This window comes from Poecile atricapillus, chromosome W (genome assembly GCF_030490865.1).
Source record: "Poecile atricapillus isolate bPoeAtr1 chromosome W, bPoeAtr1.hap1, whole genome shotgun sequence".
In the NCBI taxonomy this organism is placed as follows: Eukaryota; Metazoa; Chordata; class Aves; order Passeriformes; family Paridae; genus Poecile; species Poecile atricapillus.
In genome coordinates, this window is record NC_081288.1 from 47,394,510 (window position 1) to 47,538,688 (window position 144,179).

Sequence of the window (144,179 nt, forward strand, 5' to 3'; positions counted from 1 at the left end):
AACCTCTCTGTGTCCTTGCTTCTGTACTTAACCCCCTCCCCCCTTTTTTTTAAAATTTAGCTTTTAATATTTCATTATGTGTTTTTTTGCAGTTCTGCTTCTTTGACTAACTTCCATAATTCTTCATTTCATCTTTATGCCTGTCTCTATCCCTCTACCTCTAACAGTTGTAGCAAACAAAAAAAAATGCTATTTCCATGATTTCTGAGTTTTCTGATGCACTTGTATTTCTTTGTAATAGAAATGTACCTCTTGCTTTGATATACAGGGTTATATTTGCTCCTCACAAGATTCAAACTGATGCCATATGGGTAGAGGTCAAATGAATGACCGCAGCTTATTGCCCAAAGCCATTCAGGTAACATGAACACTACTAGAAATGCCTTAATCCCCTGCCCTATTGTCCTTTGCTCCTGCACAGCTAACCCATCTTGCTTGTGAAAATCAGTCTTGTGCCTAATACCTGTAGAGCTTCAGTAGTTTTTGAAGGAATAATGGCTGCTAAGTGTAAAAAGACATTCAACGGTCAGGCTTCACATTGACTGAACTGTTGGATTGTTTGGAAATTTACTTTTTGTTTCAGTTGAAAATCTGGGAAAAATGTGCCCCAGCTAGCACTGTTGTTTGTTCATGGCACTGACAGGAGTTACTGGAACATGTGTCAATCTAAACTAAGATTGTCAATTTTAAATTGTTATAAACTGTCGATCTTCAGGGAGAGATAGACTTTCAATGATTACCGTAGAAAGCTGGGGTTCCATTCTCACACTGAATACAAGGAAATTTAAACATGTTAAAATGAAATTTAAGAGAAGTAATTTTATTGCTTTTAAAATATTTGCATTTGAAGAAAATGTCTTTCTTAAAATACTAAAAATATACACATTTTTACAAAAATTGAGTCATGTTTGCTTTGAAGAGGTCTACAACAAAGCTTTGTGCTTGAATTGGGATCACTGGACCTTCGACTTCCCAGGTGCTTAGTGTTTCTGTTTATTTTTACAAAAAGTAATTTTGCAAAATTATAAACAAGTGAAACATCATATCAGAATCAGTGGGTATTTTCTTCTGTTTAATGAGGTAGTTTTGTACCTCAGGTAGTAATGAGGAATGAGGAAGCCCATTTGCTTCATCACCAACAACCACTTAAGTTGACTGGGAAGGAGATAACTTGCTGCACTCTGATAACTGACTCAACAAGTAAGATCCAAGGAATGGGAAAATTTTAATTTGCTGGAGAAAGCTAAGGCATGTACAACAATTGCTCCTCTCAATTTAATGTCTTGCTATTGTTTGTACATTTTATGCCAGTAAAATCAAAGCACTCATCCTTAAACTTTACTTTTGCTCTACTCTACTTTGCCCATGTGTGTTGTGCAACATCACATTTAGGGTACTGAAAAGAATCTTGTATCTTCGTGCTTCTGTGGTGGGCAGAATGGACCACTCTCCTCCCACCTCCTTTCTCACACCCAATTCTCAGAACTGGAGCTCTGCTTACCTATCATGATCAGTCTTCTCTGGTGTATGCAGTTTAAAATAAATAGTTTGAAATTCTTGCTTCTCGTTTGATTTCTTTAATATTCATGGTATTTGGAGACATAAGCTTTTTGTTTGCTTTCACTTTGCAGAACTCTCCAGATTTCAGATTATTTTTTCTTTCTTATAACTGTGCTTATCTGTGACCACACATAAAGAAAACAGCTTAATATCTGAGAGATGGAAGTCTTCTGACTTTTCAAGCAGAAATATGGTATTCCCAACAAGGCTCAATATTATCAAGATTATGATGGACACTAATACACACTGGAACAACCCAGGTATTCCTTCTACAATTCTGGACTCTGGGCAAGGGATGCATGATTTTATTCTAGCAGTGAAGGCTGTTTCAGTACTACGCAGCTTCACACAAGGCCTGATTAGCCCATTCCCTCATTTCAGGAAAAAAATATTCCAGTAAAACAGATAATCCACGCACTCCATACGAGGGATGCCAGGCTCCCAGAATGCTGGGACGAGCAGCTTTATGAAGTCTTTGTCCAGACAGAACAGCCTAAGCAGGGGACCTGGAGCTAGGACAATTCCTGTCTGCCGACACCGTGGTGTCAGGCTCTGCCTGGATATCCCCTTCCTTCGAAGCTGCGCGGGGAGACGGCTTCCCCCAGCGCTGCGGTGCAGGGGCGGGTGATCGGGGGTGCTGCGCTTGGGTGACACTGAATCTGTGGGACATTGACACCGCCGGATTTCACGGCACGGCCTCTGCCGTTCCCGGTGGGAAGGCGGCGTTGCCAAGCTTTTCAGAAGCCCGTAGTTTGGCTGGAGCGACACCTCTCGCGTGCGGTAACGCCGCCTTCACCGGGGCGGGGTGCGGCGGGACGGGGCCGAGCCCCCCAGGGCCGAGCCCCCCGGGGCCGCCCCTGCCCACGCCGCGGAGGGGGGGCTGCCCTCCGCCTTCGGGCGGCCGGTGCCCCGGGGGCGGGCCGGGCCCGGGCCCGCTCCGAACTGCGGGACGGCCCCGCCTGAGGGCAGCGGGCATCTCCGCGCCGCCCCGCCGGCCGCGGGGGCAGCGGCACGGGAGGCGGAGGCAGGGCCGGGAAGGGAAGGGCCGCCCTCGCCCACCCCGGCGGCGTTGAGCGAGCTGGGGGAGCGGAGGCGAGGGGCGGGAGGAGAGGGAGCCCGGCTTCCCGCGGGCGGTGCGGGGCCGCGGGGGCGGCGGGACACGAGGAGGGGCGCGGGCGCATGGAGGAGCGGCGCGGTGCGGGGCCGGCCCGGGCGGGCGGCGGGCGCTGAGGCGGCGGCGGCGGCACGGGGGCGCGGCGGGCACGGCGGCCGCGGAGCGAGCCATGCGGGGGGCGAGGCGGCTGGCGGCTCTGCTGTGCCCCCTCTCCCTGCTCGTCACCGCGGCGTGGGGAGTCCGCTTCCACCCCGGACAAGGTAAGCGACCGGCAACAAAGGCGGCGACCGGTCCGGGGGTCCTGGCCCTGTGGCGGGCGCCGTGCCCTCCGGGGCAGCCGCCGCTCCCTGGCGGGCAGGAGGAGGGAGCCGGCGAGCGGCGGGGCCGGGCGGCCGGCGCGGGGTCTCGCCGGGCGTGCTGGCCGCAGCCCCCCGACCCCCGGCTGTCACCGGAGCCCGGGCTGGCGCCGCCAGTGCCGTGCCAGGAGCCGTGCGGGTGCCAGAGAGGGGCTGCTGCCGCGTCAGGCTGAGCCTCCTGCCTTCTGTTACAGAGACCTTGGTGAAGCAGCTCTCCTCATATGAAATTATCACACCTGTCCGAGTGAATGAGTTTGGAGAAGTTTTCCCGCACACGCATCACTTCAGAAGGAGGAAAAGGAGCTTGGAGACACCGCTGGAGCCCGCTGCTTTCCGAACACATTACCAGCTCAGAGCATACGGGCAGGTCTTCCAGCTCAACCTGAGTGCTGATGCAGGCTTCGTTGCTGCTCAGTACACGGTGGTGCACGTCGGGGCCCCGCAGAAGCAGTCATCCCCTGACTTGCGCCACTGTTTCTATCGAGGGCATGTCAATGCCCAGGAGACGCACATGGCTGTCTTCAGCATCTGTGGTGGTTTGGTAAGCATGTTGGTCACTGCTTCCTGTCTCCATTCATATTCTCCTCCTTGAAAGAAATGTAGTGGGATGCCTTTGCTGGAGAGCTAAGCTAGAAATTCTTGGCATAGTTCCAAGTAGTTGGTCGTGAAATGTCTTGGCATCAGCAGTGTGTAGTCATGATGATACTTCTCTGGTGGCATATACAAATGCCGCTTTCAAAGGTTCTGTTGCTGGCCAGTAATGTAGTTGCTTGATGTAACTCCTGACACCAAGAACATTATAACAGAGGAAAAAGCATGCCTTAGAAATACAGTAAGCTATTGACTTGATAAAATGATGCTGTCAGTTGGCATCAGTTATGTGTTTGTAGCTTAACAGATATTGTGGTTGTGAGTGAGGAGTAATGGTAGTTGAGATGGTGAGAGAAGGTGTTGATCAGTTTCTTCCTCAATAGTGTAAAGGTATGTTATATATCCTAGTAAGTGTGCAGCAGTGCTCTCTAAAACAAATTTCTGCTAAAAGGGAGCAGGACATTTCCTAACTTCAGTGGAAGTGTGTCTGAAACACTTCTTAAGAATTGAATTGAGTAGACAAATCAAAACTGCAACGATGCACATTCTGTACTTATCCCTTGATATCATTTATTATGTCTTCCAAAGTGATAATGGAGAAATAATATCACACAACTGTCTTTGAAAACAGTTGTACTGTGTTGCTAAATTGTATAGTTTTGTGCCTAGAAACATGAAGACTGGTACTTTGTGCTTTACCATGTCACTACTTACTGAAGTGCCAAGGACAAGTTGTGTGACATGCACACTAGAAGTACAGCATTGTAAATATTACTGTGAATTTAAGTTGGGGTTATTCCATTTTTTTGCAGTCACTCAGGAAACTAAGGTTGCAAGACTCTTATTTTTGGGACCTCAAAATATAGCTTCATATACTAGGCTCTTTCTAGTAGCCTACACAAGATAGAATGCAATTGGTTACATTTAGGATGTATTTAGGATTTTTTAATGTGTATTAAAAGAAGGTAATACACAGGATAGAGAAGAGAACCAGAAATAACTGCTAATTGAGAGACCATCTCTTTCTTGTGCTTTTTGGATATTTGGTTATGTACCATTATGTCATTGGATTGAGGTGTATGGACATTGGATAGTCCTTGGAAATTAGTGGAGAAACAAGTATTTGAAAAGAGTAATTCTGTATTCATCCTAAGTTTTATCTATATATCTTGCTTTACAAACAACTGTCATTGGTTCTTGCCTACATTATCCAAAACCCAATTCAAAACTATACCAAATACCTTGATGGTTTACTAAGAGAGAGTATGTTTACTAAGAGAGGGAAAGATGAGGTATCAAAAATATGGTTGGTTTTGGTTTATTTCTTCCATGTTTCTTGTTTTAATAGATGCTCAAATGCCATGTCATTGAGAATAGTGGCATACTTTATACAGAGTAGATATGAGAAGTTCTAAGAATTTCTACGTTCATAACCTTTGCTGCCTGTTTGAATTTTATTTCTGTAAACTGTTGCTTTGCATTACTTGAAGGGACTATGTGCATTGAAAATAACTTTTCTGCATAACATGTACTTACTGCTGTTAAAAGTTGGCTTAGCTACCTTATTTATCCGTTCTCAAATTCTTCATCACAAGACCGTCTTCTTGCCTGCCATAAGCTGAACATCCCACTTCTTATTTCTCTTACCCCTTCTCCTTACTGATACATTACAGTATCATCATGTATTATATGGTCAGAAATCCCTGAGTGTCTTTAAATTAGGCCTTTGCCTCTTCTAGATGAGCTTTGTGAACTTTTCACTGCAGCTTCCAGCTGTGCTTCATGTCCTCAGTCATTGCCTGGCAGACAGAGTGCCCAGTCTGAGCCACCAGTGAAGACCTTTCTGTCTCACTGCTCTCAGGACTTTCTCTCACCTCTCATTTCACTTTCTGCCCAGGCAGATACAGCCTTGGAAGGTATGTAGCATAGCCAGTGTTGTCTTCTTTCCCCTCAGTGGTGGAGGTTTTGAGAAGAGGAAGCAGGGCCTCCATGGGTGCTATTGCACTTCTGTGGGATATGCCTGTAGTTTTCCACGGAGGGATTGTATGGTGGTCAGAGCCAGCTGGTTGCCTGTAACTGCACAGAGTGTCCTCCAACCTGACTTAGAACCTTCAAGCTAATGTTCTTCCTCATCCTCATGGATTCAAAGCAAATGCTTTCTGTTTTGTGTGACTACCAAAGGAGAAAACTTTCTGGAGTTTAGAGAAGAATGAATGTGAAAAGAAGGACCAGGTGGAATTGTCCTGTTAGATCTTGTCCTCCCTGAATGCATTCCCTATTCCTAGATGGGACCACTCTCAAAAATTAGTAAAAAGATGTTTTTATCCTCAAAGTTTTTAAAATTTCATGGGTTTGTGCATTCAACAAATGTACCAGCAAAAATACATTAGTCAGCTATTGCTCTTTTAATGAACAGTGCCGTGCTTCATGAGTGCATCCAAACATTTAACATCTGACTGCTGCTGAGGTAAGATACTAATTATTGGGAGCAAGCAAGTAGAAACCAGGCTAATGACTTGGTAGCCTTGCATTATATTTATTTTAAGTAAAATCCTTTATTTTTGTAGGATCGATGAACTTTTCCTGCATGTGCTAAGAGCACCTACAACCCAGAGTACCCATGGAGCATCACTTAATGGCTTCTGACACCCTATATGCAGTTTTGTTGTATTACATTTCAGAGCAGGCCCTGGGTTCAGGGGTGCAAATGGCACAGGGAGGTTAGAAGGTCAGCAGGGAGTCTGGGGTAATTGCAAGGAGGGAGTGTATAATTAGGGAACTTTGGGATCCATCAAAGGCAGGAGGTCATTTGGAGTGATGGCCTGGGTGCCTGGCTGAACATCTGATCGCATACAGGGATATTTCTTGCATCTTTAGAGTAATTTTTGAGATTTCATGCTTCATTTCACCTTTTTTTCTTAAGTTCCATCTTTTTTACTTTTACTACATAAATCAGTTGCAGCTTCCTACAAACATAGGGAATGGGATCTGCTGAGGATATGCCTGGATGCATATAGACTAAAGACACCTTACGAATGATATGCAGACAGCAAAATCAAGGAGGTAAAACCCCAAATAGTTAAAAATAATTTAACTATAGAGAACATGTGACTTACGAGTTTAATGACAAATGCAAGCTAACACCAGTGAATGAAGTGTCTTATAAATGATGATAGGTCTGTTATTTTACCTAGAATGCACCTTCAATTACTAGCAGGACCCATCTAAAGAAAGGAGCTTTTTTTGGTTGGTTTTTTTTTTGGTTTCTTTTTCATGATCCATGAGTGAATGCTATAGGAACAGTTTGTTTAGTCTTTTGAGAAGCCTGGTATTTTTTCTCAGGGGTTAGGAGGATGTTGGCTGATGCTGAGGATAGTTAAAATAATTATTTGTGAGCTAGTGTTTTATGTGACTGCTGTGAGAGAGGAAAAGGAAAGAAAGAAGGAAAAAATACATTCTTTTGGGTGTCTGATGTCTCGTGTAGACCAATTTCACATGCTCACTGATGGGCAAAAGTTAGGAGTGGAAAAGGACACATGAATCTCTTCTTGCATGGATTTGCCACCTGTCAGCTTCCTGCAGTCCAGGAAGGCAGGACCACTTTGTTCTAATGTAGCTTTGGACTGTGACAAGTTTTTTCTTCAGCAACTCAAGGAAGCCCTTTGGTAATGCTCCCTTACTGCACATCACACTTTCTCTTGTCTGGAGAATGGCAGGAGTATGAGCCTAAGTGTGGATCTTTGTAATCCTCAGTACAGGAGGTTGTGTTTGTTTTTTATTGATACGGGTCAGCAAATCACATTTCTGGGAGGTTTTGAAAACAGCTCTGTCTGCTGCTAAGAATGGGTAAAGTGGCTCCTTTTAAGGAAAAGTAAGCAGTCCTGGAATTTGTCTTAAAAAACTGATTTTTAATTGTTTGGTTAATAACCCTAACAATCCAAAGCCCAACAATTTGCTAGAAACTGCTGCTAGTGTAGCTAGCATCTAGTTTCTTGTGGAGATCTAGTGCAGGTAACAAACTCCGGATATCTGCTCCCTGGTTTTGTGGACCTTAGTACCAACAACCTCAATGAGTGAAACAACATTGTTTTTTCCAAGAAACTTCAACACTTGTAACTGGAAAATATGCTTGCCTTGATGTAATTCAATGCTTTAACTTCTAAGCTGTCACTTAAAAAATGTTGCTTTCTAAATCTGAAAGGCAGGATAGTTTCAGCATTCTGGTCACATTTATAATGCTATGAGCATCCATGAGGCACATACTGGATTTCATATTTTTTTTATCTTAATATACTGAGTCCATCATAAGCTAGTCCAACAATCTTATTAAAATGTCAAGTCAAGGCAATTGATTCTTGCTTGAGCGAGCAAAATCTTACTGCTACTGGCTGGATGATGTTAAGACTTCCACTTAGTACTTCTGGTTTCTCCTGTCCTACGTATATAAGGTATATAAGGTGAGACTCTGGCTCTGGATCTACAAGACAATTTAGACAAATTCAGCAAAAAGACAATTTAATTTCCCCCTACAGCTGTTTTAAAAACCTGGAAACTTCTCCAGAGTGTTTTCCTCAGGCTCTTTGCATCTCAACTTTTCCTGGAAATATTTCCACAAGTGCCGTACCTTCGCACATGGGCCAGAACAGATCAGCAAATACAGGCAGTAATTGCAGTTGTAAACTGAGAAGATATGTAGAGTTGTGGATTGTGCAGCTGAAGGTCTGTGACAGAAGATGTTTTATCAAAAGCAGTAGGACCTAAGTATGTGTCTACCTGTTCACCAGCAAAATTCTGCAGGAATTGTCCTCTGGATAATAGACTGGGTGTGCCTAACATTTTATATCAAGGGTGCTCAGCCACTGATGGCCTGCCTTCTGCCCATGCCGTGTGTCTAGTGGCCTTTCCTTGGTGGATACTTGGGCACATTCTTTGCCCATATGTTTGCCAAATAAATTGTTGTGATGGCTACAGCTTGCTGTCAACTGCTGCATTTATTGTTCGGATCTGTGTGACCCAGGTGAATTTGATGGTGGCTCTGGGCAGCCAAAGGAACTTTGATTTGCTTTTATCTGTGGATATATATGCACACACACATGTTCATTAAACTTTGAGGAAGTATACAGAAAGTTTTGTGTAGGGGAAGGCAGAGTACACAACATATGGCCCTTTGCTGTCACTAAGCTAAATTACTGGTGTGCAAATAAGTGTGTGGGGGGGATGGTGGTTGTGTGTTTTCTTTTTTTGTCTGAACTTAATGCTTCCAATCCCAGGTGGCAGTGAACAGTTAGCTGTCATGGATCTCAGGAAACTTTGTACTCTTTGGGAATAGATAGGCTTCCCATACGAGATAGTGTATCTACAATAGCCTCTCAATTCTCATTCCGTTTCAGACATACCCTCATGTAGAAAATGGCAAGATTAAGGTAGCAAAACCAGACACTGAGAACAGTTAATACCTTCTGGGAATGCACATATTGACAGAAGTACTCAAGATAGCTTACTATGTGGCTGACTAAGGAGAAAATCTAACCATAGCTTGTGTGCTCTTGAGTGATAACTGCCTGTGATGGTGCCTGTGAGGTCAAAAGGAATGTATGGAGCTATTCATCTCCCAGTGAGAGAAAAAGGTGGTTCTGCATCTACTTAAAAACATCAAAACTAGGAGGTTCTCTTTAAACACAGATAAGTTGCAAATGTAAATTTGCTTGACATTTTCTGAGACAGGCAAGATGATATGATGGAGTTTCCTCCAAGATAAAGTGTACAGATCCCCTAGGTCTGTGTTCTGTCAGAATACTTAGCTTGATCATAGTTTAGGTGTTAAAACTAAATCCCCTAAAACTCAAAAATAAAAGCCAACAACCCACTCCCTCCCAAAGTGATCCCCAAACAAACAAGAAAATCCATTTATGTTTATATACATTTTGTTTTGCCAATTTCAACAGATATTGTGAGATAACTGCTTTTCTGTAATGGAATCTTAATGGAATCTCCATGTATACATCTATTTAAAAAGTTGTTATGTATATTTTTAGTTGACTCGTCTAGCTTGTTCACTTTGAATTGTATATAAGGTAAAAATAAATAAATAAAACACTCCTCTCTTTTCCTTCTACTTCAATGAATCTTGTTAACTTCCATGAACCAGTGCTCTTTCCAGGTGGCTCTAAGATATATTTTTTTTAATAATCTTGCAAGTTTTCTGCTATTTAGCCCCTCTGTTTTTGCTAAAAATTTTATTGAGAAACTCCTGATTATTGGTAAAGTGTGGTCTAAACCTACAAATAGGTAAAATCCCTTTAAGCATTTACATGGAATTTAAATTTCAATCTGGAATTAAGAAATTTTATCTAACCAATTCTTAGGTGACTTTCAGACCAGTACACTTCCATCCATAGGTGAATGCCCCATCAGTTCTTTTAATGGTGTGATTATAGTCAGCCCATGGAATCTTAACATCACGGAATTTGTGACATGTAGTTAGATCCCTATAACAAACTTAAAGCATTTTATTCTCTAAGAAATTCAAAAGTAATGTTGCCTTCAATCACTTTTAAAAACATATTTTACCAGAAAACATTTGTTACTAGATATTTCTTCCCTGGTGCTTAGCTCACGTTATTATTTTTTATTTTCTTACTATTTTCTTATTTCTATTTTATTTGCTCTGATCTTAACACATCAGCTTGAACTGCTGTCTTTTATTGTGTTTCTAGCTGAATTTTCTTCTAGTAGGAATACTTTGTCCAGATGTTGGCAGCATACTATGTCCTGTAATACTTTTTTCTTTAATTAAGCAATGCTTCTTAAGTCTTTCATCATAAAATATTGTAACAGTGAAGCAGGAAGAAAAAGGGGGAGGGATTCTTACATGATTCATGAGCTTTGAATAAACAAAAGGGGAGGGATAGTAAAGGGGAAGAGAAAAATATGAAAGGAAGGGAGTTTGACTGTTAAAGTGCTCATGCTGTAAACTACTTGCAGGTTTTTAAGTGAGTTAAGAAGCCATTCTTTAAGAGCATGAGAAGTATTTGAGTGCAGGAGTGGAGCTTACCTGGGAGGGAGTCTGTCAGTTTAGAGTCAAGTTTTCCAGAGCTTTGGTTCTTTTAGAGTTTTTATGAAACGGTTCCAATTGTGCTGTCGAACATATTAATTCCTCATTTCTGAAATCTGCTATATATCCCTTATGTTTTCCATGTGTTCTGCAAACTTTATAGACAAAGATGTAATTTGTATATGGGCATGTTACATTCTTTAACCATAATTTTGCTATATTTACTTGTATAACTCTTGCAGTAGAGTTAATATTGGTAGAGACTATACAGTTTTAAGACACTTAACCACTAAGTCATACCATATAGTGAGTAGCTGTGTTGATCCCTTGAACCTTGATTTAATCTAAAGTGTCTAAATCATCCATAATATTTTAAATCCAAAAAACAAATTGTCATTCTCATGTGGGTTTTCTCATAAATTTTCTCAAATCTATGCATATGCATAGTTCTGGGTAGCACTCCTTCTTTGGACCACTTATTTATGATGTGCAAGAGACTGTTTACAATTTTGTACTCTGAAGAGATCTTTCAAATGTACATTTATCTCTTTAGCTGAAGAACAGAAATAGAATGTTTCAGTCAGATTTCTTGTTAGATGATTTGAGAGGCATCTGTAGATGATAAATAAATCCAGTTAATTTCTGATTTAATTTCCTGCAAATGCTTAGGCTCCTGTTTTAGCAGCCTGCCTCTGTACATCTAAGTGACTTTATTTCATTTTACCAAAAGTATTCTTCATTTGGATCTCACAGCTCTTTTCTTTGTGTGTCCAAGATGCTGCAATAGCTCCACTTATATCAGCAGAATCTGTCACCACATGAAGTATCACTTTCCTGACTGGAAAACTGTAAACAGAGAGTGTAACTGGTGACTGAATTTTTGTAGATGTGTTAGGAAAATGAGGAGCAAACCATGTGTTTTCATGGCGGATTTAGAGGATTGTAATGGGTGGCTACAAATTCAACATCTTTGGCTTTGAATGACAAATATCAAATACCTTTCTTAAGATGGAGCACTGCTTGCATTTCCTAAATTTTGCTCTTTCTCACATACAACATGGTGAATTCAGCTGAGACAGATGTGCAAAAATTTATCATAGACTACTAGTAGGAGGCCTTAATAAGTACTCAGTGGTAGTAATTGCTTCTTTACATTGTTGCAGAAGAGAGAATTCATTGTAGAAAGAATGAAAGCTTTTTGCATTATAGATTTTTACTCAGCTATTTCTTCCGTATCTAAACAGGCCATTGGTCCTGGGATACTGTGTGAGAATCAGTGGGCCAAAGAGTGAGTAAAAGGAAGTTTGACAGCTTGACTCCATTTTTCTAAAATGGTTGTCCCAAGTATCTGTAAAGGTGGACTCTCAAGTCTTAAGGACATGATTGCACCATCTTGTGTTAATCTTTTGATTTAAAAAAGCTAAGAATGATTCTGAGGTCATGAATCATAATGTAGGATTCTGCCCTTCCAGCTGTCTGTCCTAACATTTTGGCCTGTAAATTTGCAATCTGTTATTGTGAAGTTTTGAAGTAAGGAGACTCAGTCAAAAACATTCATCTTCATGTCTGGGGGTTTTTATTTTTTGGGGGATTTGGTTTTTGGAGGCTTTTTTTTTTTTTTTAAGATTGAAATAATAGAAAAAGAATATAGCTTTGTTCTTGCAGTTAATATTCTCCAGTGGAAGTCTGATATTCTGGAAGTTTAGTTTAGAATGTAGTATGAACTCTTTCCTTATTAGTTCTGGGGTATTGTTCTTAGAATGGGTGTTGTAACTGAAACCATTCCTTTGTAAAATCTGAATGTCTGTTTGCTGGAAAAGCCCTTGAAGAAACAAACTCAGATTATCTGCTCCACCTGTTTGAAAGAATAGGAGGGAAGTAAAATGTGTTTGTGGGAAATAAAGCAGGAACAGTAAAGTTCTTGCTTAAACCTAGAAGAACTTACTTTAAATATCTATTATATGGAAATATGGGGTTTGGTATATCAGGAGAAAAGAATTAATTAGCATGTTAGTGCTGACAAATAGTATTCGGCCAGATTTATGATTTTTTTTTACTGGGACTTTAATAATATATATAATAAAACATAAATCTTAACAAGAATTGATGCTTTGTCCCTGAGTGACAGGCTGTTGTCTGTCCCTGTCATTTGCCCAAAAGACTATTAGACATTTAAGTTAGACATTTAATACTAACTGACAAGCTGTGGCATGTCTGTTTTCCTGAAGCCCTTTCCAGGCTGTTCTTGGTACGCTCGATCTGCTGTCCTCTACAAATTACATGCCCTGGAAACACTGGATGTGAGAAGGCTAAATTGAATGTATAAAGGATCTAGCATGAAGAGTACTTGTAAAGAATTTAAATGAAACTGAGGGAGAAAAGTGCTTCTGTGAGTTAGATTTAAACAGTCTTGAAATGAAAATACTATTTAGATGTGCCTTTTTTCATTCTGCAGCAAAGTTAGTGCAGAGGATTCATCCACAATGTGTTGACAATAGCTCTAATAATGTTATGTATCAGGCCAGGTTGCAGATGGGCTTCAGGTCTGTGTCAGATTAACAGACTGTTATGGATTGACACCTGATATCTGCTTAGAAGGATCCCAAATTCAAGGGGAGATTATAATTCCAATACAATACCCTGGACACGAAAGTAGTCTGCAGCGTTTTTTAATAGACTTAGTAGGTTGTTTGAAAAAGCCCTGTTTTTGCTTCTGTTCTCATTTATCCTGCTCTGCCAGTCTCTCTATAACCCTGAGTTTCAAGGCTGACATGAACATTTAATCTCTTAAACCGTATTATGTAGATTATTGCTATTGTCTTATTGGTCAATTTTATGCCCTACTGGTAAAATATTTATCAGGATGCAGTCTACCTACTCACTTGATGTGCTTAATTGGCTGGAGCAAGGAAGTTGCTAAGAAGTTTGAAAATAATTTGATGAAATTCTTGCATGTTTTTTCCTCCTCACAGTCTCCTGAGGTGGAGTATTTAAGCCATAGGAAATTATGAATTCGGTTAGAAGTGCAGTGAGAAAGAGGAGTCTGCTTTAGGATTTCATAATTGAAAGGATTATGGGGCAGGGAGCTGGGGGAAAGTAGCTTAATTTTTGTTCTTTGTGTATGTGCCAGTGCTTTTGTTAGTAATCAAGTTACTGTGATTCCCATTACATAGTTACTCATGTGTGTCTGTGGTGGGGACAGGGGGTGTTTTGGGGGAATGAAGGAGAAAAGCATTTTAATGGTGTCAACTTAGAATTTCTGATGCTCCAGTCAAAAATCTTCAAAAAGAGTATTATGTTAACACTGTTTCTAATCTATGGGAAAAATGCAATTTTAGAAGAAAAATATTATATAAATTATGTTAAGGACAGAAGGCAACAAATCAGTCCAGAATATGGACGGCAGTCAAATTCTGAAGTTCTTGATGGCTTCTTCTCTACTTTGCAGAGGTCCCAACTGGTCCTGCTTGCTTATACCTAGTTTCTCTTTATTTTTGTGATCTCCTTTGTTTCGTAGCTCTTATAGTAATTACCTTTGATACATTGTCAGTATGCAAGTTACTGAGTTATTCTGGGGGGGCAAGTCCCTGAAAGCAAAATTCTCTTGCCCTACCTTCCAGGTTTCACTGGAGTTTACCCCATCTTGTGTGCATGTGTATGATCGTTAACCTCAAAATATCATAAAGAGCTTTTATTTCAGTGAGAATTATCTTTACATCAGTACTTTCAGTGGAAAATATTTCAATTACTTCTCATATTTTCAGATGGGCACCTTCAAGGCACATGATGGTGAATACATTTTAGAACCTCTGATGAGAGCGGATGGCGGTGAACATGAAGATGAACATAACAAACCACATCTTATATACAGGCATGATGAACTTAAAAAAGAGTATCAGAAATCTCATAAACCTTGTGAAGTTTCAGGTATAGTCATATTAAATTTCATTGTGCCTTTTTCAAATGTCAGATATTTTAAAAAAATAAAAGCAAGACTTTGTTTAATAAATAATTTTTCTCCAGAGTGTGCCATTAGAACCTACACATTTCTTTCACTTAGGTTTGTCAGCTGTTCCTTTTGTTTTGTGACAGTGACAAATTCCAAAGTAGGACAGAATGTGCATATAAAAAAAACCACATTATATTGGAAGAACTTTGGTGTGGATTTGCTTTAACACCAACATTGTCCCATGTGTAAACAGTAGATCCACAGGAGTTGTTGTGTATATTCACAAAAGACAATGAACTTACTGCAAGTCTAGCAGATAATAAATGACATCTTTCTTTTTTAATAATGGAAGTATTTAATATTACCCATTAATTTTTTATAATCTGATCTTGTCCATGATTGTAAATGTTTGTCCTTATGATTATTAAAATAATCTTGAGGAATATCTATGTAAATGGTTAAAAATATAAAGATAAAAAAAGAAAAAAACATACATGACTAGTGATATTTATACCTTTTTTCAAATGATAAATAATATGTACTGAACCAAATTAGAGGTCTTTCAGATTGTTTTGTCTTTTTTTTCTTTAATCTAAAGTTAGTGTGACAAAAAGTCTTCAAGCATTCAAGAACATAGTCTTGAGGAATATCTATGTAAATGGTTAAAAATATAAAGATAAAAAAAGAAAAAAACATACATGACTAGTGATATTTATTTTGGAAAATTCTTGTAACATATTTAATACTTGAAAACATTATTTTGAGAATTCTGCTTTTCTGTAGATACTAAAACCAGAAAATAACCATTACATCAGGCAAAAGAACATTTGTGTTTTTACATTTCTGTCCTTATGAATAAGAGATACATCTCCTTTAATGCTAGTCTTGCTTGGTTATTCGTATCCTTTCTTTGCAGAGGAACAACTATCACTACTTGGAATCATGAGGGTTTCTCTAGTAAGGGAACCTTAACAGTGGATATAGAGGAACATAGCATTCAATACATATTTTTAGTTTGATATTGGGCCATGATAATTCTAAAATTGTCTACCAAATCTTTTCTTCATTTTGTACTGTTTTCTTCTAAAAGAAATTTGCCAATAAAAAAAAAATTGTAACTCTGATACATGCCTTACTCAGGTCAGGATAGGATATTTACTGCATTTCCTCAGTCCATAAGTTCTGTTTCCTTAATACGTGGGAGTTTAACAGAATTTGCCAGAATATGTTTGGGTAAATCAGATAGCTGTTACTTACCCACTTGTTGATTTCTGGTGTTTGTAAACTGAATTAATTTGATTTTTTCTTGATTTGTTTGGTCCATAAATTTAAATCATGCTTTAAATATGTGTTATTTCCCATTTTGCCAATACTCTGGAATCTTAGACATCTTCTGTGTCTAGTAAATCTAGTAAAGACTGTGTACATGAAATTGCTTCAGCCAATTTTCTTCAGTGCATCCAACTCAATCAATCTGAACACATAAAGTGTATGTTGATACTCTTGAACTAGTTCCTTTTCAGAGCCATTCCCTGCTCTCTCCCCTCATTATTGTTAATGCTAATGGTTTCACAATTTGTATAGCTTTATTTTGTGATTGATTTTTAAACAATTGCTCAGTAGAGTGCTTGCTGTTGTCTCTTCTGATTTTCTTTCTGGCCATATTGTACCCTAACTTTAAGGAAGACTGACTATGGATCTGTCAAAAGTAGCTTAAAGTTTACACATGAGGGATCTTCCCTTGAATAATGGAATGCATAGATTTAAATCCTCCCAAGCTGAGGGTGACAGAAGTGTGATCTCTGAATTCTTGGGTCAGTGCTGTAGTCACTAAGTCATCAGAATAAAATGATTCAGAGACATATCCTTTGGCTGCTACTGTTTAAGAGAGAAATCTAATTTCCAGAAAGACAGTGGATGTGTCTTCTGAAGGAGCTGGAGTGCCCAGTTAGCTGCTTAAGTTCTAGAGGGTAGTGAGAATTCAGATATGCTTCTCCATTATTTTTTATGTGAGCTAAGATGGCTCTGGTAAAGGCATTGGTTTTTCTGTATGAGGCATCAGAAGCCTCTGATGGCTGGACTGTACAGTGTGATTGGAAGTACTACAGTACTGAGTTTGGAGATATCTGAGTAGATTGTGTATTTCCTTTAGAGCCTAATTCTACATAATGAATATTTACAAAACTGTTGAAGAGGTCACTTAAGGTTTTTGATGTGTACTTGCTTCTGAAGTTAAACTCCATATTTATTTAAATATAATGTTATGTGAATTTGAAAGTTAGTAGGGACTTGAATTCAGGAGTTGGACCTAGTTTGTTTTTATTTGTTCTGCTCGTGCCAAAAGTTTGCATGTAAAAATGTGTTTTGTTTAGCTAACTTGTGTCCTTTGTTGTACTGACTAAGCTGTAGGGCTTATCTCCTTTCAGCCTTCCTGTTTGGATTATACTACATTCTAGGGACTGTGTTATATTGCTGTCTCTTAACTAATTTGTAACAAATAATCCATTTATGATAGAGCTGTTTAAAACTATACATCTCATTTGATGTTCCTATTACAGTCTTTTTAATTCTTGCACAGTTTCACTTGGAAATAAGATCATACATATAAGTTTTTCTATTTTGGGCATCCTTTTGCCTTTTTACTATTTAGCAACTGCATTCAACAGTAAATCTTTTTTTTTTTACTTTACAGAGAAAGAGTTGAAGAAGAGCACTTTATTACATCCAACCTTCAGCAGTTTAAATGAAGAGAGCAGCATTTTACAGAAGTCTCTCAATTTAGAGTATACTTTAAATAACCTCTCTGTAGAGGATGGTGGCAATCCACATTCCAGGAAAAAACGTTTTCTTTCCTATCCAAGATATGTAGAAGTGATGGTCACAGCTGACTCCAAAATGGTTCGTCACCATGGGCAGAATTTACAGCACTATGTACTAATATTGATGTCAATAGTAAGTAAGTTCTTAAGTATAAGGAATTTTAATTATTTCTGTTCAGTTGTTTTCTTTTCTGCAACTTTCCTGTCTTCTGGTTTGATCCAAATCTGTATAAGAAGAGATTACATAAACATGCATAAAAATTTGGGTCAAAATTTAAAAATATGTGTCTTTTCAGTTTAATGCAGTGCAGGGTGTGTCGGTGAAATGATGGGACCCATTTCCTGAATTTCTATTGCTTTAGAAGAATTCTTAAGCTTCAGGGACCAAAAAATTCAGATTAATTACAGCAGACAGATGTTAAAATGGCATTGTAAAAAAAAAAAAAAACAAACAAAAAAACAAAGCATGGTTATAGTAATCCTAGTTTTTCAATTTTTCAAGAAACTTCAGATTTATATGGGTCAGTCTTTGAGTTGGCATCATTTATTTATGAACTTTATGTGGTAAATTCTTTCCTGAATCAAAAGTTACTACTTGTATTGATTCAGAATACAGTACAGTAAGCTCTAAAATCAAAAGTTTTACCATGACATCGGTTGAACCATCTGTTAGGAAAAGGCATGCTAACATATTCTGCCTTGTAATTATTTCTAGATTTCAGTCCTTGCATCTACTCAAGAAGATTAATTTATATGAAACTGCATCTAACTTGGGGGCTAGCAAATTAAAGCACCTATCATATAAGTATCTATAGAGACATCTGCTTTTTATATGGCTATTAACTTGACCAGTTACAGACATCTGCTTTTGGATGAACAGAATAACACTCTAGTTTTCACAGTGATTAATTTGATTCATAGAAGTGCCCCATGCCGTTTAAGATGTTGTAGGACATCTGAGGTGGCCTCAGCTACTGCTTCACCAAGCTGTGTGGATCCTGTAAATCGTGTTGTATCTGCCTATAACCTATAGTGTGTGAAGGGACAGTTAGACAACTGAGCTGAATTCTGCTCGCTCTAATATCCACATCTCCAGCTAAAGACTGTAGAGGTGTTGCCATCTAATACACAGATGGTAGGCACCTAAATTTAGAGCATGAGAATTTAGAACATGGAGTTTCCTTTAATTATTTTGTAATAAAAATAATGTTAAGGGAGATTAGCATATATTTTTGTAAGTCTTCTGAAATTTTCTACTTATAGTGGTGTGAAAGTATGAAAGTTCATGTATTATCAGAAAAAATCCATACTGAAAGTTGTTTTTTCTCTTATAGTACAGACTCAAAACAATTGATCCCTAAGATACTATTTTATTATAGTTACTTCCTTTATTAAAGATGTGTACTAAGAAACAAAGTTAAGTAGTAAAGACATTACTTTAAAATAGAAACTGTTTTTTAAAGAACTTTGCAATAAGATGAAATGGAACATTTATTTTATCTTTTTCATCAGGTCTTGTTGTGTTTATAGGTAATGTAATTCCTGATGGTATTTTTTAAGAAGACTTTATTCCTGCATCTATAGATGTACCGTCAAGTACTATTCCTTAGAATGCAATATTTGTCTTTTTACTTACACAATTGGACTTCTAGGTTAATAAGATAAGCATTGTATAATTGCCATTATAGAGAATCTATATATGAACTGTTTTTAAGATCTAGTATTTAACATACACTATATGTTCACTGTATTAGTGAAAGAATAACAGTTCTTTTCTAAAAAAACTTGTCATTTCTTTCTTATGCTTTTCTATCTGTACTGTAAAACGAGGGTTTTACACTAATTACTGGTTTTGGGTAATAGCATTCAATAAGCCACTACATCTTTAATGTCAGTTTAATATCTCTGAATACCACTGTAGGTGGTGTAGGTGGTAATACCTATTGCTTGCATCTGTTGGCAGCTCAATTCCACATATATATATATGCAGAAGGTTATCTTGAAACAGAAAATTCTTAATACATTATTTCTAGTAATTTTGAGCTTTTTTAAATGCAGATGTAAAAAATATAAATTCAGATCTTAATTTTCAAAGATTTTCTTTACAGTTTAGTTAATTCTATGCACTCTTCCTTCCTCCACTCCTATTTCCCCCACAGAATACATATCCCAACTCATATCCCTTCTCCTTGAAGCATTTCAGCAATGGCTTTGAATCACAGAGCAATTGGAAGTCATCTGATCCAACCCACTCCTGACATATATATGATTTTTCAAACAAATAATGTGTATGAATATACAGTCTTCAGTCACTTCTCCGTAACAGTTATTTTTCAGTAAACTAGTAAAACAAAAGTGAAGAATAGGAAAACAAATGACTCCCATTTTTTTGCTATGTAATCTGCATTAGAATTTATCAGTATGCTGGTTGGTTATTTCTTGACCCACAGCCTCTTAGAACCATTTTTAGCCTTATTTGATTGCCTGTTAAGGAAAGAAATGAAACCATTAAATTTTATCCTTTCTGCCGTTATACAGATAGCTTCAATTATTAACTTTTACTGGTACTTGTGTCTGGTCAAGCAACTTCTGTTATGGGAAATTGTCAGGTTGCTGGCATTTTAGAGTGAATCAAGCATCATACTTCACTCTTGTAATAATTCTGAAATTTTTAAGGTTATTCAATTCTGGCTTGGATTTTAAAGAAACCAAAAAAACTTTAAGCATATAAATCACATTACATTTTAATGAAACTTAGACATCAAGCTCCCAGAAGAACCTTTGAAATCCTGGCCCATTTTTCTTTTATTTTCTTTGAGGCTTTTTTTAGCATCAACAAAGCCACCAAAGTAAACTTACTGCTGTTTTATGAGTGGAAAATAAGAACTGAAATATACTGCTAAATATTTTTAGGGTTTTAAGTGTCTTGTCACTCATCCAATTCAACCTGAAAAGGCTTAGCTCTCAGCATGCAAGTAATCCCATTGAACTGGAACTGGAATGCATTTTCTCTTTCCTTTAAAACTGCATAAATGTTGGCAATATGAGTATTCACATTACTTACATTATATATTGGAAATACTCATTCTGAATGAAATATGTACTTCAAGATAGAAAGAATACCTTTGCCACAGGATTTTTTGAAAAGCTTTATTGTATTTCAACACAAAGAGTGGCATTATTTAATGTGAAATGACAAATAAAACAATAAGAATACTATAATTGCTTTACCTGCCCTGTTTCTTCTTGTTCCTCCAAGCATTGTATTGGCAGAGCAGGCAGTAGGCACTGTTTTAACAGATTTAGTAACTGGAGGACGTTATGTTAGACTGTGTTCTGAAAGTTCAAAGCCCCAAGCATGAAGGCATGATCTTAGCAACTGAATTAATTCATTAAGACACTGGAGTTTGCTATAAAATTCAAAACCACCTGAAATTTGGTTCCATTTAATATTTTGAGTTACTGTCCTCATTTTCTGAATCAAGGACATGATTGACGTCTATTTAAGTACTGCTTGTATAGTTTGTTTGGTAGTAAAAAATCTACTTGGTCTGCTCTTAGTCTGCTTGCAGCAAAAATTTTGTAATCTTGCCTTTCTGAAAAGAAATCATGACATGTAAGACACCTGTGGTAGGAAAATGGTGGCCAGCTCAGACTGTGAACTCGGCTGGCTGCCTACTCATGTGAGTGCTAAAGTGGAGCATGGGAGGGTGGCAGCCATGCAGTCAAGGAGAGGATTGACACAGCATCAATTTAGATCATTTAACTGGCAGTGAGACTGTGAAACCATAAAGTGGTGTTATATCATGATAACACAGTACTATTATAATATGGTGTTAAAAGCTTGTGCTTTTGATTTTCATTAAGACAAAAACTTGAGTGAAGTTTTACACCTACCATCTTTTACTGATGTATGAAATGGAAAGTAGTGAGTAGTAGGTCTTAAAAGCAAAAGATTTTTCTAGTTAGAGTCTTGTTTATACTTTTATTTTCCATTGTCATCATCAGCATTGATCATGAAGTATTTTCTGTATGGAAGGACTGTGTACCAATGTACCCTATCTTTAAAACCAGACAAATTATTTTATCTTAATATATATGGAGTGAATTTAAAGACTGTTTTAATACTTTCTTTGAAGTTCATACTATACAATAGTTAGCAGTTCATCTTTCCAGAACATACTGGGACAACATAGATGCATTCTAGCTTTAAAAATATTTGGCATTACTGATTTTGCCTATAGCCATCATTTAAAAATAAGCAGTAGATCTAAATAGTTTGTAGGTTAATAATTTAATTTGTATGACTACCATCTGAAAGGCAATGAATATAGTTACATTCAAAAATTAGAGGTGAATATATTGTTCATTGTATCTGTTCCTTAGAATCTCAGTGGTCTATTTTTCCCTATTCTCATTCAGATCATTGTATTAGTCTTAAAGCTACAAAAATGTTCAGTGCTTTTTATCTCTCATCTATCAGTAAAATCTAGAAGGCCATCACAAGGCATATTTTTCTTGGCATAAGCCAAGAAAATACCTTATTATGTTTCTTCTGTGTATATAAAACCCCATGATGTTGTGTATTTGGTGTGGTTAAAATGAAAGTGCGTATTTGTTTATGCACCAATGAATATACATAGCTGGAAACAATTATTTTCAAAGTATCTTTCATATAAATTCTCTGGGCTGGCCTTCTTACTTATCTTGACATATGGGTATCTGTAGGAGTATAAAAGCCTACTGTTTTAATTGTGACTCTCCTTGTATTGCAGCTCCAGGGTGCCTGTATATTAAATGTCATGATGATATCTCACTACATCTTGAGGCCTACCAACTAATACAGAAGTCTTAGTGTGCCCAAGAAGGCCAGTGGCATCCTGTCTTGTATGAGAAATGGTGTGGCCAGCAGCACCTGGGCAGGGGTTGTTCTCTTGTACTCAGCACTGGTGAGGTCACACCTTGAATGCTGTGGCCAGTTCTGGGCCCTTAACTCCAAGACTGAGGTCCTGGAGCATGGCCAGAGAAAGGCAACAAGTCTGATGAAGGGTCTGTAGCACAAGTCATATGAGGAGTGGCTGAGGGAGCTGGGAGTATTTAACCTGGAAAAAAGGATGGTTGGGCGAACCTTACCACTGTGTACATCTACCTGTCAGGAGACTGTAGTGAGTTTGGGGTCAGTTACTCACTCCCAAGTAACAAGTGAAAGACCAGAGAAAATTGTTTCAAGCCGCACCAGGAAGGTTTAGAAAAAATTATGTCATGGTGAGGGTTGTGAAGCATTGTAACAGGCTGCCCTGGGTAGCAGAGGAGTCACCATCCCTGGAGGTAAGCAAAAAGATGTGCATATATGGTGCTTAGGGGTTGGTTTTCATAGTGGACTTGGCAGCGTTTGGTTGAACTCAATGATTTTAAGCGTCTTTTCCTCCCTAAGTGATTCTATTTTGCAGTATGTAGACAGGCACATAGTTGCCTGTCTTTATACTTCACTGCTGTTAGTACTATTTACTACTATTTTTGTCTAGGTGGTGGTTGTTGTTGATTAGATTTTCAATGATTAGACTTGTCTGTATGACTTTCCCTTCAGTAGTAATCATTCAAGGGGCCTTCCTAAGGTGAAGTCTTGGTACTGTTCAGTTATGACAAAGGACTTGCTTTAAACTGCCTGGGTCTCATCTCATATAATAAAAATAGGAACAAGGAGAATAAGGAGACCTGCTGCCAAGCAACACTCATGTGTTTCTCTGAGTAGTTTCTAACAGCTGGAGAAGCCTGTCTGTGGCTGTGTCTTGTGAAATGATCATTAAGGTAGTTTATTTTAGATTCTGAAAGATAGGATACATTGACATTGTGCTATACGTGATTTAATATGATCTAACCATGGTACATATTTTCATTGAAGAGTTTTAGATGGTGATGATCATGACTGTTACTATCTTCTGAGTTATTACAATATTAAAGGGATATCTTTACACCCATCTCTGTTACAAGTTAGAGGTAAGACAGAACACAGGCATTCCTGATAGAGTGTTCTCAGCTGGCAACTAAGCCCCACACAGCCACTTGCTCACTCCCCCACCACCAGGATCAGGGAGAGAATCAGAAGGGTAAAAGCTAGAAACTTGTGGGTTGGGATAATGACAGTTTAATTAATTCAATGCTTCCTATGGTCTCCAGAAGAGCAGAGCCCCATCACATGTAATGGTTACTGGGGAAGACAAACCCCATCACTCCAAATGTTCTCCTCTCCCTCCTCCTTCCCCGCACTGTATACACTGAGCATGATGTCACACGGTCTGGAATCTCCCTGTGGTCAGTTTGGGTCACCTGTCCTGGCTGTGTCTCCTCCAAACCCCCCAGGCACCCCCAGTCTCCTCCCCAGAGTGGCAGTTCAAAGAGCAGGGAAGTCCTTGGCTCTGTGTAAGCCCTGCTCAGCAATAACAAAAACATCTCTATATTATCAACTCTGAGTTTAGCATAAATCTAAAACATAGCCCCATACCTGCTACTATGAAGATAATTAGTTCTACCCTAGCCACAACAACACGAAAGGCAACTCAGCCTTTAAAATTGCTATATTCTTTCCTTTTGCCTCCACTAAAGCACTCCACTAGGTCACTTGGTTAACTTGGGGAATAGTAGAATGAACAGGACTTCGGTCAGAGAGCAGTAGATGACCTAAAACTTACAGGGGGAATAAAAATGGTAAGTCTGAGGCATAGGTATACTTGTGCATGTTTTCATGAGAACTCTTTGCTCCCATTAAGCAGCAAACTTGTGGAAGCCAGTTTTGTACAGAAATGCACATGCAACAGAATAGCAGTAGCACCAAAAGAAATAGCACGGCTCTTTCGCTGAAACAGTAACTGCTCATGTATGTCATAACTTCAGACAAGTTTTGAGTCTTATGACATATATGATAGAATCAGTATGACACTGGAAATGGTGAAGGAGAAATCTCCCAGATCCTGGATATTTTACATGCTTTCAGCACTACAGTGATACATAAGAGATTTTGAAGCCTGCAGAAGACATACAAACTATGAAGTGATACTGTGTTTCTTTCAGGGGATATTCGTGTTTTCTTGGTACCATAGTTATGTGTAACAAATGAGGAAAGAAAAAGAGGTCATGTGATACAATGTTTAGGGGGGAAAAAAAGGAAGGAAAAAAGGAGCTGAACAAGATCTATCCAATTAGATTTGGATGTATCATTTACTTACCTTTCAGCCTCTAGATGTACTTGCTTGATTATGAGCACCTTTTCTGAATAGGGTGTTTTTCACTATTCATAGTCATGCTTTAATGGACAGTTGCAACAGCACTGTCAAAAGAAACTAAACTTTGTGACCGAGTTGCTTCCAGTCAACTGACAGCCACATCTGTTTGACTTAATCTTTCAAAATTCCATGAAAATGAAAGCTATGATCCTTCCACTAAAGTGCAACTAGTTTAATTTTTTTTTTTTTTTTTTTCTTTCCCATTCTTTTTTGCTGTACTCCAGTGTGGAGACTGGTTTTAAGAGTTTGAAAAATCTCTTGAAACTAATTTTGCTTTATCTTGGCTACTACCTCCTGCTTCTCTGAAGCCTGTATTTAGATCACTGTAAAGCAAGTAGATCTGGAAATTGTAAAGAAATGGTGTATTCTATTAAATTCCTATGCCATTTCATCATCATTTTTCCTGCTTCCAATAAGAGATGATTGAAGGGGGGTATCCTTAGAATGCAGGAGCAGGGAGTACTTACCTCTTAAATTTTTTTAACTAAAAAAAAGAATCTTATATTCCAGATCTTTGATAGTTCCCTGCATCATTATATCATCTCAAGTCTCAATGAATTATTTTAGTCTGCCTAGTTCCTTAGGTAAATCTTCAAGTTTGATTTGTGGTTATCGGTTTTCAGGATTTTTCTCTTCACCTGTGTTCAACCATGCTGAGAATACATAGTGAACTTTGCTGGTAAGGCTATCTTGTTATCAGCATCCAGTCTTGCTCTTTGATTTTATGAAAGCAGTGGTAATAACTAAATGTTTGGAGGTCATGAAAATGTTCATGAGGCAAAGGATCCATAGTTCGACTCAAACATAGGGTTAATGAGAGCAGTGTTATTTTACATTTAGCATTAACTTACTTTCTCTCATAATGGAAACAGGTATGTTTCAGATTTTGGCAGGAACTGCTGACCTCTGGCATCTATATCACATTATTTCAGGCCTCAGCTATTCTCCAGAGAGATAACCAGTACATAATTCAGATGGTGCATAGATACAGTGTTGAAAGTCCTGTAACAGATTCTCTTCAGGCATGCAATGAGATACTTTTCTCTCATATGCTTAGTCTAATGCATCTCTGAGGTATGAGTAACTACTTTTGTGTTTTGAAGATACACTTTTGCTCAAGTATTTTAAATGGACGTTGGGTCAACAGGCAGGAAGGAGGACACTTGACTCTGTTTTGTGTTGGCTTCTTTGCCTTCTCTGTGTTTCTAGATTTTGTTAGCAGGATAACCTTGACAGAAAGCACTTGCACAGCAGTAAAAGATTGTTTTTCAAGGAACTATTGATGTATATGGGGAACTTCCATCAACTATAATACAAGTACTACTACAACCATGAACAAGAACTGCTAAGTTTTAGTTACAAGAAGGTTCGAGCCTCAACTCCTTTCCTGGATAATTCCAATCACCCAGGAGCAGAAATTACTATGGGAGAGGAGGCATTTGGGAAACTTAAGACTAATTTTGCACTGAAGGTTGAAAGTCACAGTTCAGGCACTCTGGCATCCCTTGGTGTTAGCTGAACCTAGTTAACTCTCCCATTCAGTTCTCAATCCCTTTGCCAGTTCTACCTGATATACATAGCCTTAGAGTGCTGGAAAACTCATGTATTAGTTTTTGTGGGTTGTGTCGCTATCTCAGATGACCTGCATGTTCTTTACTTGACAGCCAGTGAAATGCATCTGGTGCCTGAGTTTCAGAGCTTTCTGTTCCAAAACTGGCCAGTAAGTTTTGGAAAGATTTGGATTTGTTGCATGGACTGTTAAATGGATAAGGAATTGACTGGATGGCCAGTCCAAAGAGTTATCATCAATGGCTCAATGTCCAAACAGAAACCAGTAATGAGTGGTGTCACTCAAGGGTCCATATTGGAATCAACACTTTTTAATATCTTCATCAGTGTCACTGAGAGCGTAATTGTGTGCACCCTCAGCAAGTTTTCAGATGACACCAAGTTCCACTGAGCTGAATTCAGTTGAGTTGCTTGAGGGAAGGGATGCCATCCAGGGTGACCTTGAGAGGCTTGAGGAGTGGGCCTGTGTGAATCTCATAAAGGCCTACAAGGCCAAGTACAACAAGAAGGTGAAAGAAGTTTGTGTTAATGCTATATGCATGTAATTGTTTATACTGTAACAAATTCTTAGTTGTAAGTGCCTCTTGTATCAGTTTAAATGGTATTAGAATCACTCCTTGGAACAAGTGCCTTCCCATCCTTGGAATAAGCCAAAGATTCTCACAGATCTAATTTCAGATTCCTCTCTGACATGATTTTGGAGTGCCATATGAACCATATTCTGTTTCTTCTTTGCTGAAGAGAAATAAAACTTGAAAGAGCTGGGCTGGAATTAACCTGCCTTAACTTCATACATCTGAAAATTAGACATGTTGTCTCCTTCCATAGAAAAGGGATGAAGAAATTAAATACCTGCTCTTCCTGTCTTGTATGAAAATATATGTTTAAATACATATCTCTAGATAGTCATGTCTACAGAACAGTTCATCCCTTCTCTTTCTTAACTGACCACTGATGGAATTTACTCTCTGTTAGTTACATGAGTTGAGATGGATGTGATAATTGTTCCTACAGTTCCTACAGGAATATGCTTTGACTGTGGGAAGGATAAATATCCAGAATTATCCTTTCTAAGTTTATCAAAGTGGATCTCAAAGTATAAGGACACATTATGAACTTGATTGTGGTAATTTTGATATAAGAAAAATATTTATCCCACTCAAGTTCTGCTTAAATTGTGCTTGAACAGTTCAGACACCTTTTGTAAAGGCTTCTGAGTTGTCCATGCCCGGTGGATTTAGCACTTCAGTGAGTATTTGAGAGATGTTTCTTATTCCCACCTAAGAGTAATCGGGTACTTGCTGGTTAGTAACCAAGAAAGGAGTCCATATAGAAAGGAGCAAACAATAGCTGTACTGCTCTGAAATGTGTTCTCCACATGTGTTCTGAAGCTCTGGCTCCTCCCCTGCTCTTATTGAATCCTCTACTTCCAGCTTGTTTGTCAACAAAGGAATGAAGGACAGTGCAGCATACTGTGTTCTCTCCAGTTTAGAGAAAGGTGGTGCATGAGTTGGGAGCTAAAATTCTGTCAGTTCTAAGTTTTAGCAGTATTACTTGATTGCAGGTAAATAGAATTTATATACTGTAAGGCTGTGGTTTGAGCACAAAGTGATTTGAGCCAGTCAGAAGACTTCTGAAATAAGTCTGTTCTTCTTCCTCTTTCCACCTGTCAGCACTTGTGTTGGAGACTGCACCAGAAATGAAAGCATATTGACCAGTATAATGTCATTAAAAAATAAGAATTTTGCAGATGGATCAGTTCCTTGATCACTTTTGATTCCTTGCAGCCTTAGCACAAGCTTGAAGGGAGGAAAGGCAGTACTTCTATGTTTGATGGCAACTCTTGTTTACAATAGGCTATCATTTGCCTGCTGCTTTAAGCCAAAATTCACATAGATGAGATATCTGAAGCTGTTACTTGGAATGTAAAACCTTTTTCTGCTTTTATGAAAAATAACTTTGAAGATAGTTCACTTTGGTGTATGGAATCGACTCATGGTTTTTACTGTCTGCAAGAGTATATATGAAAGTGACTGTTGCGTATATCAATACAAATTGTATGAATGCGAAAAGATACCTTTGTATGTGTCATGCATTTTAAATAATTTCACAACTGAGTCCAGCTTCCATTAAAAGCAAGGTGAAAATGTACTTGTTCAAAATTGCTTTTTAAAACTCTAATATTTCAGGTATTGATTCTACAAATCATCCATATAAAACAGCTTATGCCTCACAGTCACAATAGCATTACTTTTTTCCTTTCTTTGATATTTTATCAATAAACTCTATAACAAGTTTACTTTTTACATTAGGATTTCAACATGGTGTCTGTTTGGAAATGAATATGGAATTGAAGCTGTTTGGGTATAAAAAACTGAGAAATTCTCTTTTTTTGTCACCATATCCTTGGCTATAAGGCACAGTTGAATGCCTGAGATACCTTGAGTGTCTTGGATCTTTGTTTCATTAAAAAGGATAGTTTACCAGGTGAGTTTAATACTCTAATCTTCTTTTTTTCTCTTCAGGTTGCAGCAATCTATAAAGATGCAACTATTGGGAATCTTATAAATATAGTTATTGTCAAATTAATAGTAATTCACAATGAACAGGTAAGAAAAAAATATTTAAAATATTTCATTTTTATATAAGAAACAAAACGCATGAACTTGCATTGTAATTAAAAAGTTCAATTTTTTTTAGTTTAAATATAAAATTTTTTCTTAAACTATGAAATTTTGTTTTAAAATAGGAAACAGTATGTCACATACAAGATTAAGTTCAGGGCCTGTATTTAATGGCTCTATTTTCCTCTCTCTGTATTAGCATGTCCAGTTGACCTATACTGAAGTAAATCAGATAGTATATGGAAGCTTGGATTAATGGATTTCATATTTATTTATCATAAACGTATTGTCACTATATTTTTCTAATATTTAACATATGGTAAATGCTCACATACATTGTTTAGAATAATGGGTTCTTATGACTGATGACTTGTAGCTAAATTTAGATCTGACTCTTCAAACAAATCTGCTGAGGGAATTCTTATGTCTTGTCCTGCTGACTTTCTTTCCATGCTCAAGTCATTATTTTGCAGATTAGCAGCACAAATGACAATGCAGTAAGTGCAAGTGCATTAATATTAAAGCCCTTCTTTGATGTTCTTGGCCATTTCTTACTTAGGAAGGACCAGCTATCACTTTTAATGCAGCTACCACTCTTCGTAATTTTTGCGTATGGCAGCAAGCACAAAACACTTTGGATGATACTCACCCTTCTCATCATGATACTGCTGTTCTCATCACTAGGTACAGTATCTAAAATAGCCACAATTACTCAGCTAGGTGAGACAAATGGTTCAGTTTTTTTTTTTACAATGTAATATTTTAGGCATTCCACTGACATTGTTCATGGATAAGTAACACTATATTGCCCTTACAAAACACTGATTATCAGTATGTGAGCAATTAGTCTGACATTGCTATGTTGATAGATAAGCATCTGATGATCCTGCCATTGAAGATGATATAAATTGATCAGACCTGAAAGTGTTGCAAGGAAATTAAATCTTTAGCTATAGTACATGTATGTGATAGGGGGGGGGAGTATTGTACAGGATAGAGTCAGCTGAAGGATGCAGTGACAGGTAGTCCTGATGTAATCAGAACTATTAAAAGCTTAAAATAAAAAGCATATAAATATTGGTATGTTTTCTTCCTGTACACCAATCACCTCAGTGAGGGTTCTGATATTAATCTATTGGAATAGTCTCTTTTTCACTCTTCTTTTTTACTAGAAAAGTTTTCAAGTTTCAAGTATACTGCAATCTGCATGTTTTTCAGCATAATTTCATACTTAGTCTTGCATTGTAGAGAAAGAGCATAATAATTTTTTATTCTTTGCATGCTAGATTAAAAGCAGTACTGTGGGCTTAGCCTGGTGAATTTAAATTACTTCTTTCACTAGAATACAAATTGTTTGAATGGCCTGTAACATTAAAAACAGAAAGTTTTTAATTAAGAGAATCAGATTTGCAATTGCTGTAGCTAGTATAACAGCAGTGATATACTTTAAAAATATTCTCTTATATGTTGTAATGATTTGAAATAAATCTTTTTTTTCAAGGGAAGATATCTGCAGAGCTAGAGAGAAGTGTGATACTCTTGGTGAGTTACTCTTTTTTCATCAATATGATTTTATATATAAGAATATCAGTCTGAAGAGAAAAATCTGTTAGCAATAAGTCAGAAAATAGATACAAAATTCAAGCTACACAGACAAAAAAAATGGTTTCACATTTCTTATTGCTATTCTCTCCTGGCATGTACTTTGCTGCCAGGTGGTTGTTCGTTCTGTGTAAATTTGTTGCTTGAGGCATGACTTTTGACTTAAGTGCCATAGCATTCACTGTAATGCATGGCAAAACATGAAAATTCATTCTCTTAAGCTTTTATATAAGGATTCAATTTTGCAGGTTTAGCAGAGCTAGGTACAATGTGTGACCCACTACGCAGTTGTTCTGTAAGTGAAGAAAACGGATTGAGTGCTGCTTTTACTATAGCACATGAGCTTGGACATGTGTAAGTACCTATTTCCTAGCAGGTAATTTTTTTTTATTTATATTTTTTATTTTATTTCCTTTTAAATACGACCAATTTTCAGCAGTGGGCTTTGCATTTCTAAGAGGGTGCAGTCTGATATGTCTTTTTTGAAGAGTCATTATTTTTGTCCCTTGCATCAAGCCAGGTAAAGAAATTGTGAATTTTATAACTTGGTTGATATCCTGAATTTTAGAAAAAACTGTCCAAAGAGATGAATTCTGTCCTTTTGTCATATGAGCTGGTTGGGACACTGGGACATACCCTAGGTAGTGCAACATAGTCCTGTTAACTCTAAGTGTATTCTAGCCCTGTTAGGAATTTACCTTTAAGAAAAACAATGTAACACAGAAATATTCTTCCTTGTGTTTGATCCTTTCAGAATACAGTAGAGTAACACAAAGAGAAATACTTTACACTGAAAAATAAGAGGAGATGACAGCATTTTATTTTATGAAGCATACCTCATCAGTGATGGCAGAAAGGTGCTATACTCTAGCTCCATGAGCATGACTCAGTGTAGGTAACGACAACGTTACAGAGCTCAGTAGTTACCTTGTTCTTTTTCATGTGCCTGCAAGTCCACTTATACACACTATTTGTCTTGGTGCTTGAACTGAGATAGTAAAATAAGATGATATGTTAGTTGCATCAAGTATGAAACTGATGTGCTCTGCAGTTTTTGTTACTGAGTGTTAAGAGTTATGATGTGAGTATCGGGGTTGTATGTTGTGGACGGACCAGCCATGGCTTGTGTATTCAGTTGATGAGATGGGTTGTTCCTTTAAAGTGGCAGACTCCTAAAACGCTGGATTTTTTTCTGGTAAGCTAAAAGATTATGTTAATTGTAAAATTCTTCATCCATCAGTATCCATCACTACGTAACTAGGAGCATTTGAATAAGGGGATAATTGTATAGAGCATTTTAAGGATACCTATTGCCAAAAGGTCAGATAGATGTATTAAGTGAGTCCCATTAAATTTTAAGTCATTTTCAAACTCAGAACTCAAGCATTTGCTCCTACAGCAAAGAGAGTTTCAGTTAATTATTGCTGAATTTGTTTTGGAGTTTATCTGTTTTGCTTTTTAGGTTTAATGTGCCTCACGATGATAGTTTTAAATGTAAAGAAGCTGGAATTAAACATCAGTATCATGTGATGGCTCCAACTTTAAATTATCATACTAGTCCATGGACCTGGTCAAAATGCAGTCAAAAATATATCACTGAATTTCTTGAGTGAGTGTCAATATAATGCTATGGGTTGGAGTGGGGGTTTTTTTGTTTGTTTGTTTTTTCCCTTACCAATTTCATATATTTCTGAGAAGTATTTTAAAGGCATTGCTTAAATATAGTTTTTACATTGTTCCTTGGTTTAACCACTTGCAGGGCCTCAGTACTCCAGAAAAATGCATGTATTTAAATTTTCAGTGAATTATGACTTCCTTAAAGTTGCACTGAACATGCAAAGCTAAGAAGATTTTTTTTTTTAATGTAGTGGTATTGTTTATTGGAAATACTTTTAGGATTATTTTAGTAGGTTAGAATAGGTACCCTTTATTTTATTAAGTTTTTATGTTAAAAATAAGTGTTTGATATAATTTAGGTAGTAAAATTTTTTTCCTTTAAAAAAAAAAAACTAGAAAAAAAATACTTAATTTTGTTTGGTGGATCTAAATGCAAAATCAAATGCAAAATCTAAATGCAAAAAAGAAAAATCAAGTGACCTGGTACATTCCATTATTCATTAATTCAATTAAAGTCATTATGTAGGCAAGTAGGCATGCAAACACATAACTCCACTGAGACATTCATGTGTAAATGTTGTGTGAATAGTGAGAAGGTTCACAATGAATTGAGTGATTTATTCACATTTTGTTCCTTTTTTACAACAGTACTGGTTATGGTGAATGCCTCCTAGACAAACCTAGTGGAGGAACATATGATCTTTCCTCTCAGCTGCCTGGGTCAATGTATGATGTCAACAAGCAGTGTGAGCTTACATTTGGTATTGGTTCACAAGTATGCCCTTACCTGGTGAGTGAAAACCAGAAAAAGTCATGCTTAATCTATACTAAAAATTACTGAAAATTACAGGTTTGGGAATAATTTTATCCTGAAATAAGTAATATTTCAGCATATACTGTCTTGAAGTAGAAGAGCTCAGTAGACAGCATTGCAACTTCACATGTGAGAAATCTATAGCAATAGAAAGTAGGTTGCATTTTATTTTGATTTCCATATCTGTGAATGTGATTATTCCTTTAAAATATCTAAAACTGCATAAACTAAGGTTTCCTGCAACAGCTGAAAGGGATTTATTTCAGCACTTCCTGCACATGTTTTTACATTATAGGTCATATCTTATATTAGCAGGTCTTGCATCTCTGCTTCTTTTAATACTTTTTAGAAACTCATATCTTAACAATAAACTATCTCAAACACTTTTTCTAAATGTTTGTTCCAAAATGTGTATTTCCTCTGCTTTGTCAGAGTAAAAAAATATTTTCAGGCCTGACAGAGTGCATGTTTTATAAACAAAACTGAGATATGGAAAGAAAACTTGACCAGATTAGTACTGAGACTTAGGTTGTATTTTGAAAACTTAATGTGGCCACTGCAATATAAGCACAAAATACAACATTATGACTTATTCACTACTGACCGGATTTTATGTAGAGTTAGATTTTGGACCAACTTGTAAAATTCCTTTACCAGTATTGTATGTCTTGTTGGAGCTGTTTAAAGAAAAGCATTTAAGCTCAGCTTCAGACTGAATTAAGTGGAGCTTTTTGGTGAGGTAAGGTGTTGTTTAAGAGGTTTATGAGAATACTAAAGGAAAGGAAAAGGGGGTTTCAAACACCTGAAGATGGTGTTACTGAAGACTGCTTTGTAAATTTTGTAATCCATAAAGATTATTTGTCTGTTAAGAGACTTTTAACAATTGGAAAATGAGGCTTTTGGCTTAATTTTCTAGTCAGTGCATTTAATTCCTGTTAAATTGACTTAGAGCCTTTTTCTGGAGGATTATATGGAAACTGTGCTGTGTAGTATTAACTGTAACCTCTTACGTATTTTTAAATAAAATTTTCTACTTAAGTAGAAAAAGAAGTTATCTGGTAATCTGATGGGGTCAATTTCAGATATTCCACATTCCTGCTTGGCCTTAAGCAAAATCTATTTTGGTTTTGTGGGGTTTTATCTATGGAAAACAGTAGCACAATAGAAAACACTAAGCCTGTGCAGTGTGAGGAAAATAAAAATAATCACAACTAATGTCTGAAATGGTCTTGTAGCTGCAACAAAACTAATCTGGTTTTCTTTTTAGAAACAATGCAAACGCTTATGGTGCACAAGCACAGAAGGTGTTCACAAGGGTTGTCGTACTCAGCACATGCCTTTGGCTGATGGAACAGTTTGTGGTGTAGGAATGGTAAGCCTTGTTTTGTTTCTCAATACTTGCAGTTTTGGATGTAGGTAGGAAAGATCAGTGATTGCTGTGTGGCAATACTGTGCCTATAGAATACTGATTGTGTGAAAATTGTTTACCTGACTTTACCTGCAGTTTCTCTTAGTTCTGTAATCTTGTGACATAAAAACCCCACAGTTCGTCTGTTCAGAGTAATTATTTAAGTTTGCAGATGCAGTACTGGTTAAAAATAGGTGAAAGAAGTCAGAGGAAAGCTGACATCTTTCCTTCTGCTTGAAATGTTCAGCTCATGCATAATAAGTTGTTTTTTTCCTGATAGGTAGTGTCCAAAGTAGAATTATCTGAAGTATGATGTCCCTAAAGTGTGTTTCCCCCAGTTCATCTTGAGGCTGTTTATTGAACCTGAACAAATTAAGTGTAAGTCACTTAGGTACAGGTGTGTACTTTTTTGGAAAGAGGTAGTCTTTGAATTAGTATCTGGTCTCAGTAATTATTTGTATGTGCATTGTATCTGTTTCAGAGAAGATGTGAAAGCATGCGTCAGTATCTCTGCACCCACTCCAGGAAGTGCCTTAAGCACTTCTAGCTCGTGTTCATTTTCTGTCTTGCCTATTGTAACATAATTCAGGATACTTGCGTCTGTTCAGTGCTAACAGGAGCTCTCTTCTTATTTGTACCCCAATGTGTAAGACTGCCTGGCTCCTTGAGGTACGGATTGAATGCTTTGACAGATTAAAAAGAAGTGGTGGAAACTGCATTTCCTGTATTCTTCACATTGGTTTATTTGGTTGTGGAGGCTAGCTTTAGAGCAAGCTGCAGGCCCTATGGCCTGCCAGACCTGCCTGAGAAGCTAGCCTGGGAATTTCATGGGAGGATTCAAAACAATCCTCAAAGACAGAAAACAGCCTGCAGGTGCTGTTTGTCTGTTCCCGTGTTTTCCTTGCAGGAGAAAGTCAGGGGGTGGTGAACCCCACTGACCAATGATGGTAATGTAGCACTTTACTAACCAATAAGAGTTTCCTTTCTGTACTTTCCACGAACTAGTCTATATAACATGACTGTAACAATAAACTAGAGATTCTCTCCTGTTCTGACTCCCTTGAGAGTCCGTGTCGTTCTTCCTGCCGTTCCCAATTAGAACGACATTTGGTAAAGAGTTTTTGGGTGATAAGGGTGCCACTCACTGCTTCCTCATTTGCAAGTCTTTGAATGCCCATCCTGATCTGTAAACTTGGACAATATAGCCTTTCTTGGGCTGGCCATAAGGATCATGAATATCTAAATAGTAGATATAGTCAAGGCACTTACACAACCTTGATAGAAACAGAAGTAATGGTGGGTATTAGTTGTATTCAGTTTCCAGTAAATATTTGAGGCTTTTAGTTTTGGATTTGTATGTTGTTTGGGAAGTGAACAGAAATTAGGTGCTTAAGTTCTTTACTGGTCTAGTATTTGGCTTCTTCATGTCTCACTTCACCACCAGAAAACGGAAGTGTTTTCTTACTTGTGAGGGTATTGTGAGAATAAATATTTCTGAGATTTTTTTACATAGTCAGGTATGACAGTCATTATCTTGAGTGTGGGCGGTTTATTATGTCAGCTGCTTTTATATAGTACTGTGCTTTGGCAGCTTCTGGGGCTGTGGGAACAATGTTAATTTTTTTTTTTTAAATGATTTTTTATGTTCAAAAATGATTAAAAACTTTTATTTCTTTGTATAATAGGCTGCTACATTTCACTCAGTTATTTCTAAACTTCCCCCAATAACTTTTAATCTCAAAAGATTCTATGTTTGGTTAGACAATATTACTGCGGAATTTCAAAATAGTGTCTTAATGGATAACAAATGTAGTTAGTAAACTGTCTCAAATGGCTTCTTTCTGTCTTGCAAGATTAGGAAAAGTTACTTGAAGGCTGTAGTGGAAGCTTTGTTTGATTATATCCTATGGATGCCGTTGGTGTTACAATGTTTAACCCATTTTTCAGTCAGTCACTCATCAGAAAGGAAGTTCATCTTTTATGTAAACTTCATTTATAATCTTCAGTTAAATTGACTCTAATTTGCCAGCATCAGAGGATTGCTTTTATATAAGAATACAAAAACCTATTTTATGTAATTAGTGCAGTGGAACCATTTTTCTCTAGGAAGTAAAGAGCTAATTACAGTCATTACCTCTGAAAGATGTAAGAAAGAACAGCAATTAATTAATCTGACAAATTGTCATCTGTTCCTGACTAAGGGACAGCTCTTCTCAAGCTCAGACTGCAAGTTGCTGCTGATGTTAATGGGCATAAGACATGATGACTATTAATTGTAATTAATATTTTCCAGCAAGCTAAATTGATTTATATTTGGCATTTGCAACATTATTGATGTAATAGATACAGAAAAGATCCATTTAAGGCATTTGTTATTTTAGTATCAACTTTTTAAGCTCAGATTTCAAATGTCATGTGTTGTATTAATTGATCTTGCTCTGTGGACTGCTATAACAGTTTGATTTAGTGAAGCATATCTGAGTCAAAAAAACTCCACCTTCAAAGATGAAAAGTTATTGAAACTACCTATCTTCAAGGAGTGGCATTATCAGAAAAAAAGTCTGTATTGCTATGAAAATAACAGCAAAAATACCCAACAAAGTGTGAGTGGTTTATTATTATTTTTTGGAGGCACCCCAAAAGGTTGCACTCCGAGCCTTCCTAGATTCCTGAGGAATATAGAAACATGCCTATATTCTCTTGCTTCCTTGAGCATTGGAGTGGAGAGGTAGGAGCCAGCTATATGATTCTGACCCAAACTCTTACGTGTCCTGGGGATATCTCTGTGTTCTACATAATGGCAGTTTGCTACTTAAACATTGAAAAAAATGAACTGTCACTGAAGTTTGGAAAAATCTCTTTAACAGTGAGAAGGAATTTCAATAATACAAGTAACAGTTGGATCAGAAAGCACGTGCCTTTTTGTGTTTTAGAGACAAATTCTATTAATCAATTCTATTCATTGTAGATATGTAATGTATATTGAGCTAGCACCTTAAAATACTCAGAATAGTTACCGAGTAAATTAAGATTTCATCCTAGTCCTTTGGGCATGAAACTCAGGGGTAAAGGGACTGAGAATGGGGATGCAAAGCAACAAAGCAACAAAGAATTGTTTTGAACAGTAAAATAAATACCCATCTAATTCCGAAGTATGTTTGCTGTTCTTCACTTGTAGGTAGTACCCATTTATTGATTACTGTTAAAAATTGTTACATAGCTTGACTACCTCGTGAATGTAATACATGAAGATATGGAATCTGAAAGAATAAATCATTTTATGTTTATATATATGTAAAGTAAGTAAAGTAAAAAAAATCAGCTGGATTTTATCAGAGTTGGGGATAGGGGAATATGTTCACCATCTGGAAAGCAGCAGCAGATCTTTTGAACTGTAAGAATAAAGTGTGGGCTCAAACCATAATTTTTTTCTGTAAACTGGGATTTCTATGAAATATTTTTCCATGACCTATAATTTCAGAAAAAATTAGAACTTTCAAGGGAGAAATAAAGTATGCAGATTTTTTGAAAGAAAAAAATTTTAATACATTGAAAAAATTCAAGTAGTGTGGGTTTTGTAGATAATGTCATTTGAGTAATAAATGCAGACTCGTCTAAGAGTCCCTGCCACAGAAATAGAGACCTGAGATGCTATGGCAACACCTTCAGTCTTCCCAAGCTCCATTTCTTCTGCCTTGTATGCCCATTTTATTAACTGCTCTGGTTTAGCTCCTTTTATGTGCCTTAGGGTCCCACTTCTCATCTTGGCGGGCTGTGTGGGAAGTGCTTGATTTCAGAGGAGCTCAAGTCCTATCCTGCATGCATCTACCACTCCTTGATTCAGTCAAAGTTGAGCAAGTAATGTGTTAGTAATTTCTTTCAAGGTTGCTTTCCTGGAAATTTAGCAAGTTCAGTAAGAGATAAATTGGAAGCTCTCAAAATCAATTTATCAAATCATAGATTAATCCATAGGAAAGACTCAAAGTGCTTATTATAAGGAAATTATTAATAAAAACAAATTTGGGTATCCATAGGTTTATTGATTCAAATTTGAAGCATTTCTAGTTTTTATTGTAAGAAAACCAACTGTTGATCTTGACTACACCAGCCTTGCCACTTGCTGCTATCTGTATGTTTGGAATTATGTGTGATACTGACTTTTCATGATGCATATGCTATATTTGTGATAAAAAATGTAGAAAAAAATTGTTAGCAATTATATTTAATTTTATGAAAGCTCTGTATATGATACTATTCTCAGTGAAGCAACAATTCAAGCTAACACAGGGGAACATCTGTAACATGTCTGGTGCTGGAGCTTTCTACCGTGACTTCATCATGTTGTTTCTGTGGGAATGCAGCAGAATAAGAGCTGAGACAAGTTTGTTGAATAAGCTATTAAAATCCCAGATGTGAGCATATGCTTTGCCATTTTTTATGGATCAAAATTATACTGTTGTGGGTATAAAATTGCGTTTGACAAATCTTTTCTTGAAATCCCACTTCAAGTTATTTTAACTATTTTTCTGGATGGAAGAAGAACATAAATCTAGGTCACTGTTATATTAGAATGCAGTATTCATTTGTGAGGGAGGATTTAGAGTCTTCAGCCTGTAGTGTAAAAAAATATTTCCTAAGATGCTGAGGACAGTTCTTGGAAAAGCAAGTTCTTTTTCCTCATTTACCTTATGGATGGACTATGTAGAAAGTCTGCCTTTGATTGCTAGGGATTAGATGCTAGATATTAGAAGGCATGAATGTAAAGGTATCTAAAGGCCATCTTGAAAAAAAATAGTACAAACTCTCAATAAGCTCTTGAGTGAGAATTCATGTGCAGTGAAATAATGGTGGCTTTTTGGTTTTAAGTTAAAGCATTAGTTTTAGTGTTAAGTGATGATCTGGCCAATTGACAGGATTATTTACACAGTTCTATGCCAAGATCTAGCTTTTTTTCTGCATTTGCTTTGGGCTTGAGAATCACCTGGAAAGATCAGAAAAAAGCTCTTTTTCAGAGCTGAAAAGATACGGCCTATATGCAAGGGTTGATGTGACAAGGAATTATGCAGGCAGGCAATTTTATCATCAAGTTGAATTAGGAACTTGGGCAGAAGCCTGAAAAGAGAACCTGATTCTGTGACTAATTCCTATATTGAAGATAAAATGGTTGATAGCATGTGAGCATGAGTATCAGTATAACAAAAGCATATACTGATTAGGAAAAATAGTATCTAGGAGTTATTTTAGGCAGTGATAAAACCACTGAACAAGATTTGTGTTTTGTGCCATTCAGCTGTATTCAGAAAGACTGTAGACAATTTTGTGTGTTCAGCGAAGCTGGTTTCTTGATGGTTTCTACAATAAATTTGTAATAACTCCTGTGTAATGATTAAATTAATTGTAAAAAGAAGGAGGTTTAATACTTGTTTCATTATTTAATCTTTTGTGTATCAGAGGTTCTTAAATTGTTTTATGTGCCAGAGACTTTATTTATCAAAATCCTTGTAGAGTTTAAGGTAATTTGAAGCTGTAGTTTAAGGAAATTTAGAAGCAAGAGATTGATGCTTCTGAGGAAAAACAGATAATTACTTTCTATAAATAATGAAAGTTTGTAGTTACAGTGTGGTGAAGTCTCATAACTGATGTGACCACAACAAAACAGTCTTGCAGTCTTTGACTTCTCAATAATGTAAATCCCATCAAATGAAATGAAAATTCCTCCTCTAAGTAATTTTTAGTGGAAATAGGTAGTTCTTCATCAAGAATAAAATCTAAAGTAACAGAATAGGCATTGCAATGTAGTATCTTGCTCTAAGAATTATTATTTCTTTACTATTAGTTTTTTTCCATTTAAATATTAATTTAATTTTTATCATAATAGCTTTGCTAGATTAGTGGTAAAAAAAAAGTCATAAAATACAAATAAATGTTTTACAGCTTTTGTTATAGGTGTGAAAGTCTGAGTTCAAGAATGAATCTATAGCATCATCTTGCTTTACATAATCGTGGTCTTAAATGCTTATCTGCATTTCCCAAACAATCCCACTAAACAGTTAGCTTTTGAGATGTTCAAAACACCTTGATTTTCTTGGTGGTTTCTTATAACTTTTCATTTTTTGTATCAGCACAAATTCAAAATTAAACTAAAATATTATGTACATAAAAAAAGACAGTTGTAAATCTATTTTTGAACTTTATACATGAAAATGTATCAGGAATTCAAGATAATTTAGAGATATTTGGATAAAGTGACAAGACAGATAAATATTCAGTATCCAGGAGATTTCCTAGCGCTCAAAGAATTCTAGATAGCATTTTTAAAAACATGACTACTGGGTAAGTTATCTTAAAGAAAATTGAGCATTTTAAAAATATCCAGATAAGAGTAGTGAGCACTTAAATTTTGTTCTTTTTGTGCCTAAAATATACAGTAACCTTTTGCTTGAATTACAAATTTTATTTTGTTTGTCAACTGTGCAGCACTGCCGCCATGGAATTTGTGTGAGCAGAGAACTGGAGATGCGTCCTGTAGATGGAGAATGGGGGCCATGGGGACCTTACAGCTCGTGTTCAAGAACTTGTGGAGGTGGAATCAAGAGCACCACCAGACTATGTAATCGACCAGAGTATGTTTTTTTATTGTGTTTAACATTTTTATGATGTTTAAATGTATTTTACATTGCATAAGGAAGATATTAAAAAATTATGGATTGGCTTGAAATAAAATAGAGGTATTGTAGTCTGTGCAAATCAGTTTGAAGTACCAATAAAAAATGTGTGTTTCAGCCATGTTTGGAAAGAGATAAGTTTGCAGACTCTAATATGCAGAGGATTTTAGATTACTCACGTCTTTCAACAATATTGTCCATTCTTGCAGATGTTTCTAAAAACTTAGTTTGGCAGGGTCTTTTTTCTAGGTTTACTTTAGCTGTTGAGGTTTCTTTAAACATAAGATGCTTTCTTTGCAGTAAGAACTGCAAAAATAAATATAAGTATTCCTTACTAATCTCTTTAGTGAAACACTTGCTTTGATTTAAGGCTTTTCCACTACATTGCCACCAGTAGAAACCCACAAAGAGCACTGGTTATAACAGAGGCATTTAAAACTTACCTTTATAATTAGAAAATTACATTGACTGAATAATTCTATGTGGTTTTGTTCTCTGTAATAGAAGTCAAGGAGAACTTCACCTTTACCTTGTCCAGAAGCAGAACCACAGCTGGTGGCTGAGTAGTTTCAGGGTTTTTCTACGAAGTCGTGTGAGCATGATATTCTTAGTAGGATAAATGAACTTCAATCAAATGGCCCAGGCTATTTTATTTTCTCTGATGAGTAAGAGTCAGTAGACTAGATTGCCATTAGATAATGCCTCTTTCAGTCTGTAGTGATTGATAGTATCAATATGATGTTGATTTATTCTTTTTTTCTTCCCCAAGAACATACTGATGTGGAACTACTTTGTGGTATCAGGGTTTATAACTGTTAAAATGTATTTTAGGCTTTACAATAAAAGGGGTATTTTCCATAATTTTCCCTTTTTATTCTTTTGATTCCCCAAAGTGAAACCAATATTAGGTCTACAGAAAAGACTGTGACAGCTCCTAATTGTCTTCTTTCTTTGTCATTCTGTAAAACAATAATTTCAAACTACTGAGGGAGGTGCTGCTTGTATAAAAATATGACTGTAATCTCAGCTAAATTGATAAAAGCATTAAAATTATTAAGTTTTACCCAGGCAAAATATTTATAACTGTAAGAGAAGTAAAAATAATAATGAATTAATAAACATCTGTAGCAAGATTACCACCTCAGCAACAGTGTTTTACAAGAGTTGGGTTTATTTTGGGTATAATTCAATGCACAGCAGAAGCTGAACATGTGTGTAAATCAGTTACAGAGCTGACAGAATGCTGTGTGAGTTTTTCCTCTTTTGATCAATGTCTGAGGCTGCTTTTTGTGGAAAACAGCAATTCTAGAAAATGAGTGTGTTATACATTTACCTTTCTTTTAGGCCAAGAAATGGAGGAAAGTACTGTGTTGGTCGCAGGATGAAATTTCGGTCATGTAACACTGATTCATGTCCAAAAGGCAGAAAAGATTTTCGGGAGCAGCAGTGCTCTGAATTTGATGGCAAACACTTTAATATCAATGGTCTTACCTCTGCTGTTCGCTGGCTTCCAAAATACAGTGGTAGTAAGTAATTACACATCTTTTCAATAAGCACAATGAAAATGCTACTTTAAATAAAGTTTTAAAACAGACAAGAAACCTCTTGGATTTTCTTTCCAGTTTCAATGAAAGATCGCTGTAAACTTTTTTGCCGAGTTTCTGGAACAACTTCCTACTATCAGCTGAAGGACAGAGTTGCTGATGGTACTCCCTGTGGAGCAGAAACCAATGACCTTTGTGTTCAAGGCTTATGCAGGGTATTTAAATCTAAACTTATTAATTATTAAAATAAATTTTAACAGGTGGTAAAGTAGATATTAAATATTAATACAAATAAACATTACTGCAAATACAGTGTTCTGAGTTCAATTAAGCTAATTTTATTACCATTCAAATTAAAGATCTGGAAATTGAAGCAATTAAGTTAAGAACATATGGTTGAATCTGAAGACACACAGTCTTGCCTCATTGAGCCCCGTATGTGAAAGAGTTAATATTGTTCAAGTGAACAGTGAGAAACTGATTCAAAATTAGCATAGAGGAAAGAAGCATGCTGTGTGATTATTAGCATTGTATTTCTGCTACCAAAGAAATTAATAGTAGAAAATCCAAGGATAGAGAGATTATGTAATTATTACTTTAGTGCAAAATCAGGAGGAACTGACCCTTAAATCAATTCAGCACTCTGCTTAATAGCAGCTATGGCATTGCTGCAAGATTGTGTTGGGAGAAGCAAGGTGCTATATTTTAACAACTCAAGACTTTTTTGTCAAGCCTTATTGAGATTTTGCTGATTGCAGTGAAAGTGAGCAAATTCAGAATGAGGAGAATATATAGCTTATTTTTATATGGTTGAATAAAAAAGAGATGCCAGAGAGTTGTCCTGTTTATCATAGTTAAAAAAAAAACCCTGAAATTAAAGATACATAAACAAAAATTGTGCATATGTTAGTTTAACCAGCACAGTCTATGTGTATTTCTTTGCTTCTTTTCAGTAATGACAGACTTTAAATTAATTGATGACCATGTATATATACATACTGCTTTTAGACTTACAAGACTTTTAATGTAAATGTAAATTGAAATTTATAAATTATGTTGATTTTTTAATACAAAATCTTTATGCACTCTTACGTATTCTTAAGCAGCTCTTGACATATGGAGTGTATTGGGATTGCACCATTCTATTTTGCCATCACATTGCAGAATCCAAAACCATTGATGGTTTTTAATGAATTTCCAAGGAAGACTAGATATATACAGTGAACAACAATATTTTGGGGTAGTGGGAAGTTTACATTACTTATTTTCATTGTTTTCCATTGGGCTGAGTGACACAAGGCCTTTTTATTTTTATTATTTTTTTGTAGCAAGCAGGCTGTGATCACGTTTTGAATTCGAAGACAAGGAGAGACAAGTGTGGAATCTGTGGTGGTGATAATTCTTCATGTAAGACACTTGCAGGTACTTTCAACAGTGCTCATTATGGTATGTTTGTTTTGCCTTTTTTTTAATCTTAATGCACACTTCACTATGGCTTAGAAATTATTCTTTACATTTAAGGAAGCAGGATTTCAGTGTATGTTCTTTAGGACCTCTATCAACAAAAGATATCTTTGATTTTCAGTCACATTCCCTCTCAAGAGGCAAACACTATGACATGCTAACCTATTCAAGTGAAAAAAAGATCAATCTTCTCAAAGGTCAAAGCCAAAAATAAAAGAAATCATAAGAGTAAAAGTACTTTAAAAGGATGAAGGCTTCCTGTTTTGTACTTTGCATTCTCTGGTCTGAAACTTTGCAGCTGAAGGACATATTCCAATGTGTCATTTTGGTTATTTAAAGAGATAGCAAGAAATTTGTGTTGTGAGCAGCTGATGAGGTTCCTTTTCTCCTAGAGTGAAAAATACAGCCTGTGAATGTGAGCCTCTTCCTTCCAGAGAACAGGGGTAACAATATTTATGTTTTTTCCTCATTGACAGGTAGTGAATGAGAAAGTTCTGAATAACCCTGGTATTTCTTATTTATTTGATTTAGTTTCTCTAATAGAGCTACTGATAGTTCTTTTATACGTAGTCTTTTCAGTGATGTGAAGTTCTGTGTGTAGCAGTGCAGTTAAGTAGTTAGAGCATAGAACATGAGGACAGAAGTCTCCAGGTTAGTATCAACCTACAGCCTTCTTCATGCCATTTTCCTGGTTGAAAGAGACCACAGGTGAAGTGAAAATGATACCTGGAGAGCTGCCAAATAGGATCTTCACAGAATAAAGGGATTGCTGCTGAAGAGGAAAGAATGCGAAGTATCCTGTTGGATTTTCTTTTCCCCTGGCAGAAGGCACACACCTGTGGAAAATTACCAAAAAAATTATACAGCTACCCTTCCCATACAAATACATTTTTTCTTGTGTCTGTCCTAAGAAATTGCTTATAGATAGCGCATGAATTTTGTCACACACACATTTGTCACAAGTCAAGTGACCATGATGTGAAGCTGCCATTATGTAAACATGGTCAAGACTGCCACTCTCTCCTGTTTAATGATTTTCCATTGTCACAGACTTATTTGTTTGAAATTGAAGTTGGAGGGGGAAAAAAATCCCCTATGTGGGATGAGGAAAATCTTGAGTTATTATTTGGTTTCATAGTTAGTGGTATTTTTTAAATTATGTTCAGATTCTTGAATTACAGCATATAAGAGATAATACTGAGTGATACCAATACACAGTATGCTGAACATTTGGGATTATTAGAGTATGCTCAAGTAGGAATACAGCCATGCAAAGAAATTGTACTTAGCTGATCACTAAAATCCTGTGTCCATGGGAGGTATAAGACATCCCTATGCTAATGACTGAAGGCATTGTCTGAGGAAATACTGTTTTCAAAAAAAAACCTCTGAGTTAGGATCACAAGCTAAGTATGCTGATGTGCACTTGATCTTTTTCTTTTAACTTCATTTGGTTCCCTTTCAAACTGAAATGAGCCATTTTACTAAGGCAGAATTTGGAATTGATAATAGCAGCCTGTGGTGTGTGCTTATATTCACGCAGTTATGATGTTGTCAGTAACTGTGTAAACAGTAGTGAAGAAATAATCAAAAATTCATTACAGCAAAATACTAATTTACTTGGCTTCCATTTTATGAGATAGTAATCTAATTATGTACACATTATTACTACATTGGCTATCATTATTGAATCAAATTAGTATCTGATACTTTCCTGGACAATGGTCATTCTCAGTGTCCTAGTATGTGATTTATTCTCTTTGTGTTTCCTTGACAACATGCTCTGCAGTTTTGTTTATAGTTTCCTCCCATAGTTTGTCTTCTTTCGTTCTATTACCACAAGGTCTTCAGTGTGTGAGATGAGGGTTTTTTTTAACTGTGTTTTGGTTTTCTTCCCAGTGTGTTGAAAGATTGATTAAACCATGTATTTATCCAGAGCATGCATCTTGTCAATTTGCAATTGCAGTGCTGCCCCCAGCTGGTAAATGTGATGGACCTGTAATTAGATTAAATCTTCATTTAAATGCATGGCATAGTTTTAGTAGGTTAAAGTTAATGAATTATGAAATTTGTCATGGCTTAACCCCAGCTGGAACTACACAGCCAGTCACTCATTCACTACCTCCCAGTGGGATGGGGGAGAGAACTGGAAGAATAAAAGTGAGAAAATTCAGATGGTTCAGATAAAGACAGTTTAATAGGTAAAGCAAAAGCTGTGCACATAAAGCAAAGCAAGAATTGGCTCACCACTTCCCATGGGCAGGCAGGTGTCTAGCCAGGAAGGCAGGGCTCTGTCATGCATAACAGTGAATTGGGAAGACAAATGCCATCACTCTGAATATCCCCCACTTCTTTCTTTCCCCAGTTTCAAGTGCCCAGCATGATGCCATACGGTCTGGGATACCCCTGTGGTCAGCTGGGGTCTCCCTGAGTCCCTTCACAACTCCTTGTGCACCCCCAGCCTCCTCACTGATGGAGTGGGGTGAGAGGCAGAAAACGCCTTGACTCTGTAAGCTCTGCTCAGCAATAACTAGAACATCCCTGAATTACCAACATTTCCACCAGAAATCCAAAACACAGCCCCTACCAGCTACTGTGAAGAAAAGTAACTCTATCCAGTCAAACCCAGTACAAAATGAAAAGGTTATTGCCATTTAAATTTTTATCCACAGAGGTGCAACAACTAAAGCTACAGTAATATTGTTAAACACAGTGAAATAGGTGGAAAAAGTATCAAAAATTTTATTAATTTCTCAGATTACATGTTTGTATTTATTACTCATTTCCCATGTTTGTTGTATCCAGTTTTTCTCAGCTGTAAGTATTCTTTTGAATTCATGGTTAGCATCTATGAGAAACATTTGGATTTTTCAATCTAGGTTTATGTGCAGAATGACTTTTTAAAAAAGGAGATCTTGATGCACCTTATTTTGTTACCTGGTGGCAAGGCTACCATAATATTAATTGGATATATTACAAGAAATGGTGACTCATTTGTGAAGCATTTGTATTTTGAAGGGAGTTCACTCATTATTTTAAGCAGAAGAAGGTGAATCAAGCATGGCTAGGTTAACAACTGTATCTGCTTTTGCATATAGCCTGCAACACTGCAATATTTTAATATTTAGGACTAATTCTTTAGTGTGCTGTCTTGAAATACTCTGGTGAGAGAAAAGCTACCTCAATCACATAAACAGGGAATGACGATATTTCATGTTAAGTGACTTACCCAGATTTCTGTAAAAGTTTAAATTTTGAGCAGTCACAGTGTTTCCTGAGTCCCTCTTGATATACTTGACTGCTTTCTAGAGTAGTGCTGCTCTCCAGGGATTTTTCTGAGTAGTTTGAGCTCATAATAGTGGTAAAGTAGTGAATTCACATATCTGAACACAGAACCTAACACTTCTAACATGTGAAGACATTCAGTATTGGTTGTTGATGGTGCACTGTAGGGTTTTGCAAATGAAAATGTATTTTCATATTTACTAATACTTGACTATTTTGTATATAATTAATTTCCAGGTTACAATGTTGTAGTAAATATTCCCAAAGGAGCAACAAACATTGATATTCGACAGCACAGCTACTCAGGGAAACCAGAAGATGACAACTACCTTGGTAAAAGCCTCCTGTGTACAACATTGATGGATAAGTTTTGTGCTTTTGACAGAAATCTGCTCTGGATATATATTATGAGAAGTCTGATAAATATGTTGGAGAAAATATTTTTTTATATTCATTGGCATGAGTCTCTCTGTAGATACTAGTTTTCAGAAAACTAGTATCTAAATCAGTGAGATGTTGCTAAGGTTTATAGTTCTTAGATATTCATTCATCAGAGAATAAGAATTATAGCACCTTGCATCATTTTGTCAATATTTTACTTTATTGTCACAATGTTAATTGGAATACCACAAGTGAACTCAGGAATAATGCAGGTATTTGTTGTTTTTAATCTTGGAAGCATACACTTTGTTTATGAACAAAGCAGTATGACCATCAGCAAATTTTCCAGTTGTCTCATATTTCTCTTTATCTATTATGTCTGGGACATAAAGAGTATAAAGGTCATCACATACTGATAGATTTGCAAGTGTTTATAGACAACAAAGAATTCATAAGCACATCCTATGAAAAATCCTGGTTGTTCTCTTTCACAGTAGTTACATAGTATCTGAAGTGCCTGAAAAAAATACTGAGGCATATTTACCTTCTGTCTCTTCCATCATCATCCTAGCCAACAAACTTCAGAATTGTCAAAATGTTTTCCTTGTCACCTGTTGCCCAGAAACAGCCCTCTCCCCCGACATTAGCTTCCATTTCAAATGTAGTAATGCCTGAATATCATCCTGTTCTACAAATTTTATCTTATTTTAAAAATGTTTAATTTGTCATTAATCTATATTATTGCAAATAGGTCATTGTATTAAATTACTATCATAAATAATAATTTATTTGTATTTTCAAGTTTACTTTTAAAACCCACTTCACTAGAAGTAGCTGTAGCAAATACAAGAATATGAGCTGTATAATAGGGCAGAAAAACCAACAATTATTGTTTCCTTCTGCAGTAGCAGAACCTAGCCAAATTTAAAAGTCAAGACTGAAGTAAGCCCTTCAGCAGAACAAATATTAATTAATTACTATAATGCAGAGAAAATTCATGACTTAGAAAATCCATGACCACTGCTCAGGTGAAAGCTACTGATGATTAGGATTGAATTCATTAATTTGAACTGTTGGTACAACTTTACATTGACTAAAATAAAGCTATGTGTTGGTGAGGTTTTGTTGATAGAACCTTTTAACTAAATAGATTTCCAATATTTTATTTCACTTACAGCTTTATCAGATACCCACGGAAATTTTATCTTGAATGGAAATTTTGTTGTAAGCATGTCAAAAAGAGAAATCAATATAAAAGGAGCCATTTTCGAGTACAGTGGTTCAAACAATACAATAGAACGAATTAACAGCACTGATAGAGTTGAAGAAGAGCTAACCTTACAGGTGCATATTTACTTTTTTCATAAGTTTGAAGATTTCCTACATGATCATTATGTTCAGAATTTTATGTTCAAATTCACTGAAAATCAGCTATCATTTTATCTCAATCAAGGTTTTGTGTGTAGGGAATTTATACAGCCCTGATGTGCGTTATTCATTCAATGTCCCAATAGAAGATGGAAATGATCTGTTTACATGGGATCCTTATGGACCCTGGCAAGACTGCAGCCGGATGTGCCAAGGTACTGTGAAGAATTTTTTTCACCAAAACAAAGGACCTGATGGGATTTAGGAAGGGACACATCTTAAGTTCCCTCACGTTTCACCTTTACTTGTAAGGAAGAATTTTGTTACCCTCAGTAAACTTTAAGTTCACAGAGCATTTAAAGAGAGAATAGCCTCTGATTTTTGTTTTTGTTATTTTTAGTACTTACGCAGTACAATTCTATGTTTAAACCTACATTTGGAGATATGGGAGCATTTGATTAAAAAACGGGTTGAGTCAAATATAATACATGCTTATAAAGTGGTGTTGTATGTCTATTAATATTCATTAGGCTTCTGTTATACCATTTCCAGGTGATCACTGATTTGTCTGGTGTCTTTCATACTTATTTGTCTTTTTTTGATTATCTGCTACATGGGATGAAGCTGTTTAAAGATATATTCAACTATTTTAAACTGTTACTCTCTAGGCCATTCTAGTATAAAAATAAAGCCACAACATTTATGAATTGTGTATATATAAAAGTGTATGTACACAGATTTTTGACAAATATTCCTATTACTGGGTGCTAGAAAAGCCTGAAAATATGTGAGTGTTAGTTTCTTCTGGCTTTGAGTCAGGCTGTATACATGCTCATGTGCTAGAGAAGCAGAACAGCTGTCAACTGTGGTATTTCTCACAGAACTCCAAATATTTTAGGTACCCTGTAATCAAATTTTCTGCTTCTTTAAGGGAAAGGATCACAATGCCTAAGTTAACATGGTGGTTTAGGAAATATATTAATTAGCAGGGCATGCATGATGAGTTTGGAATACTTGGCCTGATGAGTAAATGGACTATTGCACTTTTATAGCTCTCTGGAAGCTATACCACTGTAGGACAGCTGGGAGGTGGAGAAGGTGACTGGGGAAGGTTGTTCTCCACCTAGAATGTAATGAGCTGCACAGAGGAGCATGTTAGTGCAGAATCTGCGGTATACAGCAATTTGTGTTAATGGGGCATCTCAGATCCTAAATGACGAATGGAATCCATAAGGCAGTCTTATTTTAGCCCTTTATTTACTTCTTTTGATGCTTTTTCAAGGTACTCGAAGAAGAAGAATTACATGTATACGTAAAAGTGATCGTGTGGTAGTGTCTGATCAAAGATGTGAACTTATACCCACTGTACCAAGTGTCTTTGAGGAGTGTAACACAGACTGTGAGTTAAGGTAAAGAAGGTTCCTAACTGATGGAGGTATTGTGGTCTTATGTGGTTTTATTGACTGACATTGAAATAAGGCAATTCAGATTGATTTATCCTCTGTCCATCCCACTCTACCTTCCTCATCCTTCCCATCTCTCCTTGTTTTCCTCAAATCAGTTGGTGTAATGGCTTTATACATGATATTTACACCTTCAACTCCACGTAGAACTGGGGTACTTCACTAATTTTTATTGGTAAAATACAAAATCTCTTGCTAGAATTGTGAATCTGTTCTATGTATTCTGGCACAAAATGTTATACTGCCACATTAAATACGTTTTCCACCAGAATTGTACCCACAACTGGAACTAATTTGAAACAGACTTGTGTTTTTGTACTCCAAGATAGCCCACACTGAAATATTCAGAGGATGAAGAGTTAGAATTATAGCTTACATTTTTCAAAGTCACCTAGGAGATTAAGACAAAAGATCCTTTAAATTTAAAAAGTTATTTTAAGCCTATGAGTCAAATTCTTTTATATTGCTTTGAAAATCCAGTCATGAGATAGAGTTTACAGTTTTATTTGTTCCCTAAAATGAATATCTATATTTACATTATAATTTGTGGTACATTCTCTGAGTGCTTTAATTGCCATGGTCATATTTTTCAGAACATAGTTAGCTTTCCACAACAGTTTGTCATTTTAGGTGGCACAGTGTTGGCAAAAGTGACTGTACATCAAAGTGTGGCCCAGGACATCAGTCTGTTGAGATCCACTGCATGAAGTACTCTACTGCAAGAGGATTCAGTGCTCCAGTGGATGATAAGTACTGTGCTGATCAGCAGAAACCACCAGGCAGAGAGCCTTGCCATGGTGACTGTATGTTAAGAAGTTGGCACTACACAGAATGGTCAGAGGTACAGATTTAAAACTTTATAACTGTACCATTATAGTTCTGGTGGCTGTCCATACCAAATTTTTATTCCTCTGTATATTTTTTAGTTTAATGACTAAATGAAGCAATGTTTGACAAATACAGATATGTAGAATCAGCTAATACCAACCTTTATATTTCAGCAACCTCCTTATATTTGTGTAAGAATTGATAGCTTGTTTGCAGCTTGGTTTTGGATGTCAGCAGTAAAGATCTGGTAATTAAAGGTGTATATTTTATTTACAGTCTTAATAATTTAGTTCTGTGCAATTTTGGTTTTGTTCTTCCTTAGAGTTTTGTCTTGGAACTATTATACAAAGTACTGAATTTATTTCAAATGAACATGTTAGCATTCTGTGGATTAAATGGAGGACACTTGTGTCTGGCACAATCATTAACATCTTTTTCCTTTAAGACTGGTAATGTATTTTTGCCTGGTTTTATTGTATTCTGTTTCCTGTTTCATAACTATACACCACAGTGTTCCAGGAGCTGTGCAAGAGGTGTCAGAACCAGAGAAGCTTTTTGTATGAACAACTTGGGTCGCCATCTTCCTGACAGAGAATGCCAGGAGCTTCCAAGAGTTGTGACACAGAGTTGTAATGAATTCTTATGTCCAAGCTGGTCAGTTACTGACTGGAGTGAGGTAATGAAACTGCATAAAACTTAAAGTACATTTGGTCCTGGTCATCAATACTAAAATAAGCTGCATTAAATGTTTAGGGGTTTTATTTTATTTTGAGCCACATGGTTATGAGAGTTCTGAAGTCCTATGATTTATCTGATATACATCACACATCTACGAATGGCATGAACTTACAGAACTTCTGTAAAACACTCCTAGAATTCCTTTTTCTCTTTAATTTTGTTACATTAAAATGAGGTAGTGAAGATAAGTAAAGAAAATGCATTTCTTTAAGACAAATATTTATTAATTTAATACAAATACAAAAAAAATTGAAATTTAATTAATTATATTAATTACAATAATTATAGTAATTTGCATACCTTTCTTTTTTATGAAGCAATGATAACTATATAGCAAACTTTTTAATAGCATTATATTAATTTTATTATAGTTTAGGTGGATATAATAGAATTGTGGACAGTTTAAACATTTTTCCAGTGAAAGCTGTGATATATGTGCTATTATTGTATTGGAAATAAATTATCTGCATTGCACATAGCTTTCATCATTTGTAGCTTTAGAATCTTAACAGTAATTTCTTTGTATTAGCATTTGAGTAGAACTTAACAGGAAATTAAAAGTTAATTAAAAAATAGGGTTTTTTGGACTACTTGCATTCATGGAATATTTTTGTTATTTATGTGATTTTTAAAATTCAACAAGTTACTAAAAGAAATTGAAGCCATTAATGCAGATTCGCATCTCTGAAACTGGTATTTATAATAATTTCACAGTGTCCTGTGACATGTGGCAAAGGAATGAAGCATCGTCAAGTCTGGTGCCAGCTTAATGATGAACAACTGAGAGATGATTTCTGTAACCCAAATGACAGACCAGAGTCAGTAATACCGTGTGAACTTCATGAATGTGCATCTTGGCAAGTAGGGCCTTGGGGATCAGTGAGTACATAAGGATTCCTGGCTTCTTGTTTTATAGTTCAGGCTATGAGCAATCACAAAACAATACTTCTTGTACATTTTAGTTGAATCTTAAGCAGTTGTTTTAGTTGCATTGATTCACGTGTGTGCAGGGTCCTTTGTAATTTAGGAACATTTATACATAAGTTAAATGCCTAAAATAGTAATTGATCCTGAGCCTTAGTATCAAAGATGGTTTTGCCCATCAGTGTAGTACATAACCAGAATGAATGAAAACAAGGGTAGCAAACTATTCAGATGAACAACACTGGTAAAAGACCAAATATTTATAGGTAAGTGGGCATATTCAAGTGGTTGCTTCAATTAATATAGATCAGTCTTCAATCTACAATATACTTAATCAATCATAGAAATGTAAATGCTGGTAATAGGGGAAAAGACTTAGTATTTTATTGTTACATTTTGTTTTTACTTTCAGTGATAAAAGATCTGCTATCTCTTTATGTGAAAGTGCTGTTGAAAACTAAATTCCTGTGTGGCACTCATTTAATGTAAATCAGAGTGGATTTAAAATGCTAAAAAAGAAAAAAGTGAATTTGTGAAGGAAGCTTTTGTCAGTAAATGAATGAGAATTAATTAAAAAAACTAAGGTACTCAACTTCATGTGGTTTTTATAAGATCAGGTTACTCAAAGCAACAGAAGATTATTCAGTGTTTCTTGGATGTTAGTGGGAAATCATAACCAAATAGCAGCTGATCTTTATCTTTTTACACACAACCTGTTACTAAAATACAGATTAAATATACCTTTGGAAATTAAGTATATTTTTACTTTAGACATTCCTTTTACTTTTTTACCTTAGAGATAACCACACTGTTATCTAACATAATGTAATCTTACAATCACTTTTGGTGGTGACTTTCCATTTCTACAAGCTAAATGTAAAAGTAAAATAAAAAATTAATTCAGTCCTATGATAGAATTCTTATGAATAAAAAATAGTTTTCTGAAATAGCTTGTACAAATAATTTACCAATCTCTGTCACTGGAGCAGAACTTTTCATTGCAGTTTTTACACTGTACCACCTGGTAATAGCCATTCACAACTAGGTTTTCACATGTACTTGCGCTTGAATCACAACATTTATAGTGATAGGATTTGTCTCACATTTTCAGCCATCTGATGTTTTAGGTGGCTTCTTTGAGTGCATTCTGATCAAACTCTATAGTGAAGAGCAAGACATTTATTTAACAGCTGCAGTTCATGATTCATTTGAAGCTACTCCTTACTCCTCCCTTTCCCTTCCTCTACTCTCTCTTCACAAGTTTTTATTGCTGAGCATGACATTATAGAGCTTGGATTGTCCCTTTGATCAGGTCAGGTCAGCTGTTCTGGCAGTGTTCCTGCCCAGCCTCCCACTCATTGCAGGGGATAGAAAAGGGGAAAGAGAAAGCCTTTGTCCTGTACAAGTGCTGTTCATTGGTCTGCTATGGACACTGGTTGTTAACGCTGTCACAGTAGTCATTCCTATTCATTCTGGAAAGAGTTTTAAAGTAGAAAATGTAATTAAAAATTGAATTTGATTATAAATAACCCTATTACAAATGTATCAAACCTCTGCCTTCAACAGTGTGCTGTAACATGTGGACGTGGATACCAGGTGCGCGCAGTCAAATGTGTTACTGGGACATACCGGGCTATTCTGAACGACGACAGGGAGTGCAATGCTGCCACTCGTCCTAGAGACACTCAAGTAAGTTAAAAAATACCTCTCTACTTCTCTGTCAAAAGTGTAGGAATACAACTGTTTTCTTCTTCCACTTTCTGTGTGGGAACTTGGAGGAAGTAATTTCTAAAATGAGAAAAAAATACTGGAACTCTATGCTTTTCTTCACAAACATCAAATTTTGTCTAGGGAATTAAGTAAAAGAAGGGAAATTTTAAGACTGGATGTTTGAAAGGTGGTATGTGATTGAAAGACTATATGACTTCAAGGAATCCAAAGGCCTGTGATTATTTGGCAGTGGGGGAAGCTCCAACATGTAGAATATTGTAAGGACACTGCTTGCCATCCTGCTTTATAAATAGTCCCCAGCTGGCTTCTTTATTAGGCTTCTAAATATAAAAGCCAGTTAATTGGTGTAGTTTATTTCTGCTTAGATGTGAAAACAATGGGTTTGAGTATCCTTTGCATTTTTACTTGTGGTACCTTTGGCTACTGACTGAAACTGGATAAATTCATATACTCAGTAGCTGAAGGTATAAAGCACAGGATAGCACAGCCACTGTCTTTGCTTGGTCTTTCTGTGCTGCCTGTGTCTCTGAAGCAGGACACTGTAATGTCTATGCTCCTTCTCTCCAACAAGTTGGCCAAAACTGTTCTTTATCGAAGTGCCAATAGAATTAGTTATTACCAATACAGTTTTAAGATCAAATAATTTTTCTTTGACACTCTATTAAAACAAAACAAAGCAATTCAATGAAAAGTCTTTGAATAATTCCAGAAAAAATGTAAAAGATGATATTTACATGTTATTTAATGCTAACCATTTGTTTTACGTTTGTCTCTTCTGAAATGTATATTTCAAAAGCTTTTTGTTTTTTCTCACCCCCACAGGAATGTGAATTGCCCTCTTGTCCAGAAAATACAAAATTATGGACTACTTCACTTCCTCTAGTTCATGTGGGGAAGGTGACCCAATGGAGATATGGATCATGGACCCCAGTATGTAATGTAGCACTCACCTGGCAGAGCAGTCCTCCACTCATTCACCCATTTTTCCATGAAGCTTTCATTAATATATTTTTCAGCCTGAAATCTACTTGGGATAGATAAAAAAGGAGTTCTAATATTTTATTAAGAAAATAAACTGTTTCTTAGGGAGCAGATAGACACTTCCAGCAAACTGTATGCTTCAAATTCAACCATGAAAAATAATAGGAAAAAAAGTAAAATTCTAGGAACTGGGGTTCTGAGTACTTTTGTATGGTAGGAAGTGTTTTATTGAATGTAATTTATCAGTTTCTGAACAACATTTCTGAACATCTTTGATTTTAAAATATTATTTAAATCTTTTATGTGAATAGTAACACTAAACTGTTGGAGTCTTTAAAGGTCTAATTTAACATTTTTTGTAAAATAAACATTAGTAAAACAGTTCCTACATAAATTTTATGCAATGCAGAGTTTTTATTTTCATAATAAAAAATAGTAAAATCAGTTTTACTTGATAGCAATGTGAAAATTTAAAATTATCTATACAATGTGCATATGTCGGTTAATCCCTTGAGATATTTAACAAAGCATATTATGCAGTTATATTTTTGCACAGCTATTTTAACTAAATAGCAATAAAGGGTGCATAAACTGAGGCTACTCAGTTCTTCATTATATCCACCTTTAACTTCTCGGCTATAAAGGCATCAGAAGGGGCTCAATGGAATCTTATAGAAACCATAGTGAGAAATGGATTGTTAATATTAATTTTTGTTTTAACAGTTAATAAAAGTTATTGCATCCCTGTGTAACTGCTGAAGTGTCCTGGAAGTAACTGATGTTCCTGTTGTTACTTGCAACTGTCTAATTATGCCATGTCATAGTTTAAATGCTGGCTGTTTATATATATACTGAAATGATTCATGAGAATTAAGGCCATGCAATTCAGTTCCAAGCCAACAGAAACTATGTTAGTATTTTAGATGCTTGGATGATCTTGTTTTAGTCTCCTAAAGTGTGATGACCTTGAATTGTTCACTGACAGTGCTCTGCATCCTGTGGGAAGGGCGATCGTGCTCGCTATGTGAGTTGTAGAGATGCTCGTGGAGAGATAGCAGATGAATCTTTGTGTGCTCATTTACCACGACCAGCTGAAATTTCAAGTTGCTTCAGCCCATGTGGAGAGTGGAAAGTTGGAAATTGGTCCCCTGTAAGTATTAATTGTAAGAATTTTTTAATGTGTGTGTTTAGATTATTGGCCAAGTCTCTGTTTAAAAATTGAGAGTTTGGGTTTTTTTTTCTTGGCAATTGTGATTGAAATTGCATCCCTTGAAAAAGCAAAGTATATGTTTGTTCTTGTCAAAAGTAAATATAAATGTATTTGTTTATTAATTATCAGTGTTCTGTGACAAGCACTGTGTTAATCTTTCGGTCAGTGCACAGTAACGTGTGACAGTGGAATAGTAACAAGACAAGTCATCTGTGTCAACTACCATCAGCAAATTAATGAGAACTACTGTGATCCTGAAGGCCGACCTTCTAAGGAGCAAGAATGTAACATGCCACCATGTCCACCAGTTCATCATCATATTCCAAAAATACCTGACCATCCAGGCCGTTTTCCAGAAACAGGTTACCTCCCAATACACCCTGCACAAGACAACTTAAACCAGTGGAACCGTCCATCTGTGGGAGGATATCAATGGAGAACTGGACCTTGGGGAGCAGTAAGAAATTTTTCTAGAATATAATAACTTGTTCTGTAACGTGTGTGTTAGCACTTCTAGAAATGTTATTGCAGTACAGATTTGGTCAAAAGAAAAGTACCTTCATTTTAAAAAGTATTTTTATTCTTGTTCTTACTGTTATTCAGAATATATTAAATTCTAGGTGTAATTTTTCTGTGATTTCAAATACTTCCACATAGTAGTCATTTTTATTTAAAAATTTCACTTTTGAAAGTTAAAGTTTAAAACCAAGCTGTTTTAACCAATATATTTTACATTTCTTTGATCATGTAATGGCAAAATGTATGTTTACCTGTTTTGGTAGTGCTCTAGTACTTGTGCAGGTGGATTTCACCGCCGAGTTGTAGTATGTCAAGATGAGGAAGGAAGAAGTGCCAGTAACTGTGATGAGGCAACAAAACCTTCAGAGTCAAGACACTGTGATTCTGGACCCTGCCCACAGTGGAACTTTGGGAACTGGGGAGAAGTAAGAGCTTTTCACTTACAAAAGGGAGCATTGTTTACCATGTAAGCTTAGAAGTAGAAACATAACTATGTGCCTGTGAGTGGAACTGAACACCTTGTTTTTCCTTATTTAATAGAATTTAAAGTGTAAAAAGAATGAGTTTCAGCCTGTTTATCTAAACTTTATTCTTGGATCAAGTCCAGAACTGTAGTAGAAAGATGAGTAATGTAAAAATACATCCAAAAGAAGTAAGTATTGTGTGAGGCTAAGGATATACAACATCAACAAATCATATAGTTGTTGTACAACACATATGTTGAGACATAGAAAATTATATTCCATTGCAAAAAGCTGGATTGTATGCGGAAAAACCCCAGTGCAATAGCTCTTCTAAGAAAAAAAAAAGAAGCCATAAAGAAACTTTATTCCATGTAATTTCATAGGTACTAACAACAGTAACTGCAAGTAGTAGTAGCTACTGGGTTGTAGTTACAAATTAGAAGTATGGAGATAGGATCATGCATCTAAAAATTCTGCCTGAGATAGAAAATTTTGATGACACTTGTTATGTTATTGGACAAAGAATAGTTTCACTGTGCTGTGTGATGTCATATTTTGACCACACAGTCCTGCTCAAACACTATAGAAAGAGCTAAAGCTGGTTATTTTTGCATTTATTCTAATCTAACCTCTTGTGATTCTTGCCCACTTTTATTACTTTTGAAAATCAGTTACTGGAATTCAAAAAAAGAAGAAAAATTGATTGAGTGACTTTTTTATTTTACCTTTTTTACCCTTGTTTTGGGCAGTGTTAGCTAAATGTCAGTCTAAATATAATATTTTTTTCTGTCCATAGCCATAGACTTGGGATACACTTCACGTAGATGACGCAGTTTTTTCTAATTTTGAATCATTGAGAATGCAATAAAAAGGTCTCAACTATTACAGATTGGTTTTAAGAGATCATTAGGAATGAGAACTGGTATCAAAGAATTACAGGCAAACTGAAACTCAGAAAACACAAGTAAAAAAAATAAGTATAAAAAATCCTAGAAGTATTTTACACTTAGTCTGTATAAATTGGACTGTGTAGAAGTGTGCCCAGTATCTGAGTTTTCTGCCACTGTCTGACAGGAAAAAGTACTTTTAAGACAAATTTCCATCTTTTCTTCTTACTATAGAGAGGAATACTTGCACATTTATTCTCATAATTAATTCTCCTTGATGAAGTGTCTGTAAAACTGAGACTTTCTGCAGAAAATCACTTTATAAACCATAAAAATGTAGTTTGGTAAAGGTTTTGGTGAGAGAATTACGTGAGATTAGACTTTAAGTCCTTGTTCTTGAATAGAGTGTCCAGGGAATATGAAGATAGACATAGTAGATAATATGATATACTGATTATTGCTGCATCTTCTGGTTTGATGGTATGTGGTGACTGTTAATAAAATTATTGCATATAAAATTCTGTGTTTCAGTGTACTCAGACTTGTGGAGATGGAATAAAGACAAGACTGGTGATTTGTCAGCTTCCTACTGGCCAAATGTTGGGTGATCAAAACTGTGACATTCTAGACAAGCCACCTAACATGGCACAGTGTAATGTGCATTCTTGCCCTGGTGATGTTTCTTGGCATCGGGGACCGTGGAAATCGGTACGATAGCATTCAATAATATTTTTTGCTTTCTTGTTCCTTCTGTCACTCTATTTCCCCTTGTCTTTTAAAAGATTTTATGTCATTATTTTATTTGATAACAGTGAAATAATAATGCATGTGGAATATAGCCACGTAGTTTTATAAAGAAATTCTTCCTGCAGAAGATTAGATGAGAATTAGATGAGAATTAGATGAGAAGCAGTCATTTCCTTCAGTGGGAATAGTACCATGCTCTGTAAAACATCATAGGGAATATTTTGAAAATTACCAGAAATCATCATAACTGATAACAGTATCTAATGGGTGTTCCATTTGGAAGGGTTACAGTTTGATATGTGTTTAAATTTAAAAGTTTTTGCTGTAAATTACACTGTAGTATTATCTACGTATTTATATTTGCAAAAACACCTTAAACTTTTTAGTGCGTAACGTTTTTCCTATAGTATATTTAAGTATAAAATAACTCACATCCATGTATATTATACTCTGTCATCAAACATTTTACTCCTTATTACTTGTACATTTGTGTATAAAACTTTATATTAGTGGTTTTAAAACAGGGACTAATTAAAGTTATCTATGTATAATTATGTATGTAACTATAATATGCTATTGTCTACATGTCACTGTCTATTAATGTGTAAAAATGCCTACTGTAATCACCATTAATCTTTAAAATTGCCACTAGTAGATTATTAACATACTGAAGTAATCATAGCAAGCTCTGAAATATAGAGCACATTATAATTCCCAAGCTGTGAATTTGACAACAATATTGATTATTGTGCTAAATTCTAATGGGAATAATGACAATCAAAGGAGGTTGGATCCAGTTCTGGTTCCATCAAAATCAGCAAAAAATCTGTCATTGACATCCCTGGGAGATGGTCTGGGACAGCACTTATTCTGTTTTTTTTATTAATAAAACTATGTAATTTGTCTCTTTGAATTAATATGGCAGCATTTAAAAAAAACTCTGATTTCAACTATAACAATTACTAATGTTTAAATAAGCTATTCTAATTTATTGCAAAGAGACTGTAAGATGTAAGTTTGATTTAATGGTTTGCCACAGTTATCTCCTTCTTCCACTATGCAAAGCAGAGTTTAGGGTTTGTGTTTAGCACACACCAGAGTATCTTATTTAGCCATTTTCCAAATAATTAGCAGTGAATCACTAATTAATATTCATCAGGTACTGAGAGGACAGGTAGGGTTCAGCACATAATTGCTTTTGAACTCAATGTTTGTTTTCCTTTTAGATCAAGAATTATTCACAACCTGTTTGTTCCCTGAGTAATTCAATTTGCCCTGCATTAATAGATTACCTGAATATATATAAAGATCTTGTATTGTATGGCTTAGTTTTTTTAATATTTTCATGTTGGTTTATTTCTCAAGTGACATAAGAAGCCATTTTAATCCATCAAAAACTAAGCTTAGAATGGATTCTATTTATTAGAGAGAGGACTCCTTTATATATGGTTGCAAGCTCTGTGGTTAAGCCATAAAAGATTTCATTTCATCAAACTATCTTATGCTGCAGAAACAAACATAGCAGATTCAGGAAGTAAAAGCAGGCTCACATATTGAATATACTGTCATATTTTAATAATTTAGCTAGTTTGAATTCTGCCAACACAGAGACTTAGTTGTTCTTTGTTGCTGTTTAAGCAGAGCAAAATTTATTGATTAAGGATGGCTGTTAGGAAGGAGCAATAAAAGCTTTAGTCACAGGAATGCTGTTGTAGCCTAGTACAAACAGCTTTGTTTAGCCATGGCTGACTAGTGATCTGTTAGTTTGGCAATGGATCATGGCCCTGCTTATCTTACACATTTCTGGCATAAAATATGCTCTTACAGAGGGAACTGTTAATGACTAGATGCTCTCTGGCTGCTGAAGTCCTCAAGCCTGTCACATCTGCACTTACCCCCTTTTCTATAAGATTGCAAGAACCAGACAAATTATTTATAGACAAACTATTTATGTTTTTCATAGAAGTATTGAGTAATAATTCTGTGCCAAGTGAGCTTTTGTGTTTACTACTGGGATTCCAATGTCAAAACCTAAGCAAAAACTGATGCAAGAGTAGTTAATCTAGGAAGTCTTTTCCAACCTCCATGATTCTGTGATTCTAACTTCTGCTAGCTATTGTTATATAGACAGAGGAATTTTAGCAGTATGCCTTCTAAGTACATTTGTTTTAATATTATAGTTATTGATTAATTTTACACAACATAATTAACACAAAACATATCTTGTAAATGCACAAAAGGTCCCTTGCAAGCAAGGTTCAGTTTATGATTTGAAGCCAGAATTTTGGTAGGTGCATTCTGCAGTTTAGCAGCTGTTGGCTGTTGCCCTTTATAGTGTCTGTAGGGCACTACTGGAGCTGACCCTCACAGAGCTTAAAAGCTTGTACTCTTTGTTCCTGGTTTCTGCAGTTGTCAAAATGGATGTGAGGTAAATCTCAAATTCCAAAGGTCTGTACCTTTAATTTTTATATATTTTCTAAAGATTTTAGGAAGCTTGAGCAGGAATTACACTTGAGGGATAGAATAAGCTCTTCATCTTATCTTCAGGCTTTGCATAGTGAGGAAAGTTTGTTCACATTTTTCAACAAGAATTTTGATAAATTTAGGAATTTGATCTTATTTTTGGCCCCCTGTACTTTTTCAGTGTCTGAAAAAACCCTTGAAGATCCAGGCACCAAATGGCAAGGTTTCTGCTTAGGCAGTTGGTGGTAGCAGCTGATGTTATCTTGGAAGCTTTGTATTTCATTTGGGTAATCAATTCTTGTATGAATATTGGTAATTACCAATTTTATCGTGAAAATTTTAACCAGATAAGTCTCAACTTGAAATATGTTTGGTTATTATCCCTTCTTGTTTCTTTAGAAAGAATAAATAGCCCCTTACAAAAGACAATTATATTTTGTTTGTCTGAAATCTTTATAAAATAAGGATTTTAATTATTTTTATTTTCCTCAGTCTTAGGATTGGTATGTAATTCATAAATATTACTGGTGATTTCAGAGAAAATAGTCATATAAAAAAAAGGATTATTTTCAAAATTACCCTGAAGTCTCAGAAATGTGTTATTGCTTTTTTTTACTGGCCCTCAGACACATAATGTAATACTCTTTAAAGCGGCTGTCTTTCTAGTGCTTCAGTTTTTTACTTACTTGCTTCAGAATAATTTAGATGTAATTCTGTCTTTGCAGTAGTGGAAGAAATCTACTATTAGTTTTAATGTATATAAATCTGTTTTCTAAAAATAATCCCAGTCCCCTTCCAGTGTTGTTACTGCCAGGCATCCCATTGACTTCTCCAGGAGCAGAAGCAGGCCAAACTAGCATAAGTAAAATATTTATTTGTATTAATTTTAATGCAAAAATTCTTGCTATGTATGATAAGTGCCTTCATTCACTTTTTCTAATGTGTAAAAAGTATTTATATCTTTAAAAATAATCTTTTATATTAAAAGGGAATTCAGAATCAGTGAACTTGGTTTTCAAAACCACCTTCAGATTTTTACTTCTACTTCTGCTGCTGCCTAATGTTGAACTTTTAAATACCTCATTGCCAATACAGAACATTAAATTAATATCCCACTGCCTGAAATCTTGATGTTAGCATCTGCTATTCATTTTTTAAAACTTTGGAAGTGGGAGGGGGGCCTTATCAGAGAAAACTGATAACAGATGTCACTGCCCAAATAATAAAACAGACTTGGGATAGTGAATTTTATTTAAGGTCATTCTGATTAAAATGAAAGAAAATACTTGTTTACAAAATACAAAAAGAAAATATTTGAGTAATGTTCATCAAGAGGAAATTTCTTCGGTTTGGTGCTATGTTGCCTGTATAGCTTAAAAAATAAGTTATAATGTATGTGTAATAATTTAATTTAATGACTGTCACTTGTGTCTGTGAAATACAGTTGCATTTTAACCCTTCTTTTTCATGCATGTTGTGTGGCTTTGTGTTTATTGTGCTCTTTATTAAGGAATGTTAATGTTTATAGCCCTTAAAAATAAAGGGTGGGACAGGTACTAACCACTTTTGCTGAAAGTGAGGGTTTTCTTTAACCTGTGAGTTGAAATTAACTTCATATGATACTTTTGTGACATTGTTTTCTTGGGGAAAGCTCTTATATTTGAACACACAAAAAAAAAATACTGTTACTGATAAAAGCAGCAGTTGATGCCATTGACCAGCTGGACTGAAATGGATAGTTGGCATATAGACTTTGATGGTAAACCTAAAAGATACTACCTCCTAATTATTTTCTGGAGCTGTAATTTTGTGGCTCAGTCCTCTCCCACTTAGTGACAAAACACAGAGAAGAATGAGTATCATAATATAATGCTCAACTCTTAACCTCAAAGAAATGTTTTTTTACATTCCTAAAACACTTTTGTCAGGAAGAGGTTTGCAGAACTTTCAGATCTTCCATTTAGAAAGAGGGCAAGTAAGAGTGGGACATAGTCAAAATAAAATCAATACATAGTAATAATAATAAAATCACACATACACAAAAAAAACAAACACAAACACAAAACCCCAGCAACCAGAATATAATGAAAGGGGAAAAGATGCAGGTGATGTGTAATACCTTGCCTAAATACATAAAGCCATTTAATGAGAATGAAGGAAATGTGAAGCTGCTGGTGTATATATTAGAACTTTCAGAAAAGCTGAAGGGTTCTAGGTGGTCAGATCCTTGTGAAAATCATTCTGAACTTGCTGTATGCATGGTGGTAGCTTTGAAAAATCAGAACTCATAAACGTTGGTTCAAAGTGGTTTTGGAACTTAGATTTAAAAGTTATTAAATATATATTAAAGTATTAACATTTCCAAACATTTGTGAGGGTCAATACATAAATATTTTTATTACCTGAAATGGGTTAGGAAATGAATAATATGTTCTGTAGTTCTGCATTGCTGGCGTTCTTAGTCCTTTCTTTGAAAACCAGTAATTGTGGGAGACTGGTGACTCCACTAAGACAGGCTGCTCTATTATCAGTGTATGTTCTAGCATGCTTCTATCTATGGCCCTTTCACTTCAGCGACAGCAGGATTAAACACTTACATTTACTGCTGAATCAGTCCTTCAGAAGCTTACATGCCTGCTCATATTAATGCACAGGAAATGTAATGTTGGAAATATTGTTAGTAAATTTAATATATACAGAAAAGTGGTGTAGGTTGAAAGGAAACTGGATTTCAGCTGGTGAAGGTAGGTAAAATGTTGCATTTCTCATCCAAAAGATACTCATATTTTCATGCTGAAATAATATTTAACATAAACTGGGGGGGATGTTAATTCTTTAAGTTATATTTAGTTAAGTGCCAAAGAAAAAGTTGTATTTTCTATGCTTCTGAGAAGTTTAAAAAATTTCTGATAATACTATATTGTGCCAGCATTTATTGCTTTGTATTTCCAGTTTTTTAAAGATCAAATACAAAATCTTAGATTTTAATAAAATGAAAAAAAATTCTGTGATATGAAGTAATATTTTTCATAGAGCAGAAAGACACAGAGTTCATGTATTTGTAATTCCTTTAATTTCTGAGCTACTGTTTTGCTGTTGCTGACTTGACTAAAAATGATAAATCAGAGCTTGCACTTGCTGGGATCCAGCATTTCTTTTGCTCATATTTAGATTTTTGCAAACTCACCTGAAACTAATTCATCTACTGTTGTAAAACTGTCTTATGTCTACTTACTTTTGCAACTGGTTAACTGAAAAGACCCTTAAGATAATAAAATGAAGTTTTAATTAGTTAAAATATTACAAGAAAAGGCTTTTTAACTGTGCAACCCCTTTGTGGAAATGTAGCTTCCGTAACAGAGATCCCCCAGAGATAACAGAATAAAAATGTGCTCCAACTTTCATTGTGAAAGCCTGTGAACAAAATATCCCTCCCAAGGGGCCAAAGTTACTTTTCAGTGAGAGTGCAGATTGTGTCATCCCCGTGCATTTATTTGGTTTTCCCCAGCTTCATAGGAGGCTGGAGGATAACCGGCCTGTGATACAGTTTGTTAACCTGTGTCCAGTTTTTGGAAGCAATAAATGGATTAATTTTGGGTTGCTGTTTGGTTTTCATGGAGGTTTTTGAACACAGCTGCTGGATGGACACAGATACCTCTGTTGTCCACTGTTTGAAAAATGTCTCCAGAAATTTATTTGAATCCATTTATTTGAAACAGAGAGAACCCCCTGATTTTCTTTTTCTCATGGTGGATTTCCTTAAGATATCCTATCTCCATTTCTTGATGCTTGCACTTCACTCACTGTCTCCAGTGCTGCTGCTTTCATGTAATTTCTTAAAAGTGTTACTAGTGCTACATGGCTACTAGTGCTCATCTCTACAGAGAGATGAATCTTGCTGAAGTCTGGCCAAGTCAGCAATTTGACATTTGCAATGCTGTAATGGTGAAAGTGCCCATATGAACCTCTTGCAGAAGGTATCAAAGGCACAGAGCAGGACTACAATTTTGTAAATTTGACACAAATTTATACTTGTAGATTAGATTTCAAAAAAGACCTAGTGAGAGTCTAGCTCACTGATTTCAGAGGGAAAGGTAAGGCAGAATTGTTTTTTGGGGATGTTGGTTTTTTGGTTTTGTTTTTTCAATTTACTAATGTTTCTGTATTTTTAATTGTGATTTGTCTCAGCCATCTGTCTGTTGTAGATATCATTCAACTGAAAGACGATAGAAGGTACACATACCAGATAAGTTGCTGCAGGAATGCTGGCTGAACACAGTAGTTTATCTGTTCTCTCACTCCCAGCAATTAATAAGCTGATCATACTTTTCATTGTTTTAATACATACTGTCATGGATGACAGTTTCAATGTTGCTTCAATGAAGGCTGATGGTGAAGTTTCTAGCAGAGATTCATGCAGAACCTTCAATGACAAATTTAAGACTGCACGTAAGGTAGCTGAGCCTGCCAAATGGCTGCTGAGAGGAAGCAGAAATACCTCTTGGATTCCTGATTCTCAGGTGGTAACCAGACAAGGAGGACTCAAATCAAGAGCACTTAAGGCAGGAAGAATAACTAGACAATTAAATTTTTACTGTAATCGAGAGAAAAAATGGAAGATATAAAGGAAGAGGTAAATGAGATAGCAAATACATGTCACCACTGTTGAATGAGAACTCATGAAAACAGGGTTATTATTTTTAAATTTCCACCCACGTTAACATCTCCATAATCCGTTGTTCTTGTGTTAATGTAATAACTAAAAGCTCTTTTGAAAATCTAATTGTGTTATGTGAGTCATGTAGGTAAAGCAAAGAAAAGTCTGCTGTCTGGAAAAGCTCAGTCTAATTTATGAGGTACATGTAGACAGCCTAGGAATACATGACACAGTGAAGCCTGAGTATCGTGGTAGGTGGGGAGCTGAGCATAGTAACTCATTGCTCTGCTCACAAGCATGGTCGGGTTTTCAAATGCTCTGCAGCTGGCCTCAAGAAGGATGTCAGGCTTTAGGCAGTGATGGGCAGAGTAGTGGTGCTCATCCTGAGGGGGAAAGATGTGATGGGTCTTTCAAAGAAGGACCTGGTCATCTGTTTTATTTGTTCTGAACTTGGAGAAATGGATGGTATTTGAGATGTCAGAAAGGTAGACCTAACTAAGACTTACTCACAAATCTAACTGGAATGAATAAAAGACATTCTGTAGATGATCTTTTAGTGGAATCTCAGGGGCTCTGGTTTTGATTTTTTCCACCAGCTGCAAAGAGTATGGTTGTTATCTGACATCCAGACAGATTGCCATTTTCTGGTATTAAGGATACTGCCAGCTGCATTGGACATAAGAATTCAGACCATGTGGTGTCAACTTAAAAAAATGTCGTCTAAAGTTTCTTAGCATGTGGCTTCTTCAGACATGAAATCCTTTTACCTTCAATGTATGTGCTGATGGTTCTGACTTTGTTTTAATCAGGATGTCTTTATGTTTAAGGGGAATAGCACATTCCTAGTAGATGCCAGATATATCCTCGTAGCAGTTTTCCCTTCCTGTTATCCACATCAGTCCTGAAATCTGTCCTTAATCCTGTTTATTCCTCCATCATTCCTGCTTTTTCTGTTTGTATGTAGATGTATGTAGCCTCTCATTTATGTCCATCTGCTAAATAGATATACTTCAGCATGCTTGGAAAGTGGGAATTCAGGAGTTTTTTGTTACCCTTAAAATGAAAGTTGAAACAAAATTATCTAAAAAGGAGTCCAGAAGAAGCAGCTTTTTCATGGAGCGTACATGCTCAGTCCTGGCAGAAAAGGTATGGTCAGGTTAGATGACCTCATAAAAATATCCTCACAGCTTGCGACAACATACTGCTTATATTGGATGGATAAGGATCTGGGATTAAAAGTCAATTTCAGAGTCTGTAAAAATTTTTCATCATGATTAAGGTGAGGCATGGCAATGGTAGAACCACAATCCAGGTTTAGCAAGGCTTCAAAAAGGACTATCAAGCAGCTCTAACAAATGCATTGAGAATTCAGTCTTGGACAGATAATCTAAATCTGTATTTTTTAGGTGATAGTACTTGCAACAGGTAAAAATTATGCCTTTTTTGTGGCATAGAACTGGCAGCTTGTACTGTGAAGTCTCACTATAGAGTTGAAAAGAAGAATATCCACATTTTTGACCTCTCTCTGCCTAATGCCTGGGAAGGAGCAAAAGATGAACTTCATGCAAGTGAGAGGGTAGTAGCATCCCTGTCATTTAAGACAAGACTGACAAACTACTCTCAGGAATGGTCCATGTATAGCTGATTCAAACTGAGCAGCATCATGGATTGGGTGATTCTGTAAATCCTTCTTAGCCTTGCCATCTTCCTTTCCATTTCTATAGCTGCAAATGCACAATCAAAGCATCAAAGCAGACTTATAGACTGCAGATGGAAGGAGAATTTAATCATACAGAGATATTTATGAACATCAGAGGAATGTGATATAACACTGAAATCAAGCCATGCTCAAAGAGAGAACTTTAAAATATCTTCAATGTAACTTCTGTAGCTGACACAGGTGTAACTTAGATAAAATAGTAAATCATACACATGCTTGTTGGAGTTCAATCCACTCTTTCTTAGGAGTAATGGAATGTTTGATCCTTGGTCCTTCCTGGGTGCGTGGCACAAGTGTTTGTATTTGTTTTAGCAAAGAATTACTGACTCTGAATCAAAGAATTCAGTAGGACCTAATTAGAGTCTGTGGGGTTTTTTTAACAGTTATAAACATATTTAAAGGAACAAATGACTCTTAGTGCTTTTAGCTGAAAAATGCATGTTGTGCTCATGCAGCACAAAAACCCCTAGGGAGAAGCAGCAAGCAGAGGACGCAGACACAAGGAGATCTAATTCTAATACTAAAATGAAAAGTTCAAGGTATTTCTCAACTACACAGTGCTCAAAGTATTGTTTCATTAATGTCTTGAGCAGTCGTGATTCCACTCTACTTCCAGAATATTAAGAGTCAGAACAGGTTTTTGGGCCAACTAGACAGCATCAAAATGTAGTTTGCCAAGCAACTACCATGTTTACTCCTGTTTTAAACTGAACTTCATGACCAGTCATAGAAGTTTCTGGGCAAAAAAAGGAAGAAAATACCTTTTAAGATATGTAATATGTTTTATCCTTTTTCAGTGCTGCTGTTGTGGCTTAACCCCAGTAGGCACTGAACCCCACACAACCACTTCCTCCTTCCCCCTTGGTGGGATGGGGGAGAGAATTACAGGGATAAATTAGGAAAACTCATGGGTTCATGAAAGTAATTTTCATAGATAAAGCAAAAACTGCACCAACAAGCAAAGTAAATCAAGGGATTCATTCACACTTCCCATGGACAGGCAGGTGTTCAGCCATCCCCAGAAAAGCAGGGCTACACCATGCGTGATCATTTTTTGGGAAGACAAATGGCATCACTCCACATGCCTCTCCTTCCCACAGTTTTATTACTGACCATCATTTGGCCTGGACTATGTCTCCTCAAAACCACTCTTGCACCTCCAGCCTTCTCGGCGTCTTTGATGCTGTGTGACACTGTTCAGCAATAAATAAAATATCCATGTGTTTTCAACAGTTTTGGTCACAAATCCAAAAGCTTGCACCAGCTACTATGAAGAACATTACCCTCTATTCTCTTCTAGTCACTCATTTATATTTTAAGTGTCTGTATATCTAATATGAATACAAAAAGAAACTATTACATGTTTTCTGTTTACTAGTCTGTCTTTCAGTATCTAGAAGCCCACTAGGCTACCAGCTAAACTACACAAAGCACTTCCTTTAAAGAAAAGGTTAAGGAAATTTGGTACAGAATATACCAAATAAGACAAGGTCTTCAACTTTTCAATGAAATAATAATAATAGCAAAAGAATCAAAAAGCTTTTTTGAACTTGAACTTGAAGAATTTGCATGTCTGCTGCAGAAAGAGCTCTAATTTGGTAGAAATTGATGATGGCATGCATATCTGGGAGTCCATCTGTGCCACAGAAAGCATGAGTTTTGTCAGGATGATCCCTACAGAACTTTATTGCTATGAAGAAAACACAAACAGATGAATCCTAGTTACCAGTATTATGGAATGACTTTGAACAATAGTAATGAAATCCAGCTTTTTACTGCAGATTTATGTTTTTAAAAGAACATGACATATGGGAAATATTACTTTATCCAATGTTGAGACAAGTGCTAGAATTTCTGTGTAAAATGGTAACAGGATGGGGTTTTTTCAATTTGCATTTTTTTGAGGAAATGTTCATATTTCTTTTTAACATTCCTATGTATTTTTTCTTCGTACATGGTTAATCTTCAGAAAATATATGGAAAATATTCTGCTCTCTCTCCATATACCTCCAACTGTGTGGAATGCCATACAAATGAAACCACATTACAGACAAGTTGAGCTGTGAGAACCACGCTCAAGAAGTCAAGGACCACGTTCGAGTGGAGAGTGGTCAAGCAGCCAGAATTACTTCAGTTGTACTTTCCCTGGCCAGGAAAGTTAAGCCTTGGGAAGTTCACCACCACAGCAGGGTGGGCACCAAGCAGTGAGAGCATGTATTCCGCAGAGAGCATGTAATAACACGTTAGGAGCTTCAAGTAGGAACGGAGGCTCGTGGAGGGTAAAGTTCAGCCTTGTAAGAGCCTTGTAAGTGCATCACTGTGGGCTCGATGCACAAAGACGGGGGTGGCTTCCTGAGCACAGAACAAGGCTTTGCTCCTGCACCTGTGAGAATTTGACACTTACTGACATTACAGAGCTGAAGGACAGCCAGGCAGCCAGGTGTCTTAGGTGCAGCTCGCTAAAGAGAATACTGACTGGTGGGGATAGAGATCAGTGCAAGACATTTCCCTGTGACCTGCATTTATATGTCTTTAGGCACTTCAAAATACCACTCAGATCTTCCATGGAATATATTTTCATTCAAGGAACTGAGCAGGATCTATACACTGTCCTTACGGAAATGTAAAGTCACCCCCCACTTGATATTGATAAAACATTTTTAGTCAGCATTTGAGTGATTCAGTGTTTTGTTGTTGCTATCTGTTCTGTGTAATGGAAGACAGGCGACACACCTGCATGTCAGGAGTCTCCCATGAGAAGTGTATTGGACTGGAATAGTCTTCTCTTGTTGAAGGTGGGTCACTATGTGGTAAAGAACATAGCTGAGCCTGCCTGCATATGATGCCAAAGCACTTTGGGAGGAAGCTTTTAAGAACTTTTTTATATATTACCTAAAGAATGAAGCCAGCATATACCAAATTTCAGGAGAATACTGTACTTGCAGGATAATGTATCCTCTCTAACTTTCCATTGATGATCCTGGATCTCCTACATCCATGGCAAATGTATTATCTTCTTCATGTGTTAAAAAAAAATAAATAAAATTGGAGCATTTATTTTTCTTCAGTTGTACTAAATATCATCAGTTGCTCTGTTTTGCAATATGCTTCACTCACCTGCTGTGCACTCAGTGTACGCTTAGAGCAATTTCTTTAATTTGTTATTAGAAATAGGGGAAAATCTGTTTTCAGGATGTTAATTGTCCTCATGTGTTTGTAAAGCATTGAGTCAGACAGTCTGTTAAAAAGACTGTGCCTGCGTGTAGAATTAGACTGTTAGCACTTTTTAGGAGAACTTTTTTAAGGTCCTTGGCTGTGGCTCAGGGCAATCTAGGTGCTTCTGAAACAGATATGCTTGCAAGGCTTTAAGAATAGCAATCCTCAAATCAGTTGCCTAAATTTTCTTGAGATCACAGTGGAATTGAAAAGGATCTCATCCTTAGAGATATTTAGGTTTCTATTCCTCACACTGGGATTGATGGGGGATGGTCACTGCAGCAGATGTAAGAATCTGGCACTGTGGAACCGCTCTGAAGTGGGCAGGAGCAGCTCCATGAAATTCCAAGAGATGCAGTACCCCAAGCACTTGGGTGTAGCAAAGCTGCTGAGAGGCACATCTTGGTTTAGTGCTTTATTTGTTTTTAAGTCTTGGCAATTACATTTAAGCAGAAGTTTGCAGATGCTTAATATCTGTTACAGATGCTTAATATCTGTTTTCTAGCTTTTAAAAGCATCAGGAGTTTCATTCCTTCAGAGCAAAACCATGTTAATATAATGAATTAAACATCAGTGTTCTTTCATGAATTAAGTAAAAAAAACAACAAAACCACAAAACAACAGCAAAAACAAACAAAAACCCCACAAAAAATCCCTAGGTGAAAAGCTCTTCAGTTGAAACCCCTAAGAGCATACAAGTGAATCACTTCTTGCAGAGTGATGGTCCTTTTTTTCAGTGTAAGGTCCATTCAGCAGAAGATTTGGATACGTCTAAACAGAGAGTCAGATCTTGATGAATATGGGAAAAAATAGGATAGCAGCTCTGTATGCAGAAATGCTGTCTCTGTACACTTTTAAGGATTTAATGTTTTTTTATATAGTCCCAAAATGTCAAACATGTCTTTTTAAGTTTTAAACATAACATTAAATTAATGTGGAGTGAAAATCTCCCTGGAAAAAGTTATTTCAGTGTGGGTATTTATATGGTATGAGTTGGCAATATTTTGTAACTTATTATCTTTTTCAGCAGAGAAAAATAAATTAGATGACTTATACAGGTTACATTACTGAAAAGATAAACTGTATTCGCTATAATTTTTATTTTTTAAAAATACAAACATTGTGAAAATATTTGAAAGTAATTTCTGCCTTCAGATTTTAGGTATCTTTCATCTGTGTTTTTGCATTTTTACCTTAAGATACCGTGGTTTCAACTACTATTTATCATCAGAGCTAAACGATATTTGAGTCATATATTAGAAATAACTGTTCATAAAGCCTCTGTTATTTTTAATGTCTAAACTGGTATTTTCTTTTCTGAACTCCCTCTGTTAATTCCTGTATAATTGCCTGATTTATTCTGCAGAGGAGGCCATTGAGGAAGGGGGGACATGTAGTATTTTTCCAACACATCACAGGAGGAGGTTAAGTAACTGTGCTGCACTTTGCTTCCTACTAAAGAATTAAAGGGAAGAACCTTTAGAGTTTAGGGGTCCTTTATGTCTATAGTTTGTCTGAAATTCTTGAAAAAAAAGCTTTAAGGGAAGATAGAGTCAATTATCAGATAGTAACTGTATTTTAGTTATTATGCATACAAGTTATCATGCTTGCTTTCATAAATAAATCTTCTGAATTCAGAGTTAAGTTTTCTGAAAGGGTTTTACGATGATATGATTTGAGCATTTTAAGTTTTCTGACCTACATTAGGCATATATTAAAATTTCAGATATCTTTTGTTATTTTCCTGTCCTAAAGTATATTCCAGATTAATAAAACATGAATTGTAAAACTACAAGAACATTATCTTAAGAAGATAAATTTAAAGGTTTTGCTGAGAGCCAAATATTTTAATTTAGACACAAGCGTCCTTTTTATGGATATTTTGGTGTAGACATGTAGAAGGCAAACTGTGGCCAAATCAGTGCACTTATCTTTTTTGTAAATATATTTGCATAAGAGAAATATGCCATCCATTGTATTGTGTGATAACTGCATTGCTTCATTCTTCAAAGATTTAATTTTAAACACAGTGGGAGTTTCAATTAAACCTTTAAGATTATACATATAAATCTTTAAAGACATAGAAATCCATGTGATATTGAGGACAACTGAGTAAGCTGAGAGATTCTGCTTAAAAACTGTTAAACAAAAATGTTCCTTACCTAGCAGATTAATTTATGACAGCTGCTTATTCTCTATTTTAAAAAACTTTTATCCAACTGTTGTTCTCAGGCAATTATTTACCAGGTTTTATACTGCAAGCTGAATGACTTGAACTTAATTTCCTGAAAATTGAAGACATATGTATTCAAAAATGTTGTTTTTTTTAAGTTAGCATGTAATGCTAATGGTATAGATTATGATGATGTAACATAAAGGGAGGAGAAATATCTTCATTGCTTTTGAGGAAACTATGTTTAAATTTTTTTTCATATCCACTAAAAAATTCAATTTTTATTGGACTACTATTTTTCTGCCTGAATTATTTTCCCATAGGAAATGCTTTTTCAAATGTTAAATAAAGGATGGATGAAATCCTAGAACAAATTAAGCATGTTCTCTTTTTAGTCAGAAAATAATCATCTTCATTGATCTAAATTTTCTATAGGATGAAGTAAAATAGGATTCATTCCAATATTTAAGAAGAAAATACTAGAGTACTTATATTCACATTGTTTATGTTCAAGAGAAATCAGCTGAGTAGCCATCAAATGTGGAATAAGTTCAGATGTTTGACTTCCTTGTCTGACTGAAAGTTCCCTATGTCCTGTAGCCCTACTCTGTAGGTGTACAGGACATCCCTGATGTGAGGAATTAAAATCAAACCTCACTGAAGTCTGACACAGTCCAGCAATTTAGCAGAGGAATGGCCATTTCTCCAGAAGAGCCTGATCCATCGGGCACGCTGTAGTCTTGGCTAGGGCACACTGCCAGGGTGGGTTTCACAGAACAAACCTTCAGCCCCTTCAGTTTGACACTGGAGGAAGGAAGGCAGGTCCTAGAACCAGCTGTGTAGCAGCTTTCTGGAGAAAATGGGACACTGGGGTGGTGGGGCAAGTCCACGCCTTCAAGGACTGCACTTTAACTGGTGGTGTCTACTTCATACCTCTTCTCTTGCCTCTTTGCCACATACCATAAAACCACCCAAAGCTCATGGAGGGGAGTTGCCAAGCAAACAGGACTTTGTAGCCAACTAGCTGGAAACACACATAGCCATGACTCTACATTTTCCTTTCTTTGGTGCTTGTCATAAGCATCATGCCTACATGAAAATAGCAGTGCTGGAAACAGGCAGCTGTTAGAGCATGTTCTGGTGAGATCATGATATCAAGCTGTCTCCTGCATGGATATGGATGGCTGAGTGCATATATTTCTCAATGATAACATCAATGAATGAACAAGATGTGAGAGATACTTGGCACCTGATCAGTAATGCTCAGTACGAGAGAGCTTACAGAGAAACTTCGGACACGTACAGCAGATGTTCTGTCATAATACAGAAACTCCTATAATGGCTGAGTCCATTTTGGGCGAGACCACAGCTTCTTCTGGTTTTCTTATGGCTCTGAGATTTTTAGCCAAGTAGTGAAATAACACTTCTCTTTTCAGTGTTCTGTTTCCTGTGGAAAAGGTTTGAAGTTTCGTGATGTGCATTGTATTAACAGCTTCCAAGCGAAAATAGCAGAAGACAACTGCAAACATTTGAAAAAACCACGAACATACAAAATATGTAGAGCTGGAAGATGTCCTTCTTGGAAGACCAGCACATGGAAAGAGGTATGTAAAAGCTTCCATAATTATGTTCTCCATGAAAATACAAGATCATATTCATGACACACTGCTTCAGTGGGAATGATTGTCAGTACGCGCATCACAATGAAGTTTACAAATTAACAAGTACTTCATTGTATGTTCTTTTTCTTTCTTTGAAGACTAATGAAAAATAAATGTCTGTGAAAACTGAAATAATTTGCTAATCTGAATTTTGTACAGAGTAACTACTTAGGAGTTTCCTCATCTTATCTTGTAAATTAACTGTAAATTTTTAAAGTTTACTTACCTTCTGCAATGAATTCAGTAGTATCACTATATGCTCTCTTAGTCTAAATAGTGAAATGGAACCAGGTTTTTGGGAAAAGGACAAGAAAAAGAGCTTGTAGGCACAAATACTGGCCTTTTTCCTGGTTTGGTCTTATAAAACATCTCTCATCTTGTGGTAAAATTGTGTGAAACTAAGCACATTGCAGTATTTTGCATTTCACTCACTCAATACACAGTTCCCCGCATTGGTAAAGACACAGTAACACTCTCCACATTTTGGCCAGGCTTAATAGAACAATATGAACTTTATGACTGAGCTTTAGGTAGGCTTTGGGACATAATTGTGCTTCTGCCTAGGCTAAAAGGGGGCTGTTTATCTCAGCAGGCATTAGTGGTATAGTGAAATTCCTTTGGCCAGGGAAAGGGAAAAAAGGCATTTGGCATTTAAGCTCTTCAGGGTTCAAAATTCTTAGTACTACCTGCAAAACTAGTGTCCTCAGAATATTACACTGTTTGCAAGATTTTCTAACCTGAAACACTGAAATTGTTTTCTGTTTTATTATAGTGTTTGCATTTTAAAACAGCAGACAAGATTGTCAGTCTCTAATAAAGACAAGATGTAAACTCAGACCTTCAGCTGTTGATCTTGCAAAAATGTAAACTTTTGCTTTATATATGCCTATAGTGATTGCCCCTATCATGAATTAAAGCAGGCAGAGAGCTCAGGTACCTCAGATGCAATTATTTTCTGTATTTTTAAAATGTTTTCATTGTAGTTTTGCATTTTCAGCATAAATTTCTTCAGGTATTGTACTCGTATCACAAGGGCTGTGGAGTATATTTTAAATAATATCCTAAGAACTTCTAATGACAGCTGTACTCCCTTCTGGGAGCTGTCTCGTTTCACAGTGGCACAACTAATTTTGATCAATTTTAGTGTTCTGTATCCTGTGGAATGGGGATTCAGCAAAGGGACATCTCCTGTCAGGTGACAGGCCTGGGGCGGGTGAGTGATGTGATGTGCAGCCCTGACCTGCGCCCCGCCAGCGCCAGGCACTGCCGCCTGCCCGCCTGCCTCCCGTACCAGTGGCTGGTGCATGAATGGCAAAATGTAAGTAAGGTCTCTAACTTGTATGACTTAATTGAGTTATGTAATATGGCATAGTAAGTTTGGGTTTCTGTTATTTTTTCCCTTCCCCCCCCCCACATTTGGATGCATTTCTAGTAGCTGCAGGATAACAAATGACCATGCTGGAAATGTTGAAGGCCAAGCTTGCAAAACTTAAAAAGTGACAAAAAATGTCAAAGACTTTATTTATACTCTCTTTTTATAATCTCTATATGATTTGTTTGTCTATTGTTGTAGACAAAAGCTCTGGTAGAGTTCTGAGCAGGTACTTATTGATAGGACTGTCTCTACATACTTCCCTACATAGTTTTTAATAGAAAGATAGACATAGATGTTTAATAAATCCTTATTATGAAATATATTTTTAAAAAACAGCTTTTTAAGAACAGAAATGCAGAAGAAATGTCATGTGGAAGTAAACACCTTGGAGGTAAAATCTTTGGACAACAGTGTTTATTTTTGTATGGAAGATTTAAAACATCTTAAAAACTTGAAGCATTTTTTCTTGTTAAAGAAAAGAAGCAAAATAAATATCATAATTCTCCTACCAAAGAGGAAGCAAGAAAATAAAATGCAACATTCTCTTACCAAACATGCTTTTTTATATTTTAGAAGATCTACAGATACCTTCAGGAGAGAGCTGTCATTTCTCACGGTGTAACTACTATTTTCTACATGCTAAAAATTTAATAACTTTTGTTATTTTTGCAAACATGCAAACATATAAAGATGGGGAAGAGAGAAAAACCAAAATTATGTGTAATACCTGAAATGGTGTACAGAAGAGGCTTTAACATTAAACAAAAAACCATTTTGTGCCTTTGTGTCATATTAATAATCTGCCATGCTAAATTTTCTAGGGCAAGCCCCTTTAAATATGAAGGCTAAAGTCTCAGGGACACAGTGCTACAGAAGTGACAGCTGTTAATATGTAAAACATTGGCTGGTGCTTGGCAAAACCTAGATTATATTAATGCAATTCAAATACGTATATTCCTTTGTTAAGCTATATTGAGGGGAAGCTGACAAATACATGTTTCTTTCAAGTGTTCTGTTCTCATATGTAGCTGTCAAAATCAGGAATAAGTGGAAGTGGTTTGGAATGCACTTTTAGCACAAATATACACTTTCAAGGAATGAGGGTGAAATTTCCTTTGCCAGCAAACATTGGTGTATTCCAGCTGGGTGTTTGGAGCTCTCCATTACAAACACATTGTGTTCAGTACATTCTCCAGCTATTTCATAACTTTTTCCACATGTATATTGCTGTTTTCTTGAAGTTCCTGTGTTCTGTTCCCTTCTCTCACCACATTCATACACAGCTCTGTACATGTTGTGTTAATAGGTCAAATGCTTATCCATCTGCATGTCACTCCTGGTGCAGGATGTCCTCCACCAAATTTGTAATGTTTTGCACAACTATCTTGGCTCTGGGTACTTGTGTGTCTTTTCCTTACTTCACCAGTCACAGCACAGCAGAAATATATCCAGATCTAACATTGCTCCAGTTTGCAGCCAGTAGACTGGGTGAAGCATTTTTTATCCTAGGGAGAAGAATGCCTTAAGGTTAAGTTTCCATCATGAAAATAAATCTTCTGCCTGTCCCCATTACCTTGTGACTGGATTATTCTTTATATGCCTGATACTCTGAGCTGCTCTATGCCATTGAAAGCCAGCTTAGTTCAGGTGCCCATAGCTGGGGATGTGCTGTTGGTATATATTACTTAGTCTGTAGCTCCACTTTTCTGGGTTCTGGTGGAAGCAAGGTTCTTATCCTGTCCTGGCAGAGGTGATGGCTCATCATTCCACTAGCTTGCCATAGGGAGACATCTGAGGACCCTCAGGAAAAGCACAGGCTCAACAACTACTGCTGCTCAAAGCCAGCACTGGCACTGGCTTCATTAATAGGCAGTTTGCTCTCCCTGTCCCTGTCTCTGTCCCTGTCCCTGTCCCTGTCCCTGTCCCTGTCCCTGTCCCTGTCCCTGTCCCTGTCCCTCTCCCTCTCCCTCTCCCTGTCCCTGTCCCTGTCCCTGTCCCTGTCCCTCTCCCTCTCCCTCTCCCTCTCCCTCTCCCTCTCCCTCTCCCTCTCCCTCTCCCTCTCCCTCTCCCTCTCCCTCTCCCTCTCCCTCTCCCTCTCCCTCTCCCTCTCCCTCTCCCTCTCCCTCTCCCTCATTTTGTTTTCAGGACCAACTTATTCCTTTCATAAGTCACTGAAATCCTTTTCTGTCTCTTTCCTTTTCATATGGAAGGGCTTTTACACTCAACCTATCAGCTTGGCTTGAAATTTTCATTTTCTCCTCTGTCTCACCCAACAGTGTCATTGTTATTATATGCTATTGGATTTTTTCAGCTGATTAGAAGTACCTGAACTTTGAAAACAGAGTAAAAGACTAATTCAGTGAAATATTTACTCTGACATTGATAGCAGATGGAAAAAGATATTGCTATCTGGGTTTTGCTGGTATGTGGCAATCAGTAAGTAACTTCATTCTGTAAATGTCTAGCTAAACTGTGATTGATTCTCTCACTTTTAGTGCTCAGTATCATCTAGAAGAAAGGAAATACACCGGAAAGTTAAATGTGTGAATGAGAACCAGCTCCAAGTGGATGAAAGCTTCTGCGATCCTACCACAAAGCCTCCATCATCCAAAACCTGCAGCTTATCTCCCTCTAAATATGTTGTGCTCACAGGAGAACTGTCACAGGTACTCTAATTGTACTGTTCACACATCTTTTATATATCTTTACATTTAAGAATGTTATATTGCTGTAAAAGTAGGTTACATGTGCGGAGAAGAAAAAGAAGTATATTTGCATTTGAACATGGCTGTCTTTCTCCACATTGACCTTCCAAGTCAGCTATGATTTTTTGTAGAGGCTGTTAGGAGTCGTCCCTTAACTGCCCCTACCATCACCACCTAGAGGAGAGTTGCCCCTACAGCAGGATTCCTTCACTGGTTTCCAGGAAACTCTCTTGCAAGCTGACCTCGGTGAAGTAGCCAAAAAGCTTTTCCTTGATTTCAGTGAAGTGGTTGATCAGTGCTTTGTTTCCTTTGCACATCTGCACTGCCTGTGTGCGCATGTCTGTGCACATACCACATCTGAGTGGGAATGACTCTGGAACCTCTGAGAAAAGGGCACCATGGGGCTTTGTGGCTCCTTGCACATGGAACTGTTGCAGACCTTTACGTCTGTGCACTGATGTTCTAGCCCAAGATGGCACGCCTCCAACGACATGCTTTTGTCAGAGCAAGGATCAGAGATGACTTACCTGTAATGCAATTCTGCAGAAATGTCACAAAAAAATTCACAGAAATAATGTCTGTGTATTTTAGTGCTCAGAAAGCTGTGGGTTTGGTTACCAGCAGAGGATCACGTACTGTGTTGGAATCCGTTCTGTTCAAAGTCGGCACGTCCATGGCCTTCGGACTGTAGCGTACCGAGAGTGCCCGGTAGAGCCATCCCCATACATTTATAAATGTAATGTCAAAGGATGTTCACAGGCAGCTACGTGGACAGTGGGGAAGTGGACCAAAGTGAGTACAGATGTGCAAGCTCATTTTTTATAGCTTCCTCTAACATGAATAAATGCCAAGAATAACTTGCTGACATAATGATGTTGATTATTTGCTTCTTTCTAAACTAAGTCTTAATGGCTATCTATGTCTAGTGCTCAGCATCTTGTGGAGTGGGGATAAAGCAGAGGACAGTAGAGTGTATGACTGAAAATGGTTTATCTAGTGACTTGTGCCTGCCACGTTTAAAACCAGATGCCAGAAAGATCTGCCGCCAGAAAGAATGTAAGTGATAGCTGTGATTTGATGCAGTTAATGTTTTCCCAGGTTACTTATATTAAAACTATAAATATATTTGGAGTGCAATTATGCAAAATTAAATCCTAAAACTAAGCTCTATTCCTGAAATATTAATATGATTTAATCATTCATTTTGAAGGTGAAATTCTTACCACCTGCAAAGATATGCAGATTAAAAAAGGGATTCGAAAGGATGGTGAATACCCACTTAACATTAAGGGAAGGATGATAAAGGTACTGTTAATATTTATGAGTTTTTATGAGTCCATATTTTTATGAAAAAACACTTTTCTAATAAAGATTTTGCTAAAGGGTTGCATTTTTCTCTCCCAGATTTATTGTTCAGGCATGCACTTAGAGAATCCCAAAGAATATTTGACCTTGGTAAAAGGTGAAGCAGAAAACTTTTCTGAAGTATATGGATACAGGTACAGAAGTGGTTTTGTAACTTTGTGAAGTGCATTTATTCCTTCAAAAATAAAATAATAAAATAATGCCTACTTTTTGTGAGAAATATGAGTGGGACTTTTTTTTTCTTGATTTTCTGTTTTAAATCCAGGCATATGAGCACACATACAGAAATGTAGATTCTTCCAGTCTGAAATTATGTTAGTTGTACTAAATGATTATAATTTTTTGCTGTTGTGACTTCAGTTGAAATGTCTTTGATCCACATTAGTGTTTCAGTTGAGACAAGATTAAAAGCTGTGCTTCTTGTTCAGTAAATGTTGTTTAATATTTTTTATTAAACAATAAATTAATATATATAAATTAATAAATGCACTATTGGCATAGAGCAATACACTTATTTTTCACTATGATATTATGTTAAAGAAAAATATCAAAAGTAAAAATAAATATTTGCTATTCTTTAGGTTGCAGAATCCATATGAATGTCCTTTCAATGGAAGCAGAAGGCAAGACTGTGCCTGTCGAAATGATTACCTTGCAGCTGGCTTCACGGTTTTTAGCAAAATAAGATTTGATGTAGCTTCTATGCAAATTAAAAGTAAGCATTTTGTTAGTTTTAGCCAATTTGAGCATTGTATTGAAATTGTATTCACAATTCACAATTACCAAATTACGGTTTTGACCCACTTACAGATTCAGCTGTGCCATCTTGGGGCAAACAAAATTCTTATTTAATTTAAGAATTCAATGTCAATTTCAAAGGGAAAAACAAACAAAAACAAAAACACCCCCCAAAAAAACCCTAAAAAAACAACCAAAACAACCACCACTATTTACCTTGTGCCTTGTTAATTTGTCCCAAGTGGCCAAGTGGCATGAATTTCACAGATTCATATTTTATATGTGAGCCACCTTCATTTTCTAAGGTTTTGTTCCCATTATTTAATTTTATTTTAGTCCATGGCTTATTTTTCCTGTGAAAGTCTTTGTTTCTATGTTCTGCTTAGTCTCTTCTCAGACCTTGACAAATACGAAATAAATGGACAGGGAATCTTGCATTGTTTTAAGCCCCTGCCTGAAGCTGGCAGTTGGCCCACAAGCATCTCACTTGGTGCAGTGTCCAGGTGCACATCCATCTTCCTCCTAGCCCACTCATATCTCAGAGAGAAATCTGGACTCATAGGTTGGACTAGTGGTGCAATAACCAAAAATTCAAACCATTGTTTCTCAAATAAAAACACACAACCTTCCCTTCCAAACAAACCACAAACAAAAATCCCCACCCAAAGCAAACAATAAAATATGCACGTTCACACTTTTCACTGTTTCCCCCTGAACTTCAAATGCACCAGTTTGTGTTGAATAATTTTCTGTTTTCTAGCCACAGATTTTCTTTTTGCTCAGACTATACTTGGGAGAGCAGTACCATTTGCTACAGCTGGAGATTGCTACAGTGCAGCCAGATGTCCACAGGTATTTATGATTTCTTACTCCCTTTAAATGTTTACATAAGAGGGGGAAGAAAATATGTGTGACTTGCTTAGATCTGTAAGGTTCTAAACCAATCTCCTATTCTGTGAGGTCAGTGTACAACATTAATAAGTACTTTTTTTCTTACTCTCATCTCTCATGTTCCACCATCCCCCTGTCATAGTTTCTCCCTCAAATTGTTTCCTACACCCTTTCCCTGTAGGCTCCATGTATGTGGATCCAGCTTTCTATGTGTTTCATGTATTGCTCCTCCTCCCTCTGGATGTGATGTACCCTTTGTTTCCCCTAACGCTTTCTCATTCTTTGTTCTCCTCTAGTGACTTTTCTATAATCCTGCATAATGTTTCTTATCTTTTCTCTGTTCCTCTCCTGATGTTTCATGTCTTTGAAGACTACCAGAGGAAATATTTATTTATTTTATTTTTTAGCAGTTTACTTTAAAATTTCTATATGCACTATTGTGTCTAGATTAGTGTTCTAGTTGTATTGGGTGGTGCTTTTTAGATTAATCTCTATATTGTCCCAGTTTTCTGTTTGTTGTTTCACATCACAGAGTAGGTTTGAAAGACACGGACAGGATCCTTTCTGGACGAAACTAAAGCCAAAAATGAGCTTCAGAAGAGGGATCTTAATACACTCTAATGCTACTGAGAATTCAGTCGATGGGACTAGGGGAGACTTAGTCCCAAATAAATCCCTGATTTGTGCACTGTCTACAGACATTGGGCTCTCTGGGCCAATTTTTATTTTACAGGTCCGCTTATACTGCACTGTCCTTGATGATGCAGACAGCCTGGGCTGAGCTAGCCAACCTTTGGAGCCCATTGGCAAGAACAGGATTCCTTAGAAAACACTTCCGCTTATCTTACTGTATTAGACAATTCAGGATGAGGTCAGCTGTCCTCTGGAAGTGAATTTTTTTCCACTGATTATAAAGGAGTTAAGACTGACTGGCTCACACTTGCTTGGTTGTGAATCCCTGTTGTCCATCTCTCCTGGTTAAGATCAGCTGTGTGGGTGGACCCAGCCAAGGGCAGCTAGAGACAATTTATGTGCAATTTATGTACAAATGAAGTGCTTAGGTTTGGCAGACTTAAGCCCCTGACAAGAAAACTGTTGAAGTTCATTACAGTATTGGATGCCTTCAACCTGCAAATCCTTTGGGTGCAGAACGATACAAATCTGTTTACCCTGTGTAGCTTCTGTTGGGAGGTCATTCTGCTTACATGGCTTGGCACTGACACATTTCCATCTATAAGTTCTGACTGAAGTTAACAGTCAAAAAGCTGTCATTCCTGTGCTTTTAGTCCTTGAAATCTGGCCTTGCATATGCGGTATGATACCTCAGACAGCTCTTGAGCTGTCATTGTGATCGCAATAACATTTTTCATTTATTTTTGCAAAATGATATCACTGTGAAAGATACTCTGGGACTGTTAATTGTGGAAATCATTCCACACCATCTGTATGAATTTCCTCCTTCATTAACTGGAAGTCTTCCACTTTGTGGATACGTGAAGAACAACCTACCCTATGCATATGAGTTTTTATTAGATCATCCTGAGTTACATGACTGCTATAAGCACAGCAACTTTACATAGATGTGCTCTCAAATATGCCATACTGAGCAATATAACTGAATTTTTACAAAAGAATTTAAGTGAATCATTATAATAAAAGCTATATATATTTATATATGTATGACATTATTAAGCAATAAAACACAGAAGTTACCATTTGCAATAAAAAATTACTAGGTCTGAATACAGAAATCCAGGCTTTTAGTGAATAATGTGGAGGTGTGCAGTTTTCTGATTGTAGTGCTGCCTGAAAAAGTCATTAGGCTCTTTGTGGAGGTAGTACTTTGTAGCATATTGAGCTTCTCTGTGAATGCAATTTAATAATTTTCTGTATCCCAGTTCGTTTGGTAGTGCAATTTGCTACTTTTAATATATTCCCTATTCTCATAGGAACTGGCTGAAGCTGGTTTTCAGAATCTGTATTTGTGTAGGCAAACGTTTTATAATCAATAGCTTCTATATTTGTTGTGAATGGCTTGTGTTGCAAAATATTCCACTTAAAAATATAGTTATTTATTTTAACATCCACTTATGTTCTTGTTCAATTGTGTTGTTATACTGAAAAAGAAATGGAACATGATAAGATGATGATGCTTAGACAGTGTGCAAACATTTGAAAATTAGGTGTGTCTGAGTGATTTGTCTTTACAGACAGCAGTATGTTTTGATCAAGTTATTTCCAAAAAATTCAGGAACTTAAAAAAGAAATAGTGTTTCAAGAAAACCAGCTTCATTCTTGCCTATCGCAAGTCTGTACTTCTTGTAAATTAAAATTTCATTTGTAGAAAGGCAAAAATAATTTCAGTTTTCTGATGCTAGTTTTGTCTTCACACTTAGATGCTACAGATCAGCTGATGCACAGCTGGTGCTTATTGCAGAATAACTTGGTTTTGTGTTGTGAATGTCCATAGAAGGGGCAAAATGCAGCATATTCAGCCCATAGTTCATACATACCTTTGAGTACTTAATGTTTAGACATATCCTAAGAGATATATATGCTAATATGCCAATGTAAAATATTTTAGTGTTTTGAACTCAGCTCTGAATTTTCCTTTTTTCTTTTTCTTTTCTTTTTTTTTTTGCCCTAGGGACAGTTCAGCATTAACTTGTCTGGTACAGGTCTGAGATTATCCAGTACAGTGAGGTGGATTGCTCAGGGCAACTATGCAACTGCTGACATACACAAATCCCATGTGAGTCAACGCTGTTTTCCTTTACCTGCTCTTATGGCTTGGACAAGAGGTGCAAGTGTTGACTGCAGCGAAAGCTACAGTGATTTTTATGAATCAGAAATAGCATTCAAAGTCTCTGACTAACCAAAGTCTTCTTCAGCAATGTCTGATCACACCGTCCAGTATCTAATTCAGATCAGCACTCCCTGCCTACCCTTCTCTTAACTGATGTGAAGAGGTTATCGTTGTATTGATTTGGTTTATTAGAAGCTTTGAAGATGCTTTTAAAAAAACCCAAACACAACACCCAACCCTCCACATTTGGTTCAAGATCATCCTATTACAGATGATCATTTTTGGTGCTTACTCCCAGCTTTATTAGCAAAGGAAACCAAAAGACTAGTTAAGCAAGAACAGTAAGTATACACGGTTTAAGACAACATCAGATGGTAAACCTGGGAACAAGGTGTAGAGTGGTAGTGATAAAAGGATCTCTGTTCCTGTTTTGCTAATACTGCTGTCTCTTGATATAATGTTTCTAGGTATGATTTGTCAAAAGGTCTGTTGTGTACAAACCTTGAGAAGCCTTTTGCGCAACTGTGATTTCGCTTTCTTGACTGATTCTTCTCTTTGTCTAATTCCCAGGATGGTACTAAAATATTTGGAAGATGTGGAGGATTTTGTGGAAAATGTGTTCCTAACACAATTATTGGTCTCCAGCTTCAAATACAGTGAGAACTCTGATTAACTAAGAACATCAAAGCAGGGGCATTTGCCATTTAGGTTCAAATTGTAGGTGCTCTGTATATGTGTATTTTATATTTTTTATGTCTGTAGTGCTCATTACTGTAATGTTCACTAATAAGAACTCTGGCTTTCTTCAGGATTTACTCAAGGTTTTATTATCTGTTTGTGGGCTAGCAAATGCATAAATCACAATCAGAAACCTTCAGGTTCTAAAGGAGAAGCATTTATTCCAAGTACAGTCTATACTAACAGGTAAATTGCACTGGGATTACTTCCATGGGTAACATTCTAAATTTTACCATAATTGTAATTCTTTACCTGTAACTTACCAGTATAATTCTTTATGCAATATTCAGTAAAATTTGTACTCTGCTGATCTTTTTGATAGATTGTGCTAAAACATAGAAAGGAAAGCTTTACTGTTATATAAAGAGGTCATTTCAAGTACTTCCAATTCTGTGCAAACTTGTAGGGATGATCTGTCAATAACTTACAGCAGAAAAGTACATAGCCAAAATGCTTGAGATAGTTTTATAGATCTGTGTGTTTCTCTGTCAGTGAAAGCAATTTTCCCTATCCCTTTCATTATATTCTTCGTGGTGCTCAAATCCTAGCAGTAGTACTGAGAAGTGTGGTTTCGCCTCTGTAGTCTCTGTAGCACATTAAACATCAGGTCTTAGGTTTGCTGTGGTTACAGGAAAAGAAAATAAGGAAACAAAATGCTTCAAAAACTGATTTTAAATCCCCACCTTTCATCCAAGTATACTGTGAAAGCAGTGTATTCTGTTTACCATCGGATTTGTGTATAATTGCACAAATATATATTTGCTTAAACACTTTCTGTATCCACCTTACTCCTTTATCCTGGCCAATGGCACATTAGTAAAGGCTGTAGTGTGTGCCCTTCAAAGTCTGATTCGTCATAATTTTCAATAACCTTAGTGAAAAATCTGGGCAGAGGTAGCATCAATCCCCACAGTGGTTTTGGTGTCCATCTTTGACTCAATTTGATTTTTCAGTGTTTGTAAATACAGTTCTAGCTTCTGTTATTTAAACAACAGTTTAAATAGAGTTTAAAGAGTTTTAGGTTTAAACAATTATCTAGCTCTTTGATTTGTGGGTTTGTATTACCTTACAGTCCAGAAGAAATGTAGAAATATATGCATATACACATAATGTGTTTTAGGGCCATCTCTCAGGTATTCAGAATAAAATTTTCTATCTGCATAATAATGTATATTATTGTACCTAATTTACCAGATAACTATACCTGCTTTTTCTGACCATACACATTTTGTAAACCAAGTATTTATTTTGCATGCCAGTACAATTGGTGGATCAAGTGGCAGCTATATCATATTTTTACCCACAGAGAGTTAGCCATGAATTAGCAATATGTATTAATTAAAAACAATACTGTACCACAGAAGTGTATGCAGCTTCTTTTAAGATAACACATGTAGGTAATTATTTTGTGATCTCTGCATCAGAAATGTATTTTTGCACTATGTGCCTTATAATAGTTGTAAACATTAATAAGACTATAAAACATTATTTTCCTAAAAGTGTTTACATTTGCAATTAAAATCTTGTAATTTATAAAATATTTATAAAATAAATATGCTTGTGTGAATGGTACCAGGGTACTTTTGTTTGGATCCTTTTTGGTATTGTACTCTAAGTACAAAATGTTGCAAAAACATGTCAGGTTCTTTATGCACAGAATAATTACATTCTTCTTTACAGTGGTATACATTGACTTGTACTGGCATAACTGGAGGTTATAGTTACAGGAATAATTTCTATAGAAGCAAATCCCGCTTCAGAGGGAAGAACTCCATGTCTGCTCTTTCCAATTATCCTCCCAGATTTAGCTATATTTTTTGGGGGCTTGCCCTGTAAATTGTTAACTGAAATAATGTAGAAATCTGAAATAATTTTCTTCCCTTTGTGCTAACTCAAGCTTTTATAGAATGGTCCCTTGCCTGCTGCTTTGGCAGAAGGGCAACTGCAGTTCACCTCTGTCCTCAAGAGGACTTTTTTATTTTCAGCTCATTTAAAGGCTACAAAGTGTTCAGCTCTGCTGCCACAAAGTCACTCTGAAAATCCAGTAATTGCAGTAAATGCAGTATTCAATACGTCAATTTTTTTTTTTTGGATAATAAAAATTATTTTTGAGTAAAAATGTATTTTATTTTCTGTACTTCTAGTATATCATGTGGTCCAACCTCTGCATAGTACAGCACTATATTATACTGTAGTTTTTTGCACCTTTTCTTTCTTATACCCTTGATTTTGTTTCAGCCCTAGTGTAACCATTATGTTCTGACATTTTGTGACTCTCCTGTGTAGGGTTGGTTTTTTGTTTGTTTGTTTGTTTGTTTTTTGTTTTTTTGTTTTTTTGAGGAAAGAGGGCTTAATCAGTCATCCCAATTTCAACTTTCTAACTTTTTATCCTGAGGGCAATTTAAGAAAAACATGAGCCTGATGACCAGCTCTGAAGAAATTGGAGACTTGATGATGCTGACATGTTAGAAGGCCATGCAAACAAAAAAAGAGACTCATGGGTTTTACTTGCAGTAAGATGTTTCCATATCCTTTAATGGAAATTGCTCTGAATTTCCATCCCACTGGGCAGCCAAGATTCTTGCCAGAGTGGCAGAGTGCTCCCTGACAGTGCTCTGAGCTCCACCTCCTGCATGTGCTGAGCTGCCCATGGGTGGTCACAGTCACGCAGCTCTCCTGCTTGGGTTCCTGCTTGGGAAATGAAATGCTTAACTGCCCTATCACTATTCCATAGAGAAAAAAATAAATGGTAACAGCTAAAGAGGATTGTAACAATGCTTTGTTAGATGGCTTCTAGGATCTTTTCAATCCCATCCATAGCAACATTACATATTAGGTGACAGAACTGCACTTAACAGTGTGCACACACACATTTAATGATTATCTGAATATTAAGTGCCAAAAAGAGACTAGATGTGAAAAACCTTGTTTCTCACATTTCTCTAACAAAATGTCACTTGATGTGTCATGTGACAGTACCTGTGAACTTCTCTTCATGAATTCATCCTCTAGACATCTTCTGCTTGTATTTCCACAAAAGTTATGTGTGGGAGGTAGCAGAGGAGATGTAAATTTTGGCTGTGGGTACACTAAGATGTCTCTGTTCTAGCAGAATTCATCCTGGTCCATTGTGCCACTCTCCCTCTGCAGAGAAGCAGGATGTGCCCAGGTGTTTGATCTGGAACATGTGTGTTGTGCAGTCATCCCTACATTCTGGGAAGACTTGTGACTGAGTTGTGACTGAATGATTTCAGCATATGTCTCTGCAGGTTTCTGATAGACAGTCATGTGTTTTCTTATCTAACTGAAAGGCTGTAATATCCAAGAGATATTTGACAAGATGAAGGAAAGGTTTGGGGTTTTTTTCCCATCCATTTGGAATATGTTCAGCGTAACTTCTGTGTTTTGTTGGCTATTTGAAATGACAGTTACATGTAGCAGGGAAGGGGGTCTGTGTCTTTGAATTTTTATTGCAGTAAACATGAGATATCTGTGAAATTCGGAATATGAATAAAATACTACTGTCTTGCAAGATATTTCTGCATCTTGCAAAGCTTTAAATAAGATTAGGAAGGAGTATGCGGGGTTGTTTTTATAGTTTCATAAAGAAACAGATATATGAAAGTTGATGTTCTGTAGCTATCAAAACTGAACTTGAATTATAAGTGGTTCAGAAATATGCTGTAATATTTTAACTTACAAAATACAAAGGAAAAAAAACTATTTACAAAAATATCTTTGAAGGAAGATAACTGAATATTTAAATAAGGACCATTAAAATGAGCATTATATATAAACATCACAGCTGAGATTTCAAAGTAATCCATGCTGCCAGTTAATCCATGTTGGCAGTTAATCCATGTTGGCTTTATTTACAAATTGAAACGATTTCCTACTGCACACCAAAGTCTGTCAAAGCATTTTTCAAGAATTAATTTTCATATCATAGACTTCCATAATTCTACTTTTGTAGAAATTTAACCAAGAAATACTAAAGGCTGCACTTAAATGCCTTGAACAGATACGTGGTGTCTTGATGATACTTCCAGTGATGACTGGAAGTCACTGTGGCAGAACCAATATGAAATAATGTCCTCTAAAGGCTAGGAAGTGGAAACTCTGGGGAAGTATTTCTATCCTATAGACTTCCTTATGGTCTCTCTTGTATGGCCTGTTTTGCTTTCCTATAGTATTTGGCTATCATTTCCTGAGCATTTATAATTTTTCAGGATGGTCTCACAGTATCTAATCAATAAAACATAGAGGGGAGGGGCCCCTCTCTCTTTCTGATATGCTTTGAAAATAAGCTTTATAGATCACAGTAAAAAAAAAGTACTGCTTTTAAAGGGCTTTCCTGATTCACAGTGCAGGCTTTCCTTCAGACAGAACAGAACTTTGATAGTAGGGGTACCTGCATTTTGTTCAAACAGAAGTACAAGATATCTGACTTGGATTTGGATCTGACATTTAATATTGCCATCCACAGAAGGTGGTTTCCTTTTGGACAGTTAAGTTTATTTTGCCATACTATAGTTTGAGAGGCTTTTCTGGGCTTTGGTCATCCTGGCTTTAAAAAAGCAATCTGTGCTCTGTTTCTGATAAATTTCTCCTTGTGATCTGTTATGATAGATATTCCTTTGAGTTGATTGTATAAAAATACTGTAGCAGCAGAGCAGAGCAGAGATCTAACTGTATTTATGTCTATATTCTGCCTTTAAACATGAACAGCTGTGCATGCATTCATCTGTCTCATGTCTGACTCTGTGCTGCCATCCAGAACCTTTTCCTTTTCAATAAACAAATGTTTCCCTCTTTAATCTGTGTGTATGTTCTATCTCTTCCTGCAACAAAACCTTCTTGTCCACATATGTTTTTCAAATCTTATTTACATAATTAAACAAAGCATGGAACATGGAGAATCTGAGCTGTAAATGGTAGCGAATGACTCTCTCTGAAGAGCTGAAATAAAACAAGCTGTTTCTGTCTTGCTCATCATTACTATTTTGTTTTGGAAAGAGAAACTCATTTATGAATACTGAAAGGCTTTTTTTGAAATAACTGTATGGGCTTATTTTGCAGTCTGGTTTACAGAAGCAAAAAACATTCAAGGAGAGCTCATGAATTTTCTCTTTGCAGAAGACTAGAGTGATTCATAGCAGCAGCATATATTTACGCCTTGTAGCATGAAATCCTTTTTTGCACTTCACCTGTCTCTAGCAGTCATTTATTGATCATGGTAATGACATTCGTGGTCAGTTCATCATTCTCCGAGTTTTTTTATTTACTTTTGGAAGACGGAATAATTAAAAATATGGCTGCACAGAACACAAATAGAAATTTGTGCTTGTAAAATCAGAGAGCAGAAACTTTCTTTTTAGTGTTTTGTATTTAAAACATCTTGCAGAAAATCTTGTCGTATAAACACTTATTTTACACCTCAGTAAAGAAAACAGCAGCCAGCCCTACTAACATTTGTATTCCTGGAAGCTCTGCAAATCATACAGGGCTAAGAAGGCAGGCACCAGTAGCCCATTTTATCAGGGTTTACAAGGTATTTGACTAAGAATTCATTTGCTCTTCAATCATTGTTTTCTGTCTTGGGTTTATTACTACCTTTGCCAGAACAGTAAGTGTCTCCAGTTCCTTAACTGAATTTCCACTTCTAACTTCTGAGAAAGAAGGCAAAAGAAATAAATTCATAGTTGCTACCTCAAAGGGAAACCACAGAACCTGTGTGCTGACATAAAAGCAGGACCAGAAAGTGCACAGCGAAGAATTACATTGTTTTGCTTCTAGAAGCTGCTCTTCCATGGCAGGATTAGAGTCATCATTGCTTTTTCTTCTGTGGACAAGTGAATTTTTGGTATCATGCTGCCAAATAGTTACTGAGAGATTATTTTAAGACAGGTCTCTGGAGAATGCAGATAGGCAGGCAGAAAAAAGGGAGATACTCTTTGGGCTGGAAGCTCAGCCTCCTGCAATGTGTTTGTGTGACCAGCTGTCGACAGCATTGCCTCATATGAAATTCAATATTCAGAGTATTTCCCAAGCAGCAAAGGAACTGTGGACTACTGTTTCCAGCAGTAACTTACACTCTGCTCTAACAGAGGAAGAGAGAGGACTTTAATAAGGAAATGTGCTTCTGGCTACCTGAAAAGCTTACCTAGCCCATATGCAAGCAACCCCCTCACCATTGTTACCAGTGTTGTGTTGTTACTGCCATATTAAATTATATATTAGCTGTAAGAACTATAAAATTTTAATTAAAAAAATGTATCTACAGGTAATTTTGCACTGCTCAGCGACTTTTTCTCTCTGTTTTGTTCTGTACACTGCAAACATTATTTCATACCTCTCCAGTGTGCTTGACTTTTCCAACCAAAAAATAATTCTTCTGGAGACATTAGTTCTTAAAAAATTTTCTTTCTGCTTTACTCGCTGGAAAAAGTGAGGTCTCTTATTTTAATGATATTGCCCAAGAAACACACACTCAACCAACCAGGTATTTTAGTACTTAAATATTTTTACACACCCCCACATTTACATCCTTGATCAAGCCAGTGGCATTTTCCATATAAAAAGGCATAAGCCAGCCCAAGCATGAGAACCAACCTGGCAAAGTTGCTTGTGCTTCTTTGTAGCATGGTACATTACAAAAAAATGTGAATTGGCATGACCACTCTTCAGTATAAGACAAGACTTCGGGTCTGATTCCACAAGTATTCCACAAGTATTCCACCATAGCATACTTCTAGTCCTTCACTGAATCCCAATAATACCCATGTAATTCTGCACTGGTGCACAGATCTTGTATAAGGATCCAGTTCCTCACGCTTGAGACCTCAGGCTTTGGGGTTTTTTTGGATGTTTGTTCCTGGCCATATGCCTTCTTTAGCATTTTGTTCAGGACAAAGCACATGGTTATTTTTCAAAATGGTTATTTTTCAAAATGTGATAGAAGTAAATGGTAACACAGTTACTCTTGTGGTATTTTTTTCATCAGGAGTTGCTATTTGAAACTTCTGTCTTATTTGAAAGGGTGCCAGTTAAATTCCCTGTAGCTACACAAGAATCACTGACTTTGAAAGCAGAAATCTTATGCAAATCTGAGGGCATATTTTGCTTTAAAGATCTAACTGTATACTGTGTTGATACTTCACTTCATGCCTTTACCATACGAGGCAAAGCTAAATGATGCAACCAGTGTTATGCCAAGTATGTGCTAAAGATATCAGAATAATAAATATGTGGGCATTAAAATGACCTCTTGGCATGCAGGAGACAGGTTGTCCTCCCTGCAGATGATATTCTCAAATCTGGATCTTCCTCCTAAAAAATAGCATGATCCCCTTTGCTGAATTACAGAGGATGTCCAAGAATCTCCCTCGCATGTATAAAATCCCTGGTTGTTATTTTGGGAAGCGATCCTCACTCAGCTCATTGACCCTGTCGTTTCTTCAGTGATAATGTGCTGATTCTTTGTCATCATGAGGGCCTGGCTGTGAAGTGGGAGGCAGGGAGCTGCTTGCTTCCAGCCTGGGCTTCAGCAGTCAGCACAGAGCTCATGCCTCCACAGCAGCAAGGGGCACTGGTAGCTGGCTCCCCAGAATCAACCTCAGTTCTTCCTGCAGGTGCTGTCAAGGAGCCCAGGTGTCCTGTGTGCAGCTCCAAAGCTTGGCCCTGGGGTGTTTGCTGCATCCTGCTCAGGACAGACCTCATTCTGCCCTGCTGAAGGTCAGGAGGCAGCAGGTCAGGAGTATTCTTGCAGCTCACCGGAAAGAGGACACATCGAACATGAAAGACGCTTTCTTCAGATCTTGAGTTGGGTGGTTTAGAATCCTTGACTGCTTGTAATATTTATTACATGAAAGAAATTTCACAAGTTCATTACTGTAATAACAAGATGCTCCATCTGACATCTGTGGTCTATTTTACATAGCCAGATGCTTTGGGAGAGGGGAGCTGTAAAACACTGAACAATGAAAGACATAAGGTAACATGCCATTTAAAATCTGGGAAATGATCTGGGAAATGACTTCCCATCCAGCTCTCTGCATACTTGAATTAGAGTCAAAGGTACTTCTTAAAATGTGACTCAATACAGACAAGAAATACTGAACAGGTCTTGCCAGGAATCAATTAAACTCTTGCCTTCATGGGTGGCCACATCTGCCCTACTAGATAGTAGCACAACACAGCACAACATAGTTCATTTCCTTATGTCTATAGGTGTAAATCCCCACTCCAAGGCAGGGTCCCTTCTTGCTCTGGCACATGCTACTCTAAAATGTGCCCATGCACACTGTCCGGAGAACAGGAGAGGCCAAAATAGCACCAAGAAATGTGTCAATAATTTAAAGCCAGAGTCAGCAAGACAGAGGTCACCCCATGTCCCAGCTCTGTTTCTTTTGCTGGCTCAGGAGCAGCCTTGAGGTTGACAACAAGGAGATTCTCCTTGTTCCTCTCACAGAGAGCTTACACTCTTCGTCTTGGGCACAGAGCATCATTCGTAGAGATTTGCTGCATTCCATTTGTTGCAAAAGGAGGGATGAATGCAGTGATGAAACTCTTGCTAATATATTTCCAATGTATGGTGTTGTGCTGGGTCAATATCAGCCTTCCCTCTCTCATAAACAGCAATGTTAAATTGGAACACTAAACTTCCCTGGGTGCATTTTGAAGGGGGAGGATGCTCCTTTGACAAAAGCATCTCAAATTTTTAAGAAGCTGCAGAAGAGTCTGTAATTCTGGCAGATTGTGGGAGAGGAGGAACTTGTGGTTTCGAATAACACAAAGTGGCGCCAGATCCTCTACTTTTATTTCAAGGGAAGTTTTATTAATAGTTGGGAAATACAATCTGACTCCAGATTTATCTATCCCAGGCCTCTCAGCTACGGTGTCCTTGGCTATCACAGCAGCAGTAGCTGGCTGACTGTGAGGTGGTTTCCATGGGCAGAGCTGGCACAGAGGGATTTACATAATGAGCCCAGGCAGGCTTGGCACCTCTCCTAGAAACACACAGTATGGTGTGTTTGTTCACTACAGATATATTTTGCTATGCTGGGTGCTGCTCAGCGGCCCTAGAGAGAGAGAGATTTGTGTTTTGGTGGCCAAGCACAAGAAGAAAAGTGCTGCAGCACTGAAGGGTGTCTGGAGCAGAGCACTTACCCGGACAGCCCTTTACTGCTCTGCATCTCTCTTGCACTGCCTCAGTGTTCACAGAAGTTCACAAATTAGGACTGGGAAACATCTGGTTCACATTTACCCAGAAAAGCTTGTATCAAACACTAGCTGCTTGGACCAAGGGAGAGAGAGAGGGCATATTTTTTAAGCATCTTCAGACTAGGCACAGTTTCTGAATTTGAAGTAATAAATTAGGACTTGAGGAAACCATTTGAAATCAGATGGCTGAAACAGAGACATTCTCTGAGAAGATATAGTTATTTATGTTAGCAATCTGGTTTTTCTCCCCTCTTTATTGTATCAGATTATATAAGAATCTGCATAAACCCTTTGAGAGAAATATTTGACCTGCAAATTGGAGAGTTTGCTCAGCAGCACAATAAAGCTGCAGTAACCCAGAGCACACTTGAAGTGATCTGAAATTTTGCAGTATGGTGTGCATATTACATCAGTGTAATGTTAGAGCAGCCACTTTCTCACCATTTTCTTCAGCACACCTTGAACCCACAAACTGAAATCAGGAGTAAGCTAGATGTTACCCTCATGTCCCACAAGATGGTGACAAAACAATTCTAATAACACAACATTTTGATTTGTTCTATGTTTAGACTTAGCAATTCGAAATATTTTCTTACCATGCAGTTGCCTTAAAGTCTCCTTAGATAATATACTTTGGGCATATTTTAATGGCTTACTCATCTGGCAGATGTTCATTCTTTTTAAGTTCTTTGGTTGTATTTTAAATTAACTCCAGGATTACATAGCAAGTTTCAGTCCTTCCACATTAGGAATCACAAGTTCCCTAGAAGCTGGAGAAGGAAAAGTGCTTTTATTGCTTCTGATCCATCCCTTTGCCAGACTGTTTGCTTTCCCTCCCTCCCTCCCTCCCTCCTGAACCTGAATGGGGTCTGAACTGCAGAATTTGCCTCTTGGAAGTTGTGCCCTCAAACTGGGTACTGGAGATGGAGAAAGTATTCCACACTATAAACTGCTGGTCTCTGAAGAGTAAAAGTATTGTCTAGAATTAGAAACAGTTGTTTCCCAGAGTCTTATTGTTTTTTAAACAATAAAAATTACATTCTTAAGGGACAATGTAATTACAAGCTCTTTATTTTGGTCAAGCTGAGGAAGCTGAGTTTAACGAACTGAATGGCTTCAGCCTTTCAGGTACCTGCAAAAGCTTGTGAAGAAAATGCATTCCTAGCTGTACCTGTGAGTTTCTATCAATAGGTGACAAGATCAAATTAATCCTTTGACTGAGACTTACAGAGGCATTTCAGTGGCTTGAAAGCCACCTGACCAGATTTTCAAAGGTATTCAGTCATCTAATTCTCAGTGATTTAAGTACGAACTTGGTCTTTAAATAGATTCCATTTCTAGCCAGAAGTACCACTTAAAAATTATTTATGCATTCAGGAGCCAAAGCTTTTGTGATAAAACAGGGGTGTGCAGAGACGCTCAGCTAGTTCCAAACAAGCTTGTTTGACTATCAGACATGGTGCACCCACGTGAGCCCATGCAGGAAAATAGTCCCTGCTGAAGCATGTACTTAGATCTCCTCCAAAATCTCACCTCCCACCCTCTGCACTGCAAAGACATTTGCTGTGAATCTCTTTCCTGTGGATTTTGGCCACAACCAACACAGGCTGATTGTGATAGGCTCATGATTTTTAACACTACATATGAGTTTCAGTCGGATTTTGTAGCAATATGTAACTCTTAGACCGGGAGATGGAATGCAGCCAGTTGGAAAAGCGCGCTTTGATGGCAGTGTAAGTGGCAGTAAGTGCAATGGTTTGAACTTGGGGACAGCCCTGTCCTCAGCAGCAATAGCTTAGTATGACTTGGCAGGACTTATCATTTTCCCACTTTAAGTCTAATTTTAAGGGCTATTCTCTCCCTCTGTCTCTCTCTCCCTCTCCCTGCATCTCTGTATCTCTTTCTTCAAATGCCATAAAAGCTCCATCCCATACCTGCTCCATGGTAAATTCCCATGCGGGTGCATCCTCATGTTCTACATTCCACACCTCTGCTGTTGTTTGATGCTGCATTTGAAACCTGGTGGTGGAGGAAATCCTGCCCTCCCCTGCTGCCACAACCATGCTCTATTAGTTCCTGCTGTCTACACCCACTTTTAGCATGGTTTTGCATAGGAGCTAAGCAGATGATCACAAGCATAACCACGCTTGTCTGGAAGTGGGCTATTCACACTTGTATAATTTTCATATAAGAAGCTAGATGCCTAAACCCATGTTCAACACATAAATAAACATGCCCTGTTTTTAAGCATCTGCTATTCTCATGGCCTTTGCAAACATTATTTAAATGTGCAGTCTTTGGCATCCAGCTGGGAAAGTTTTGGCTTATGTTTCCAGAAGCCTGTAAGACCTTAGTGTGTGCCATTATTTTAAAGGCATAAATCAGTGATGTGAAAGCAGGCTTCTGGGCTTGCCATCAATCCTGGGCAAAACATCAGATTTACTGATGAAAAGTTCTCTTTGCAACTCAGTGCTATCAGCCACGCCACTTGATCTGGCTTTATGGAAAACTGTTCATCAGGCTTACATATAATCATTTTTAAAGCTATTTTAACACAGAAGGTTTGGCAAAATAAGGTTGGTTGATAAAGGCTTAAGATTATAAAGTTATTTAGGCCTCTGTAGGGCATTTACCACAATCATCATGATATTTTTCAATAGCAGAATCAACGAAAATGTAACTGTAGGAGAAAAAATATCCACAAATGAATTTTTTTTTAATCAGGCCCCACAGGGACTAGTTCTTGGCCCTGTACAAGAATGAGGGGGGAAAACAATTAAGCCCTGACTGAAAAATAGCACAAAATGAAGAGTCCCACCCCTTCGTTCCTAATTGGCTTTCCAACTAGAAGGCCAAGTAGATCAGGTTGCTCAGGAGCCCATTGGATATTTGAGTTTTGAATATCTTCAACAATGGAGATTTCACAGTCTCTGGAAACTGTCTTCCAGTGTTTGACTACCCTAATATTGAGGAAAAAAAATTCTATCTTACTCTCTAATTGGAATTTGCTGTGTTGCAATTTATGTCTGCTGCCTTACTTCCCAATAGAGTATGGTTTCTTCTTCTCTCTGACCCCATTATATTTTTGCAGACAAAAACAAGGTCCCTCCAAAGACATCTCTTCTCTGAACCAAACAAGCTCTGCTGGCCACCATCCTTATTCTTTCTGGTCACCACCCAATGAATCAATTTCCACATACCCTGTACTCAAAGGCCCTTGCCCATGTCTCACCAGTTTGGCTCCAAGGATACTTGGCAAGTAGAAAAGTAGAAAGCCTTGCTATGATCAAAGAAAACAGTATGTCATGCCCTCCTGTGTCTGATTCCCTGCCACCTCAGTACAGACACTACCAGGCTTTTCATCACTCACTCCACTCTGGCTGTTTCCAAACATTTCCCATCTTTTATGTTTGGAATGTCTTCCAGAGGGAACAGCTCCATAACCTTCCAGTGTTTAAAAGTCAGCTACAAAGAAGATGGAGTCTCTCTCTTCACAAGGAGCCACATAGGGAAGACAAGGGACACCAGGTACAAGTTGCACTAAGAGGTGTTTCTTCTTGGTATACAGAAGAAATTATTTCAGTGAGAGCAATCATTTACTGGAATAACCTCTCCAGGATGTGGTAGAATCCATTATCATTGGAAAACTTCCATATGTGACTGGTCAGGATGCTACTACCATCTATAATCACCCTTTCCTACAAAAGGTTGATCCAGATGATCACTTGAGGTTCATTCCAACCTGGGATGTCCTGTAAATCTATGATTCCAATTTACAGGCATTAAGATGGGCAGATGTGGCAGCAGGGAAAGTGGTTCATGTCCTTCCACTTTCTGTCAGAGCCTGGTGAGCTACCAGCCTTCTACTCACTGGCTGAAGGCTGGGTGTGAACCACAGCATCCCCTGTACCAGGACAGCAGCTTGGCAAGGGGAAGAGCCTGTAAGGGGGCTGAGAAAGGACAGCATAACTGCCCTGGCAGGATCTGGCAGTGCTCTGCTGACAGAGTCCTTTGGCATGGCAGAGGGCTGGTATGGTGTGGCAATGCCATTCCCTCCATGTCTTCAAAACTAGGTCCTGTCATCACTGCTGCTGCCTCCTTTGCCTCTCAACTAAAGAAAAAGGGTTCTTTCTGAATTTCTGGAGCAAGATGTTCCCTGAAAACTGCCTTTTTCTGATCCCACCCTGAAAACACATAATGTTGAGCATTTCAGAACATGAGTGAAGAAGTAAAGCTCAGTGCTGGATTAAAGCCACTTTTGGCAAAAGATAAAAGACAGTCTCTTTCTCCCTCTCCCTCTCTCTCTCATGCACACACATAGACAAACAGGAAGAAAAGCTCTCAGGGGCACAATCAATTACAGTTCATATCTCTTCTGAGCTGTCAGAGATAGTCTCTGGCACAGGCCCTGCTGGAGTGCAAACCCAAAAGGGATTTCAAAAACAAATCCTCAGCTGGTGTATACCTTGTATACCAGTACAGCCCACAGCAATTTGTGGAACAGGAGGAAGACGATTAATACATGATGATACATAAGCACAAGAATATTTTTCTCTTAACTGAATTTCCTCTGGCTTTCTGTAGTGAACTGACTGAAACAAAGGCTTTGCTGTTTCATGCTGCTCATGAAAAGTTTAAGATTTTTTAAAATTTGACTCAGTCCCAACCAGCACAGGCATATCTTTACACATAGCCGTATGTATAAATGCAGATGCAAATAGGAAATTCTAAAAATACTTAAGTTGGAAAATTCAATATCCAATATGAAATGCAGACCTACTGCTGGTGTATGGGCTTGTCTATTCTGCTGCTGCTGGAAGTGTCTGTAAAACTAGAATATGGATTGCAAACTCAGAGACATATCCCTCTGGAAGGTGTCATGAAAATGTCACTGGACTTTCCTCGACAGAAACAGCAGCACTCATTTTATCATTTACAGCTGGGAAGCACAACTCCAGTGCAAATATTTGCAACCAACCCAGGCTTAAATATTTGTTCTCTTATCAGGGGATCAGCACTAGGTTATCATGACAGCCCTGAAAATCCCGACTAATGTGGCTGACAGGAACTATAGGAGCTTTGCTCCAGTCATGTAGGAAAATACCTACACAAATTTGTTAGATCTTTACACCATAGACCCCAAATCACCATGCAGCAGCTTTTGAAGGTGTTTTTAAAGGATGATTTGGGCCCCTGTGGCTGCAGGATATCATCCTCTAAAGCTAAATTCAGTTAGAGGCTCTGCATGGAGTTGTACATTCTTTAGCAGACCAGGAGAGCACTTAAATGTCGTTCATGGCTCCTTTTGCTGTCCCTCTGAGGCTTTCCCAACACTTCATGCCATAGCCAGGAGGTAGCTCAGAGCTGTGTGATATTGCTGTCTATCTTCAGCAAGCTCCCTCTCCCTTCCCACCCACCCCCTTCTCAAGCCTGATGCAAATATGTTGCTTATTCATTTTGATGTTTCATTCAGTTTATCTTACACCTTTCTGAAATATTCATTTCTGGCCTCACGGCAGATTTTTGTGATCCAAGCACAGAAGTGCTGTGTGTGAGTGCAGAAATTAAGGACCCACCTAAGGGGAAGGCAGGGACAAATCTTGCCCAAGAGGGCCTGGGGAGGGGCTTTGGTTTTTAGGATTCCAGGATGGTAGAATTGCAGTAATAAATTTTAAAAAACACCCCAGTTTAAAGCTGCAACAAAGACAAATTGCAAGTGTAAATTAGAAGTCTAAATTCTACTCTACAGCTCTTTGGATCTGGAGCAATGATTTGAGCCACATGTCTGATTACAGCAATGGAATGTTCTAGCATGTCTTGTTGCTAAGCTTAACCTTCAGTGTACTTGGTACCTCAGTGTCTACAAAGGGCTACAAGCCTGGGCAGCTGGCATGGGCAGAGGAGCCCAAGGATGTTGGTCCAGGGAATGGGGTCAGGATCTGACCTTATGGTTCCAAGGTAGGTTTCTGTGGCTATAGGAGAAGAGAGAGCTGCTAGAGCAATTCACAGCCTGGGTTCCAGTGGTGAGACCTTTCTAAGGGCTGTGGAGTTGTGTCTGAGCAACAACTTCAAAAGTAACCCAAGACATGCAATGCTTGGTGGATCCTGTCACCTGTTTCAACTCTGCTCTGCAGAGCAGGACTGATTTACCAAGAACCCAGTCAGGAAGCCAGGGCTCTGTCTGTGGCTACAGACATGCCTCTGTCCCAAGGAAGAGACTGCAAAACTTTATTCATTCAAATTTTCTCTAATTGTTACCGATGGTTAATATACACGTTTCAAATGATGATGGGTGTGGCATCTTTTTGCATTGCTTTTCATGTAATGGCCACAAAGTGTAGCAGGAGCTTCTGAATTCAGAGAGATTATTGAAAAATAAGTCATCTGAGGTATATAGAGAAGAAGAAATTGGGAGGGGGGAGATCAGGTTTTATTTCCTTTTTTTTCTTTTTGTTTTTAATGTTTTTTTCTAAATGTTGTGGAGCATGTTGTGGAAAAAAAAAATTAGCCATCTGTCTGACAGATATTAGTAAAGTGGAGACTGTGTTAAAAATAAAGTGCCAGGTTGTCCTCTGCAGAAAGTTAATAAAAAGAAGGAAGTGAAAGACTGCTCATTATTTTTAATGACTTTGCTTTCCAGCAGAGTGCCTGTATCTCCCAGCCTTTACATTCTGCCTTATTTCGGTTCATTATGGCACATTCAACTGCCCTGGAGAATGATGGCTTTGTTCTAAAATACCAAATATATCAAGAGGCCCCTGGCCTAGCCTGGCTGGGTTGTTAATCACAGCTCCAGTGTGAGGAGGAGGATGCTGAGAAGAGCCTGTTGCACAGGGAGTCCAGCCTGGATGGCTGGGAGCTCTCTGGCAGGGAGAGCTGTGGTAAACACTGGTGCTGCTGAGCACTCTGAGTGAGGCTGTCAGCAGAATCCATTAAGTGGCGCTTGGCGAGTGCCTGGATGTTTTCTGCATGCACATCTCTACATTTGTCTCTCTTACTGGCCCCACCTGGCACTGGCCTCTCATTCCCTGTCAATGGATATTTTCTTTATTAACTTTAAAATATAGGATGCATTTTGCAATTCAGAAGATGAAGATTCATGAGGGTGCAATTCAGGACACAGTCCCAAGCAAAGCATCCAGAGCATCCAGCTACCTCTGTAGGCTCCTTGTGCCTAGTAGGTAGAAAAGCCAAAAGTAGAAGCTGCATTTCCAGATTTGAAAACAGCTAGCTTTTCTCAAAAAGTTTGCTTGAAAAAAATCCATGCTGTCATTCACTTAATTTTTTCTGATATTCTCTTTGATAAATCAAGGTCCATCTTATAGCCAGATAACAGTTACAGTGATTTGTTTGGAAACAAGATGCATGTTTTCTGTGCCTCTGAGGAAACATCTAAAAGAGGTCCACAGCCAGGCTCCAGGGTCTTTGCAGGTTTTTTCTTAGTAGCTCCTCAAAAGCTCATTTGCTAGCAGATTTTTTTGTCATGCTCTGTCTTCTCTTCTTCCTTACTGATGGCTGAGGTCCTGCAGCAAAACCTGCATCATGCATGTCGTATGAAACTTAGTGCAAAAATTCCAAACACCATGGAGAAGCTTCTGCATGGCTTGGGGCAGAAGCAGGAGATGCAGGGAGACCTCACACATCTGTGCTCACAGCTGGAGTGCTTCCCTGGCTCCTTCCATGCCTTTCCTGTAGTTGCCACTCCCAGTCTCAGCTTCTGTTCCTGGGGAAGCAGAGGCCCTGGGAAACTGCAGCAGGCAAATTCAAAACCCTAAGGGTCTTCCAGAGCAAATGGCAATCCATTGGAACAACTGCCCTCGTAAATCAGCCTGGCAAACAGGAGGAGGATTGGATTTTCCTGGCATTGAAGCACGGCTTGGATTTGATGCCGAGGAGCCGGTGCTGATCCTTTAAATTCTAGCCACAGCAAACTGGCTGATTTGAATTTGCTTATCTTTTAACACAGAAGAAGGCCAAAACTCATTGTGGCTAACCACATTTTTTTTGCCTATCTTAATTTAGGAAATTAAAATCATGACCAGAAATTTGTCCTTTTCTCTAAACACTGGCATGCTGGTGTTTATAAAAAAGATCTCCACCATGATTCTTCCCAACTGCTAAAGGAGTGAAATGAGAGTGTCAGCCAAGGAGGAAAATGAGCTTGTTCCTGTGTGAAAACTTAGTACAGGGTCAGGCAGAGTATTTTTGGAGGTGGGACGGGTTGTTTGTTTGTTTTCCAGCTCTACCAGACACCAAACTTGGCTGTAGCCTGACAACATGCCACAGAGAACTCTTTTGTCTGTAAGTTAATGAGAGAAATGCTTGATAGATGACTACTGGACAGCTAATTAGAAGAGAAGGGATTCGATGGATTGCAGAAAAAAAAAGCAAAAGGAAGAGAATCAAAATGTTCACGAAGATAATTTAAGGTCCCTGTTCTGGGAGAGAAAGAGTAACTGGTTTCACTTCCCAGAGGCTAATCCTGCCCTAATTGACTTATTATTGGAGTCTGAAGGAAAACAATCCATGTGGCTGTGATAGCAGAGCCAGGGAGGGCATGATTGTGGAGCTGAGGGGAGCGGGGGGGACAATAGCTGCAGTGTGTGAAGTGACACAGGATAGCATGTGCAGATCCCAGCAGCGTAAGAGCCCGAGCTGGGCAGACTGTTTAGTGTTACAGGGTGGATGGGGAGCATTGAGAACAGGCTCAGGGTTCATTTCCACTCAGTGGCTTCAAATACTTCTGTGAGAAAAAGCTCAACCTCTTCCCAAACGCAGCCCAGACAATCAGGGATCACATGTTACCAAAAACCCAATGGGCAACCTATAGCTTACTCATGGACTACAAAAAACAAACAACACATTTACAACCCACACTCAGAGCAGCGAGATCCTGAGAGGTGACTCTATGCACATGGTACAACACAGTTCTAAGATGTATCAAAATATAGTAAGTCTGGGTACCAAGCAAAGGCTGAGGAGATTTGCATTTTTTCACATTGGGAGAATCAGTTGTCCTTTCTGTTAACACGGCAAAATTACTTTGAGTCCCTCGTTTGCATAATTAAAATACTTAGCTAGAAAGGAATTCAAATTTGGACTAAATTGCACTGAGGAAACTGCATTCACTTTTGATCATTTTTCTTGACATGGACTTTTTTGGTATTAGCAATGCACAGAAGATATAGTATTACAAAAATAAAAACTATTAAGGAATGCCTAAGGGATGCAATTCATTATCCAGAAAAACTTTCAAATAAGCAGTCACAAATGCATGCTAAATTACAATGAAATTACAGTGGAATTACAGCTTTCTTCCATAACAGGACAGATGACCTCATCTGATGAATGTTATTACTGTGACTCTCACAGTTCTTCAGGGAACCTGGGCTTTGATAGTATGAGAATATGATAAATTAAAGAAGTCAAACACAGAAGAGGAAAATCTAGCAAAGAGAACAAATGTGTAGAAAAATACCTTCCTCCTCTTCAGATAAACTTTAATCTAAGAAGTATTTTCCTGACAGAAATGGGTGGAAATGCCTTTTCTCCAGAATGACTTGATGAGCCCATCAGATATTTGATTAGTAGATGTGGTTTGGCAAGGAAGATGTAAAAATCTGGCATCTTCTGTTGAACTAGGTTTTCTGAGACTTTAGGCCAGGCTTTTCAAGTAGAGTTAAAAAAGGAAAAATCTAAAATTAACTCACTCATGTATTTTACATTGTTGGAGTTTTACATATATTTGCAGGCAGTGGGCATTGCTAAGTAAGAGAAAAGCTCATTGGAAAGCAAAGAGATGAGACATCACTCATGTTTGCAGTTTCTCCTGGGATACTTCTACAGGAAGACCAAAAATGAATAATGCTCCTCTCTGGACACAACCAGAACCCTCTCTGAAGCAGGGGTAACTGAGGTTCTTGTTAATAATAGATCCCTTGGGGTGGGTTAGAGAGAAATGACACTAAACGATCAGCAAATTTCAGAATTATTTGGTTGAAATAGAAAGGAGGTATTTAGCCATTTTGCTTATTATCTGTAGAAATACATGAATATAAAAGCATAAAAAATAACACTGAAGAAAATGTATAAGGAAAAGAAAAAGAAGATAGTAGTACAAAGATACCACCACCTGTGGACCCAGCAATGAGATTGCTGCAATTTCAAAGTCTGCTGGTAGAAGTGAAGTCTTGATCCATCAGGAGTGAGGGAAGCCACACAGGAGTTCATGAGGCTCATGTAAGTTAATGTCTATGGAATGCCCAGCTACCCCCCATGGGCAGGGTAGAGGCTTTTATACCATCTGAAGCTACACTGCATATCACATGCAGTCCTCTGGTGGAAGGCCTCAGAAATGAGTCACTTTGGGGGTCTTTGGGACATGACATGACAGCTGCCTCTCACATCACTGTAGTTGAGCCAGTTATGCCCTATCAGAGGGGACGTGGAATGTCCCCATACTTTCCCAGAGGGGAGTTTTCACATCTGAGCCAGCTGTGCAAGGGAGGACATTGGCACAGTAAAAGCACTGTCCCACCAGGCAGGATTCTTTCCTTACCTGGCTCAAACTCCAGCATGCAGCCTTTGGTGGTGGGTGCTCACACCCTCTGCACTTGGGCTGTTACCTCACACACTGTCAGCAAATCTCCCCTGCTTTTGCAGAGATTGATCATTTGGGCCATTATAACCATTAATATTTCAGTCTCTCACAGCCTGTTGCAGACAGAAAATGAGATGTGTCATACAGGTGAGTTCAGGAACTCATCTCCCTCCACTGATTCAAGGTGGGGATGCTTCTGCCAACACTTGGGGCTCTGCTCAATGACTGGGTCAAGTGTTCCATCTGTAGTTTGTCAGGGAGGGCTTGCCATTCTAAGAGTTGCTCCAGAACCATGTTTTCTGGTTGTACAGACAAAGAAACACATCTGGAAATTTTAGTAAAGTACTCTGAAGTTAGAAAATTTCAGAAATTCTAAAAATCCTCTCCAACCTTGGCCTCACTGCAGGCTTTTTCATGTGAAAGAACCATCTGCTGTACCACACAGTAAAGTAAAAAAACAAAAATAAACACAGGTGGTAGAGGCAGGGGGAAAAAGCTCTCAGAGAAACTGGTGCATTTCTCACTTATTAGGACATTTCCTTCATTTTAAGCATAATTTATTCTGTTTCAGCAGCATGGTTTCTGCACATTTCCTTTGAAACATCTGTAATTCTTTTTGGCAGAGATCCGAGGCAATATATTGCAGTCTCATCTGGGAAGAGTATCCTAGGAAAGTGTAAATATCACAAAGCTGTAAAGAAAATAAAAATAATATGTTAACATTGAAGGGCTTGGATAAAAACTGGACTAGACCAGAGATAAATGAAATCACCTCACTGGATGACTTGGGCAAGGTGGAGAAGGAGCCTGGTGCCAGCCCATCCTGTGGGCCCAGGAGAGACATCCTTTCTCAAGCCTCTGGAACCCATCAAGCCCCACTTCTGGTGGACTCACCTTTCATAGATGACTGGTTTTTAACACAATTATAATAAGAGCGAGACACGAACTCTGTCCTCAGTGGAATCCACCCAGGAGACAGAAACTGCGATTGAGGAGTCAATTATTTGGAGATTACTAAAACAAAGCCCTGAAATATGTTTTGGTCCTGCCGACTGCTACAGGATCATCCACTCCCCCAGGAGAGAACTCCAGCATGAACAAAGCACACGAGCTGCTCAGTCAGACCAAGTCTGAGGGTTCAGCAAGGGCTGAGCACCAAACAAACACCACAAGAGCCCTCACAGCGCAGGGTGGCCTCTTAAATCCCATCAAGCTGACAGGCGTGTGCAGAGAGGTCCCAAAACAGCCTGGCCACATCAGCATAGCATCCTGGCTGGCCTAATTAAAGAACTGGAGCTAATTAGGCCAGCCACAGCACCACATTGATTAGATGGTAAAGACAATGTTTAGATGTGCTAGTGGGAAAACAGAGCATTGGACTTGCACGGTGTCCAGGTAAATCAGCGCCTCTATTCCCTGTCACCGTCAGTGTGGCCCTGCTCCCAAGCGCTGCCTTCACACAGACTTCAGTGCTGCATTGCAGTTTTTTTTAATGTAATATTATCCAGAACTCAACAGCCATCTCTTTGTTTTGTGGGCACAGTTCCTGAAATAAGATTAACTTTGTCTCCAGGGGTCACTTTCCAGCCAGCAAACCAAAAGCTGTGCAGGAGAATGAAAACAAGCAAAGAGAGAACAAAAATCAGGCTGTGTTGCAGACTTTCAATTAATGATACAAAAACATTTCAGGGTTTGGGGGGGGGGGGGGAAATATTTAAACCCACAGATTAGTATTTTTGTATTCAAGCCCTCTGTATTCTCCATATTCATCTAACTGCAAGGAGCTGATGATTTCCCAGCCAGAGGCCGCTCTGGAGTGTGCAGATTGCATGAATCCACCTCCCAGCGGGTCCTACCCCACAGCCTTCTCTGTGCAGAGCCATCCTGCAGCACAGTGCCCTGACAGAGCCCTGCTCTGCAGACTTGGCTCTGAAGATGACAGCCCAGCTAAAAGTAACCAAGGGGGATCCATGCTCCCGCTAGTTCTTTGTGTGGCCTCCATTTGCCACTTCCATTCTCATCAGCTAGGACATTTCAAAAGGATATATTTTTATTTTTTTTCTATATTATTCTAGAGGGGCTGTAAGAATGTTAATATTTATGGGTCTGACTAGCCGGGAAATCAGACTTCATATTGTGGTGTAACCATTTTGAAGATCCTGTTTCAAGGAAAAGTGAATCCCAAGGTTCAAGCAGGGCTGAGAAAAAAGGGAATATTTTATCATCTGTGATCTTTCTGATCAAAGCAATACCAAAAGCATTTCTTCGTCTGCAGAGAAAAAATGAGGAATGTGGAGTAGGCAGAAAAACTAATACACGTGTCTTTTGAATCTCCTTCACACCGAAAAGGGACAGCCCAACCTTTCAGTCTGCAAGTGTGTGCAGGCACCTACATTTATCATGCTGTGAACTTCTCTGTTTTATTCCATCTCAGTCTGTAAAGAAATGCAAATGGACTGATTAAGCCAAATTATTGTGTTCTCCCCTCCCTCCTTGGAAAAGATGTCAGAGCTGTTTTACTGGAAAGCAGACGAGAGGGGGCACTCATAGATTTCCTACATCAGGGCTTTGCTTTAAGCTATGTTGATAAGAAATGTAATTGAGAGAGTCCTTGTTGGAAAAGGTTCCAGGAAAAATACCAAATTAACATAACACCATAAAGAAGCAGAAAAATTTGTCAGAAAGGGAAAAAAAATGGGGGTGGGTGGGTGATGTAGGAGGACACCCTGGTGCACCACACCAGAAGCCCTGACCCTGTAAATCTGCTTGGGTGGGAGGATGGAGTGCTGCAGCAACAGAGCTGCAAGTGAAGATTCTATGGGAGTGAGAAAAAGGCTGGGTTCAAAGTGCTGTCCAAGCAGTGAGGTAAAGCTGGCCTCAGGCCCCTTGCAAGAATTTACGTTTGCACAGTAATGAAAATGTGCAGGATAGGGACTGAGAGAAGTTGTAAGAGATACAGCTCATAGGGCAGCCCTCATTTTACTAATTAAATATTTTGGATTGCCTACATAGGGTCACTTGGGAAAGTTAAATAAATCAATCAGCTAAAGGTGTGAAGTCAATTTATGTAAGTTATAGCATATTCAAGCTGCATGTGAATGGTTTCATTCAAGGTAAATGGCCTTAGATTATTACAGCTTAATTTTCTAGATTAACAGAAACAAAATATGTTTTGATAGCAAAGATGGAGGGAGAATAAACATCCTGTTAGTAACTTAGCCCTGCATCTATGGTCCCTCTTTGTTTTTAGCAGCAGAAAATCCAAAGCTACCTAGATAGACAAATAAAGTTTACCATGCATTATAAATATCGTCTAACAACCTTGGCTGCCAAAGGCTGTAAGGAGCAGAAACTGTGTAATGACAGCAAGCACAAACCTCACAGTGTTTGCTGTGCTCCCACCAGTCCCTTTTGCTGCCTCCATCACTCCATCAGCACCCAACTGGAGCTGAACCACATCCCTGCTACAAACAGCGCAATCAAGTAGCGATGAATTAACCTCTAACTAACACAGTTTAACTAAATTACCAGAGAGGGGTATTATCAGAAACATCACTGTTTTATTAAAGGCTACATTCATTTGCTCAGTTAAATGAAATATCAATAATTCAAAAGCTCTGCCTAGCTCAGTGAACTCTCCTTCTCTGCCCTTCACTCACCATTAGGGTCTCTTGAACTTCACTTTGAACAAGTAAACTGAGCCATGCTTGTGTCTCTTTTGCCTCTTGCAGGCTTCTCCCATTGCACCAGGCCCTTCAAGACTTTTACTCTGCTGTAAAAATTAAGAACTTCTAGTATTATAACTAAATAAATGAAATCAAAACAAGGTAATTGTCTGGGGTAGGTACATGTTTATGGACACCAGTTTCTGAATTGTACCTGTGTATCTGCTTCACAAGGAAACCTGAATTGTGACTTCCAAAAATCGTCTGTTCCCAGCTACAACTTTGTAGACTGCCCATTAAAACCAAGACTGGGATTTTCTAAGCAAGTGAGTTTAACTGGTCACATCAGACACCTGAATCAAATCACTGCCTGAGGGTGAAATTGGGTTAGATAAGGAAATATTGTACATCATAGATGTGATAACATTATAGCTCTGAATTTTTTTAAACTACTGGCCATATGGAAATGGCTTTTTCATTGAACTCTAATGTTGAAAATAAAGTCCTACTGCAGATTTTTCCCTAGAATCTCCTAGCTACAAAAGTGTTAACATCCTCAAGGGTCACATTTTCCCTTTTGAAAAGGGAATAAATATGAGGCTTGAGTTAGTAAATTTCTGACCTACTTTAACAGGATGGGTTTGGAAATGTATTGTTAAATTGAGTATTACACATTTCTGGAACTATTAGGGGAACTTCCAGAGGACTGGGAAAATGGGAGAGCAATCCAATGAGAAAATGAAAGCATTGTAGTAATGCTGAGACATTTGGGGCATTCACTATAAAAAAGAGGTAGACTCCTGTTAGAGGAGAAAAGTCAGGCTGAAACTGTATTACTGAGAGTTAGAAACCCCAAATGTGGCCTAAAAGGATACACAGCCTCAAGTCCCATGGTCCTACTCCTATTTTGGAGACAATTTGTATTCTCCATATAACACATCTGCTGTGTGAGACTGATTAGATACCCTGCATAAAACCAAGATGTTACTAAACACATGAATCACTTAAGGAAACCATAAACAGTATTTAAAACAAGGATCTTGTGGTGGTTGTGTAGAGCCTTTGCAATAATCTAAGAAGAAAACTGTTCTATCCTTAATTCACCCTTTTCCCCCAATAAAACTGGTAGAGATGTTATGCAATATACAGTATTTTTACAGTAAAAGACAACTGGGTTGAGGCACACAGGTTTTGTCATGTCAGTTAATGAATAGTTAGGCTATTCATTTTATCTAACAGTTGGCTACTAATTTCATTGTTATTGCTGTAAATTCCTTGAAACTACAGTAAATAATAGCAGATATATAGTTTATTACAAAAACCCCAGCATTTGAAATGTATTTGTGAATGATTTTTTCCAGGCATCTAACAGAGAACTTCCTCCTTGATTTAAGGAGAATTCGCTCAATTCAGGAGCCTACTAGCTTAAAACCTGTCTTCTTAAGGTCTGGGGGGAATGCTTCAAATGACTTTATGGGAAAACAAGGTCATGCCATGCTCAGCAATCAGGAGGATTTCTGGAGAAGAGAATTTATATCTGCTGAAACATATCTAAGGGATGAGGTTAAGAAACCAAAACAGGACCAAACCAAAACAGGACCAAATCTTTATATTCTGTAGGGAAACTACTTTCCTTATCCCTATAATTACCTGCAGGAAATCAGCAAAATAACAAAAAAATATTTATTTATTTATTTACTTATTTATGTTTTATGGGTTTTTTTTAAGGATAGTTAGTTGCCATTTTAAACAAAGACATTTTAGAAACATTTGTAACCTACAGACAGGCATTCTTTTAGGATTTATGTCCCTGCTTCCAGACAACTAGCTTTCTAAGATCTTCTCCTTAGCACTTGCTAAGATCTTTCTTTGACATTTTCACTCAGCCACAGCCCTGCTGGTCTTCAAGGCCCCATCCTCTGCTCTTCCAACCCTGTAACACTGGAGCTATGTTCTGGGTGTCACAAAGCCTCTGGTTTGCCCAGAGGTATGCTTGAAAAGCTACCAGAAGTGCAGATGCAGCACAGCCTTCCCCAGCCTTCCCTGGGAGGCAGCGACTCCATGCATCTGTGCCCTTGTGGCTCTCTGCCTCTGGCAACCTCTCTCACTGTGCCGTGCCCACCTCCCTTTGCTTCGACAGTAACAGAAGGAGGTTTTCAGAACACTGTTGACCTGCTCAAGTTCATGTCCTGGGAGATGGTAGCCCTGAGATCACAATTCCTCAGGCTTGGTTTCAGCTGCAGCAACAAATAGAACCACGGCAATTCTCAAGAAGAGAGAGATCAAAATATCTTCAGCAGGGAAGTAAAACAAAAAGGTGTTTTTAAATCTTTTACAGGATAGTTAAATGACTATTTGGTGAAGGAGAAACCCTTTCCCCTAAGAATTTCTTCAGGTTAAATCCCTGAAAACTCATAGTCAGCCAGCTGGAGAAGAACTATGGAAGGTCCTTCAAGTTACTATGACTGATCTGCTTTTTAGCTTTACTCAACCTCCAGCATTAGGTATGTAACAGTCCTCTCAGAGCTTAAATTTATTCCCCCACATTTTTGTCCTACCCTACAAATTAGACACATTTTAAGAAATTAAAAGATGAGAAAGAAGAAAAAATTAAACCTCTCAGAATAAGACAAATTCTCCACTAGCAATATGTTTATGAACGCATTTGCTCAAAAAAAACCCAAAAGGAAATTCATAATAGTGCACACAATATTTTAAATGCTATTGTGAAAGCAGGCCAAAATGTTCAATCTCCTTAAGCAGCAGTTGAAACAGGCTTGAAATTAATCAGGATTCTTAGAAATTCTAATAAGAAGGGTCTGATGGAAAACAGCTGCACCCAATCCCTATAAAAACCTTCAAAAAAGGGAATTAAGTGATAATGCTGGTGGAAGGGCATATCATCACAAGACGGTCTCCTGCTGCTACAAAATACCGGAGCAAGGCTAAGTATTTTTCCAAGGAGAGATAATTATGATGAGCCTCAGCCTTGTTTTGGGGGGTTTGACTTCCACTCTGTGGTGTGGTGATAGAGCTCCCATTTGGGTAGTCCTTAAATTACTCAACACTGAGAGAAAGAGCATCCAGTTCTAATGCTTATTAGAAGTGGTATTCAAAGCATCTCTGCCCCACTATAGCAGTTTGCGTGAGAAAGATGTGTTTCCAAAGTATGGCTTTGTAAAGGAGGGGAATAGAAATGAAAATAAAATATATGCTTACCATTAAGTGTTGAAGCTCCTCTGAACTGTAGACTCAATAAAGTTAAATTACAGCCCAGTATTGGTGAAGGAGAAAGTATCCCACAGAGAGGCAGGATGTTAAGTCTGGTCTCAGGAAACCAGTTGTCTGCACAAAGAATCCCTTGTGGAATGCCAAGAGATGATGCTAACAGGTTCTAGTAGTATTTCAGCAAAAACAGAATGTAGCATTTTGGCAAGATTAATGGTGCAACAAGGTGATATTATACAAAAACAGTAGAGGAAGGAAGGAAGGAAGGAAGGAAGGAAGGAAGGAAGGAAGGAAGGAAGGAAGGAAGGAAGGAAGGAAGGAAGGAAGGAAGGAAGGAAGGAAGGAAGGAAGGAAGGAAGGAAGGAAGGAAGGAAGGAAGGAAGGAAGGAAGGAAGGAAGGAAGGAAGGAAGGAAGGAAGGAAGGAAGGAAGGAAGGAAGGAAGGAAGGAAGGAAGGAAGGAAGGAAGGAAGGAAGGAAGGAAGGAAGGAAGGAAGGAAGGAAGGAAGGAAGGAAGGAAGGAAGGAAGGAAGGAAGGAAGGAAGGAAGGAAGGAAGGAAGGAAGGAAGGAAGGAAGGAAGGAAGGAAGGAAGGAAGGAGGGAGGGAGGGAGGGAGGGAGGGAGGGAGGGAGGGAGGGAGGGAGGGAGGGAGGGAGGAAGGGAGGGAGGGAGGGAGGGAGGGAGGGAGGGAGGAAGGGAGGGAGGGAGGGAGGGAGGGAGGGAGGGAGGGAGGGAGGGAGGGAGGGAGGGAGGGAGGCTTATTTTTTGCATGATTCTCAAAAAGATGTTAATTTTTTTTTTGTTTTTGGAGTTTTTTTTACAGAGAAGCAGTCAGATCTCAGTAACTCCCTTCACTCTGGGTGACACAACTTCTGAGTGTCCCCCAGGACAGAGAGATATGCAGTGCATGATGGAGCTGCAGTATACCCACACATGGCTCCTGATCTCCATGAGTTTATAGCAACTTTCCCCAAAACTCTGTAGGATTTATGCAACACTGACAGCCTGCAGCTGCCAAATCTCCCTTACTGAACTGACACTTATAATGTCCACTCTGGAGATTAAATCACCTGGAAACTGAGGTCTGTTTTGCTCAAAAGGACTTTGGAAGACTGTATGAAAATATGTGCACATGGGACATTTTATCTCTTTTTTTTTTTTTTTTTCCCTGGAACAAATTGCTTAACTTTTGTTGTCTTCAGTTTCTGTGGTTATAATATTGTCTTAATGCTCACAGTTACCCTGGAGAGTCTGAACGAAGAACTCAGGGCTCCCATGTGGAAGTGTGCTATTGCATCAGAGCTGCTGCTCCTCCTCTAAGCCAAGTCATCCCCATAGGAGATTCCTCTGGGTAAGAGGCATCACAGAGACACACATCTAACATTCCCACAGATGCTCAGTTATTTCCCCCTGAGCTAATTATGTGGCAAAGGTAAATCTCGCTATTGGTTATCTGCACAACAAAAGGAGGTTAAAGCAGTAAGATTTTTGCTTGCCTTGGCAGTATGTAGAGGAAAATAGAGGTACAGGCATTACAGAGGGGCCATCAAATTCATCTCATGGGGAGGCTGCGAAAACTGCCTCAGTGTAAGGTCTCAGCTTTCTCCATTTGCTGCCTTCTGCAATCCCAATGTTTTTCATTTCCCAAGACAGCAAAATGCTGTGCCCTGAAAAAAAAGGCTTGACAATGCAAATATAGTTAGCAATGAAAAGTCATTCTGAGGACCCTGTAAGAGTCATAAACATGTTTGTTTTAATTGAGGTGGGGTAGGGTTTGTAGTGCGATAGAGCAACGAAAACAGCCCCAATAAACAACTCCTCTCATCTCCTCTCATCTCCTGCTCTGACAGCCCCTTTCTCAAAGCACCAGTATTACCCACTTAGAAAATGGATTTATGCCAAGTTTAAAGCACTTCTTCTTTCAGCACACCAGATGGTACTAAAAATTCAAAATATTTCCTACAACAGCTGTATCTTTGACAACAAAATTAATACAAGCTGAAATACCACTGTTGTGTGTAGGTCATAATGGCCACACTCCTCAGTTTTTTGTCTGATGTAACAAGGCATTTGATAGTTAAAACATATATCTGATCAACTCAGTATTGAGTCAGTCATGTGACTTTGTCTGGGTGTTCAAAACCAGTTACAAAATTTAGTGCCTTTGCAGTGTAACAGCTGGTCTGATAAGAATGTAAAATACACCTTTCCCTAGAGCTATAATAAATGTGTTAACACTTTCTTACAACCAGCACTTTCCTACAACTCATCATTTTCTTGCCCCAAGATCCCTCTTTATATATTTGATGACATAAATCTTTTAAGCTAGTTTTGACCAGAAGCTAACTTCCCTTACTCTCTGGTATTAGGACTTGTGAGAAACACAATGAGATAGTTTTTTTCCTTTGGTGTTTGAAGAGAAGGAGGGAGGAGCTGGAATACTTTCAGTTCACACAAAACAAAAAATGAAAATTATGGTGCTTGCAATTTCCATCTCCTTAAGACAAATGTGTACAGTAAGGGTTTTTTAAAAAATTTTCTATTTGTTAGATCATTAACTAGATCATTAGCTATGACATGCAACTCTTTAGTATTTTAAACAGTGTGGTGGCTTTGGCATGTCCTGAGCAGGGAGCAATAAGAGAAGGAAACATGAAAATAAAACTGAAGTAAAATAGTTTTTCCATCAAAAGAGCATATAATCCAAACATTGTAATGAACACAATTCTATCTGCATATGTTTCTACATGTGTGTGAACATTCTTGATGTTAGCATGTGAACATCTGCTAAAAAATTCAATTACTTAAGAGTGCTGTGAAGCAAGAAATAACTGTTAGCTCTTGTTGTAGAGAGGGAGGATGATGTGGTGGTTTTTGATGCTGGACAAAGCCTAGTCTTGTTTGGTGAGATACTGAGCCACCTCAACTGGGAGTTTTTCATCCCAAAGTTGTGTAAGGCCTGAGGCACATCTGCCATGGGAACAGACAGTAAAACCCCAGGGCCTGAGCTCCAGTCATCCTTTTCCCAGTCAGACCTGGTCTGTGGTAGGTGAGCACTGCCTTCCCCACCTCTGTGTGACTCTACTCCCTGACAGCCGTCAATCTCTGCTCTCCCAGCGGCACCTTCCTGGCACAAATCACTCCTCTCAATTTCCCACAGTGCAATTCCCACCCTCAGCTGTGGGATTCCCTTACTTCTGGGACTTTAGTCCTCATCCAGCACAAGCATGTGCTTGCACAGACCATCTGGCACTGAAATGATGTGGTTGAAGTGGCACAGTCATGCTGGACATGGAGATGGTAAGCACATGGTTTTTATTTACAGATATAGTCCTACAGCTATTTTTAACCATCTTCCTTTTTGCACAACTGCAATGCTGTAATATCAGTTCAATTTACTTGAAAATTAACATTCAAAATATTACTCAATACAAGTGCTCCCGTTTAAAAATTTTAAGTAATTAAGTCTTACATTAAATGTCGCTGGTTCTAACTGAAAATTTTTTGTGCCTCTTCAAAACAAATATAATGTCCAAATTGATGAGGCTAATGTGTGTGACCTTATCAGACATATGCAGATGGTTTCACTCTAGGTAAATCTTGAAATTGTTTTATCTAGAAAGCTAAATTATTTATCTAGACATGTAAATTTATCTAGAGGTCTCTAAATACCACAAGGGTGATGGCTTTTTACCTCTCCTCAAATAGAATGCATTCCCACAGTCAGTTCAATTTCAAGACGAAAAACATGTGTCGTGTCTCTGCCCTGGTGATCAACAGAGCAGGATCAGAACAGACTTCTCTGATCTATACTGGAGATTGAACTGATCTTGAAGGCTTAGAGTCATCTTTGTTTTCCTGCCCCTGCAGAGCCACACAGTTTATTCACTGTCAGTCAGGCAAGAGCTGTCACACTGTGAAGGTATGGACCGCTTTTAATTCAGGTAAAGTAATTTTAAAGCTACATTTAGGAAAGAATTCTCTAAAGGACCCATTGCATCTCCTTTAGTTTTTGGGGAAGAAAACAAACAAATGACCTCTAAGCAGGATTTTCTGAGCTCTGTTTTGTTATTTTGCATTTGGCCAAAATTCACTTACAGTTATTTATTTCCATTTCCATTTACAAGAGCCCAACTCTCTCACACAGATCCCTGTTAATGACACACATCTGTGGAGTGCTAAAGGAAGCCAAAGGGATGCCCACACTCTTGGTTAAGCCCCAGCTTAGCTGCTGATTTGAAGCAAAACAAACTCCTCACCCTCTGAGCTCCGACTCTGCCACCTGCTTTCACGCTGCCTGCTAAGCAAGCAGGAGCTCAGCATCAGCAAAATGCCAGCCTGTACATGAGAACTTCCCCTGTGCAGTCTGGACAGCAAGGTGTGCTAAAGCTCAGCCAATAGTAGCCATGGGAGAGTAATTTCCTCTGAAAACTCTTTTCAGTTGTACCTATTTCAGTGCAAAGCTAAAAGGGTTAATATGGAAAGTGCCAGTTCTTTATCCTAATACCTTTGGTTTTGCACAAGAATGAAGGTTACTGAAAGAGGTTGAAAGAACTACCTTAAAATACTTTTTTCTCATCTTTTTTGGTAAGTCTTCATTCCCAACTGCACACTCACTTGGACAAAACCAGAGTAATTCAAGTGATGCATCGGCCAATACTCTGGACTCACTACTTGAACAGTCTCAGAAGCGAATTCTTTCATCAAAATTACTTCCTTCTTCAGCACCTTCAGTTCTGCTACCCAAAACAAAATCCTGTGCATTTGAGATTCCTAGAAAATCATTTGTGCTTCCCGAAGGCTGTCCCTGTAATTCCCTTTCCCAGCCACAGCACATGCATAATCACCATGGCTAACCAATTATTCTGGAAGCGTGTGTGATTCCCAGACTGCCAGATTTTCTTGGTTTGAAATGTTGACATACAGCTCCAAGCTGAACACTTTCAGCTCTAGGATAAAGCACATAAAGGAGAACAGGGTGGGTTTAGTACACCTGTTCTCCATCCATCCACCAAGAATGCCACATTTAGACTTGAGAGAAATTCACTGTAGACTCCCAGAGGTAAAAGTCAATGAATGAAGTCACTCAATAATATTTTATTTTACTGCTAAGATACCATAAGGTTGAGGGAAAGCTGACACCAGGAAAGGTTACACAGGCATCCCAGGAAAGCACTCAGGAAGCAAGGAACACCACCCATACACTTCTAGTGCATTTCTAGCTAAGCTCCACACATTTAATATTTTGCCCTTCATCAAAAAGATTTATGATGTTTGATAGCAGAGTGGTATTGCAAAGAGGATGTGCTGCAGGAACACTATCCTTGTGGTGTCATGCAGTGACATTGCGGGAAGAAATGATCTCACTCCCTCTCTGCAGTAAGTGCTCACAATCTCTCTGAGCAATCCATTTACAAAAAGGGATTGGAACTGCAGATCAGGGCACACCACATCTGATGAGCAGTATGAGACTGCAAACCCCATCTCCTTCTCCTGTGAGCTGATGGAAGGCCCATCTTCACCCAGGCATTTGCTATTCTGATTTGTCTCTGTCATTCAGCTGTTCTTGGTCTCTTTAAGGTCCAGTCTCAGACTTTCTTTACCATCCTCTGATGCTTTTAGATTCCTCTAATGCTCATTTTGTCAAAACCAGAGAGCATCTATGTGTATTTTAGATGTCTTCATACAATTCAGGAGCTACAGAGATGTAAACTGTACTGTGTCTATCTGTATTTCTCTGGCTTGCTGCCTGCTGTGTCTTGCTAGCTTTCATCCTAATCCTGAATGTATTATTGCCTATACGGCTTGTTCTATTACACTTTGTGCCAATTATCTGCAGCTTTGTCCCCAAATCCAGGATTCACCCTCAGCAGTGGCAGAGCACAGAATTTATTACCCCATATAACCAGAACTATGCTGAAAAAACCTCTCTTTGGAGAACAACATGCAAGCTGGAACGGATGTGAGGTATGTGCATGGCCAGTTAAGAACTACTCAGGGGTGAAATGTCTTTTCAAAAGTACTGAAATCTAGTGGCTGCTATGCTGTGGTCATTTGTGCAGGATGAAATACAAGAATATTTTCCTGACAACTGGTTGAAAAAACCTAGCAGCATCACTGACCACATCCCAGTATCCTCCACAGAAGGGGAATCTGCCTGGGAAAAGTGTTTTTGAGACAAAGCACATCTGTCAGAGCAGCAGCTTGCCTCAGACAGTGCCACACAAAAGTAGCAGGTTAAGTCATCGTAACAGAAGTTCATGCTCTCCAGTGTATTTGTTCCATATGCCTCTATTTATTTCTTTTGCTACTGCACAACACTCCACCCTTGTTTTAATCATGATTATCTTGATATCTTCTTTTCAAATGGCAATGTCTGAAAAAATCCATGAGCCTGGTGCCTAAGTAGTCACAGTATTATCTTTTAAGTCCCCTTGAACTTTTAGTTCCCCACAGTGACCTTGATGTGTCCTTAGACTTGCTAAGGTGACTGCACAAGTGATGGATTTTTGCAGGTCAGTCTGTGTGAGAATTTGGAATGAGGAGTCTATTCTTATCTAACTTAATGGGTCACCTTGGAGGAGTTTGTTCCCTGTTCTATGCTTCACTCTCCTCATATGTTGGAAGATATATTTAATATTTCTTGATGAAAAGCAATTAGCTAAGCTGTAACACAATTTCCCCTCCTAATTATCTGTCAGCTTGCTGTCTGCTGAGAGAATGTTCAAGCTATGTGCTCTCATGCTTGCAGGTGCACTGAGGCACTACTTATTTTTGTTTTTCTTAGCCTCCCTCTTATACTTCTTGGGCACAGCCTTTGTTCTCTTAGTCTTCATAAAAATGGATCATAATACTCTATTCATCCTAAGTCACATCATAGCACTCTTGACAGAAAAACATTAATTACCAAAGAAATAGAATTAGAGTTTCAATTTATAGTTTAACTTCTGATTTGATGTGTAAAGAAATATGATATTTGAAGTAATTTGAAATAAGTGATGGCACTCAGGCCCTCTTAAGGACTCTGGCACAATTCAGCTTGACCATAGATTACACAGAAGAAGCAGGTCTCAACACCTGGAATTCTGCACCTTTCTGGAGCATCATTTAGAACAGCTTCCAAGCATCTGCCAGGACAATTCACAATACCTCTGGGGCATGAGTTGTGCCAGTGGTGAGTTCATGTGCAGAGTAACCTATTCAGAGCCTATTTGTGAGGTTCAGTCTGTCTGGGAAACCCCAGTGCCACATTTTATGTGCTGTGTAGTCAATCTGCCCTGTGTGATGGCCATGTGTCTGGGACTTAAAGACACCTGGAAACTCCATTAGCATTATTTATCTTTGTCCTTCTCTTGCCAGACATGTTTAACAGACCAAAAAGGTCACCCTGTCTCCTGACAGTTTCTGTGTAGAAAGTGGGCATGTCTGGGAAAATCCAGAGATGTGTTTGAAAACTAGCCTCAGTTTGGCCAGTAACCTCATCTCCCTTTATCCACCCCTTCTCCCCAACCTCCACATGACCATTTCACTGAAGCACAGAGAAAATCTCCTCCAGCTAGTTCCCTGTTTCTTTGGCTGATGCTGAGGTGAGGAAAGCCCTCTCCATGAAGGCACCCGCCTTTGTTCCTCTTTTTTGTCCAAAGCCGCCTTGCTCTTCAAGCTGCTGCTCTATCACCTCTGCCCCTTTGTTCTCCTGCTTAGGGATTTTCCACTCCTCACCTTCCTGCTGATAAAGTTAATCAAACTAATTTTCCCACTCAGTCACCTCCCTTATCACAGTCGCTGCTTGGCCAGAGCCCAATGGATATGCTTTATGAGTGCTGCTGTTTGTTCTGCAGCTTTTTATGGCCAGGGTGAGTGATGTGTCCCAGGGTCTGTGTCAGCAGCTCACTGATTCACAATACCTTGAGACAAATAACAAATACATTTGGAACCATTTTGTGAAATAACTCAAATTAATAAATTAAAATTATTTCATCGTCAGGAAAAGATCCAAGATCTTTATGTTTGGCTTTGAAACTCTCTGCTTTTAACTAGTACTTAGTACAAGAGATGATCGCAATTTGTTTCAGCTTCTGTGTCAATAATTGTAAAAGGAAGAAAGCAAATTTTGTTCTGTCTTTCGTTGCAGTGCAGATGTTCTGAAGATGCAAAATGGGAACACATGTGAGAATCAGCAGGAAATATCTCTTCTCCTTGGCACCTCTGGCAGATCTCTAGTCTGATCTGCCTCCCAAGGCCCCCTCAGCAGTTAATGCAAGAGCCCATGGCTCAGTGACCAAAGAAGCCAAGGAAATTGGTGCTTAACCCCAGATGGGCTGAAGTTAAGGTTAGTTCCACCCAGTGAGTCAAAGATTTTTGGTCCTTCCTCCTGCTTTTACTGCTCCAGCATCACTTGTATTAGTAACACCAAGGACAGCATGCACGAGGGCCAACAGCAGCTTTTAGAGCAATCTGTCAGCTGACCAGGTAGTGTCACAAGTGAGTAGGTAGATCCTTATGCTCAGCATTGCTACTTATCTCTGTGATTTGATTTCATGCCATTGAGTTTGCCTAAGACATCTCAGTGATGGTGATGGCCTGCTCCCCACAAGTTGGCTGTCAGTGTTAGAGACCTCTAAGTAGATCCTGTCAACTCAGTGGCACGAAAATTCCTGAGTACATAAGGCTTACACTCCTAGGAGGATTCCTCTTTGCACATTGCTCCTGGTGCAGGGTGACATTGCAACATTTCACTGGTTACCCTGCTGAGGTGAAAAAATGAAACAAGTTTTATTGTGCTAGAAATAGTTCTTAAAAGCATTCTAGATCTGGAAAGCAGGTGCACAGAATCAAGGAGCATATCCTGCTCTGACCTCACATACCCCATCCCCTGGCCACTCATCTGTTCATCTCTTGCATAAGCTCTGGACCTTTGTTAAGCTTTTCATGAGCTGATTTAACTCCCTGAAACAGCAGAAAACTAATCCCAGAAGGAGGAAAGGGAGTAAACAGTTGTCTGAAGTTTCAGTTAGGTCATTTGGCTTGGCAGGATGTCCGGCGGATAGCTGTGGAAGGGAGCAGGGAGGGATGGTGGTGGACACAGGATGCAGGCTGGCAGAGCCTGCCTTCCTCTGCTCAGCAGGCTGGGCACCAGCCCAGAGGCACTTGCAGCAGTGCTCCCGAGCAGTCTCATCCCTCTAATGTCATCCCCCTGGACTTGGGGCAAAGCTCGGTGATCTCCTGCTTTCCCTGGCAATTCAGCAGAGTATAAATGCCACACTGGGAATTTCCTGTAGCCTAAAGACTTGATAATTGGTTTAATTAGGCTATCAATTTTTGATCTTCTTGCTAGTGAAAAGCTGCTTGATTCAATGTTAGCTTTTGATATGCAAAAATGCTTTTGAAACTCTACCTCAACCTGGGTGGCCCAGAAAGTGTTATAATTTCCCTGACAATAGATAATTCATTCATAATACACACATATATCCAGCTTGACAAATGCTGATAGAGAGTGTTGAATAATCTCTGAGGCTATGGATTCATAGGAAGTTTTCTCTGAAGACACTGCCAGAATGATAAGTTTTCAGACTCCCCCCAACTCAAAAGCATCAGTCTACTTCACTGACTTTCTTGTGGGCCTGCAAACATTTCATTCAACCTAGTGGGAGTGCATAAAAGCAGGGACAGTAGCAGTGACACGGAGGAAATTTTCTCCTCACACTATCACTAGTACCGGGAAAACCATAACATGAAACTAAAGCTTCAGTTTAAATACAGGAGTCTTAATGACTAAACTTTCTATGACATAACCACAGAAATACCTAGTAAATAGTCATTATGGGGGTAGAAAGATAACAACTTATCTACAGTTTTATACTGATGATAATTATGATCTCTGACAAGATGAATTAGAAGATTCTCTGTTCTGAGTTATGGAAGATAGCAGCCTAGCAAAAAAGGGAAGGCTGCTTTCTCTGAGGCACAGTGTGGTGTTGTCAGCATCCTTCTGCATTTCAAAGAGATATTAATAGCATTTTACGAGTATGATAATGAGAGTGACAGTGTTGAAAAGGAATTTCCATTGATCTCATGTCATTTTAAATAATACCTAATCTTTCTCCTTACCATTTGTTTCATTTGCTGATTTAATTTAACCTGATTTTTCTGCAGAGCCAAGAAAATTTCAATTCTCACTTCTTTTGGACTACATTGCTCATAGGGCACATTTGTTTCTGTTTCCATTACGACCTTGTTAAAATGAAAAACATTTTGTAAGTTGTAAAAATCTGGCTTAGACAGCACCGTGTTCTAAAACTAATGTTAGCCAGCTTTTCATGTTCTCACACCTACAACCTGGACTGCTGAGCCCAACTTCGTATCCTCTACATTACTTGGGGAAAGTGTTATTAGTGAATCCCTAAAACATTTGCTGTTTTGACTGGTGGTTGGTTCACTGTCTTGTTCAAAGAGCAGTTTGTCTTTAAGAAGTGCATTGCTATTCCATACTGGTTTTCTGGCCAGATTGCAAAGTGCCTGATGTCAGCAGTGCTGGTCCAGTTCCATGGTTATCTTTGCCCCTCAGTAGTGGCATCATACGAGACCTTTCCCTCACAACAGTGTGTGGCTGTGGGTGGAGGGTTGGGTGGTGAGTACCACACACTGTGCCCATGCAGAGAAGAGGGAGAAATGGCTCAGGAGGTTGGAGTACAGGGTTGAGGGGAAGAAAAAGAGAAGAGATGCCTTAGGGGACAGATACCCAAGGTCTATCCCCACACAGCATCTATGCCTTCTTACCCATCCTTGCTTTCCTGAGATGAACCAGGAAGGGCCCAAAACCATGAGGAACTGCCTTAAATTCCTGTCTCGGAAATATCTCTGCCCATGTCAAAAATATCCTGTTTCCTCTGGCCTTGGGGTAGCAGCAGTGTCAAGTGCTTCCAGACCCAGGCCAGTGTCAGTGTTAGCCAGGGGTTGTGTCTGGTCACAGAGGGCAGCAGCGGTTTGCACAGCTGGTTGGGAGATGAAAGTAGGCACAGGTCTATGAACTGCACACCAGGACATCTCATCTGGAGACAAAGGGGGTTTCCAGACTGTGGAAACCAAAACCACTGGGGCAGAAAGGCTGGGATAAGAACCGGTGGGATATGCCATGCAGAGTAACATAAATGTTGTGAGCTCCTGCCACAGCATAGAATCATTGAATCATAGAATGTTAAGGTGTTGGAATGGTCCTTAAAGATCCTCTAGTCTGAAATGTTGCTTCCATAGACAGAGACACCTCCCACTAAACTGGGTTGCTCAAGGCCTTATCCATCCTGGCTTTGAACACCGGCAGGGTTGGGGCATTCACTACCTCTCTCACAGGTAAATCTGTTCCAGTGTCTAACCACCCTCAGAAAAAAGAATTTCTTCTTAATATCTAAGCTAAATTTGCCCTCTTTCAACCTGTCCCCAAAGTATGCTATATAGCATGTAGTGAAGTGTGATAGGGTACTTTGAAGAGATAGAGAGGCTCCTCTCAGTTGCTGGTAGATCTCTGGTGTTTCTGTTAAGATATCCCAAACTCAGCCTTATCTCAGCCTTATCTGACCTAAAAATCTTCTGCAGCCTCCAACCTTTGTTTCCTTCTCTCTGTTCATAGCATTTCCAAGCCCTGGAGTCAGGATGAAGGTGTGGGAGCTTTCTAGTGATGGGAATGTCTCACTGACAAAGTGCTGTTTCCAAGTCCTTCTTCACAGATAGCAGCTTTACAAACTCACTCAGAACTATGGGCTTTCCAGGTGGCTGGTAGAGATTTATACCACATAAGGAGAGGAGAAAATCAGATATCTAAGCTGATGGGAGAAAGGAAAGGAAAAAAAAAAGAAATTTTCTGCAATCAAGCAAAATAGGCATTTTAGATAGCTGGAGACATTTCTGCACCTTGGTTTCAATGGTGGCCAGTTTACATATGAAGCTGGTGCCAGTGAGGAGGGGAGTGAATAGATTTCTTAGTTCTCCCTGTACGGCTACTTCTGGGGAGATGACACAGGTCTTCTTGCATGGTGTGAGAAACTGGTCTCTATCAAAGTCTCTCTTTCCACTCAGTGATCTTCAGCTGTTAACCTCCAATGTGAAAGGTGCAACAAAGCAGAACTGAAGGAACACCTAAGAAAGGAAAAAGTAGCACTTCAAAAGCAATCCAAAGGGGGAGCTACTTCAAAAGGCAACCCTGGAGTAAGAAGCACTTCAAAGGCGAAAACTTCCCTAGGGAGCTTGTTGCAAATTATCTTAAAGTAGGTCCTACCATCAAACAGATGTAATTAGTTTCACTCTGATTGTCATGAAATCTTGTTCATTCAAAAACAGCCTGAACATTTCATATGGTAGAGGAGCACTTGCCAAAGGATACACCAGACTTCAGTGTAGTTAGCACTCTATCACTGACTGCAACTACCTCCTCACCAAAGTTCCTTAAAGCTCAGGAAGGTCTCTCAGAGCAGGTCTGTCCAATGTTATTAACTTGGGTTAATTTAATTCTCATTTTTCACAGCTGACCTGAACACTATAAATGAAGTTTGTTGCTACAGTAAAAAGTGGAGAATATTTCTGGCCTCTCATGTATTTCCAGGTACTTTTTGTAGTGATATTTGAGCACTCCAAAATTGCATACACTTTTTCTTCCTCTGCTTCATTGTCTCTAGGCATAAGACAATCCAAATGTCATGAATTGCATGCACTGCCAATTAATTTTACTGTTACCATAGACAGTATAATTAAAATCATGGTAACATTGTCTGACCCTCCCATTCCTCCTCTTTTTATCTTTCTTGTAATTTTTTTTCCTTCTCATCACTTTGAACCCTTCATCTTCTACACATCCTTTTCCATGTGCTTGTTCTCACGACAGGGGAACCGAGTCTTTCCAGATCTCCTGGCTGCAGCTGAACGCTCCCTTGGCCAACATCCATATTATCTGCCTAGCCCCAACACTAATACAAATGTTAATTTTGAAATGTCTACCTTTTAGAAGTTCTAATTCTATACTCTGTAAAGAAAGTAACAGGGTGAAGTAAATTGTGTCTGCAATTTAGGTCAAGAATGAACAACAACTTCCAAAAAGAACTGAGGCATTATCAGGATTATTAAGTGTCCATGTGCCCACAGCCTGATTCCAGAAAACCTCCTTTGGTTCACAGCACTCTACTTCCTCAATCCCCTCACAAATCCTTGGTGATAGGTTAATTTTTCATTCTCTTGAGAACCAAATACCATCTTTGGATAAATTAAAAGGAGTATCTTGTGAAACCACATCCATTTCAATTCAATTAGTTCTAAGGTACCTTGTTCCATTTATACTTAAATGGATATGCAAAAAAAGAATGGATACATACTATAATGGTGTTAGACAAAGCACCTATCACTGGAAGACTCTCACACAAACAGAAAGTCTACTCACTAAAAAGCTTACTCATCTTTTTCTTGTCTTCCCATCAGTGCATCACTATGCATCTTATTCAGGAGTTAAAGCTTGTTTGTTTCTTACTGAACAGCATCTACGTTGTTACCCTAAGGCAGGCAAAAGGTGGTTCCTTATTTCCTACCCAGGTCAGGCAAAGCTGAATACATACTGGAAAAGGAGGAAGGGCTAAAATGAGGGAGGATTGCTTTTAGATTGTTTACCAAAAAACAACATGTAATGCCCCCATCTGGAAGTTACAGTATCACTTTTCTCCTTGCAACAGACAGGCTCTTACAATGTATTTTCAGTGTCTAATTCCCATATTTCCTGTTAAACAACCTTGTTGCAGCAAATCATCCTCCACAATAATAGTGAGATTAATGTTGTCTTTTGAAGAAAAAGCAACTTTTACATGTAAGAAAAGAACTTTCCCTAGACCTCTCAAGTGCACCAGTGCTCTGGATTTGAGCAGCCCACACTCTGAGGCATACGGAGAAACAGCCCCTGGAGTGCAGGGATCCCTGGAGCGTGTGACAGGTACAGTATGGAACATGTCAGACCTATTGCCCTCCGACCTGCCAGTGTTGGCAAGTCAGCTTCCCACAAATAAAAAGTGACTTGGCCTTATCAAAGGATGTTAAAGTGTGTTTTACACACTGTGAACACCTCTTTAAGATTTTTAATATTAATCCTTTTGTAGTTGGGACTTGTTTTGAAATTTGTCTCTTAGCAACATCAGAGTTATTTACAGTAAATTACATCTGAATTGAGATGAAAGAACTTCACCTGACTTCAGAAAGGAAAATACACACAACTTGTGTTTACAAGGCAACCCATTACAGATGATTGCTTTGGTGATAGCAGCTTATGGAACATCCATATGCGCAGTTGGCATTTGTAAGGTGATGAAACAGAATGCAGTTTCTGATATCTGATCTGCTTTCCCTGTTGTATTTGTAAAAATAAATATACCAAATAATATTAAACTTGGAAATCAAAGCAGTTGATTTACGTGGAAAATAGGAACCAAATCATACTCTTTATTAAAATAAAGATCAAGCTCTAAAATAATTTTTAAAATAATTGTGATTTTTAGTATTTAGACTGCTATAGAACAACATGACAAAGTAGTGGAACCTGAAGCTGCTATTCTGAGCTAAAATGAAAGTAAAATAGGGTTGTTCTTGTTTTAAACTAGAAAGGAAATAAGTTTACAGAGGACAGGTGCTCTGACTCTATTTCTTCATCACATTCTGAATAGAGAGACAGACAATAATGCAGTAGAAGGGAAGAGAGAAAAAAAGTTGGCTTAGGAAGACATGACCTGTGTTTGTCAACAAATCCTGCAGTACTGTTCATACTTTGCTAGTCCATTGCATGGGGGTTAAACCTTGCTACTGACTGTTCACTTTTGTAGGACTGGCTCTATGGTACTTTGGATGGTTAGAAATAAGGGAGAATTCATCCTACAGACTTCACCTTAAGCTAATTTAGAAAACTAAACTATATCAACATCACCAGTTCAAAAAACAAATTGGGTTTTACAGCTGAGTCCTTGGTATTAGAAAACTAGGCATTCCTATGAAAAAAAACAATGGAGTAAAATTATGTTTTGGGATAGGCACCTCAAGAAGATGACAGCCTTATTATTAGAAGTGTGGCAGCACCTTCTGCTTGTAGTGTAATTTACAGATTATTAACCACAGGTTATTACAGATTACAGGAGGATTTAGCATCAGAGTCAGAACACATAAACTTTTGCAAGATGACCAGGGAGGAGACATCTTTCCTAGAGACTCGAGGGGGAAATGCTGTGGAGGATAGAGTGCCTCTGGAGGGCCACACCTCTGTGTAGAGACTTCCACTTTTCAGATGAGCAACCTGTCCTAGGGGTTAGACCTCTTGCAAAGCCCTTCTTATGAAATGCAGTCAGAAAAGATCTTCTCTATCATCATCATCCCCTGTTACAAAAATTTAGATTTCCACCCTTTCCTTAGCAGAATTCAAGTTCAAATCTCCCTTTTCCTTTAGTCTTTCCCATTGCCATTTGCCACCTCCTAACTGCTGGTCTGTAACTATGCAGGTTGTAGTTCCTCTTTCATTTTGTATAGATTTTGTATAGATTTTAATTATATATTCAGTATAACTATTTTGGGTCAATGCCCATAAGAAGCTGCAACTGGGGGACAGCTCTTATCTGAGATGTGAGAGACCTGCATATTAATGAATGTTCTATTTAGTACTAATCCCTTTATAATAAAGCAATAAGTCTTTGTGTCTCCTAAGTCTCCTTTGAGTGCTCTAAGCCTTCAAATGTAGGGAATTAAGTTTCCCTGAGAACTGTTGTATGCCCCATCCCTGAAAATGTTCAAGATCAGGTTGGATGGGGCCCTGAGCATCCAGATCTATTTCAAGATGTCCCTTTTCACTGCAGGGGGTTGGACTATGTGACCTTTAAAGGTCCTTTCCAACTCAAACTACACTAGGATTTTAGGATTCTTTTATTTTATGTAGCAGTGGAGGGGAGCAGTCTTCCATCCTGCAAGTCCAGTCTGGTGTGTGCAGAGTTTCCCAGTACAGGGAGGATGAGCACAGCGTGCTTCAAACAGGCACCAGGCTGAGGTGGCCACTCATCTCAATGCTGTCACACCTTCAGGCACTTTATTTGTGTGCAGCAGCAGGAAATTCAGTCTCTGTGGGCTTTGCTGGTAAATCTCAAACACTTCTACACTTTGATGGCACCAGAGAAGAGGTTAGCAGCCAACAGGGCACTTGGGGAAAACCCATTTTTAGATTTCAAAGTGTCTGCATAACTGGCAGTGAGGTGTTACCGTCTGGATGGCATCTCACCATCAGGCAGTCTCTCCTTCCATGAGATTTTCCTCAGCACAGTCAGTCTCCTAGAATGAGAAAATATCACCCTCCAAGAAATAACAGCCTTTCATTCCAAAATATTTGAGAATGTTTTCTAATGCTCTGAAATGAAAGCAGAAAATATTTCTTATTTCCTGCAGAAGTCAAAGAGTACCATCTTTATTTTTGTGTCTATTCTCAGTGTTCAGCTGTCATTGTAGTTTAATTATCTTGTCAGAAGCATCTCCAATTTGGAGACTATTTCTTACGCATTTTTATACCATTTTCATCCCAGTTTGCATCCCATGGTCGTGCATTCTGGCAAGTGGTGGGAAACAGAAAGAGGATGGGGCAGCAGGACACAAAGATGGTCACCTTTGGCAATGAACTCAGGTGAGGCCATGATGCAACAAGTTTAACTATGACAAATCAGAGAGGAATGAACACAGGAGCACAAGAATGGATGCACACTTGTCATGGGGTTAGTTTACCTTTAAGGAAGTTAAAGTTGCTGGGGACTCCTGGGAGTCTTTTCTCCTGACCAATTATCGGTCATTGCTGAGAATTGACAGCAGTTTTAGCCATTGAAAAGTAAAATCAACTTGTGAACCCCACCTTAAAGTGTACAACCAGAAGTCTGTGGTTCTCTTTGTTTCCTGACTGTGAAGGGTGGCGGAGCTCCGGCTGGCCTCTGGTTCTCTGCCCAGGCCATGCGGCCGGGCGGGGGCCGGGCCGGGCCTGCCGCGTCTCTCGTCTCCCGGCCGGGAGATGGGGCTTGCCCCGGGCCAGGTCGGGCTGGGCCGGGCTCGGCCCGATCTCTGGTTCAGCTAGAGGGTTTGCTGTAACTACATTCACTAGAAAACTGCCGAGTGAAGAAGGAAAGGAGCTCTGAGCCTGCAGCAAGCAGAGACGGAGACCACGCTTTCTAAAAGCAGCTATGAGGAACTTTCCATCGCAGACGGCTCCAGCTCCTGTTCAGCAGAGATCACCGAACCATCTACAAAAGCTTGGGCAAGATTTTAACTCTTTCTTATCTAGATGAGACTTGCGGATTAATCTTTTCATCCAGAGAGAGAAAAGGAGAGTGATCAACATGAAAAGAGACTTTATAAACTACTAGTGGCAAGAAAGAAAAGAAACTTCAAGAAAGGTAGAGAATTAAGAAGATGCTTTAATTAAGCTGAAATATCTTTCTGTTAAAACTATGGAGATGGACAATGAAGTCCTGAAAAGAACTCCTTTAATTCATGATAGAGTATGAGGAGGAATAGAGTGTTCAAAGTGTAAATTTGAGTAAAAAGCAGAGTAATTGTGGTATAGTGAAGTGCTGAGAAATTTGAAGCCTTGAGAGGCAATGAGAAAACTGTTTTCTAGTGAAGCTCACAGAAGCAGATGAAAAATACTTTTTTGCCTTTGACTAACTTATCCTTAAAAATGCTATCCTCAAACTCACGGCCCATAACACATTTCAGAGTGATGTGGAATGGGAGGGGTGGGCTTTGATAACGGCAGCTCTGAGCAGCTGATATCAGAGAAACGAGAAACTATAACAAAAATAGTTTTCTTGTGAAAAACTCCATAAATTAACAGAAAGGAACTTCTGTTTCTTTACAGAAACTGATGGAAAGACTATAAAGAGAATTAAGATTATTTAAACCATCAAAATTATGAAGTTTTTGTCTCTGTTGTCATGTGAACAAAAGAATAGTGAGCAGTGAGAAATGAAAAGGTTTTTCTAAAAGTTTATTCTGGTGTTCTTATCCTTGTAGTTTGTCAATAAACTTTCTTTACTCCTTTTAAGTTTTATGCCTGGTTTGCTCTTATTTTAATCCATATCTCACAGCAAGAGATAAATAATTCTTTTTTCCCCTTTTTGTTAATTACTGGTTCAAAACCACGACAACACTTTTAAAAATTGTGAAGAACAACTCTACTTATCTTTGATAATAGTATCTTGAGTAGTTTTTGAATGAACTTGTTATATAGAGTTTGTTGTACTTGCATGATGCTATACCATTGCAATGACATATTTATTGAACAAAACCCATTCCGTCCAAATGGTTTTATCTGTCCCAGCATTTATAGGGGTGTTGAGGAGGCAACATGCAAGGTATGCATTCGCTGGTCAGGGCTAAGGCATGAAGACACACTTCCTCCAGCTACCAGCTGTCTTTCTCAAGATGAGGCCATTTGAAAAGGGGTTGGAAAGAGCCTTAGACATGAGAGGGTGCCAGGAATGCTGGTCCAGTGAAACCTGCACATGCTATATCTTTTCCAGGACTGACAGGAAAGACCTAGTAGATATAGCATCTGTGTAATTTAGTGCTGTTCTAAGGTTAAGTGAGTCTCCCATCTGGGTGAGAGAGTATCTATTATGCTGGAGCAAGCACATAAACCACAGGCTGACACATAGATTAACGACGATTACCAAGTCTAGACCCTGCTGTATGCCTAAATATACAGCTTTAGTGTAGGATGACACTGTCTCAAACATCTGCCAGAGGGCAACACATAGTAAATTTCTCACATACAGAAGCGAATAAGTGTTAGATAATGTTCAACAAATAAATAAACCAAGAAAACCTGTTGTACCTCAGTCAGAGAGAAACAATTGTCTGGATTGTCCCTGTCAACACTTGAGTAGATTTATTGCTTCTTATCAACAGCTTGTTAAAAAAAACTGGCAAGACTTTAAGAAAATGGGGAGGAAAATCCTTCAGACCATAGTTTGCTATTGAAGTCTACGAGCCAACTTGTCTTGCTTGGAAATCATGCTATGGTTGTCAATAAGGGTGAGCTATGCTATGTGATGCAGCTCTAACTGTGACAGGTGTGAAGGTCAGCTCCTTGCAAAAGACTTTAAATTAGAAGAGTGTAGTAAATATTCTGGAATATGTAGTTATTATGTATCATGACTGAGAAGTTTTAAATAAATTGATTAGCCAAACATTTTTTGAAAATGGCTGCTTGATGCATTTAAAAATAAGGAATGAGGTCTTTTTTACGAAAACAGTGGACAGGTGGCAAAAATCATTCCATTCTGGCCTAAGATAGATATATGAACTGTAAGCTAGTCCAAAGTCTATTCAAGGTAGCCAAATGTTTTAATGGAGGCAACATTTCTACATTGCTTGGAGGAATGGATTAACCAGCAAAGGAAGATGTCATTGGTAAGAGCCAACATATTGTCCTGGGCTGACTCCTAAACCAGGACACATACAATGCCTAACAATAATGCATGATAATCCATGATATTTTAGTTCATCTAATTCTGTTTTCCTAGACTGAATTCACCTTAGATCTACTGCTCACTTATAATTTGGTTATTCAGAAATGTGGAGGTCACATTTGGAGTTGCCAGTTATTAAGAATTTGAGTTTGTTATATATCTGTAGATCAGATCTGCATAATGGTCCTACATTTCAGTTACAGCATTAAAACACTGCACAGAGTACACCTGCACAGAGTAAGAGACAGCCACAGGAAAGCATTTGGTTTTGAAATAGATTTGCTACAGTTTCATTCATTTATAAGTAAAAGATCAATCAAAAAAACAAGTGTAAAACGGATGTTACAACTAAAAAGCACACCTGTATATTTCACAGTTTCTTCCCTTATTATATGGGCAGAAGGAATAGAATTGTCCATTTTTTCACTTTGTGAAGTTTAATGTACAAAATGTATATTCTTTTGCAGCTCTATAAACATAAAGTCTAGCTTTTATGACACAGAAGAAGAGGACCTTAAATGTGGATGTGGTTTTAAAATTAAATGAAAGAAATTTTATATCCACAAAGGATGAAATGCTATCTGTGTTATCTTTGATTTTAATGGAGTCTTTAATGTTTTCTTCCTATTCCCAGTTACATCAGATCATATGAGTAAAATACACAAATAAGTGAGATCTCAGTCTTAGAGTGACAGTGCACAGATGGTTTAAAATTGTATGATAAATTCATAGTCTGGAATTTTTTATAAAAGTTATTTATTGCAAAATGTTCCTAAATCTACACTGAGGTGTAATGTTCCACTGGCAATTGCTTTAACAGCTCTCAAAAAAAAAAAAAAAAAAAAAAAAAAAAAAAAAAAAAAAGAAAAAGAAAAAGAAAAACCTAGGGACTCACTTTATCTCCAGTTTGTATTTTATTAATTCTGTAAAACTATGTCACTCCTGCTGTCCATCACTTATGTTTAAGGCTAATTTCACAGCCTGCAACAATTACTTCATACATCATGGACACCTTTTTTCTGAAAATAAAACTCCAACAACCCAGAAACTGCATTTTTCTTCACACGTGATTGATCTCCCCTTAGAATTTTAAAGTAGTATTTTTTCAAGGACATTTTTTCCATGTTCACTTTCTATCAGCTAGTAGAATCTAAACATGAATCACTGAAATGAAGTCTCTTCTGTTTTCATGGATCCCACTGTCTCACATGGCAAGCCAGCAGGGCCAAGATAAACCCCTTTTTACCCACAGGTCTTTTGTCAGCATGCAGGGACATGACAGAAAGGATTAATTGGTGATTAATCCTTATATCAGAATTAGAAAGCTCTTCCAAAGCTGTTTTCTGTGGCCACTGCTCCTGAATGCACAAGGGAGAGCACAGGGAGAGCGCAGCAGTGAACACGTTCACCTGGGAGGTGCCCCAGACTGTTTTGTGCCAAGTGTGATGATGTCCTGGCTGTCCTTCCCCTCACGAAGCTGCTGCCCAGCTGCTCCAGTCATTACCTTGCTGCTCACCTGAGGAAGCTGCAATGGTGCAGTGAGGCTGTAGTGAAGGCATGTGGCAAGAATAATGACTTATTAATTTGGGAATCTATGCACATCTTGGCTAAGAAAATCTCATATGAAAAGAATGTGTTTATTGCATTGCAAGAGTTTCTTCATTACCTGAAAATAACTCACAAACTGGAGGCCTGTTGTCTGGCACTAAAAGCAGCATCTCCACAAAGCACATTGGTAAGAGCTCACAGTCAGTTTCACTAATTAGCTATTTTGTAATTGCTTTGGATAAAGTAATTTCACCCTCTTGAAATGTGCGAACATCTTTAGCAAATTGTCTCAAAGTGCCATGTAATTATTCTATTTGTGATGGTGTTAAAGTAAAAAAAAACACTTGCAGCTTTGCTCCCACATCAACAAGCAACTAATTTTGTCACTGTTAGAGACACAAAAGCCACACAAAGGCCACCAGCTTTTGGAGCATGGCTTCCACACATGTGAAATGTGACATGGCCAAAAAATAGCTTGAGTGCAACCTCAGCCTTATCAGACAAAATGCTGAAAAGACAGGGACGGCAAGACGGGCTTCGACTGGGAGAACACGAATCTCAATAGTCGGAGCGCGAGAGAAAGCAAACATTAAACCTATCGTGCAGATGGGCAGCAAAGGCACAGAGCAATTAAAGTTCTGATTTGGGAAAATACTTAAGAACATACATGAATCCCACTGAAGTAATTAAGTTCAGCTCCTGGGGAATGACTTTAATGAAACGAGACCTGGGAAATTGCCTGCAGCCACTCATAAGCTTAGGAGTGAACCAAAAGCGGGTTCTGTCTCCAAAGTCTCATTTTGGTAACTTCAGTGGTGTCCCTGTTCTGTCTTATTGGGGTCCTCCCTATTGGCTTTGTTTCTGGCCAGAGAGCACAAAAGAAAGACCTGCACATGTGAATGCAGAGCAGGAAGAACTGGTGGTCGGGGATCCTTCTGCCTGAGCGAGGAATATCAGCCGGGGCTTTATTGCTCTTAGTTATTTTTCTGTTTTCCTTACTTTCCTCTATAATGTCCTTTTTACTATTGCAAATTCAGCTGTTGAGAGGAAAAGAAAGACAGTGGTGTTCTGTCAAGCTCATTTACCAAACACAGTCCTGCCCTGGAGTCCTAACACAGGTTGGAAGGTGCAGCCCTGGAATTTTAAGGTGGCACCATGGTCTTGCTGTCCATTGTGCCCTCTTGCTGCTGCTCCCCTCACCGTGACCTGCTGCTTTTCCTGTTCCTGGAAACAAAGCTGGGGGCTGAGCCCACCTAGGCCTGCCACCTGTTTGCTTTACAGGTCCTCTGGCACAGGCACACCCAGCTCTGCACCAGCACCACCTGCAGTGGCAACATGGGCAGGGTGGATGGGAGTGATGAGATTTGCTGCCCAGATTGGGTCATGCACTAGAAGGGCTGTAAGGTCTGGTTGGAGGTTTATTTCTGAGAAAAAGTCAGGTGGAAGAAAAAAGATAGGGGGGAAATGGCATTTCTCTTCCAAATGTGCATGCCTTGGGTGACATATCAGTACACTCAGCTGTAAAACCTGGCAAGTAATGGACTTGACTAGGAGATAGTTGAACTAGGAACTACATAACTAGGAGAAAGTTGAAACAATTTTTTACAATTAAGCTTAACTTTAAAAATATTCAGGACCTTTTCTTTTCTTCGCAAAAGAAAAAAACCAACCAACCAACCAAACAAAAAAAAACCAACAAAAAACCACCAAAACCCAAAGAGAAAAAGCCAGTATTGCTTCAGGCATGTCAATGAAAAGACATGCAGTAATTTATTTTCCAGAACTGAAGTGAAACATTTTTTAATAATGCTTTGGTTTCCTACTGATATGCTCTGCATTTTTTTCTTTTCTCCAAGATACAAGTTTCTATCAAAAGAAAATATGTCATTTCAAAATGAAATATCAAAATATTTACTTTTAGTCTCTTGAAGTAAAATGTTCAAATTTTTTCAGCTGAAGCTTTTTACAGACCCAGAAAGGAATTTTCCCATCTTCCTACAAGAGAGAGTCGGGGCAGTGATTGTTCTTCATTCCCTTCCTGTCATCTCCCCTCTGCCATTTTGAAGAATTTAAGCTGTAACAAGTTAATGGCACTTAACATCCCAAATATTTTCACTGAACAGCCATAGGGAAGACAACTCATACCTTTCTAAACACTGCTTCAGGCTCTGCTGCAGCTTCAGTTGGTCTAAGGGAGAGCACTCAATACATTTTCTGGCAGCAATCACTCCAGCAAATGCTATCTCTTAAATCACTTCTTTGATGTAGTGAAAATACAAAAAAAAAAAAAAAAAAAAAAAAAAATCATGATGGTAAAACCATCTTTTCTTGGTGCAGCTGTTTTCTCCCATCTGTAGTCATTTGGACTTGAGGTATCTCAAGATAGTCCTTCTTTCTGAAAAAAAAAGCAAAGAGTGTTTTCTTGCTCCTGGTTTTCAGTCAGCTGGTTTGATAGCTGCAGAGGAGTTCCTTGCCATCCTGAAGGTTGTCTGTCACCTGACTACACAGAGTATCTCCATTACTTACAAAAACTTTTGTCTTCCTCTAGTCACCAGTGCTGCTGCTCTTGTGTTTGGTTTATGATCTGTTACTAGGGTGTATTTCCCTGGCTGGGAGCTGGCCACATTTGGCTGATGTCTGGCATGTGCTGCTCTGCTTTTTATTTGTGTAATAGTTAGGCAGGAAATACCTATTAACTTGTTATCATCTTGTGCTGAGCAGAGTCCTGGTGAGCAGACACCAAGGAGCTGCAGCACAGTTGTTTCTGTTCACACACATCATTCTCTGAGCTGAGCACAAAGCATATGTGTGCTTCCTTGTTTCACAGCACACAAGTGTAATAGGTATCACATTGTGTGATTTCTCTTTCTTTGATTAGGCTTGCAGGAAACTCACCTCCTCCCACTAGTGAGATCCACATGTGCGTCCTTCGTAGGCTGCATTGCTAGACATTGCTGTAAGTAACCCTAGATTTCTAGCATGAGCTTTCCTGGGATATGTTAGTGATAACCTCCTTCTCCAAGTGACAGAAAAACCAACAAGGAGAGGGGCTATTCTGGACCTTGCTCACACGCAGGCACAGGGCCTGGTGAAGAGTGTGATGCTCAAGGGCAGCCTGGGCTGAAGTAACCCTGAAATTGTGGAATGTAAGATCCTTAGGGCAGAGAGGAGACTGCATAGCAAGCTCACTTCCCTGGACTACAGGGGAGCAGATTTTGGCCTCTTCAGGGATCTGCTTGGTAGAGCACCATGGGATAAAGTCCTGGAGGGCAGAGGGACCAAAGAGAAATGGTTAATATTCCAGGATCACCTCCAAGCTCAGAAGTAATGCATCTCAACAAAGAGAAAGTAAATAAAAAATGCCAGGAGACATCCATGCATGAACAAGGAGCTCCTGGACAAACTCAAACACAAAAAAGGAAACCTACAGAGAATGAAAGCAGGGACAGATAATATGGGAGGTATACAGAGAAATTTTCTAAGCCTCCAAGTATCAGGTTAGGGAAGCTGAAACTCTGATAGAATTAAATCTGGCCAGGGACATCAAGAGTGACATGAAAAGTTTCTATAGGTTGATGATGAAAGGAGGACTAAGGGAAATGTGACCTCTCTCCAGAAGGAAACCTGGTTACCTGGGATATGTAGAACTCTGAGGTACTCAGTGACCATTTTCACTGAGTACTGACTGCCTCAGTCTTCACTGGCAGCTGCTCCGAGCACATCACCCACATCGCAGAGGGCAAAGGCAGGGACTGGGAGAGTGAAGAACCACCCACTGTAGATCAGGTTTGAGACCATCTAAGGAATCTGCAGCTGCACAAGGCCATGGGACCTGATGGGATCAATCTACAGGCCCTTAGGGAACCAGCAGATCCACAAGTTGCTAAGCTATCCATCATATTTGAGAAGTCAAGGCAGTCTCATGAGGTTGCAACTTAGTGGGAAAGGGCAAACATAACACCCATTTTCAAAAAAGGGAAAAATGAAGACCCGGGGAACTACAGGCCAATCTTATCTCGGTGACTGGCAGGATCATGAAGCAGATCCTACAGGAAATTGTGCAAAGGCACATGAAAAATAAGGAGGGGATTCATGACAGCCAGCACAGCTTCTTGAAGAAGAACTGACATAATCTACCTGGACTTGTGCAAAGCAGTTGACACTGTCCCACACAACATCCTTGTCTCTAAATTGGAGAGACATGGATTTGATCGATGGACTACCCAGTGGATAGGGAATTGGCTGGATGGTCACTCCAAGCGCTGTGATCAAAGATGTGATATCCAAGTGGAGACCAGTGACAAGTGGTGCTCCCCAGCGTTGGGATCGGCACTGTGCCACACCTCTGTCAGTGACACGGACACAGCCATGGAGTGCACCTCAGCAGGTTTGCTCTGGGGAGACATCAGTACAGCCTCCCAGCACCTGAAGGGGGTTACAAGAAAGCTGGAGAGGGATGTTCTCAAGGACATGTAATGATAGGACAGCGGATAAAGGCTTTACACTGAAAGAGGGTAGATTTAGATTATATATTAGGAAGAAATTCTTCCTTGTGAGAGTGGTGAGACACTGGAAGGGATTGCCCAGAGAAGTTGCGGCTGCCCATCCCTAGAAGTGTGTAAGGTCAGTTTGGACATGACTTTGAGCAACCTGGTCTAGTGAAAGTATCTTTGCCCATGGCAAAAGAGTTCCAACTAGAAAATGTTTAAGGTCCCTTCCCACCATTTCTATGATTCTATGAACTTTATTAATTTGTCTCTGTTTGAAGAAGCTGGTGTGAATAAATGAAGAGTGGTACAGCCCACAGCTGTGATGTCCACCCTGTTCTACTTCCAGTAAAAGACCTGGACCATTGTTTCCAAAACCACCCATGGACTCAAGTGCATCAGTGACTCCTGTCTAAGCCATGTTTTCCCACGACTAGGCAGATGGCACAGTCTAAACATAGGAAAAAATTATTCTTGACAGAGGTGTTTTAGCGCTCTATCAAGCACCTACAATTATGGTACTTCTTAAGGCCTGACCATATTCAAAATCAGCTTAAAGTTTCATCCTGAAATTTGTGTCTACAAAATACAAATGTAGCATCTAAAGTGGAGGATTGATCACTGGCTGCAGACTTCATAGCAAAGTTAACTTTTACCTGAGTTTCTTGGAATGGTGCTGTCCTGCAGTTGTGGCCAGGAGAGCTGATGTCTGGGAGGTTTGTCCTGATTATGGCTGGGCTGTGTGCATCCATGCGCACTGGCACCAGGGAACTTGAGAAAGAGCAGTGTGGGGGTCTGCTGAAACACAGCTTTCTCATTTGGAGGGGAGGCTGAAACCTCAACAGCTCCATGCTTTCTTCCTGGGATTGAAATTTCTGAGTCTCAGCCCTTTATTTTCCTGTAATTTGTACTTTAAAAGGCCTCTGCTGAATGGTTTAGTTTTAGGACTCCTACAGATCTTGCCCTGGGTCACTGCACCTGACCCAGGAGTGTGATGAATGCACATTTGGGCAGACTGAGAGAGGCTGAGGAGCTTTCAGGAAAGGTGTTATGTGGGAGAGGACTACAGCAATGTATGCAACCTTCAGCCCTCTTCCTGCCTGTGTCTCAGGAGCCCTGGAGGAAGCCGGCAGAAGGTGAGAGCTTCTTGAATGTCTCTTTTGGAGAAACCAGCTTGTTCCTGGCCACTTTCCCAGATGCTCCTCAATAAAGAAGGAAATGGGAGCATGAGCTAGACTGTACACAGTAGTAAGTCTGATCATTTTGAGAGTGCTCCAAAGTCCTGGCTGCAGTAAGGTGTAATATTATTCTTATTGTCTACTTGCATGCATCTGCTTCAGAATCATTTAGAACCCCTTAGGTTGTACCTCAAGTCCTATTTACAGGCAGCAGTGAAAGCAGTCATAATCACAGTATGGACCATGATTCAGCTGCCTTCCATCTACAGAATTCCTCACAGACAACCTATCATTTGCCTGCAGGAGATTTCTCTTGCTCCCTGCTTTGGCCCCAGAAGCCTCCAGTTGCCAGTTCTGCAGAACCTCTGGCAAGGGCTGCTCCTTAGGCTCTCCTGGCAGGCACCTTAGAGAAGGCAAACAAACTGCCCACCCAGTGCCAACCAACTTGATGCGAATTAAATTACTGTGTCCAAAGAGCTGTGAATGAGCAAAGCATTGATGAGTACAGGCAGAGATATCAGGGAGAGGCTAGCTGTCACCAAGAGGGAGGTTTGCTGAACTAACCTGCATGCTGGCATTTCCATGAGTTCAGTGGAGAGGGAGCGAATCATAGGACAGTGCATCATTCCCTTGTCTTTGAGTCTGATGAACAGTGGGATGAGGTTAAACATTTAATATGAAACACTAACTCTGATAATGATGACAGACTTTATAGGAGCCTATTTTGCATTACTTAAATGTCTTTTAATACAATATAATAAGTCTTCCAATGATGAGTGAAAGCTGGAAGGTTTCCATGTTCATGTCATGCAATAACTGTAGTTCAGCCACATCTAAACAGGAAGAACAAATTTTAAACGTGTATTTTAATTGGAAAGCAAGGTGGCAGATCTTAGCAACCAATGCTACATTAACTATCTCTTAAATAATTCTATAGCAATCTGGGCCTTCTGGAATTGCCCTTTTGGGATTTACTCATCAATAAAGTGAGATCAGCATGTGATACTTTCGGAAGTAAGACTGGAGATTGAAGTTTTATTGTTATAAGGCATGTTTTAAGTTGGAAGGAGATGCCCTTCAGAAGAATTATATTTAAAACTATTCCAGGAAGCCAGCCAATGCACACAAGCATTTGCTGAAAGTATGTGAGAGATTTATAAAAATATTTCCTGGATGAAGCATTAACAGCACAATGTTTTAAAAGTAGAACTGCAAGAAATGCAAGAAGTTTAGGTGAAAGTCTTACTGAGATACAGACAAACTGTGAGAATCCAGGACAAAGCATCAGCTGCATGGTTGTGTTTCCACTGAGAGAGCTAAAGGATGTCATTGATATGGAAAATAAACAGTTATGTTTTTCCGTACCAGTCATTCTTCACTCATTTTTTTAGTTCATGTTACCTGAAAGATCCTTCCATTTGAATTGCATATGTAGCATTGCATTACTGCTCCACAGCTGAGTACTTCTGGGCATGGAAAAACTGCAGTTTTTCAACATTTGTGCCACTGACCTTGCTGTTGGATATTTCTTCTTCACACCTTTCAGCTCTGCAGTCTCATTCACTCTGTTCACTCTGCTTCCCATTTTCCAGCACCTAATTCCCTTCTCTGTCCTTTCACATTTTTTACTTCTGTAATGTCCTTCATCTGTTTCCTTGCAACCATAAGGAATCATCTCTGGCAATCCACAGATGTAAATATGTACAATATGTGAAGCTTTATTGCTTAAACAACCTTTCCTACTTTTTGTCTTGATCATTTTTATATCAAAACCCCTTTGGCTTTGGAATTGCGACCTTATATTTTTACAGTAGCAATGATACCAGGGTGATGCTGCCAGGTACTTTACTTAGAGATACTGCCATAATAAGATAGCAAATGAAAAAAGGGAATGTGTAAAATAAATAACAATACTGAATGAGAAAAACTCAATGTCTATAGAGAGGTCTAGAGAAAGGCAAGAGAAAATTATTTTTGAGATGTAAAGATTTACTCTGACAACTAGAATTGAGATGCACACTGAGCATACCTGTAAAAGGCCAGTAAATATTTCTAGAAAACAATCTTCATCATAAATAATGCAACAGACACAACTACAAGCCAGTCATTTAAAATTCACCACGCTAATATATTTTGGAAGAGCTGTGGTCAAAACTATTCCAATGTTTTCACACTGGGTATCACACCACAAAAATTTTGCACGCAAAGCTGGTTTGCAAGCTAGGATTTCCTGGGATAGATATGACATATTCTTCCCCCATTTTTAGGAGAGCCTAGAGTTTTTAGACACACTGTTTAAATTTAAAAGTACTTGTCAAGACAGTCCAACACCCTGTTGCATGACCTAGTGCTCCATTTGGGACAGTGAAGTGTTGCCTGATCAGAAATTAAGCAAGAGCACTTTTTTTTTTTTTCTGATAGTCAGTTTGAAGTTTTGGAAACTATGATTTGGTGTTATAGGATGCATTATCAACTTAGATATTTATTCATTTTGATTATTTGTCATGCCTGTTTTTGAACAAAGAATTGTACCACAGAGCTGATTTTGGTCTGACTGCTGTCCACTACTCACTCTTTTCCTAAAATACTTTATGCATTTAAAAAATTCTCCTACATGGCTGTGCAGTGCTAGTGACTTTTCGTGGAGTTTAACAGACATAATGGATTTTTCAAGTGGAAACAAATATGTAAGCCTTGGTATAACATGCATCTGAAGGAATGCTCACTCCAGCAAGCTTAGGTAGTCACTGCTTCCTGTGATCTATCAAAGCTGTGATGCAGATGCCTAGAAGCAAGTTAATGACCATAATAGCTATTCAAGACCAGGAGCTATGATCATCTGTGTGATCCTCTGTGGAAAAAAAAAAAAAAGAAAAAAAAGATGGATTTGTACTGATTTTGGTGAAGAATAAATACATATTCCATATATATTCCTGCTGGAGCCAAACCCACTTTGCAAAATGCTGAATCATTATTTTCAAGCAATGCTGAGCAAAGTCTAATTGCAGCTTTATAGAAGGACACGGCTGCTATGAGATGGAGGCCTCTGAAAATCTCCCCGCAGAACTTCAAGAGGAACAGTGGTTTTTATTCAATAAAAGACTACATCAGACCTGCAAAACCCAGTCCAAAAGGGAAGTCTTTCAACTATCACGTGCTGCAGAACTACACTTCACACTGTACAAAAAAATTAGTCAGTGTGACAAGCCCTGGATATTTCAAAGTGAGAGTTAAGGTATGTACAGAATAACATTCTTCATTTCATACAAGAGCTCAGCAAAACCAATGCACTTTAAGTTTGTGAGATGATGCAGGTAGAAGAAAAATCTCAAAGAAAGAGATATTTAGAATTTATAACTGGTGCAGATGGTTTAGATGGTTGTAATTCACACTGTAATAAAAAAAAATTGGCACCAGACACCTTCCTGAAATCTGTTATCCAGATTTGCAAAACATGGATAAGGATATGATTCTAGCTAGGTGATATCTAGAGACCTTATTCTAGAACGAAAAAAACCACCCCTCAAAGGACCTAGTTTCTAGTTGGCAGATAGCGGGGTTCAAGAGAGCATTGGATAACAATTTTACATTCCAAGATGCCAGAAGAGATCAGGACTGCAACAGATGCTTCATGTCTGGAAAATGAGAGTTAACTCTGCTAATTTTAGGGATGTTGTTTGGTGTCATAAATGTTTAGGGCCAGTATGAAAGGAATTTACTAAACAAATTGCAGAGAACTTATAACAAGTAACAGCATAAGGAGAACGTTATTGCTTTTCAGAGTACACTATTTTGGAAACCAGATGCAGTGATTTGAACTGGATTCTTAGGAGGTTCTGTAGTTGTATAATTTGCAATCATTGCTGCTTCAGCTTGGTAAATTATTGTGCATAGTGTATGTGAAGTTGGCCTAACACAACATTTCACCAAAAAAATCATACAGTTAAGTTCAACTGAACAAAATCATTAAAAAATCCAGTGTCTTGCCTTCTAGTAAATTTCATATTAGCTGACATCTTGTGAACTGAAATTTTGCATGGCCAAAAGTATCTACATATCAATATATCCTTGTTTATATATGCTCAGCCAATATTTTTTTTCTCAGAACAACCCAGTAAGAATTTTTAGAAACTAAAGTTGTCTCACAGTTTTCTGTAGAGGTTACTGCTGAAGGAAATCTATCTGTAGTCAAATAGAGTACTGCTGTTCTGGTGCTGAAGGCACTGGGGTCTCAGCCCATCTGTCCTGGCTGTCACCTGTGGCACACAACCAGGAACTGCTCCAGTGTTGCATGAGCAATTAATTACCTGGTCAAGTTAATAGAGCAGCTGACTAAATGATTCCTGAATACAACACAGCATGCTTTGAATTTACATTTTGGACAAATATATTGTAAACAGGTTGCCTCACCTTAACCAGGATATGCTTTAAAAGCTATCTAATAGAATTGCAAAGATCAAGCAAAAGAATTGCTAGATTTATTTTCCTCCTGATGATTTTATTCTGGCTACATAAATCCTGCTTTTGCTTTGTAAACTGAAGTATTTCCATTCTCTGTAATTATTACAGTACTATCTTTCCTAACAATTATCTCATTCTGCTTTTTCCTTTTTTTTTTCCCCTAAAGGGCTTTTTTTCCCTTTTAGCATAGTCTAATTTGGCCAGATCCACCTACATATGCTCA

The 144,179-nt window shown here is 38.2% G+C and overlaps 1 protein-coding gene across 1 annotated transcript; it reads left to right on the forward strand.

The window, feature by feature from the left end:
• The first annotated feature begins 2,820 nt into the window (after positions 1–2,820).
• LOC131592255 (A disintegrin and metalloproteinase with thrombospondin motifs 20-like) lies at positions 2,821–86,726 on the forward strand. The gene is made up of 39 exons (XM_058863652.1): positions 2,821–2,934; positions 3,225–3,571; positions 14,440–14,602; positions 17,317–17,576; positions 28,818–28,901; positions 29,476–29,600; positions 30,418–30,458; positions 30,767–30,872; positions 31,981–32,127; positions 32,784–32,925; positions 34,217–34,321; positions 40,835–40,980; positions 42,367–42,548; positions 42,645–42,781; positions 43,895–44,012; positions 47,553–47,648; positions 48,874–49,040; positions 49,150–49,279; positions 50,347–50,473; positions 51,158–51,368; positions 51,867–52,031; positions 52,808–52,972; positions 54,584–54,706; positions 55,571–55,678; positions 56,715–56,879; positions 57,106–57,396; positions 57,722–57,883; positions 59,341–59,517; positions 75,222–75,389; positions 76,591–76,764; positions 79,317–79,487; positions 80,118–80,318; positions 80,453–80,582; positions 80,737–80,831; positions 80,931–81,025; positions 81,473–81,606; positions 82,390–82,481; positions 85,168–85,272; positions 85,897–86,726. Exons 1-39 carry the CDS (start codon positions 2,844–2,846, stop codon positions 85,984–85,986), a joined length of 5,736 nt encoding a protein of 1,911 aa, XP_058719635.1. The 5' UTR covers positions 2,821–2,843; the 3' UTR covers positions 85,987–86,726.
• The last annotated feature ends 57,453 nt before the right edge of the window (positions 86,727–144,179 follow it).

Excerpts from the sequence above, each read along its gene's own strand:
- LOC131592255 (XM_058863652.1), top strand. The coding sequence starts at position 2,844 with ATGCGGGGGGCGAGGCGGCTGGCGGCTCTGCTGTGCCCCCTCTCCCTG. Across the intron at positions 32,926-34,216 it reads CACAAGTATGCCCTTACCTG|AAACAATGCAAACGCTTATG; the intron begins GTGAGTGAAAAC and ends TTTTCTTTTTAG. Across the intron at positions 50,474-51,157 it reads AACACAGACTGTGAGTTAAG|GTGGCACAGTGTTGGCAAAA; the intron begins GTAAAGAAGGTT and ends TTGTCATTTTAG.